This window comes from Anser cygnoides, chromosome 1, assembly GCF_040182565.1.
Source record: "Anser cygnoides isolate HZ-2024a breed goose chromosome 1, Taihu_goose_T2T_genome, whole genome shotgun sequence".
Lineage (NCBI taxonomy): Eukaryota > Metazoa > Chordata > Aves > Anseriformes > Anatidae > Anser > Anser cygnoides.
Window position 1 is genome coordinate 27,579,909 of NC_089873.1, and position 144,179 is coordinate 27,724,087.

General features: G+C 41.3%; 2 protein-coding genes and 1 long non-coding RNA gene across 7 annotated transcripts in view; all 3 read right to left on the reverse strand.

Moving 5' to 3' along the window:
* Nucleotides 1-285: 285 nt before the first annotated feature.
* MET (MET proto-oncogene, receptor tyrosine kinase) lies at nucleotides 286-91,567 on the reverse strand. 4 transcript variants are annotated; one of them, XM_048050996.2, is made up of 21 exons: nucleotides 91,486-91,567; nucleotides 70,552-71,766; nucleotides 56,265-56,456; nucleotides 44,562-44,696; nucleotides 42,992-43,165; nucleotides 37,650-37,810; nucleotides 36,287-36,389; nucleotides 35,924-36,060; nucleotides 33,278-33,442; nucleotides 32,319-32,418; nucleotides 23,055-23,273; nucleotides 16,022-16,168; nucleotides 13,884-14,040; nucleotides 12,936-13,076; nucleotides 10,810-11,040; nucleotides 8,324-8,404; nucleotides 7,484-7,665; nucleotides 5,824-5,933; nucleotides 3,842-4,007; nucleotides 2,815-2,951; nucleotides 286-2,667 (listed from the first exon to the last, which is right to left on the reverse strand). In XM_048050996.2, the coding sequence occupies exons 2-21, from the start codon at nucleotides 71,749-71,751 to the stop codon at nucleotides 2,457-2,459; spliced, it is 4,149 nt and encodes a 1,382-aa protein (XP_047906953.2). In that variant the 5' UTR covers nucleotides 71,752-71,766; nucleotides 91,486-91,567; the 3' UTR covers nucleotides 286-2,456. The 4 variants fall into 4 exon arrangements, with proteins under 4 accessions (XP_047906953.2, XP_047906951.2, XP_066847466.1 ...); XM_048050994.2 differs by lacking the exon at nucleotides 91,486-91,567 and adding an exon at nucleotides 91,357-91,484; XM_066991365.1 differs by lacking the exon at nucleotides 91,486-91,567 and adding an exon at nucleotides 91,093-91,308.
* Nucleotides 91,568-96,782: 5,215 nt separating this feature from the next.
* On the reverse strand, nucleotides 96,783-125,061 carry LOC106042062 (uncharacterized). Of its 2 annotated transcripts, none has more exons than XR_001210897.3 (5): nucleotides 124,754-125,061; nucleotides 123,857-123,946; nucleotides 121,736-121,849; nucleotides 106,656-106,765; nucleotides 96,783-101,272 (listed from the first exon to the last, which is right to left on the reverse strand). It is a non-coding gene; the product is annotated as an uncharacterized lncRNA (long non-coding RNA). The 2 variants fall into 2 exon arrangements; XR_001210898.3 differs by having other exon boundaries at nucleotides 121,736-121,852.
* A 16,125-nt stretch (nucleotides 125,062-141,186) lies between these two features.
* The window catches only part of CAV1 (caveolin 1), a 17,740-nt gene continuing 14,747 nt past the window's right edge, over nucleotides 141,187-144,179 (reverse strand). The window contains exon 3 of the mRNA XM_066991389.1: nucleotides 141,187-143,559. Within this exon, the coding sequence (XP_066847490.1) occupies nucleotides 143,218-143,559 (342 nt within the window). The 3' untranslated portion in view covers nucleotides 141,187-143,217. The remainder of the gene's footprint in view (nucleotides 143,560-144,179) is intronic.

The following is a 144,179-nucleotide window of genomic DNA, read 5'->3' on the forward strand; positions in this document are numbered from 1 at the left end:
GCAGCCTGTGAATAGGGAAGAGACTTTCCAACCAAAGAGACATTGCCAAAATTGTTTGCTACAGTATATTCTGCACTTTTCTCTGAAGCATATAGTACTGGGCTGATGAACCCGTGTGCTTGATTTATTGGAGCACTCTCCATATTTTTATGTTTCTGAGCTTTTCCTCTCTGTTGCTCTCTTTCACACAGTTCCATTGGTTGCTATTCCCATCTTAGAAAAAAATGTACAGACTTTTATCAGCTTAATGGTCAAATGTTAACAGTAATAACAGCACTCAGAGTATAAAGTATTACAATAATTCATTTTAATAACTTGTTTATTAGGTCATAACAACAACTATGAACATAAGTACCATTCAGCTCTTCTGCAGATACATGAACTTACTAACATCAAATCTTAACCAGAATCACGTATTCTTACAGGTGTCCCAGACACAACATTAACTTTATTAAGCAAAAGTTCATAAATAGTAAAAATGTCCTCTGTTTCACATTGCAGCGTTCCTCAAGCATGTATGTACAAGTCTGGAGTATCTTCTCCAAATCTATGTGTCATAAACTTCCTTAGCTGTTTTAACAACCATAGAGATGATTTTTTTGCCTGCAGCAAAGCCTTTTGTCCTTGAGCAATCTACAATTAGTATTGCTCTCAGCAGACATGAAAGTTTGTTTCTGAAATGAAAGTGGTGATGAAACACAGTACAAGATTATCTGCTCGTAGTTTGCCTACACACTCTGCCCTCATTATAAATCTTTCAGTTATAACACTGTCTCCCAAGAACAACATATCTCCCTTATATCAGTTCTTTATCCACACTACCTCTCTTTGAAGATCTTAAAATGGTTGGCTTCAAGCAACAGAGATATTATACTTAGGGTGGAGTGTGTTTGCAGTCAGTTATCTTCCTTTTTAATATTTACACAGTATTTTTAAGGTTGCTACAATTTATGAATCATGTACGTTGACATACATTTTCTGAAATGTTCACAGTGCAGTATTTTGTGGCCTAACCAAACCTTGTAAATGTCATTAAAAATAAACTTTTTTTTTTTAATATAAAAATAGAATACTTTATGTGTTTACACCAACAAACCCAGTTCTATCCTATACTAAACAAGCTATACAGTAGTATGCACAGAATTCCACAGGAACAGAAATGACATGTGATGCTTGCCCTAAAGCTATAGTACTCCCCTCTAATGAATGAAAGTTTCATTTACTCTCTCTCTCTTCATTTTCTTTTTCTTGTTATAATGGAGAAATAAAAGTAGGTATCATAATTCACTTGGTTGTGTGATCCAAGAAGAGGTTAGGGGGCCTAAAGCTGTTTTCTTCTTTTGATCAGTCTTCTAGCTTCTTAGGGCTGGCATGAAAAAATTATCAACATGTCTGCTATGGCACAGTCTTCTTAGGTCAGGGCTGGCTGCAACACCTCCACTCTTTACTCACCTTTGGCAGCAGCTCCACCCAAGTGTAGGTGGCACACCTTCAGCTCCTTTGCTGTGTGACTCACCAGACAGCAGCTCCATATAGTAGCCAGCCTGCCTGTCTCCTCTACCTCTCTAGAATAATGCAGCCCATATTACTACATCTCAGGGATTAGCCTGGCATTTAATATGGATGCCTTCAAGTTTTTAGTCTCTGAGAATAGTTACTTCTTTACTGAAAGAGTTGGAGGCTTTGCATTTTTTTCAGTGAGTGATCCGTCAATATAGGCTGTTGCTCAAGTGGTTGAATGTTGGAATGAAGTTGACACTAGGAATGCTTAAAGCTAGATGCTTTTCTGCTCATTTTATGTACCGTCTGACTACATAAGAGGACTGGCAAGGCTGACATGCTTATTTTACTGTGCACAAATTCTTTGATGTTAATTTCTGCTGTTGAAGACATTCACCATGAAGCTGGCTCTATTGGCTGTTTATCTTCTAAGAAACCAAGTTAATATAGTGCAAAAATCCAAAGTTTGGACTGTGCAGGAGGAAAATATATTTTAAAACTCTTGTATCATTGTTTGTCTAAGCCTTTTGTGTGAAAACCATTTCTGCACTGCTCATTATCCTAAAGTACATGCAACAGTAATAGTCCTTCCAGCCTTACTGATTGGTATTCTACATTCTTCTTCATGGCATTAATGAGGAATCTTTGTTCTTGGGTCCGAGCTCACATTAATGAGAACTAGTGAGAACTAGCTCTGGATGGTAGCAAACAACGTTTCCATTTGGTAAATTGATGCAGTTGTCCAAATACTTGGAAATTACTGTGATGGTTTACAGAATCCCATAGCCTTAAACAATATGATATCACATCCTTGTACTAGTGCAACTTGGGCAACAACATAAACATGTGCAACAGTGTTCTCACAAAGACTGGGCAGTAAAAACTTGTGGACAAAAGGTTTCATTTTTTCGTTCATACAACTACGAATGGATTTTCCTCTGTTTTAGACATACCCGTCATGTGTCTACATCCATGTCTGTATTGTCTTGTGATGATAAAAGAGAAGGATAGGGAGCAATGCACTTCACGTTGACATAAGTAGCATTGACATGAACATAGTGTTCCCCAATAAAAGTGGAGAAGATTGTTGATATTTTTGAAACAAGTTCAGAAAATGCTGGACGCATCTCAGGTTTTGGATGCCAACACTTCAGCATGACTTCATACCTGCCATTCAAATAAAAGAAGTGTTCAATTATGAAATTATGTAAAAAAGCAAACCAAAACAAAAAACACCCTATTTTTCCCCCACAGTGTCAGTTTCTGTAACATCAGAATCAGCAGCAGTTGCAGAAGGTTTTGCAAACTACTTACAGCGGATCAGGGCAGTATTCAGGTTGTAGCAGCCTTCTTCCTTGTAATAAGTAAACAGTTATATCGAAAGAATTTACATCAGGATAAGGTGGTGCCCCTCTTGTCATAAGTTCCCATAACAACACCCCAAAGGACCACTAAGAAAACAAAGAAATAAATAATAAATGATAGGTTTGGAGAGCTTTACATTCCAGTTTTAGAACATAGTTTGACAGATTTACGTATTCAAGTGCGTTGGTTTTCCTTTGAGAAGTTATTTTACTGCATTCAGCTTTCTTTTAAGTGGGCTAATAAACGCTGTAGGGACTTGAGGAGCCACTTAAATTAGAGCCAGAGAAACTCAACCAAATAAAAGAAAAGAAAAGCCTATAGGCCTACTTAGCTGGTATAAATTGGCAGACCTCTTTTGAGGTTAGTGGAGTGCTGCCAATTTACATGATCTGATGATCTGACAAAACCTGTGCAAATACATACTGAGGAGAGTATATGTGGTGAAAATTCTATGCTTCACAGGCTAATTTGAATCTGGATTGAAAGGAGGGCTAAAATACAAAGTAATCCAGCCAACTAATGACTTCAGATTATAATTTTTTCTTCATAAATGGACAGGTAATACTTGAGATTGCTGCAGGCAGTCAATAAGCATTTATAAAGCAAATAAGGACTTTTTGAGACCTACTACGTTCTAAGAGTGTCAAAGTTAACCTGCTGTTTTGTCAAGCTTTCCAGAGCCCCTCCTATAACAAGGTTCAGCTCCAACTTGGCTCCTGGGAATGTCCTTAGTTTCCCTTGGAGTGCGATTAAACTCCTAATTCTTTCCTGAGTAGTAACAGATAATTAGGTCAACATCTTGTTGCTTCGTGATTGGGACAAATGCTTTTTCTGGTTATAAAAACAGTCGCTTATTGTTACATGAACTAAAGTTAAATTCAAATAGAAGTTCTGGTTTGGAGTTAGTCCATTCTTTAAATGCTAGAAGGCAATATGAGAGAAATTAATAGGTGATACAAATATGTTTCTACATTACCACATCTGACTTTGTTGTGAACTTCTGAGTTTGTAAACTTTCTAAAGCCATCCATTTCACTGGCAGTTTAGCTCCTGTTTTATTGTGCACACTGTAGTATTCTTTATCATAGACATCTCTAGCAAGACCAAAATCAGCAACCTTGACAGTGAATTTTTCATCCAACCTGGAGAAATGACAAAAAGTATTATCCTCAGCTGAGCAGACAGTATTTACAATGATGGCAGATTATAAAGACTGACTTGCATTTTTGATACCGTGACTTTGGAAGGCAGTATGTTGTCTTGGAACTATTAACTAATATTACATTAAAACAAAAAATGCAGCAAAGTATATTTAATACCCATTTAACAACAGTGAATGAACTCGGGAAATTACTGATACTGTTTTGATAATACAATTCAAATTACAGGTCTTTTGAAACAATTGCTCCATAGAAAAAGATCTTTGCTAATAACCTATATATCCTGATTAAGTGCTACATCATTTCTTCCACAGCTGTTTCTTCTCCTGTATGCTTAGAAAACTCTCATTTTTATTTCCAAATCAAAGTATCACCTTTCCTATTCACTTTCAGTTTGGGTAAGGAAGGATGTATCATTATCTCAGTGACTGCCCACACCTAATAATTGATATAATAACAAAACCAATACCAATGAATCATAGAATCACAGACTATCCCAAGTTAGAAGGGACCCACAAGGATTACCGAGGCCAACTCCTGAAGGGAGAAGGAGGAAACCCTGATGGGTTGTTGGGAGGGCAGTTTATGACATAGCTGCTTCCTGCACCTCTTCTAGGATAGTGGAATAGATTCAATAGTTCATGGGGACTGTATTTGCATCCTGGTTTTCTTCTGGGGCTGCGTTTCTGAGTGCTGAATTGCATGAGTCCTCAGGGGAATGGGGGTCCTCAACCCTACATCTTCCTCTCATGTGGTAGCAGCTATCCAGTCTCTGAAGTACTGAGCCATATAAAAGCAGCCATTCAGTTGTCAATATGAGATATCCTGATAGCTGTTACCTTCTCCCCCAAGGAAGAGATAGCAGGTGAGAGGGAAATGTCCTGTTGCTATTCCTTGGATTTAGATGAGACGAAACAGGACTCTTATTCAGTAACCCCATTTGTTCTTTGTTCTTAGGAAACCTGAAAATCATGTTGCTTGCTATTTTTTTGCTCACTGAAAAAAAACAAAAACCAGCAGCTGCAAGAAAATTTTCTTTTCCAGAGGCTGTTCAACTGCGTGTGTGCACACTTTGAAAAAGCATAAGAAGCCTAATGTTGCGAGGGAAAAACCTTTTTGCAGTCAGAGTTCCAAATTATCATGTTAAAAATAAACTCTATCATTTAGTACTGTATCTCATTAGTTCACAACATAGGTGATGAATCAGCATAATACTCTTTGCAACTACTGTATCAGTCTTTTTGTGAACTGAACTGTCTGGCTACCCAGAGACTAGTAAGATTCCTTGCATACTCTTATTTTTTAATGTAAATTTGTATGCACATTTGAGACAAAGCAAACTCATACTTATGTAATGAAAAATTACTGTCAAGAAGTCTCACTGTTGTTTCTTTGTATTCCTGTTTTTCTCACAAAGTTCCCTACTGCTAGGCGCGGCAGCAGAGACGTGCTGCTTCTGAAGAGGTTGGGTGGAAGCACAGCAAGTTGAGACAACAGCAGTTTAACTTCCCTAAGGAGATGCCTTTTAAATTCTCTAACCAATGGTTTTGAGAGACTCCACTTTCACCTCAAAATTTCTTATTTCCCACACTCAAAAAAGCTTATGTGTAACAAGTGAGCCTTTAGCAAGCTGAGTAGCTCATCAGCATGCAAGACAAACACCGGTGTAATTGTGGAACAATGAAAAAACTCCAGTTTGACTAAAAAAGAAGAATCCTGGAAACCTTGATTTACCTCATCTCACTGTCTTACACAAAAGAGTGTGATAACGTAGCTAGAAATGTATGTTTATACTTACATACAGTTTCTTGCTGCCAAGTCTCTGTGCACAAACTTTTTGCTTGCAAGGTATTTCATCCCTTTTGCAACCTGAAGGCCAAATCCAATTAAATCTTTTACCGTTGGGTTCTGTAAAATATAAACATTCATGGTATAATGAATGCAGAAACCAAATTGCAGACTGTTTTTTTTTTTGCTGTAACTTTCAGTTTTTGACTTGCCTATCTTGTCACCAGAATGATCAAGACAAGTTGGTGCTCACAGTAAAACTGGCCTAAGTTCAGTCAGGTTCTTATGCCCAGTGAGGAAACACCTGAAGAAATCAACAGAACTGAAAGACTCCAGAAGAGTGGAGTTTGCAGCATAAGCGGCATTACTTGGGCTGGGAAGCTGAACAATATTCTGAAACTTCAACATCACAACTGATAAACAGAATTCACGTTTGTGAACTTAGAGCATGTAACTCAGTAGAAGTTGCTACCTGTGACCTTGGAGCTCATCAGCTGGAAATGGCCAGAAAAGAAGGCAAAATATCTGGGGCAAAATAAGTGCAAGCTATCATCAGTATGATGCCATGGAAAAGGTGAACGAGACCTTAGCAGTTACCAGGGAAAGACTGGTAATTCTGCTGGTCTACAATACACTGGTGAGACCTTACAGAAAATGTTAAATATAGGAATAAATATAAAAATAAACCTGTAATTCCTTAATCCAACAACATGACTTGTTATGTGACAGTAAGGTCCAACAGATTATTGCTGTGTTGACATTGTTCTATATCCTTTTCTTCTATGCAACAATCCTGTTCAACTGTGGTTATTGTTCTATTTATTTCAGGGAGGCCCATGGCACTATGCACAGATAAGGTCTCTGGTGCTTGTAGAATGAAATAAGCTCAAAAGGGAAGAGGTACCTACCTTACAAAGCTTAACTCCTCCAACAGGTTTTCAAAATGCTTTTTTAAAAAAATAAATTACTGGCTATTGTTGATTGTTATCAATGGCAAAATCCCATTGGCTCAGAAGTTATTTTATATTGCCCTACCATTGTGAAATGGGTGGATAGTACAGTAAAAAGTGCACCTGTAGTCTCATACTTGAGAGAAAAAAGTGAGGCCCGTATGAGAAATCTGTAGCCTTTCAATGAAAATTAAGAAAATCTCTGATGAGAAAGTAGTTTGTATAACAATTAAAAAAATAACAATTACTGGTTTACTCTCTTAAGATAAGAATTAAAAATATTGATAACAGGACTGTGACACTCTCTCGCAGGATGTGAAGATCCCTTACCTAGGAGCTGGAAGTGCAGATGGTGACAACTGGCACAGCTGTTACTGAAGCCAATGGAGATATGCCACTTTAAACCAGCAGATGGTTGGGCCCCTTGACTTAAATCTCATAACCACATTTGTTTATAAAAAGGCTTATGGATGGGAAATGAGAAATACTTATTGCTGATAATTTCTGGGAAACATTGTAGAAGGGAATTTGAGGGGGAAGGGAAGGAGTGGCAGCGCTGTGGTTGGGCTCGGTGCCAGCCTAGGCAAGTGCCAAAGGTTAAGGTGTAATAACAGCAGCAAGCTATATACGTAATGTAATTATCAGAGCTTATAACATGTGGTGTTGGAGCAGGGTGTGGCTAGACTTGCATTATTGTTTCATTGACCTCACCGTACTTACATGAGTCTCGTTCCTAATGAAGTTTCGAAGATCTCCGTGTTTCATGTATGGGAGGACGACTAAGGGGGATCCTTCATTAGGCAAACAGATTCCCAGGAGTGACAGAACATTGGGATGAGTGAAATCTTTCATGATTATTCCTTCTTTCAGAAACTGAGCTACTTCTTCCAGGTCTGTAATCCCTGAGAAATCCAGTAATAAAATGAAACAAATAAAAAAATTATTGAACTACGGTTCATTTCTGTACAGCATGTCTTTGCACAATTGAAACTGATAATGAGAAGCTACAAATGTGCTCCTCACCTCCCACATTACAACTAGGCTATGTGCATAGTTTTTCTTACAGTGACCAAATGCGCTGCTTTTAATTAATATTTTTATTATTATTTTAAAATTCATTTTAATTACATTTCTCTTCTTCTTAATATGAATGGAATAAAAACACTTGAATAAAGCCTTTAATAAATTTTGTTACAGTCTCTTCTTGTTTTTTCCAGCAGTTTTGTCTGCTGCTCAGCAATTTAATTTCCAAAAGCAAACCTTAAGTAGTCAGTAGAATAAAAAATGACATTGCCTTTCCCTTATTTTCCTCTGTCCTGTTCTTTATAGAAAGAATACATGGTCATTTCATTTGATGAACAAATATATAACAATCTTATATAGCATATATTTTAGATACCTCATGGTATCTAAAGTCATTGGAGTTGCTCCATAGATAAATTTGATTCAGATGCAGCTAAGAATTTTTATTTGTGAAAGTACACTTCACTGTAATTGATTAGTTCACTTCAGTTTTCTTTGGAATTGAGGTAATATCTCACTATCAAACAGTTAACTCACTATTCAGTGACTTCACAGCGCAGTGAATTTTCCTGCCATCGTTATCCAGCAATGTCCCATGGTACACACACCCAAAATGTCCTGTATAAAAAATGAACAAGATTAGCTTTAATAAGTAAAATTAGCTTTCTTTTATTTTCCACTGGATAGCAATTATCCTTTAAGAAAGCAATCACACTCCATTTCTGTCCAATTCCCCACACTTGTAATGTGCACTTCAGAACTAACACATAAAACTGTCATTACATAAAATGAAAACTCTTTTTGCAGCATAATTGATATTTCTTTACCTAGATGAAGTATATAAATAATGACAAGACTGGCGCCACAACTGTTTCTTATTCTTGTAATGACTATGCACACAAAAACCATGTCAGCCCATTGCCACCATACTCCTGGTGGATATATGGAAAAGGGCACTGGAAGGTACAAGGCAGCAGCAGTTAGAAGGAGCTGATGTGCCCAACTTCAACACTTGTTCCCAGTGGTTTGTAATTCCATGCTAACTGGTCCACCAAATTGTACAGCCTAGATGTGTCTTCAGTGGTAATTTGAATAAGGAGGCATTGTGGTCTTACTATTTTTCAGACCTTGAAATAGAAAATGTCGGGTGTTAAAAGTGGTGTGTTGACCATGAAAAGTTTTGGAGTTGCCCTGCTGATCACAGATTAGCCACGTCACTGGGGGGTAGTCTATGGTTTCTGCCACGGCCTAGTGCCTAATGCAAAATATCACTGAAAAATGATGAGCCCAAATTGCCTTCTTGCTGACAGTCTAAACAGTGAAATAAACTGGAAGGAATGCATAACGCCTTCCTGAACCTGTTCTTTACTGTCAAAAAAATGGGGTAGTCTGCAGACTGAGGAGCCCTACTAGGAGAAGTCAGCTTGACCTGTTTGGAAAACACAGAGAACTTCGAGCTCAAGGCATATGCACTAAGATCAACCAGATCAAATTATGTACATTCATTGGTGACTTTCCTTAACAGGTGTACTACTTACTAGGCACTTTTAAAATATTAATATTTTCAGTTAGAAAGTAAAATAAGTTTTGTCGTTGTTGTTGTTTGTTCATTTTTTTAGTTTTTAGTTTTTGTCAAGTGCGAGTTCTGCAGAGACCACAAGACTATTTGAATAATACTACTATGTTCCAGTCATAAGCCCTGGTCAGAGCCTTGTTGGCCTTAATTTTGGCTTGGGGTAAAATTAATGCAAAGTTTGTTTTATAAAAGCAACTCAAATCCCACCAGACAAAGATCGTTAGGAGCCTGGGCACAAATCCTAAAGCTTAGATTGGGTGTGTCTGAAATATTTTTGGGTTTGGCCCATTTCTAGTTATGGAGGTGAAAATTAAAAAAGGCTTAATTTATTTGTTGTCATTCCTGATATTTTTCAGCATTTAAAAATGGGAAATTACTTGGCCTTCTCTGAAACAAAAACGAAAAGCAAAAGGCCCACCCTTACTTTGGGGATGATGAAGTGTAATACATGGAAGGGAAACACACTGACTGTGTGTCTGATTTCTGGCTATTTTCCTGCAGAAGAGACACTAGGAATATCATATATAGCTATTTTTTATCAGGATTCTGATACTCAATGGGAGACCTCTTATGCATGATCTGAAGAAGTACTGAAAATCCAGTTTCCACTTGGGTTACTAGTAGGTACTCAATAGTATGGATTTTAATAAATGTCACTAACAGAAATACTGACTCGGGCTAGGAAACTGGGGGAGAACCCACTTAAGAAGTTGTAGAGGAATAGGGGTGACTGGAAAAAATCAGAAAAATAGGAGACTTACTCTATCAGGGACAAAAATAAAGGGATGGGAATCACGCGCTACACAGACCTGCTGTCGCGATGAAAGAGGAATGAAGGGGAAGAGAGAGCCTTCAACAGGAGGAAACAGTGAACTCTTCAGAGCTGGGGGAAACTCGTGAAGGACAAATGGGTGTGTGCATTCACCTGACCCATGGGGACTTTCACTGAACGCATTTAGTCACTGCGGGGATTTCAGTGTCATACAGCAATCCTGCCAGCTCTCAGGGTAGGAGTTTAGGACTCACTGGTGCTTCCTCCTTAGCATCCCCTGCTATTTAGGCATTTGCCTTCAGCTTGTGTAATGTTCTGCTGTAGCCTCACTCCTGCTCTGCAGCCTCATGGATCAGACTAAGATTTTTGGTGGCCTGGAAGAGGGTAAGAGTGAGGCAGCTGTCTCAAGCAAGTCTCTTGAGTTCAAAGGAATCTTGTTAAATGTCAGACTCCTTCCCTTTTCTGCTGTCTTCTCCAACTCATCAAACACACAACCCCTCATCTGACTTCAAAGAACCTCCTCGGTTCTCCCCTTGATTCAGTGCATGGGATGCAGTTCTGTAAGAGGTAAAAAGCCTGAAAAACCTCCATATAGATCCCTTATTCAGAATATTTTATGATGAATGGGTGTGCAAAAAGAACACCAGACTGCAAGGCAAAAGTCACAGTACCTACCTCTTCCTATTACTTCGCTGAAATGCACAATCAGGCTGTCAGCACCAATAACCACATGCTGGACTTCTTTGACCAGGTCAGGATTTAACGCACTGATATCAATGTGGACGTTGGTTTGAAGAAGTGGACTGGCTAAATCTGAATCCCCACTGGACAGAATTGGGGAGAGGTCAGAGTGAGGATACTGGGCAGGTCTGCACGATCCATTCTGAGACATGCTTGGAAACTGATCTGCAAGATGAACATAACACGAACTGTTATAATACTTTTAGGCTTCTCCTCAGAAAATGAAGAACTTTATTTCATTGGTGAGCTAGGGTTTGAGTTTACTGGTTAGGAAGTAGCTTAGATTTGCAAAAGTTTTGCTCAGAAAGGGAAAACAAAAATATGCATTGCTAGTCTGCCAAACTCCAGGAAAACCATGTCACTAGAAACTTATCCTTGTCTCAACTCTACTTAAAAAAATAAAAAAATAAAGTAAATGGAAATTTGAAAGTAAATGGAAAAAATTCCACTTTTCTGAGGGGATCGAATGAGGTCTTGTCACTTCTTGCCAAGTGCAGTTTATGGCATTTCTAGTAATTGAGAGTAACAAGAGTAAAATGGAAATATGACAATAATATGGGAGGAGGAAGTAGTGAACAATTAAAAATATGAAAACTTGTATTACTGTCATGTTCTAATTTGATAGGTAGCTCTACTTTTCATGAAGGTTTCCAAACTGCTGGTGACTAGCTATATTTATCCAATGGTAAATATTCAACCAGGGAAATGCCTAGAGGTGATTCATATCCTGTAACTACTGAAGATAATACAGTTGGTGCTACTCATGAAAATAACATGAGCCAGCTGATTTAAAAGAGCAGAAATTAAAATGCTTCAGTCAAGAAAGGAGTATTTATTTGAGAAAATTATTTTTGTCAATATCATGTTCACGTATGTTAATTTGCTTTTGTTTAAATGATTTTTCATGGCATTTTAAGTGATAGAATCAAGGAACCAAGTTTAATTTACACCAATTTTGGTCTGGAATGATTCCAGTGGAGTCTGTGAGCAGGAATTAGCCCAAGGTCAAGAAGCAAAAAAGGGAATAAATCTGACAACAGAAATTATCAGTTACCTTATTGCACAGACATGCTTTATATATTTATGTATAAAACCTGAGATATTTTTACATAGTGTTATCACACTAGGTGCAGAGAAAGACTCAGTATTGCTCTACCTAGAAGCAAGAATAAAAACTCTTCCATTTACAAAACCACGTTTATGTCACCAAAAGCAAGTATCTATTTAATAGGAATGATAAAATTAGCTATAATTGTGAAATAATTTTTACAGCTGCTACATGTAAGAGTCCATGTTTTCTAATGTTCCTGTCATTTTATTCTTTTACAGTAATTGAAATGAACATTCCTATGGCAATATTCAGTGAACAAACCTCCTTCTTTGGGGTGTTATCTGCAGTGCTTTGCCAGTGAATAGTGGCCCCAGGATCACTGATGATTTACCCCCCAACAAAGATCTTTCCACAGTTTTGTGTCTTGTATCACTTTCCCTTCTGAACACTGGCACAGGCTTTCCTTTCCTTCAGGAATCTTTCGATCAAGAAGCTTCCTGTGCCAGCTGATGGCAATTACAGAATCATAGAGGAAGCTGGGAACTGGTCTGGCTCTCAGACAGCTCCATGTTTGGGAATTACAAAGGTAGAATAAGGGTTTGGAGTGATTTCTATTAAGATGCATATAGCCGTCTTCTACCTGGAATAGTACAATAGTGTGCGTACACAAAGACTAACACACATCTGTGATATCTCAAATACCTTAGTATGGTAACTCCTAATAGTTAAGGACTGTTTAGTGGTAATCAAAATCATGGGTTCCACACATCTTATAGGACATTTTCATGCATCCTTTGCACCTCAATCTTTGGAAGCACCAGAGAAAATCAGTTCAAATAGTAAACCTATGAACAGTAAACCATGCTAGTCCCTATACAACAGAGACACAGGCAAACCAGATCAAAAATTGAAATTAAGATATCAGTCAAAATAGCTATAACCTGAAGACAAATGAAAAGCAAGATGTATAAAATGGCATTATCTGTACAGATTTACAGTAGAGATGTACCTTCTAGAAAAGTTGATCTGTAATCTACAGATTCACTTGAGACCATTTCTGTTGTTGGACTTACACTCCTTGCGCTCACCAGCCTGTCCAGATGAGGAGTGTGAACTCTGCCATCATAGCGCACTAGATCACTTCCTAGATCTGAAGGCGGAGGAGAAAGAAATATTGGAAAACCCTCATGTTTACTGTATGCCAGCGTTCATTTAGGTATTCATTTAATTTTAGATGTTCTACTCTGCTGGGAAGAGGGTCAGGTTGTTGTGGAGGCAACTATGGGCAGGACCTGAACTTCAGCTATTTCAGTAATACAAGAGTTGCTGTAACTTGTATTAAAGCCCCATTGTTGGCCATACTGAAAGATCCAAAGGAGCTTCAGAGCCTCTGGGGCCGGCTTCGTGACCTGACTGTGATACCACATCGGGACAAGACCTGGTTATATAGTAGCTCCCTCCTTCCCACTTGCATAGCACAGCATTTCCCACTGGAAGGAAACTCAGACACAGGGGACAGAAAGGAGGCACAGTTTGACCAAGTTCCTGATTTGGGTGAACAGGAGACCAGGATACTGCAGTGCTCTGTTTTGCACAATCTAGGCACAGCCTGAAGGACTACAAGGCCATTGGATGAAGCTGAAATACATGTGGTTGCAGGCGTGTCCTTTACTTGTCCCCTCTTCTAAGGCTGACAGAGGAAAAGAAGTTACTAAGTTTCCCTAATAGCTCAGAATTTCCCTCTGTAAATCCTTCTGTAGGCACAGCATGGCCCTTCACCCAGCTCAGGCAACAGCCAAGGGCTGAAATGCAACTGAACATTGGACTAGATTGTGAAAGTTTGGCTGGCAGGTTACAGAAGGGTATTGCATGGCACTTAAGCAGATCATAAACTGAAGTATATTTAAAATCTAAGATATAAAAACTGAATTATTTGATGGAATTGACTATGATGGACCTTTAATTTGTTTGTTCTTCCTTCTCCAGAAAAAAAATACCAAAATGATAAAAATTAAAACTGATGTTGAAACAACTCCGGCAATTAGTCCTGTGAAATTCTGATCTTGCTTGATGAGCACTTTTCCAATAACTGTTGACAAAACTTCTTGCTTCCACTGAAAAAAAAAAAAAGAAAAAAAATGTAGATAGTGTGATGATATTAAAAGACAAGTAAGAAGTAGATTATTAGTACTGAAGTAAAGCTGATATATCCCATAAGAATTAAATCTTGACTTTATGATGCTCTACTGAGATAAGATACTGGGAGTGAAGAAATTATTATATTATAAAAATTATTAAAAATTATATTATTATACGTGAAACCAGTTCTACATTTTTATGATTCATTTTATACTTTCAAGAGGGACATGGCTATGTATGTGCTACACCACACAAATGGCACACACACCCTGGATAACAGGATCCCACTGCTGTCAGATGCTAATTCAAGATGCTAAATTCACACCTTTACTCAAATGGTGCAGGGATGCAGGGAAGTGAATGGGTCTGTGGATACATGGGCTGAGATGTATGTTAGAAAAACGCCCAAATGTCTTTGATATGTGTCTTTCTGGCATAAACACTCTGTAACATCATACTCTCTTTCTGTTGACAGTGTGCCTGCATTTTAGTTCCCAAGGTCACGTGAGTCTGTCCGTTGCCAGCTTCTAACTTGTTGACAGTTTAAAGAAACAAAACAAAACAAAAAAACAACCCCAAAATCAACAACCGAACAAACACCGAGCAGCTAACAGGGAAAAACTGTTTTAAATCACACGGCACTAGCTCAGTCAGTTGGAATGCATTTGGCCATCTTTTCTCTTCCTCCCGTAGAATTCATTCCTCTGGGTACTGTAATGATGGATTTGCCCGTCAAAAGAGCAAATTTTCTTCTTCGCTGGGCAGACTTCAATTTCTGAGGCTCCTTGCCAGTAAACAAGCAGAAACCTTATTTAACCCCTTTATGCTGTATCCTTTTCTACATATGGAATATGTCACACGTATCTGTTTCTTAGAGGTTATGTCCTACCGTCACATTGTAGAACAGACTGAATGAAGTTGAATACGTAAAAATACAAATAGGTGCAGAATGTTAAATATGCACAAATATTGTATGAAACTAGGCATTTACAAATAAGAGAAACAGATTTGCCAAAAGGGGAGCTCATTCTAAAGTTGCCAAGAAACTGGATTTGTACTTTTCAAAGCAAATTCATATTAAAATAAGTTAAAACTTAATAGTTGCTCTATTAATAAAATAATTTAATGATTATTATTTATTTAGATTGTAGTAACACGTAAAATACCAGGATTTCATTGAGTTTACATAGACTTCGATCCTGGTCATACTTAGCTGACTTCCAAAGTTTCCACTGTTTTCAATGAATCAGAGTCCATGCTCTGCAACTTTGATTTGTTCAAATGTAACCCCCTCCCCATGCTTTTACATTTTTATATATATATAAAAAAATAGATTCTGAAGGATTTGTGTCTTATTCTATGAATCAGTTGGTAAAAACTGCCTACAGTTTAAATCTGCTGTAGAACTCTGAATGACTCTAGTGAGACCACATTTACAGCAATGGTGAAACTCAAACATTTCTTCTCGGTGTCTGCATCTTACAGAACTAAAGAAACTAAATTATATATATTTATAATATATACATATATAACATAGAAAAAAATCCTTCAGAAAGGATCTGACCCTATTTACTGTATCAGAATATTTTTCTGAAAAAGGATTTGTGAACTCAAAAGTAAACCTACTCCATTACAGTTTCCTGTTCTTCCCCATACAGTTCCTCTCGTCTTTGGACTAAGAACTAGCATTCTATTTCTGTGCTTCTTAGTTTAGGTCCTGTTTTGTGCCTAAGGCTCCAGAAAGTCTCTGTACAAATGGGTAATAACAGCAATGATGATAACATTTATTTTAAAAAAGTCAATATTATTTGAATTTCCGTCCCAAACACACATGGATAGAGATATCTCTGTAAACACAGGCTTAGGCCTATATTTGAAGTTTGTAGGTTCAACAGTGTCATTGGCATTGATAATAAAAGTGACATGAATATTGCATGTGCCGTGTAGCTGCCTCACCTCTATATTTAGCTCACTGTTGGATTTCAGGAGATCACTTGGAACCGTACACAGAATTGATTCTGACTGCAGGAGGAGGTTTTCACAGCTTTTATTTCCAACTTTTAGCACCTCTCCTTTAACAGCTTCTGAATCAATATAATTTCCCTTGGAAAGAAAAAAAAAAAGAAAAAATCAATCTAATATTACATAACCACCTCATGAAAGTTAAGGAGAAGGCCTTTCATTACCTTGTAAAATGTTTTTAATGGAAAAACGATTGTGAAAGAAAACAGACTAACACAAGTTTATATTGCCCTGTCGATGCGCATATAACAGGTTTATTCATGTAAACGGGAGTTTGACTGACAGGCCAGAGAGGGGGAGATGATAATGTTTAAGGATAAAATCTCCTGTCACTAACACTCATACAGCCCATAAGGACTTCTAAAAATGCAAATGTTTGAGGAATAATTTCTGATGGTCCTGTTTAGATTTTTGCATAATTTGCACAAGAAAGAAAGCATTATGTGATCCTGTTGTTTATACAAGACTGTCATTATATTATCCACAAACTAAAGGCATCTCAAATATTTTGTTTTGCAACTAGTTACGGTTGAGGGAGTGAAGCTTTCAAAAAAGAGCAAGCAAATTGTAATCATAAAAATGCACAAATCTGTCAGAACCACGTTCCATAGACCGAAAGCAGAACAAACCCTGGTAAAAATGACATGAAAAGTGCACTCTCTACTCAGAAAACCTGCCTTCACATCCTAGACTTGGATGAAATATTATTCCTTCTTGTATTGTGGCATAGTAGTGTCCAAAGGCCAAGGTCAGGATCTTTTGTGCTCAGGACTACATCGGTATTTAGGAAGCTGCAGTTCTGCCCTGACCTGTGTACAGTTCAGCTTAGATAAGATTAAAGAACAGGCATATTACGAAGGAGTAAAAGGGGAAAAGGGAGGATGGGGAGTAACAGCAATATGGTCTATTGATGTGGGCTGAACTGGGAGTTTTTCATGAGAAGGGAGAAAGGCATCATGCCTGACACTGATGTGAGGCTTCGTCTACTGAAATGAAAACAAGAAACCCATTCTGAAGGGCAAAATAAATGTTATTTTGTAATATATTTTTTATGTCTGCTACAAAATCAGAAAGAGCTCTGGAGAAATTGTAATAAAAATATAGGAGAGCCAGTTTAGTGTCCTATTTTGACCAGCAAAGCCACACCCCAGGTGAGTGCTTTTTAACTGCTGGCAGAAAAAGTCCATTTTGCTCACTTTTGTCTATCTAAGCCATTCGTGGAGCCATTCTTTTTGGTGTTGAGTATTCAGTGGACCAGGGAGCATTGATTCACTGTTTAGTGTTTATTAGTCTGGAAACTTACTGCAGACTGTGAGCCATTCAAGTTCAAATCTTTCTTTTGAATCATGTATCTCAAAAGAACTCAATTTGGGTCTTCCATCTTCCTGATAAATTTATTGTCCTAGAGAGTGTGGATGAGTTGCCTCTCTTTTTCTTCTGCACTACATCTCAGAAAATTTTCTCCGCCAAAACTGTTGCTTACTCAAAGGAAAAAACATACTGACATTTCCTAGGGTGGTCATTAGCTAGTTATAATGAAGGCAGTAGTTTTTATTTATTACCATTACCATTATATTACCACTAATATATCATAGTCTCAAAAATATTCTGTATAATATCTGTCTATATAAAAAGTTTCAGAACTCTTTCAAACAGTTGTTTTGTTCTTCTAAGGACCAAAGAATTTACATATGATTTTAAGAAAATGAGGAAATTGACTCCAGTGAGAACCGGGAAGCAATATTTCCTATTTTAAAATGCATATTACCTCCTACTTGCTGAGTAATGTCCTTACCTGCAAGCTGAAGTATACAGTTATTATTCTGCGTAGCTGTCACAAACCAATCTGATAGACTAGCTAACTACCTTACAACTTTAGAGACAGAGGAATAATTTGGATGAAAGTCTAGAAGCAGTATAAAAACTGAAAACTGTGGTGTGGAAATTTTGATATCAGTGTCAGAAGAATTTTTGGGATTCCTAAACAGAGCAGATTAAATAGGGAAGAACGAGGAGTTACTGCAGTAGAGCTTCCACTTAAGCTTGCTCAGAGATATTTCCATTGCACTCTCAGACTGGACATTAACAGAAACATAATTTTCTGTGACATGTGAAAGAAGATGAAAAACAGACTGACCTGTAAATGAACAAGAAGCGTTTCTTAAGATTATCTCACAATGGATGTGTTGGATTGGTTTAGCAATAGACTAGGGGATTAAATCTTGACCTATTGTTTTAGGACAGATGTGGCAGAGAACAGATCTCAAGATCTCTAATGTGATGTGTAACGTAAAAAATTGTGCTACTTATTTCCTTGTCAAAGGTTTTATATTTATAAATAGATGTTAGTCACCTAGGCATAGGCCTCTTCAGGAAGCATGCAGAGCTCCAGCACTGGCTTGGTGCATAGAATCATGGAATCATTAAGGTTGGAAGAAATCTCCAAGTTCATCTGGTCCAACCATCCCCCTACCACCAATACCACCCACTAAACCATGTCCCTAAGCACCAGGTCCAACCTTTCCTTAACACCCCCAGGGACGGTGATTCCACCACCTCCCTGGGCAACCTCTTACAGTACCACTCCTGACCATGCCAGGCCTCTGCAGGCCGTGCACCTCAGGCAATTACCAGAAGTAAAACAAAAAAAAGTGACACACGGGGAAAGGCAAGGCCCCTTCCCCACTGGTGCCTGCTCTGCTCACACTAGTGCTCCAGGATTGGGTGGAGGGAAGCAGTGGAAGAGCTGCTGCAGCCCTCAGAGGGTGAGGGTAAGTGACCTGACACACAGTCCCAAAACCTTGAAAACCTTGGGTCTGCTGCAGCACTTGCAAGAGCTGCCTTTCATCAAGAGGCCATTGAAGTACATTTTCAAGGGCCCCCAAAGTGATGCCATGGCAGAGTTAGGACACGTTCCCCCATGGCAAATACGAGCTGCCAAGCAATGCTGATAGGGGTTATCTTGTGTCTGCAATGTGTTATCGCTCGTAATATCTAAGGACAGGTTGCTTTCCCCCCCTGACCTCAGGTGGAAGTTCCCAACTGTGCAAAGTGACCTGAGGCTTTAAAGGGAAAATGACTAGACTACGAGTTTCTTTGTTCATACCCCAACGGCGCTTGCAGAGAGATCAAATGCCTTTTGCCAAGTCTGGGGGATAGTCTTCTGAGCAGAGGCATAGAGGAAATCAGTACAGGACCTAGTCCTCTGTACAAACTGTCCAGTTCTTTCTGGCCCAGGTCAGTGGCTCCTGTGGGAGGTGGTGAGCAGATTCTGTGCTCTTTAGCAGACTCATTTCTTCAGTTATCTCCAGCAGAGAAATGCCGGAATTTTGCCCGCCCTGTGAGCTTCCCATGTTGGCAGGAGATGGGAGCACTTCTGAAGTAGCGTCTTTGTGGTGTTGAAGCAGGGAAGTGCCTCAAGCCACTCTGCCGTGACCGCTCTGACCGGGGAATGGTGGGCAGCGATAGACTTCAAAGAGTCACATACTTGGCAGAGGAAGGCAATGATGATGTAGGTCCTTGAGAGACTTGGTAGTGCGGAAGACAAAAGGGCTGGCAGTGAAGACTAGAAAGGCTGGCATTCGTGGCGCACAGTGCCCTGACTGTGTTTAGATAGAAGACTTAATGTTTCCTTGCATTTAACATTTTCTTACAAAAACATCTTATGGTCATCAGGGGAAACCAAACAGCACCTTTCAATCGGTACCCACCATCATTTGATGAAAGCTAAATATGTCACAGTAGATTAGTTTGATTGAAAAACTTGTGATAAAAGCTCCCTCCACCTCTCTGAAACTAATTAAGAAAAAGATAAAAGAACTTTGGTTTGGTAGAACAGTCTGTTCACTGAAGCAAGCTGCCATTTAATTTCATGCTGAGCTTGCTTAATTACCACACAAAATATGACCATGAGGCATGTAAACGTGTGTGTATTTTTGTATGGGAGTACGGGGCTAGAGAAAAGTGTTGCCAATATGGCTTGTAATGATCTTTTGGCTCCCTACAATAATTTCTGAAAGCCACCTCACTGTTTTGATGGAAGCATCCCACTATAACTAATTCTATTTAGAAGAGGATGTTAAATTGGTGCTTGTTCATGCTTTGTTCTAGGAGACCAGCTTTCACTAATGTCATTCTCCAGTTGGTTGCCAGGAAATAATCAGGCTTAGGTAGACATCTGCCTTGCGTGCCATGACTACAAGGTGACATCAATCCTACAAAATTGTTACTTTGGTCAGTGGTCAGTAGGACAGTCCTCAACCAGCCTTTCTATCTCATTATCTTCTTCTTTACAATAAATAGCACTAGGGACTTCTCCTTAAGGGAGAATAAAGGGTTCAAAAGTAAAGTAATAAGAAAGTTTAAAAAAACACTTAATTTTTAACCTAAGTGCCTGGGGAAGATTATGAAGCAAGTTCTCATGGAAGGATTTCCAGGCAGAGGAAGGACAAGAAGGCAACTGGAAACAGCCAGAACAGGATTCCCAAAAGTAGATTTTGCCCAAGTGCTTTCTGTAAGGAGATGACGGGCTCTGTAGGTGAAGAGAGGGCACTTGACAATGTCTACCTTGCTTTTAGCGAGGTTTGCAACACAGTCTGTCCTAGTATTGAAAACAAATTGGCATGATATGGACTGGATGAGTGGACTATAAATTGTGTAAAAAACTGACTGGACCATCAGTTGAAAGATTACGAGTCTGACAAGTGGGGGATTTCTCAAGGGGGGATGCTGGGACCAATACTGTTTAAAATCTTCATCAACAACCTGGACAAAGGGAAAGGATGCACTGTCTTTTGAGCTTTCAGATGTCATTAAACATAGGCAAATGACTGATACTGGAGAGCAGAATCACTGCTCAGAGGGCCTGCAGCATGCCGGGGGAACGTGCCAGCAGAAAACTTATAAATTCAACAAATACAGATACTCAGTTCTGCACCTGGGATGGAATAAGCCCATGCACCAGGATATGTAGGGACAGCAGGGCAGAAAGTCACTTTGCAGAAAAAGACTTGGGGGTCCTGGTGGACCACGAGGTAAAATAAGGTGGCAACGTGCTGTTGTAGTGATGAAGGCTCACCAAGTATTTTAGCAGCAGCATAGCCATGAGATGGAAAAAGGTCATTGTTCTTCTCTGCTCAGCACTTGTGAAGCCACACCTGGAGAATTTTGCTGAGTTTTGGGCCCAGCAGTAAAAGAGAGATAAAGACAATCTGAGCGAATCTCAGCAGAGGGCCACTGAGACGGGAAAGATGCTGAAGCACAAGGTGCATAAGGCAAAGCGAGAGGAGCTGTATTTTTTTTTTTTTTTTTAGCTGTAAAATCTCCATCCTTGTTGGAGATTTTCAAAACTCATCTGGACAAGGCCATAGGCAACCTGACCAAATTTTTAACTTTGCCCTGCTTTGAGCAAGGGGGTTAGACTATGAAGACCTCCAAAGGTTTCTTCCAATCTGATTTATTCCATGATTCTTCTCAAATTACTCTTCCTTCTTTCCAATTGGTTGAAATACATGACCTGGAAATCACTGGAAACTGCTGCTGTCACTGCACAGAGGCATTGAGCCATACCAAAGCTATGTATTCCCAGCTCTCTGTTAATCTGCACACCAGAACTCTTTCTAGTCTTTTTCCATGAACAGGCAAAAGTTCACCCTGCATTGAGTGATTTTGCTCAAAAAAGGACCTGTGAGCTCCTAAGTAAACCTGCTCCATTATAGTTTCCTGTTCTTCTCTACATGCTTCTCTTTGTCTTTGGATTAAGAACTAGTATTTTATTTCTGTGCTTCTAAGTTTAGATCCCAGAGTGATCATTCTTTGGAATTTGCCCAAAACATTTTGTGGTGTCAGATCAATATTCAGAGGGTTTGACTGGAACCCAGCATGACAGACAGAGACTCTCAGGTAACTGTCCGATTTTCTGCAGCCCAGAATTGGGTCACCAGATCATCTTGGAGTCAAAGACCTCAGGCGTCACAGATTTCATGGCTTGAAAATGTGTTGGCTCACAGAGCTCATGAAAAAATGACCCCACCATTAAGGTTGATTCTGTTCTTTAAAGATTTTTATATATTGTATGCCATACAAATTGTAAACATTCTATGGAAATGAAATGTACATAATAACAAATTTTCATCCATGTTCATTATAAATTAGAAATACCTGTATTTACCCTGTTTCTATTTGAAACTTTAAATCAGTAACACACTACAATTTAGGAAATCAGACTCAAAAATTGATTTAACTTTCTGTGCAGCACTTTATACAAAGCAAACTGTGCCTCTGAGGGACCCAGATTCCTGAGAGATGTTTCTCAGTGCCGCCTAGGCTATTCTGAGTTCTCTTTTAACTGGCACTCAGCATCAACTTTGCATTTTTCATGGGTCCATAAATATTTAGGCTACAGTGGTGACTGATCTTCATGAGTGACTTTGTGCACAGACCGGAATTTCCCTCAGCTCTAGAGAGCCAAAGTTGCTGGGACACTTCTCAAAGGTAACTCCACATCTTCCATGGGGAAGGATGCAAAACCGTATGACAGTAAGAGCCAGGACTCACACGCAGACCGCACACTTCAGGTTCTGGGCTGCTGGCCATGTTTAATTCTGAACTGTTGACGTAGCTTATAGTAGTCAGAAGCTGATGCAGCCTGGTCACCCCAGCTGGGGCCCAGAGGACAAGGAAAGCCCCTCTCCCTCTCTACCTGATCACAGTAACAGCCCTGGTACGTCTTTGGTTTCACCTCTTTATCTTTTAGGTTGCAACAACTGGGGGCTTGGATGAACGCAGTCCTGAACACACTGTACTCAGTCCCTCCCTGCCTTTGTTTCCTCGGGGCTTCCTCTACTTCATCAAAATGTCTGTTCCACAGAACGCTGCTGATGTGTTCTTCACAACTTTCAGTGCATTTATGAATACTTCTATTGTGTAAAAAAATAATAATTTAAAAACTTACTTCAACATTTCTTACCTTAATTTCCAGAACATTTGGGTTGCCTCTTGATATGAACACTGGCTTTTCAAAATGCTTAAATACAGGATTATTTACATAATCAAAATCAAAGTACAAAGAGCTGACACCATCAAAAATAAAAAACACTTTGGTTACAAAGGGTGGTTGAAGGTTGAAGGCTTTCAGGGAAGGAGTTGTACAGCAGATTATCTCTGAGCTAGAGCGGTGGCTACATGCCTATAAGAAAGAAAGAAATAATTGGAGTAAGTGCGTGCATAGGAAGTAACTGATGAACATAGCTTTTCTTTAACAATATACATATATTGAAAAAATAAACACCAGAGGTCTTGTTCTTCTTTAACCACAGCAAAATCCTGAGCAGGGCTACACAATGTTTGTTTAGAGTTGGGAGAAAAGTGTAAAAACTCAATGGTGTTTGCACTCTTGTTGAGGAAATGTTCAAGTAAACAAGCTTCCTGGCCTGATTGTTCACAGTGCTTTTAAAGTAAATATTTTGAAGATAATTAGTGGAAAATGATTTCCAATGCCAAGGACCATCCGGAGGCTACCCCTTCACTGGGCTGTACTGGGACACAAAGCAGCCATAACTCAGTTTATCCAGCCTATGTAAGAGTGACTACAACATGGACTTCTCTTCCTTTTATACTACAATAGCAAGGGACCAGAGGAGAAGATAAAAATAGGGCCAATGCATCTGACTGAAATAGTGGAAAACAAAAGTAAAGCACTGTTTACTCACGGTGCAGCTGAGCTGCTACGTTTCTACCAGAAGGGAACTACGGACTCTGTGAGAAAGTGCTTTAAAGCCAACACCTCTGTGGGAATTTGGGCCATGAAAGTTCAACAAAGCATATCTTCTTTCTAAAAAGGTATTTGTAAGACCCTGAAAGCGTGGAATTTGGTGCTTAGGTGTGCTGGTGTAATACAAGTCCCTCCTGGGACTGTTGGCTGCAGGACATGCTTCATGCTGTATCTCCCCACATGAGTGGGGATGAGATGTTTGCACCTCAACGCCATGCAGAACCTGGCTGACAACAGGTGTGAAGCCACGTTTTCCCCCAGCTTGCAATTATTCCCACTTAAGGCATGCTCTGGACCAAGCCGTGCTTCCCAGGGGAAAGATGCTAGTGAGCCGCATGCTCCAGAAGACCTGCCAGGGAGTGCTCTGTGCCTTGGAGCTGCGATCCAGAGTCAAATATCTGGCCAGGGTGCTTCTATCCATGCTGTAGTACTTTGACACGGGTCTCTTGAGACAGATGGGATGGACCCTGGTCCTCCACCAAAGGATTCCCGTGTTGCAAGCAAGGCAGCTTGATCTGAAGCTGAGTTTGGTCAGTTTACAGGGACAGCATGAATCCTTGCAGGTGGGATTCATCCCGCCTGCATCCAGTCACCTACACTGGAGTTAGTTGTCTAAACTCCCTTATAGTCAACAGAGTGAAACACGCTCACCTCGAGAGAAGTTCGTCTGATCTGTTTTGGACAACAGCTTTAATTAGATGAACAGCACTCCAGAAGGATCAACTTTTCTCTCTTGACTGTAGAGGTTTCTAGATGTCTAATTGGATTATAATATCAACAGCACATCTACGAGCCTCGATGGGAGGCTTGGTGGGTGCTGGGCAGCACCACACATGCTGCAGAGCAGCTTTTTTGCTTTTGCGTTGTGTAAGCCTTGTGCAAGTAGTTCCCTGTACACTGTCCCAGACATTACACTTTCTCACTTTCTTTTTTTTTTTTTTTCAATAGAGTGGCTGACGTGGCCCAGTGACAATGGGGTTTATAACCTAGTCATCATAAATCTTACATTTGTTCTACAAGGAATTTCCCTGGAAACCCAACAGTGCTGTTAAATGTCTTTGTGCATCTAGAGAGGGATAAAATATATATTTTTTTCTGTTTTGTTTTGCAAATTAAATTGGTTCTCATTATAAAATGCTGCCTGAGGAAGCTGTGAAATTAGTTTACATTTGTCTGTAATATGCTAAATTAATGCAATGTAATTTTGCTGTGTTTCAAATCAGTGACATAACAGTTCAAACTGTATCAGTTATATATTCACATTAACTTTGAAAGTATGATTAAATTAGATGTCAGCACTTTTTCTTATCACCATAGTAATTCATGTTTCTTCGCATAATATTATGAAAACTTTAATCTGCCCAGAGAAACATTTTTAAGGCTCTGAAACTGAACATTAGACTTTTAAAGCTCTACTGCAAGGTCTACATATCTGTGAGCCATGAGTTCTGTGCTCAGTTAAATAACTTGGTGTAGCTCTCAGTGACACTAGGGGGACTTGCACCCATGAAATTAACAGCCTGGTTAGATTCCTAGCACAAATTCTGAAATATATGTGCACCCTCCCATAAAAACAAGGTAATCTGTGGGACACAAGTCAAGGCAGATTTTTCCTCCGTTTGCTTACAGTATTAGAGTATTTTTGTCCTTCCTTGATGTACACCATTTACCATATCTCATGCTTTATTATGAGATGCCATGGATCTAGAACTTCATTTGAATCAGTATGGTAATAATAAGGTGCATCATTAGTATAATATATGATCAAGTCATGTTTTCCCATGATATATGAATATTTGTAAAGTTATCTATCATATTGTGTCGATTCTAAAAAGAGATTACTAAAATATATAATTATAAAACCAAATATGTCCTAGGTAATCATTATATTTATTTGATTAATGTAAATTCATTAGTCTTTTTATCTACTGTAGAGTACTGATGTCTGTTAAATGAATAGCAGTGGTATTCATAACTTTGTTTGTGGCTATCCATTAGAACCAGATACTTTACTTTATCAGGCTGGTCTCTGAAGAGGATGCTTTCAGAGAATGATAAAAATCTAATAATACTCTTTGGAGGGGATGCAATGTGACTGATTGGTAAGGTCAAGAAAAATCTTATTTGCAATGCCCTTATTGGTACATGATTTGACATGACATTTTTACCTTGAAATTGGTTTTAGCAATTGAAGAATATGATGGTTTAGTTTTCAAGAAATATTGGATTGAGGATCTATAAGAAAAAAACTAACTCAATCTATTGCCTACTCAATTAAGATACTGCCTATCACCCAGCACCTTTAAATTTTATTTAATTAGACTTTAAAGTACATTCCCTTTAAAAACTAAACCTGCACTCGTCCTGCGAATATAATCTACATCTAAGGACAATAAGGAAGAAAAGATGTAAAAATTATGGAACATTTCACAAGCATAAGTAAATACTATACCCCAAAGGGAATAATAATCCATTGCACAATGCATATGACTCATCACTTAAAGGTATGTATTCTTGCTTCATTTGTAAAATATGACCCTTGAGGCAATTAATTCAAACCTGACCTACAGAATCTGAACTTCGGTGCCCAATTCAATTTTTTTTCATCTGAAACAACAACAGGAAAAATATGAGGGAGGATCTCAGAGCTCCAAAGGTCTCCCAGCAACTGACCCAGATAAGAGAGGGGCAGTCAGATGTGTATTACAGGATCTGTAGCAGTCAGACAGGAGAAAAGGGCCAATTTGTCCTTTTATAAAAAATCTAAACTTTTGGAGTTCCAGTGAGAAATGAAAGTTGAATGAGGTTAAAGTCAGACTGGGAGACTGTCCAGCTGTGTCTGCCAAAGGATGATCTCTCAGAAGAGAGATGGGAAGGCAAGTCCAGCTTGAGGAAAACCCGTTCAGAAAGCTTTTATGTGTAGGTGAGAAACTGAGCAGCGACACTCAATCAGGATATCTTCAAGATTTTTCAGAGGACTCATGGGCTTTTGCTGTCATTTCAGGTGGTGCAAGAAATGGTACTAATGGTTCAGTACCATTTTTATTCTAGTTGTCTTACTGGATGAAAGCAAGGGAGATGATACTTCCAGTCTATGAGATCACTGGACCAGAAGGTAGAATAAACCCTTTCTTTCTACTGAGTCTGACAGCCAGCCCTTCACACAACATGGCTGATACTGACTGGGAGCCCAGTCTCCTCCTTGGGTTTGGGATGGTTAACGTGCCTGACAGCAGTGCACCCCAGGGAACCCTATGAGTTCACAACTTAGGCTTTTCACTGACACCTGTCACTGAACTATTTCCTTTGCAAGAGATGTACATGAGATACAGATTCAGCACAGAAAGGCCATGGTTCACCTTCATGAGGGAAATTCTTTTCTGGGCTTCTGTGGCAGCTTTAACATACAGAGTCAACATAACTGGAAGATCTGAACCTCAGCATGTTTGGATACATAATCAGGAATAACTTCGATAATCACATGCTCACCATCCACAGTTCCCAGGGAATTTCTTCTCTCATTATTTAACAAATCTAAGCTTGACACTCTCAGGTGAATTCTAGGCAGTTTGATGGGTATTACGAATAGAGATTGTTAAGGGACTTTAAATGTAGAAAAAACTTTAGGGTATTTTAAAATTCTCCTGCAGCACAACAGGAAATGGCATCTAGCAGGGAGTAATTAAGAAATACTATAGATTATTCAAGAGGCTACTTATTGAAGAGATAATTAAAAGTCTGTGGAAATAGATGATCTTGCATAGCTACAGGGTCAGTTGTTGTTGGAGATCATTCATTAAAAGGTGCTTTTCCTTAGGTTTGCAACCTTGGACATCTTGGCAGATTCATAGTTAGAAGGGATTAAGCAGTGGGAATATGTATCTGAATTAATTAATGGATGGAACTTTCAAAATGCTACAGCAAAGGATCCCCAAATGACAACTTGTTTGTTACTGGGGAACCAATGCAAAATACATGCTGTCAAAGAGAAAATATTGGCCTCAAGCTTCTAGCAGGACTTATAGCAGAAGTTAGAAGGTACTCATTTTGTAAATAGGCTCCTGATCAAACATCATCCCAAACCACACCAAGCTTTTACACAGGCACAGTACAAAGTGAGTGGAAGGAATAAGCTGCTTCCTTCCTTGTGCATCTCACACTGGAACTGAACACGTGAGCCTAAGTGAGAGGGTTAGTGCATCCTTATGCATTATCTAGAGCTCTCGGGAGGAGTAATTTATGCAGAACACCCCAGATTCATATTTTTTGTTCCTAATCGGAACAAATGGTCAAATGAACTAATGAAACAGAAATTAAAAAGAAACACATTGCAAATGCTGAAACATATGGTTCAATAACTGTAGAATATTTTTTTCACTCGTGTTGAAATACCGAATTTGAAGAAGGCAAGACATATTATTTTGATAGTGTTAGTGGAATGTAATATAAACACAATTAGTGTGAACACAGTATTGAATAATTTCAATGAAATTTAAATAAATATGAAAAGAAAATGATAAAATTGAAGCAAGGCATTTTTACCTTATAGAACAGAAAATTTCAGAAATACTGAACTGCAAGCATGAGAGCTGATATAGTCAACTTAGAATAGTTAAAGAATTATAGAATGGTTTGGGTTGGAAGGGACCTTAAAGACCGCCCAGTTCCACCCCCCTGCCATGGGCAGGGACACCTCCCACCAGACCAGGTTGCCCAAAGCCCCATCCAGCCTGGCCTTGAACACCTCCAGGGATGGGGCATCCACAGCTTCTCTGGGCAACCTGTCCCAGTGCCTCACCACCCTCTGAGTAAAGAATTTCTTATAATCACAGAGTGGATAGGTGGTCTGTGGGCCTGAACCTGCACCACAGTCGCTTCTGCTCAGACCTGTGTGGCCTGTGAACAGTGGAATCGCTAAGCTACTACCAGCCCTAAACTTAAATGTTTCTTCTACAGGAGGCTGGCATATTACACACCAAACTTTTCAATTCCAGTGAAACTGCATTTCTTACCGGGAGTTGTTTCATAGAAACTCATTTGCCAGCTCTACTGCTCATCTCTCCCTCTGGGATGGAAAGAAAGAGGCAGAGGAGAGCAAATGCCCCAAGGCATGCAAGTTGGCTCTGCCCCCTGAGGCTTTGGGTTGTAGAGCACCCCTTACAGCTCCTGCTGCTCATGGCAGTGACCCTCCACTCACACCGTGACTCCACTGGGGATCCAGACCACAGTTAAGCCTGGTGGAGTGAATTAAGGGTTTGGGGACAAAGAGATGGCAGCAAAAGGAGAGAGCTCTTTTAAGTCAGATGCAACCAGTTTTAGGCAAATAAGAGGATGTCTGGGAGGTGGCAGAAAGAATGAGCAGAGCTCTAAGAAACAACAATTATCAGGCAAGGTTGGAGCAGCTTGGTTTGTTTAAACTGGAAAAAAGAAAGGCTGAATCAGACCATGGTGTAAGTAAAATTAGCAGGAGGGACAGGTAATCTGTTGTTTGTGTCCACTGAGGGTTAAAAAAGAAGACAGAGCATTAACAGCTGGGATTTTGGTTAATTATTGGAAAGAAGTCTTTCCAAACCACTAGGTAAGCAGGTAGAGCCTCTCTCTCCCAAACTTGTTTAAGCGAGGTTGTGAAATTTCCTTCACAAGGAGCTTTAATAACATCCTAGACAAATATCTGTCAGGCAGTCGTCTGGGTACATTTGCTCCTGCTGCAGGGAAGTAGGCCAGGCTAGGTCTTTATGGTCCCTCCCAGCTGCACTTTCCTTTGATGCTCTGGGATGTGTTTCAGTGCTGGGTTTGGTTTTCCCAAGAGCCAGAGTTTCTGAATGCTGACAAAAGCAGCTTCTTGGAGGAGGCTGGTGAGAGAAAACTGAAAAGAAAAAGGGCTAAAGGAACAATTAAAAAAATGACTCAGTTAACTCCCCTCTCAAAATAGGGAAGCAAAAAGGTAATTTAACCTCAGCTAGAGGACTTCTTGATCATTTTGTTTTGTATTGCACTGTTTGTCTGGGTTTGGTCTATTCAGGACCACAACCTGTTTTCTCATTTGTTAACATGATAGCTGCTCATTGCATTGCTCTGGATCCCTGCTGGAAAGAGTTCCTCATCCTTATTTGTTTTTGGAATGACTGGATGAAAGTTTGTTTTTTGCATAGGGTTCAGAGTCTCCCACACAGAATGAGACAGGTTGCAACATTAGGCATCCTTCACCAGCAATTTCCTCACTTGCATAGTGCAACCTTGTTTTGTCACTTTTAAATCTTCCCCTTCTCCCTGAGAACAAATATCCTTCCTTGAGAAATAGGCTTGAGGTAAAGACTGGTGGCAGAACAAATGACAAGCAGAGCTGGGCTGCCACAGAGGGAAGCCACTGAGTGCTAGAGGCCTTTAATTTCAATAGAGCAAAATACTTGGGCAATGTCAAAGCATAATACACTCTTGATTACAATCTGTTTGAGGTTATAGTCCATCCCTTAATGCAGGGGGAATGACCACATGCACAGCTTCTTTTATTCTGGGGCAGGTTTTTAGAGCTATGTAAAGAGATAGACAGTGGTAGGGGACAGATATCCTCATGGAAAAGGAGGCTGAGACCTGCCTCTTCTTCTGTGTTGGCAAATATCATGGACACTGCAAGGTATGAAAGCAAAAGAATAAGGGACATAATTCTGACTATCTACATCCCTGGCTTTTTTCAACAGCAGGTTAAATGGCAGGATGGGAAGAAACCACTGCTCAAAGGAAAGTGTGGTCTCAATATCTGAAGAAAAGAGGAAACTCTACAGCATTCATTGTCTGGACTTCCCAGTCACTTTTAGACAATGGATATACTTCTTTACATTAGATCCTTTCAAATCTGTGCTAATTCTGACAAAGTCTCCAAACACAGTCTTCATGGATTTTGAAGAATATGTTGTTGTTAGAGTGAGAATTTTATCAATAGATATATAAAAAAAAATCTAAGTCAGACTAGGAACTCCGGTGAGTTCCAAATATTATCTACTCTCTTTGACTGGGAATCTGACAAGCAAGATGTGCAGAATCAGGCCCTGAAGAGAAGCAATTTTGCATATTCTCCCAGAACAGAGAATAGAGGAAACAGGTAAATTAAAAAGAAAGCTCATATCCATGCAAAGCAAAATCTAGAGAGCTGATTTCAGCAATGATCTTTTACTTTGTAAATCTTTTGGACTTAGAAATAATTGTACTCACAATGCTGAAAATCTATGAAATTCTGAGTTTGTTTGATTTCACCAAAATGTTTTATTTCCCAACTCATAGGTATTTCCCAACTCATAGGTAAAGCGTCTTTCTGTTAACACTGAACACTGCATTTCTTTGCAGGGGCACTAATTTTCAGATTAAAATCTGTACCCATTAAATTACAAGCCATGATTACATCCAGCTCAAATTCAGGTCCCGACACTCATAATATTATACAAATCAGGATCATGAAGAATATTGTGACCTTGAAACTATAAAAGACTGCAAATTTGCTAACAAACCATTTAAAATGCTTTGAGCAAACCTAGGTCTAATACTTAGAATTCAGTACAGGAAATATTGTATGATGATCATTAGAAACAAGCTAAGAATATGAACAGTAGTGTAGCATGTCATAAAGCGTGTAGGTCAATTTAGCTTCAATTAGGCTAAACAGACCATACAGGATGAGAAAATGTCAGAGACAAAAGACAAATGTGTAGGCAAAAGGTTACAGGAAACAGTTCCAGTCCAAGTAGCCAATAAATGTCATCTTTGCCTTATAAAAATTAAAGTATGTCACATGACCATATCTGATCATGTTATTTAAGATACTGCACGTTATTAACTCAGGTAACAAAAGATGGTTTTGAATTTATCTTCATGAAGATGATCCAAATTGCAGATGCCCAAACCTTTCTTAATATTTAGTTACTGAACTTTGGCAAGTTAAGAAACATTTACCCCAACAGGTAATTTGGCAATCAGCATTTTTTTTAAACAACGCTTACTCTTGATTTTACGTATTTAATTTTCCTATTTATTTGACGTTTGTTCCATTTTCCTTTTCTTTTCACAGTCACCATTTCAATACATTTCCTGCCTATCACAGTAACACTTGAACTTGCTATGTCTGAATAGCAAGTGAATCTGGCATACCTGTATTGCATTGTGTTTAGTCATTGAATTTAAATTGTGATATAAAAATCTTGTTATTGGGTACTGTGAAAGCCTAATTTCTTTGCAACAATTTTATTAGAAACTGTTGTTCTCCTCCCCCTTTAATTTCCAATTTATTGTTGAGTTTTGCCTACACAAAAGTATGTTTCCACTGAAATGCTCTTTGAAGAAAACATCAAAAAGTTGGTGGAAGCCCTGTAGTTTCAAGGCAAAAATTGAAGTGTTTCGACTGAAAATTCTGTGCCATTCACAACATGAAGATGACAAGATAACAGATTGTCTTCTCCAAGACTGACTCACCACAGAGAAGTTCATTCCCAGTTTAGGTACAGTAATCACCATCTGAGGAAAGCACACTGAGTTCAAGTTGATTCCCTGAGCTGTGATTGTACTTCCACCACTAGGGAAAATTAAAAGAAGAAGAAAAAAAAAAAAGATAAGTAGGATAATGATACATCTGCTATGATAAACTTAATTACAAATTATATTTTACAGTAAATGACAACATAAAACCAGAATTAGGGATATACAGGGTGATGCAAATGCATAGCTCTGAGCAGTGATATTATTTTTCTGTGAAACAAAATTTACGCTTGTTATAACAACTAACCATATACAAGAAAAGAAAATTAATTTTAAATACTGTGGTATGCCAGGATATAAAACAAATGTGTGTGCATTTAAAAGAGAGTGCATTTAATATTTTCTAACTTACTTGTTGCTTTCAGTGGTGCTGAAAAAAGTGTCTTTTTTACTGCTGACATTTTTTTGGCAAAGGCAGATGGCTTGGATTAGAGCTACTGAGACCATAAATATGTCACTTAAAAACACACACATACTACCATACATATATATTCATAATATTTATGTATTGCTGGATTTAGACTATTTTAAAATCCATTTGCTCTCCTGAGCACCGCTGACTTGTCACATTAAATGATTTTCCTCACTAATCAGTGTAATGTCCAGACACAGTGTAGGAGACCCACTTAGCTATATAGTAGGTATCTCAGCAGGACATCACAGGTACAGTCGACAGCAGCTAGGAGTTAAATCACATAAAGAACAGAGGTGCCCTTCCCCCTTCTCCTTCACCTCTGAAAGGAAATGATCTGCCCTCTGCAACTGCACCATAATAGAAGCAATTGGCATGGCAGATAGAGATAAAAATGCAATTTCTTTTGATAGATTGCTGCACAGCGCAGCCATTCTTCTTTCATTCATTACTTCTCTTATTTCTATGAGAAACTTTTACTCACCTAAGAAAAGATTTGGCTGGATGAATGTTTAAAACAACGGGGTCTTCTCTGTAGGTGAAATGACCTTTCGCGTCTCGGCTAGCTTCGTCGATTCCCACCCTCACGCGATATTCCTGGGGGATTCGTTGTGCTGGAGTGTAGCACTCCACCGTGCTCGCTGATATGCTGGAAGGACAGAAAAGTGCTTGCTTGTCAGCACTGTAAAACACAGATGCTGTTTAAAACATTATCATTTAGTAAGCTGCAAACCCACCTAAGAATCCATGTGAAAAAATGCCATTGTTTACCACATTGGATGATCACATTGCAGAAAATAAGCAAGGTGTGGTGTAGAAACAAGAGCAACACTTCTTAGGTTCCATATTCACCTCAGTTTGACTGACTCGCACCTTGCCTGGTGGAAGGCATTTCCCCAGTGCCTGTGACAGCCATGTCAAACCCTGCACTGTGCAAGGGCGGCTTCCAGCCTGGAAAATGAGGGCATGCTCCAGGTTCAAGGAGAATGACTTGTTCTGCTGTAACCAAGAGGTTATGTCTTTCTCTTTCCAATTCACGGGATTTACCCTGTGTTAAAAAAAAACTCAGGAAAAAGGGCTGGCAGGGTATATACACTATCTTTTCAGAGGTGTGCTGCACTGGGTGCACGCTGGCTCCAGACACGGCTGAGGGAAAGGCAGGAGAGGGTAAGAAGAAGAGAGGGGAGGGTGAAAATTTATGAAGAGCTGACCAGATCCAGCACAGAAGCAGAGTCTCAGGGATATTTGCCCTTCCCTCTTTCTTTCACTTCTTCTGAAAGTCCTTCTCCTATCCTGAGCTCAGTGGGTGAGTGAGCAGCAGAGGGATGAAGGATCCTGGAGCTCGGAGCACATGAATCATGGCCACAGGGAGCAGGGCACATCAGGGGCAAGGGTAACAACTGACTGGAGAAGCAAATATAATTCCAGTGGTTGGGTTCAGTGATTTGGGCCAACCCACATCCAGGAGCCCTTCAGGTGAGGACGTTCTCAAAGGATGTGAGCAACTGTTTCCAAATTAGACAAGAGGGACATTTGCTGCCACTTCTAAAGCTTTCCAGGAAGGCAGTGTTCATTGTCTGCTGTTGGGGTTAGTGGTTCATCCGCAAGTATCTAGAAGTTTCACCGTCTTTTAAAGGAAAAAAAAAGACAACTTGATCTAGCTATGCTCAGAACTGGGCAACGCTCCCAAAAGCAAAGATCACAGCCAGTTTAGGTAGAGAAACACCTATCCTGAAAAAGTGCTCAAAATCTGCATAGATGTCTCCAGACAATTTTGCTAGTGAGAAGGGGAGTGCTGGGGTTGCTTACCGGGTAAGCCCCAGGGAAGGTTTGATACCTAGAGGTCCCCCTGACTGAAGCAGATGTCTGACTCTGAGCTGGCGGTCATCTCATCCCCACAGTTAGGTGTCTCAAATGGATCAGATGAATCATTCCCCAAAGGTTCATATATTTGTCCATTAGCAGACCAGCTGAGATGATATCAATAAATCCCATCCTAAAGTATTAAGTAGCAGCTGAACATCTTGGTAGTGATTAAATATCAGTCTTGAATACCTAAATCCCTTTGTTGATTTAGTCAGGAAACTTGGCTGATTTGATCAAGAACATACAATAAATCATTTAGCAGCAAGGAATAAAATTCATCTCTCCTGACTTTAAGTCTGACATTAACTAATAGGCTACTGCTTCTCTGCATCCTCTGCAAGTGTGATGTTTCACCACTATGACATTCCATAATCATTAGGAGAGACCCAAAATTTAGATAAATTGCAGGACACCCTGTTTCTGGAACGTGGTGGGCCTGATTCTGCCCTTGGCTGTGAAGGTGACAATTCTGTTCACTCCAATGGGAGCCACCCTACTGTACCCAACAAGAGGACAAAGCAGGATTTGCATCATGGTAGAATGGCTACTGAATTCAGAATACTTGACAGCCCATTGCAGAGAATCTGTGCTTATTATTTAACTTTATATTCTGACAAGATTCAACGCATTTCCACACATAGCATGTTGAAGGTTCTTGACTGAGCTCCTACTGGATCCAGTTCAGAGCCGTACAGAAATTTTGGCTCAGTCCTCAAAACTATTTTATACATTGCAGGAAGAGTCCCAGAATGATGCTGTCTCCAGTTAGGAGGCAGTTCAATGATAGTAGCACAGAAACACCTGCTCTGACACATAGGATACAGTTCTGCAGAGGTCTCATGTTGGCCAGGAAGAAATGGCAACCTGCACACAGTGCTCATGAGATGTTCACTGGATGCTGCTGCACTAACAGCAGCTCTGACTGTAGAAGAGGGGATTGAGCATGTGGGAATGGGAATGACAAAAATGATAAAAAATGGGTAATTTCTAGTCTGTTAGAAGCTGATTTGCTATTTTTCAATGCAATGTTTTAATGAGGGTGATTAGGCATTACAGAATAAACAAATCTTCCAGGGAACTGTAGTCCTTTCTAGGAAGATTCTAGACATCCTAAACTCAGGACCTAGTCCCGAATTGAACACTTACTGCAGTCTGTATACTCTGATATGTAGTGTTAGGAGAGGAGAGCAGTGTTTTGTACACCAAGACATTTTAATCAACACATTTCAATATTAAAGCCATCACTTCTTTGTAAACACATTACCTTTTCAAGATGCATGGTTTCTCACCAACAAAAATCTTTCTGGATTTTCCACTGTTTAGGTATTTGCCAGCTACCGTTAGCAATGTTCCTCCAGATTTGGGGCCGTAGGTGGGAGAGATACTTGTTATTATAGGATTCTGAGGGGAGTAAAAACAAGAAGAAAGGACTGCTAAATTATGTTTCCTTATTTTCAAAATATGAAGAGGAGGGATCTTCATACATTTCTTAGCACTTCCAAGAAGTAATAATAAAGCAAACAGCAATATAGAATATAGAATTACCAGACTGGATAAGACTCATGAGGATTCTTCCAGTTCATATTGAAGCTAATTAGACAGTAAAGTTTTTAATTATAGTACTTACCACGTAAGAAAATGTATTGAATAACGTTTTTCCGTGTCCAACAGAAACACTACTGGATATATTAAAACTTGCATTTTTTGCAGCAGGAACTGTGCATTCCAGCCTTTGGAAAGCAAAGAAAAAGATGGGATTACTTTTTTTTTTTTCTTTCCTGGCTTGATCATTTTGTATTAAAATTGAACCAAATCAAACTCATAATAATCCAGGATCCATACTGAACAATTCATCAATCTATGTGTGTCAGGGATATTTCAGGGAAAAACAACCAACCAACCAACCAAAAACAAACAAAAAACAACAACAACAACAAGAAAAAACACAGCTAAAAGAACTGTTTTCTTCTTCTTTAATACTAAATAAACATTATGGTGTTTAAACATAGCCAGAGAAAATGATTTTAGTATGTGAAATAGATTTCTGAAAAAAGCATGCTGGAGAAAACAAATACCTCCCATTCAATGGCTGGTTTGATTTTTGGAATTTTCCTTTAGTCTTAGATTTTGGCAGACAACAGGATTACTTCCTATACTGATTTGCTGTCTAGATTTAAATATTACCAAAATTTGAACTTTTGTAGCGGTATGTGCCAATGAACTACTTTACATTTACAGTGTCTCATATATGAGCTATTCTCCTTATAACATTTAGTTTGCATTGAGACTGTTCAGAACAGCAGTTAGGAAGGAGCTCAAGACTCCTGGAGGATGACCTCTTGGCTGCTATAAATGTGGCTAGGGAAGCCATGCCGTGCTTTGCACATAGCTTTGTTAGGACACAGCTGAATGCTCTGAATTGAGAGAGGATATTCATTGAACTTACTATTTCTCTGAGATAACAACCAGAATAACCTCTGCCTTGAATTTAAGCAATTATTCCACTGTCTTGAATACATATTCCTGAGGAGGAGGAGAAGTACTGCACAGGGTCATGAGCCTCTTGATGACCAAATTCTTGCATCTTCTCACATTCTTCTCCATCTCACAGATCCTCACAGATCAGGAAGATGGAGGTGACATACCTGAGCCCTACAGGATCCTGGTTGAAGGAACCTGCCACCTTTTCACACCTTTGAATAGTTTCCTTTTTTGCTGCTCCCACAAGTGTTGAACAGCGTTTTGCAGGCAAATCAGAATAAGCTGCTGCAAGAGCTATCGGCAGTTGCTAGATATACTGGATCTCTCTTTGGAGCACTGTTTTCATGGGGAACTTATCAAATCAGGGGATTGTTTAACACCTAAATTTTCTACTTGAAATTTCAGAATTGAAGGATGATACCCATTGACTGAATGTTTGTATCATTACATAATCCATACCACATAAAGAACATTTCTATAAAGGAAACTTCATATTTTAGGTTTCTTACTTGTTTTTGTTGCTAGATTTTGCTTCCAGAGAACAAATTTGTCCTCCAATATGGACTACTGTATTTTTTAATTCAAATCTATTATTTTTGCTGAATCCAAAGTCCCATCCACACAGTGTCAGTTTTGTCCCGCCTTCTAAGGGAGCGCTGCTCGGGAGAATCTGTTAAAAAATATTTCGTTACTTACATCAGGTTTTCTCAAACTTCAAATGGAGTTAAAGAATGTGCAAAGGAATAATTTTAGAAAAGCATTTCTTCTGGCAGACTATGTCCTACCATTCATCTTAATTGTTCTTCACCTTTCATTTGTCACATTATGAGCTTTCTCTGACAGTAGCAATAAATAACAAAACCTATACTAGAAAGCTTTGAAGGATAGTGTTTAGGGGCACTGAACAAGCTGTGCATTGTAATAGTCTTTTAAATCCTGCCGTTCTTGTCTTTCACATCTTATTTCTGGCATGTTAAACATACAATGTACTTATTTTGTTAGAAGCTGAATGCTGAACACAAAAGAGTCCCCAAATGACCATTTTTTGTTAGCTTGATGAAAGTCAGGTTCAGAGTGAAGTAGCTTCAAAGACACCAAAATCCGATATTGCATTGGCTGTGATAAAGTTAACGTGACTTCTGCTATTCTTTCCTTAAATCTTTTACATTTGGTCACCTCTAATTCCGAGTTAAAAATAAACTACCTCTCAGCAACATAGAGACAATCTACAAAGGAAATGCTTTTTTTTTTCTTTTTTTTTTCTTCTGTATATTGTAAATTGTCCTGTAAAATATAACAATGGTGGGAAAAATGTAGGAACACTATAGAGGTCTTGCAAAAACTCAGTAAAAGTGCTGGTCAGTACTGCCAGTAAAAGAATAAAAAAGACATTGGTTTAGGGTTTGTGGGGACTTTTAACAATACTGCATAATTTTGCAAACGTATCAGTACTACTGGACAAACAGAGAATGAAAGACTGAATTTATACTTGTGGTCATAGTGCCTGAACGTCTTAGACTTAAGGCTTTAGGGATAGTAATTTTGCCCCTAAAATGTAATACAGCTGTGCCTTTCAAAGGACCTGACTTCATTTTCAAGCTGAAAAGAAAGTGTTTGAGAGATACTTGGCTATTATTTCATCTGGAAATCCAGTAAGACAGCACATTTCTTTTCAACTCTCTTGTAGCTGTACTTCCAGACTCTCACAAATGAACTATTGTGGATAGAAAGGCAGCTGAAGAATACTTCAAAAGAATTAAACCATATATTCTATATGGGGAAATTTACTGCCCCCATTAGAAAGCAGACAAAGAGTCTGATCTAAAATGCACTGAAGTCAGTAGGAATCTTTTCTACTTTAATGAGGTTTGGATCAGCTCTCAGTGAGCACAGGAGAGGGAACCTACGCAGGAACAGTGCTTTTGCACAAATCCTATAAAAAAGGAGTGACGTTCACACAGACCTCTGTCAACGAATGCTGCAGCTTAGTGTGGGGAGCATCCTGTGGAGCCTGTGCCATTCCCAAATTTAAGTTTCCTTTTTTTTTTTTTTTTTTTTCCTCTTCAGAATCTGGATTGACTTCAGATAATATTTTTCCACTCCACTTAATATCTCAGCACAATATCTATTTTTGGAATTACAAAACTAAAATTGCTCTGTGGGGGTACAGGATGTCTTGTGTTTTGTGCAATAATGCATAGACTTCTGGCATTTGAGGAGACTGAAATGTAATCCATTAAGTTAGCAAAATAAGGGGGTTAAAACCAGGCTTCACAAAGCCATACAGAATCAAAAACTAAGGCACTTATCTGCTTTTGAGTGATCTTACCTGCCAAAAGAGACTTGTGATAGCAGCTCATGTGCCTTAACTGAGGGAAAATTAAAGTATTTACTGTGTTCTACTAGCAAATTTAGGAGGTATGACTTCAAAGTAGAGCAAAAACCAAAAACAAATACAAAAAACAACCCACCCCCAAACTTGTAATTCTGTATTTGAGCTCTCAAAAAAATTCCCCTAGAGTGTTTTTATGCACTCCTTTATTTATTTCATTTGTTTTGTATGTTGAAACCACTGCAAGTCAAGAGTGGTTTCCAAGACTTTTCCTTGGGAGAGATGACAGGAATGAGCAGTGAACCTCCTGGACTTTGAACCGAGGCATTTGTAGGCATCGTCTTTGCACTTGCATTGTGCAGGTAGTAACAGAAAATAAGCAAAGCCCAAATCAGTTATAAATGCAATGAAAACTGTTGAAAATTCTCTCTGGCCAGGAAACCCCACTGACAACCTGGAGTAAGTCCTTCTGTGAGGCCTGAAGTTCTGCATGTCCCTGCTGCTCCCTGGGCTTTGGGTTACGGGGGAGAAGGCTTTTTCTAAAAATGTTAAAGATTGTGTTTTTCTTTTGTTTATGTTAACAGCCATTATGCTAATATCCACTCACATACCTTATAAATTGTTGGAAGAAAATATCTATTTATTAAAGTTTCAACAGCCCATTCATTTTAATTAAGAGGCAAGAACATGCACAGGCCACATTTGAAATTTCCAGCAGAACCTCCAATCTAAACAGGCAGCAGAGGGCTTGATGTTCTTGATACTTCTGAGATAAAAGCTGACTAAAATGACTCACTTTAAAAACAACAACAAACCATCCCAGGTTTTTAACCACAACAAAGAATCCGAAGGGAGACCAGTTTATTTTTCCTTTTATGCAGTTCACCTCTCAGCGTGACCTGAACTCCGCATGCAGATGCCTGCAATTTGTTTCATTACGGAGTTATCTCCAGTGTGACTCCTCAGAGTACCCCAGCGTTCCTTCAGTTTGGGCTGACAAAACGTGCACCAGTGCTAGCAGGGGCCAAAGGTGGAGGCAGGTCCATGAGGTGCGGTGCCCAGCTGTGTTTGGGGCTGAGCCAGGCAGGGATGCAGAGCTGCTCCCCACCACCCGATGGCTCCAAGGAAAAGTGCTTAAAGCAGGGCAGAGACCTGAAGGGTCTCCCAATGGGAGAACCTTGTGCTTCCCCTCTGTCATTCCTCCTGAAAGGAATATCTCATTTTTTTTATTCTTTTATTTTTTTTATTTTTCCACTGTGCACTGGTCTGTGTAATAACCTGGGAAAACTTTCTGAAGACTTATCTAGTGTCCTTTGGATCAGACCCTCTGTGTTACCCTCAGGTTAAAACGCTCATATGACCTATCCTAAGCAATCTGTCTCTCTGAAATCTGCAAAATATTAAGGGGAGTGGGACAGAATTTCAAATACTACGCAAAGCAGGTCATCCTCTGTTTGTTAGGAACAAAACAAGCTTGTTTCTCATATTTTATGCATATGGGTTTAAAGACAGATCAGAAGATGATGAATAATCTGTTTTATATTTTTTTTCAGTAATAATGTTAAATGTCATGGTCCAGCAGAGCATGAAATCTGTCTTAACAGCTAGCAATCCAAAGGGATTTGAGTACTCAGCTGCATTTTTTTTTTCTTTACAAGCCTTCTAGAAGCAACTTCCACCGATGTGGGCATACAGTAAATCAAGATTCCCTTCAAGACCCATCAGAGCCACAGATCCATGTTCATTACAGGGGCAGACTGGGCTTGTGCTGAGCGGGCAGGGCTTGAGCTGTGTGTGGGGAAGGGCAAGCACGTGGCCAGCCCCATGCCTGCTCCTGCTGCCCACATCTATGGCCCGATCCATCGGATGAGTTCTCCCAGCAACTCCAGAGGGACTCGAGAGGTGGCTCTGGGGACACACCTCTTGGTCTGCACGTCTCTGCATGGGCTCCAGGTGCTTGCTTCTTGAAACTGCTGAGTGCACACGCTCCGGGTTGAAACCAGAGAGGGCTGTGTGAGCTCAGCACCTCTGAAAGCCAGAAGCAAGGCAGTTCTGAACCTTAGAAATCTTTTTGGATGCATGGCAAGCCACAGCAGCTGTTGGAAATTTTTGCTGAGAAAAAATGTTAAGGGTTGCTGCTTATGCTCGAGCTCTAGGAAAGACAAAACAAGCTATGCAGGGCAGGTGTGAGCCGTTTGGTTCTGCAGAGGTATATAAAAATGGGCCAGGACTAATCCCCAGTGCATGCCTTTGTATCAGTGATTCACAGTCTCTTAAAAATTGGGGACAGAAAGGACAATTTGATCATCTACTGCAGCTTTTCTGAAATGGCTGAGTTCTTGTATAAAGTGAAAGTAAATGATTCACATTTGGAATAGCGGATTTTTTATACCTCCTTTGCCCAAAGGTAAATGGTAACTGAAGGCAAGGTAAACACACTTACACGCACACTCGCACACACACATCTCTCCAACCATTTTGGGTATGATTCCTAGAGTGCTTCATTGTCTGTTCAGTGAATTTTGTCTGATTTAGCCCTAAATTTTGTATCTGAAAGATGAAGAATACCACCCCTGAAAACAAGTTTCTAGATTACTATTGAATCCAAACTTTTATAGCAGTTTTGCCTGGCTATTCTTAAAAAAAGCTGTTGTCCATGAAATCATCTGCCCAGTTGAAAGAAAGCACTACTTGCTAAGGAAGAACTATTACTTCCCTTTCTCCCTGAGAGTTTAGCATGTCAAAGTTTCATTTCTGTTTGCAAGCTGTATACCCAGAGGAAAATGTATTTTTTGGCCACACAGTATAGTTTAAATGTGTTAAAAGTAAGTAGGTGCAAGTGCTGCCAGAAAGCTCTCCGCTTGTTCCTCCCTCAGTGTACCAGTACATCTGCTGCTCCCTGAGCCTTGGCCTTCACAGCCGTGTTGCACCTCACTCGAAGCGATTCGGTTAAACGTACAGTCTGCCCGTCAAAATCTCACACCAACCGTAGCTAAATGAAAACAGGGGCGAGCCAGCAGGGCTGTGTGCTCATCTGCACAGCGTTGTCCCTGTATGCTCCTCACAGGAGCCCACGGAGAGCAGCCTCTGGCTGTCCCCTCTGCCAGGGCGAAGCTGCTGGCTTGCTCCCCTACAGCTGCCACATCCGTTGTGAGAGAGAGCAGGCACTTCATTTGCCGTAAGTGCATAAAAATAAGAAGTGGAACGAGCATGGGAACTCCTCTGTTTGCTTCTCATGCTCACCAACAGGGCACCTGAGGGCACCTCTTCCTATATATTTACCCCAAAGACTCACCCAACCCTTTAGGCTCCTGATGCAGTGTCAAAACAACGATGGCCACACCGCAGGCCGCATGGAGGGCGCTGCTGGGCCTGGAGGGCTCTGCCAGCTCAGGGTTTCCAAGGGGTGGTGGGCAGGCTGCCCTTCACCCCACACACCACCCGAGACATTGGTATGGTCCCCTGGATGCCGTGTATCTGAAATTACGTGGAGGTGAATACCAGAAACATGTATTTTACCTCGTAGACTCTTGGCAAGCAGGTCTCCTGGGTCCAGGTCCCTCCAGCGCACTCTGGAGACCTCAGGCACCGCTCTCCGCACCAGCCGCACCGCATGAAGGCAGGTGCCAGCAGGCACTGGCTGCACGACTGGAAATGGTGGCAGCCCGGCCCGTTCAGCGGCACCTTGGTTATCTGTCAGTGGAAAGAGATGGTGCACAGAGCCTTTGAATGCGCACACTCGCCGCTGAGGAGAGTCTCAATTTATGCAGCGCGCTGTGGCACTACTCAGATTTCAGCTGTGCAAGTTGTGGTTCGGCTTCTCTTTAGCTCGGTAATTATAGGATCTTATAAGTAATTTAAGTGACATGATTTTAAATTCACTTGGGAGAAACCCTAAAGGCATCTTAATGTTATATACAGTTACTACCAGCATCTGGTGTTTACAGCAAGATAGCATTTTTTTGCTGATGGAAAAAGAAAACAGCAGCATGCTCCTCCCAGTTCTGTAGCAATTCTTGGAAAAAACAGTGTGTCTCAGTATGTCTTAGTTCATATGTTTATAAAAATAGGCATGATGGCTATTTCAACTTTTGTGAGGCTACATTAATTTCTGTGACACACTGGGCACACGACTGACCAAGTACTTGGTGTTTAACACATGCCATCAAAAAACCTAACCTATATAAAAACATGATTTAAAATTTATGATAATTTTCAAAATATCAAAATAGGTATGATAATAGTCACTCTAAATATCAGAAGTTATCTTTGATCAAAGTATTAATACTAGCATTTAATTACATCACTATATAATTTATACTTCAGTACCTTTCTTAAACATTTTTGGGACATTTTCTTTGAAGGTTACTCTTGCAAATAGCTCATAGTTTCTAGTAAATGATTAATAACCATCTTTAGTAATGGCTGATTAATTTCTTTAAATTCTTATAGAACTCAAGAGGTCAAATTATTGCTTATGGTTAAGGTTTAGGATTATCTGTAATATTATCTGCTAACGCAATGATGTTCTAAATCCACCTGATAATGCACATCCTAGTTATGACAATATCATATTTATGATAACTTTTCATCTTTTATTAACCCTTTGTAAACTGCCTGATAAAATAATCTTCAAACCTTACCAAGAACAACATCTCCAATTTTAAACACACCCACATAACACTTGCACACACAACCCTCTTAAAAAAGTTATAAAGTTATGACACAAACCAACAAAAGCCAGGAAATTCTGAACACCATTCTTTTCTTAAGCCATTGTGTGTTTTTCTTTGCAAGCACTTGAATTAAGGACAGACTTTCAGCTTTAAATTTGCATTTCCTGGCTTTTGTTGGTTTATATCACAGTTCTTACATTATTTAAACATTTCTCAATCTTAGTCTGTTGGTTTGTTTAGTAGGGAAAAAAGTCTCGGAGGAAACTTGCCCCTCCAGCATTCCCAAGGGAATGGAAGGGCTGGGAGGATGCAGAACATAAAGCAGCAGTGTGAATAGTTGCCCTTAACGAAAGTTGCTGCTTTGTATGCAGGTTTGCACAGAGTGAGGAATGATTAGATTATGTACTGCTCACCTTTTTTCCAGTCACTACCAGGGTATAGCCATCTGCTGCTACTGAGTTCTCAACAACAACCTGGGGAGAGACGGGCTGGGAGTCCAGCTGAAAGCTGACATGAGGAGCTGTGGGCTCTGAACGGGAAACCACTATCTAAGAAAGACAGAAATTCAGAAAATCAGCAGGCAGTGTGTGACACAAATGCTGCTCAACAGCCTCACATCCCTGCCACTTTTCTGCTTGCATTAATTACTTTGCATTACATTGCATAATGTTTTGCATAATGTTCCATCATGATCTGATTAAACCTCTATAAAATCCACTTTATTTAACAGAGCAAAATCATGGCTCTTGGAGGATCCTCAAAATGCATCATGTTTACTAAAATACCAAGGAGTCACTGCTTGCTTTGTGGTCTTCAATTTCAAGTATTTATAAATCAACAATAAAAAGTGAAGATGGGTCACTTAGCCTTGTAGATTTAAGAGTACATGTGAGAAAAAAGAATTTTATCTACAATGTCTATTTAGAGGAAACTCCAGGACTTTGAAGGTCAAACATGTTTCCATTTATTTTCACCTTGGTCCTACAGCTTGAACAGTGCACTGTAGCCTGTGTTGTTACTATCTGGTCATGGTGCATGTCGGGCTGCTGGAGTGCAAAGCTATGGCAGGTGCAGATTGTCGCAGTGAGCAGGGCTATGAAGACACAAGCAGTCAGAGCATGATTCCCAGAGCTGCTGAGATGGCTGTTACTGCAGACAAGCGCTTGGCAAAATCATAGTATCACAGAATCACAGAATGGCTTGGGTTGGAAGGGACCTTAAAGATCATCCAGTTCCAACCCACCTGCCACGGGCAGGGATGCCACCCACTAGATCAGGCTGGACACTTTGAGGTCTAACTCCCGCTTATTTCTGTGGGAGCTGGGTGTCCAGGACAGTCTTGGCACCTCTTAAGCAACAGGGAGAGTAGGAAGCTCTCTGGAAGATGTTCCAAAACAGGAGCCTAATTTAGTTGTCCTGAAGCCCCTTTGCAAGAGCACTTTCTCTCTTGATTTCAGAAGATCTTAGGAAGATTAGTCACACCAGTATGAAATTCCCCCACTAGTCATCTCTCTTCATCTTAAGTTACCTAAATACTTCTGAGAATTTGGGCCTATTCCTGCAAGCGCATGCTTAACTTTACTACTGTAACTTTGTTGACTTTAATGGGATGAGTCATGGCTGTTAAGCACAGGCATAAAGCATCTGCAGATTGGGGTGGATATTTGATAGCAAGATTTTATAGGCTTGGGCCTGCAATCCAGAAGGATGTGCACCCAGTGCGATAGCATCAGGCAACAAAGGCAGAGGATTGTTTACATAAGGGAAGATCATGTTCATGTTTCAAAAGCTGCATCACGTGTAGTTTACTTAAGGAATTTAGATAATCAGCATTTGTTGAGAAGTTGAGATTCAATGGAGTTCATTATTTAAAAAGATCGAAGCCATTTTGGAAATAACTTGTATGTCAAAAGTTTAATTTTTTCCTATAATGAAGCTTTTCTCCTGACTCCTAAGGCAGCATCAGAACAGCCAGGACATTGACTTACATGATTTCACTGGCATTTCGCACTGCCAAGGTCTTTCAGCAAGAGGGCTGACTCCAAGACTCGACTTAGAGATGCTGTAATTACAGCTGATGTTTTGTTGTAATTCAAGACTTAAATAAAATATATGAGCAGTTAATTCATGGTGATAACTGCTTCACATCTCAAAGATATTTACAGTTTGGGGTTACAAGAGGCTTTTTTTCCCCTTAAAATGAAACTGGCTTTGTTAAAGTATTTGCTATAGGTTTGTTTCACAGTACAGAAAGTACAGCTTTTAGAAATCGATAAGGTCTGATCATTTTCAGTGACACAGAAGTATGGTGTCTGACTCAGTGTATTAGGGCATGAGCTCTGTTTTTATATTCAGGACAATGAAAAATAGAATGGACTGCAAAGCTGCATGGAAAAGCTTGATTAATGTTGGCATTATGGGGAGAGGTAGCACCACAGCTGCAAATACCTTTTTAGTTGATCATTAGCCATGTCTCATCTCGGATACCCACTGCTATAAAATGCTAAGAATTCTTTTCTATCATTAATCCAGGCTTCCTCTTATTGCCAAGCATTCTTTCTGATTGAGCCACAGTGTTAACCCCTTAAACACATCTGTGTTGCAATCTCAGATGATATATGAAAATTTGGACCCCATCTCTCTACAATCTTGGAAAATTACTTGGTAGTTTAAAAACCAAGTGACCTTTATTGTACTGAGGCTGATAGTCAAATCACCTGCTCAAAGCCAAGGTGGATAGACTTTGACCTCATGACATAAAGGGAGCTCAAATTACACTTCCTAACTCATTTGGAACTATGGAATAAAAGTGTGCAGTTTTCCTAGAACTAATCCACCAGCCTACAGAGTTGCAGTAACAGACTCAAGATGCAAAAAATGCTCTTTCTGGTCCCTGTAACTGTGCAATTTCTGCACACATCAGCCTAGTCCTTGAAATTCTATCTTACCCTTATCCAACATAATCCTGAAGAGAAAGGCAATTTTAAGACAGTTGCTATAGCATGAAGAAGAGGCTACTTAGGACTCCAGTGTTGTTCTTAGATACCTCTGATTTTTACTGCTTGGGACTGGGCTGGTATGCGTACCTTTTGGCATTGCTGTATTGTGCCCACACTACCATACACGTGCTACTTCTGCAATGGAAATGTTTCAGTGCTACGAAAGGATTTATCTATGCAAAGACTATAAACATGATTATCCAAGTACTGGTGTTTTTTGTTTTTTTTTAATATTTTAATGAGATATCAAGTATTTCTCCAGGACACACAAGAAATGAAAGTATATCTATGTGCCTGCACTCAAGCAGTTAGGAGAGAGGGAAGGGCTTGTGCAGACAAATAATTGACTGAAAGAGGACAAACATATGCTAGCTGTAAATGGTCAGCTCTTGCAATAATGAGAAGTCGCCAGAAGCGTTCGGCAAGGGTCTGTGCTGGGATCCGTACTGTTTAATATATCCATAAATGAGTTTGAAAAGTGGGTGAGCAGTCCAGTGACAAAGTTTGCTGAAGATCTGAAAGTATTCAAGGTGATAAGGATGAGGACAGACTATGAAGGATGGCAAGAGGACTTTGCAAGACAGTGTGTCAAGGCAATAAAATGGCAGGTGAAACACAACAAAGAAGATAAATGTAAAGTGATACATGACAGATAGTTCCAGGAAAATATCATCTCACTGTTCAGCAGCAGTGCAAAAACAAAAGTTAGGAATTATAGAAAAGGATTAGACAACAAATCAGAAAAGATCCTTATGTCATATGAATTCACAGCTTGTCCAGTCCTTGAATTCTCTGGTGAAGTTCTGGTTGCCTCATGACAAAAATAATATGTTAAAATGGGAAGAAGGTTCAGGGAAGGGTAACAAAGGTGATCAAAAGGCTGAAACAAGCAATGACTGGGTTAGAGTGGAAGCGCTGACTTTGTGGGTGGGATGTGGAAAAGACATACAGGACTATAAGTGACATGGAGAGAGTGGCTAGCGGTTGACCATTTACTCTCTTCCAATAAAAGTACTAAATACCATTGAAAAGCAAAAGTAATAGGCATGTTCAAAATAAACAAAAGAGCAAGACTTCCTGTCACTATGTGATGAACCTGTGTGACTCCTTGCCAGAGGATGTAAATGCAATGTACGTGGAAAGAACTGAAAAAACAAAACACAGTTGCTCAGGAAATCCCAAGAACCGAAGAACTAGAAATAGTTGGATGCTTGAAGCAGAAGGTATTGCCTATGTTGCCCTGCTCCCTAGACATCCACTTGTCACCATGGCTGGAGAGAGAACACTGAGCTAGATGGACCTTTGGTTTGATGAACCCGTGCAGCTGTTCTCATGCTCTTTCAAATAACCCTCCACAGTGTCTCACTGTGGCTCAAATGGCCAACAATTAATTAATTAATATATTATTTAATATATCTTTTATACTGGAAGCCAGTGATCATTTACGTTGATGAACAACAAAGTAATTCATTTATATACAATTTCTTTACCATCAGTTAGTATTAATGGTAAGTGAGAAGCCTCAAATCTAGGTTAATTTAAGGATAATATGGCAAATTTAGACTGTAATAACTTGAGTTGAAAAAGAGCATACAACAGCTTCTTTTAAAAATCATTCTGATGCTCAGTTCTGCTAGTCAGCAGGATTGAATTACATATGTTACTGAGTGTATGGTGAAATATCTTCTGCAAAAATGAGAGGCCGTCTTAAAGCAATCCCATCTAAGTATCACATTGTTATTTTTTTCCCTAGATGTCTGGCAGGTGGAGGCCATTACCCAGCAGAGATAGGCTCAGGGTTAACTTTATTGTGTAACGCCTTAAATGCCTTGGGATATGCAGCAAAATCTTGCGGAGGGCACATATGTAGCTCTCTAGATGCTGTATATCACTCTAATCCATGGAGAGTATAATGCTCTGAAGGGTGTAAGCTTCTCTGCTTGAACTGAATATTAAAACATGTGTGCTCTCAAAACAGTTATTTGGCAGCAGGTGTTAATTTTAATTTGACTCTTCTGATTTTGCGTTATGCACCATTTCATAGTTTTGGGGGGAGCAGGATACTCTCTTTACCACAGAAGGGGCTGCTATTACAAAACTGTTAAAAGTTGAGTATAGGTATGAAAACGTCACTTATATAGTTTTTGCCACAGATTTCTGCTAATTGAAAAAAATATGAAGTGGGAAGGGTTGCAACAATTCACATTCCTACAAACGCATGTGTGCATGCTTTGCATTTAAACACATCATACTGACAGTATTTAGAAGCCAGGTGAATTTCTGGTCCACAGTGGCAGGACAGGAGTGGGCACTGAGTAGGACAGCTTTTGCAATGACTGCTTCTATCCTGCCATGCTTTCCTCCCAACACTGCCAGGTTTAAGGTCTGTGCTCCTGTACTTTGTGACCTCCTCACACTTGCTTCCAACATGGCTTGCCACTTGCTATAGTGGGTTTTGTTACAATTATTTTTATCCAATGGGAAAGGAATTAGGTCAAAAGAAGCTTGATCAGTCCATAGGTGGAAATAGCTTCCGCTGTGCTGTGATACAAACTGGAGTTGAATGACTATGCTGAAGGATGCAAAGCTCTGTACTTCCTTGCTGCATGTCAACTCATTTTGCTAATAGGCACCAGGGCTTTGAGCCTTGATTTCCGAAGCAGCGAGGCCTTTCCATTTTGCTGTTTGCAAGAGGAGAGCAATGCTGAACGCCTGGCTCTCTTCTTGTTGAATTCTGGGACATGATTTTCGAAGCTCTCTTTGAGTGCAGTTACAAATAAAAAGCAGATGTGATTATTTTTGTCTATACTCATTTCTGTAACATGCATTGTGTTGCCTGGCATGTAATCTATGAAAGCAGCTATGACACATGCTAATTTTTCTCTTTTCAGGGAAATGAGATGTGAGTGTTATAGTTTGGTGTTGTTGTTGATTGTTTTTAATCATAAGTATTCCCGGGAAATGACTGTGACTGTCAAATATTCTGTACTTGGATAGGAAAGCCAACAGATTTCTGCTCTGCACGTGAAAATCTCCCAAACAATTGATCTGTGAGAGCTGAGTCCCTGTTCTTCATCATACAGAACAGGGTGCACCAAACGAAAAGATAAGGCAGCAGGTGAAGGAATCTCTTCATCATTCGAAGCATGATGAAATTCTGGACATCATTGTCACGGCATACTGTGGAGAGCAAAACAACACATAATGGAAAAGGATTCCTTTATGGACTATTAAAGGACTATTAAGGACTACTAAACTCCAGACACAGGTTCAATTTCCAGCTCAGGAAATCTCTGGGCCACTGAGTACTAGACACAGGAAGGTACTGGGAGAAGCACCAGTGTGTGCTTTTACTTGCCCCTATCCACCCTGAAACCTTCATTCTAACCCCATACTTCCTTTCTTAGCTGAAATATCTGGTTAAAAGTGCTGGGGTGTAATGTGTCCCTAGAACAAAACTTGCTATTCGTTTTTGTTCTGTGCCAGGGAGTGCAGCGAGGCCCTGAAGAGGGTGAGCGGCTTGTTGTGCGAGATGCACTCTGTGCCAACGAGGACTATATATGCTATCATGCTTTGGTTCTCGTGCCCCAAGCCATATTCAGTCCAGAAGCTGCTCAGACATGACATTGCGTGACCATGTTTTGCTAACGCTTGGCTTCTCAGCTAGAGCTGGCTCATATCCAGCCAGATCAGACAGGACTGCAGCCAGCGTGTGGCTGACTGCATCTCAGGGCGTATGTATACACATGGGAAGACCATCTCCTTACCTCCAGGAGCAACAGGATGGACATCCTACTACCCCGTAAAGATGAGAGGACACCTGCAGGAGGTCCTCATCCTGCTCGAAGCCCAGTGCTGCCCCACTGAGTTGGCACATATAGTCAGAAGGTGCCTGGGTGACATGAAACTACTGCCAAAAATGCACATGACGAGAGTGGTTACCTGTAGTACATGTAGTACAAAGCTTACAGGGAAAAGTTTCTCATCCCTCTTCCTGAAGCAGGTAACCAACGAGTGGTACATTTGCTTGGCCTTGACCTCAGTGAGGCCAGCTTCAGGTGCGGGGTGCATGTGCAGTGCTCTGTTTCCAAACACTGTTATGCCGAAAGCCAGCCTCTGCAGACGTCAAAGGCATCGGTCTCTTGTCTACTGTTAAGGCCAAACCAAGTGTGAGCTTTTCGGAATAAATCTTATAAAACTTTCCCATATCCCACTCTGCCCAGAGCTATCAGAAAGACTAACCCTTCCTGAAGAACTTTTCGTCACTCAAAAGTCACTCTCTGAGGTAATTTCAGGCAAAGAAAGAAAAGCTTCACCTTGGAACCGAGCAAAATAGAAGATATTTAATCTCAATATAGCATGGATTTTTTTTCTTTTTTTTTTTTCTTTTTCTTTTGTGACAAACTCAAATGGCCCCAAAATACTGGCTGGTAATGAACGTGTCTTTTCCAGTTATGAGTTGTATCCTTAGTGTAGTTTCTTTGACTCGAGGGGAGTAAGACTGGTTTACACCAGCTGTAAATCTGCTTCCACGGCTACGGCAGTGTGACTGTGTGCTGTTTTCTAATCAAATAACCACTGTGAAATACCTGATTCACTTTGCACCCAACAGCTGTACTTTCAGCCCATGTTCCCAGTCACACTCTGAAAACAAGCACAATAAGAAAGGCCGAAACAGCTGCAACTTTTCAACAGAAAAAAAAAAAAAAGAAAAAAAAAAAGAAGGGGGGGAAAAAAGCTTGTTGTCAGGCCCCAGCTTAGGAAGGAAGTAAAACCATTTTTCTTTTCTGTCTCATGCATGTCAGCTGTCTTTGAAAAATTATTACTGCTCTGTTTTGTAACAGAAACTCCACAATATTTAGAAAACTACAAACTCCAATCTATTCATGGCCAAATACAGATTTAACATTTCTGATGCAGCCAAAACATGCTCAGTTTGTCAATGGGCTGCAATTATTCTCCAGGAGAACTCTGGAATTCACCTCCCGGCCCCAATTATCCTCCTTAAAAGAGCTCATGAATCTTCTGTGCTTGGACGATCTAGATTGATTTGATTTTAGTTTTAGATTTTGGCTGAAAAAAATAAACATTTAGCAAAGGAGGCAGTATTTCCTTTCCCGTATTAGTGTATCAGTGCTTTTCAGAGCTGCTAAAGTGAAAAATTCTATTTAATCTCACTAAGAGGACAAGTAGAAAACAACAGGTGACTATTCACTGGTTGGGTAAGGCATACCTGCTTTTGCATTCCAAATATTATTGGCTCTTCTGATGCTTTTTTTAAAGAAGCAAAATACAGGCTGTACTCTGATAACAGTTGGGTCATTAGCACAGCCATCAGCTTCAGTGGAATCACTTGTAAAGACAGGAGCTATTCAGTATGATATGGCTCTAAATACATCAAAAGCCTCGAGTCAGCTAGCCATCATTTACAGAAGGAAAAATCGTGTTCTCAGAAACTACATATTAAACCTTCTCTTGACTTTTGCAGAAATGCTGTGCCGTAATTGTGTGGTAAACAGAAAAATATGGCTGGAAACAGAGATGAGGCATTGGTAGGAAGGAAGAAAGTGATGAGCAGAAGGAAGTGCAAAAGGATCTGGAAAGAGAGCAAGAAACATGAAAGAAAGAAGAGAAGGAGAATCAAATGGTTGGCTGCTGATCAAGTTTAAGCAGGTATAATAGGAGAATGTGAGATACATTTTCAAATACATTTCTCTTGGTTTGAACATCAGGAGCTTGATTCGGCACCTACTGGCTTCCACAGCACAGGCTTGGAGCTTCAATTGAATTTACATGACATGATACTGTGTTTTAAACATCTACTTTTTTACCACAAAATGTTCATAATAATTAAAATGAACCTTAAATAAATATAACAAAATTTGATTAAAATTCATTAATTTCACCCTTAATTTTCACTAATATGTTTCATATTTGGGCATTGTGTTGCCAGAGACAGAGGTACAGTATTACTATTTCTTTTAATCTCACAGATAATTGATAGTGCTGAAGTTTATGTCACAAACTAAATTGTCTAAACACAGACTCAAGATCTGATATTTCAAAGAGGATCTAAATACAAGGTGAACTGTGTTCACTAGAAGTCTATATATGAGTATATATTTTTTCTTTTTTTTCTTTTAAATAGGTTCCATGAAAATATATTATGAAGATAGTAATACAGTATAACCAGTTGTAACACAGGTTTGCTGATACATAGAATTTTCTAGAAATTCTGCAACTCATTTTCTCTGAAAGCAAATCTCTCTCTGAATAGATATAGTCAACTCTGAATAGCTATGAGATACAAATAGGTTGCACAGGAAAATTCAATATTAGCATGTACAAAGAGCTAAAATATTAGTGCAAATGACAAACTGTGCAACAGGTAGGTGTACAATAAGGGAAAAAAATGAGGATTTTTTTGCAATATGTTCCAGTATATTTGTGAATGAAATAAAAAAGAAAATAGTTACATTTCTTTGCTATAAAATATGGGGAAGTGATTAGGGATATTGTTTTGATGAATTAAATAATTGTTAGATTATCCTGATTCTTTTTTAATCCATTTTACTTCAGTAATGTTAGTTTAATAGCTCAATTTTTAATGATCTCCATCTCATTGCAGTTAATAGCTATATTTCCATAGAAACACTGCAAATCTGCTTTAGTTGGACATTTGCTAATGAACATGTTTGAAAGCACTTCCTAGATAACTATTAGTGTAAAAAAGAAAAAAAGACTTAATGTAAATGTACTTTGAATTCTGGAAAAAGTGATGTCGTCTATATTCTAGAGACATAGTATTCCTTCCAAGACCATTTAAAGGCGAAAGAAATACTAAACATTTATCTGGAGGTAGTGTCATTAAAGCTGGTTGGTATGCTTATTCTCCTGCTGGTTGCACAAAATCCTCAAAGAAAGAGCTCCTACTTATAATATGAGCCCAATGCTAACTTCCCTCTGTAACTCAAGCCAATCTAATTCAATGATGAGAATATTTCTGCTAATGGCAATATGCAGTTTACACAATAGCCTTTCTTTTGATCTGTAACTGAACCTGGAATGGGAAATGTGTCCTGGAAATATTTTAATTGTTCCAAGAGTGGGTAAATGTCTGAATAAGATGTGTGGTGCAGGACTTGAATGAATAATTTAAGGAATGTTACAAATAAAAAATAATGCTGCCTTGTGCTTTCCATCACAGCTCCCTAAAAGCTTTGTGGCAGCCCAAAACAAGTGCAGTGAATAGGACAGTGGCTGTTATTACCTGTATATTTTAGATAAGGAAATGGCTTCAGAAAGGTTAAACAAATTGCTCATGTTCACTGTGTGAACCAGTATCTATGTTTAAGAACAGAGCGTAGGTTGCTCCTGTGCTCAGCGTGTAGCTCTTAGCGTTTGCCTTTCCTGCGCTGAAGACTAGCTGCAGCTTAAAGATAACGAGGTCGTCAAAGGAAGTTCAGGTAAAACTGGCAGGGTTGTCACTGAACATTTTGTTAAATTCCTGTATTTTAGGGGGAAAGGAGAAATGCAATTTTCTCTGATTTTCTCCTGTTTTCCACCCGTTCTATATGGTAAGTTACTTTCACCTCCCTCTTTGCAGGAGCACTACGGGTTGTGCAACCCGGGGCAGGTTCTGCACCCAGTCTGTGCAGAAGGCAGCAGTGGGGACGTTGGATACCCTTTGTCCAAAAAGGGTGCCAATTGTGGATTAACAAATACTGGGGACAATATGTAACCCCACTTACTGGATGTGGTAGGGACTGAGAATGAGAGGAAAGGAGAGAAAAAAGAGAAGGCTATTATTTAGTCTTCTCTGATGACTCATGCTACACAAAGAATTTTACGAAAAGGTGTATGTGCCCAAGGGATTTCTAATGGAAGGTTAGCAGATGTGGGAAAGCTGGAAGGGCACAGCAGCTCATGATGGCCTTCTTATCAGGATTCAGTTAATGATGGTTGAGGGACAACAGTGCTAAATTTAATGACTCTGTAGCCTACAGAGCAAGATGAGTCAAAGACTGCCAATACATCTGGAAGTCCACTAGAGGACAAATAATACTGGCAGAGTAAAAAGGACACGGATCCTTGGGTGCAGGTGAGATCTAGGCCGAGATACACCCAGGCTGGACCCTGTGGTGGCTGGAGAAGACAAGCTCTCCAAAGTGGTCATTCTGGGTTGACAGTGCTTGAAAGAAGGTGGGTAGGTAGAGGAAGCCCTCATTGTTTTCAAAGTATTTTGTCTTCTCATGTTTGACTGCCAAATTTTTAAAAGACTGTTGGCTGTATGGGTTAGATTTATTTTGTTATTCACCTACAAAGAAGGTATGTAGGCCAATCTACCTGTCTAGATTAGTTATGTACTCAGTGGAGGGAGACAGACCTCTCAGGAGGGTGATTTACCACTTACTATGGAAAACCTGGTTTAGGACAGGAAAAATTGCTGTCCAAAAGAACAGTGAGAAGACAACGAGTCCTAAAATCTGAGATGCATTCAGAGAGACTTGCAACTAGGTGGTGGAGGAGTTAATCTCAATTATTCATGTATTAGTCATAAACTCATATGGGTACGAAGCAAGTAGTTTGCTGTCATAGAAGTGGATCAGTATATAGAAACAACTAATGTTCCTTCTTCTACACTATAAACTGTCTGGGCATTTTACTTTAAACTAGATATAATCTGATCTTCTAGATCAACTGACCATATGAAGCATGCATCTGAAACTGTTCAGAGAATCAATCATTGTTTTAGAGCTTTTTTCCCCCAACTGGGGTTGGAGCATGCTTGATATGTATCTACGACAAAAAGTTCAGTTTATATTCCTTTCAAAGAAATGTAGTTTGTACAGACCAATAAAGATCTCTGGATTGAACCAGCCAGACTAAGTGGAGATATGGCGGATTTTGCTCCAAGACCGTTGCTCCAAACCACAAAGCCCATGTGAACATTTAAAATGCTGAATGCTCTATTAGATGCTTTGTCTATGTTCCAGAGGGTCTATTTTACTCAGCAATTTGAAATTTCTAACACCCTGTTAAACTGGATAACACTGCTTCTTGTTTTTCACTATTCTGTTTAACTCCAGCGTTTTTTACCATGAAGACAATATTTACCTGCATGAAGCGTCCCTCTGAAGTTCCAAGGTTAGCAACGGTAAGGTTCCCGTTAGTGAAGACAGATATTGAAGTTAACAGGACATTGTTGAACTGGCCCATGAACAAGTCAACCCTCTGCAAAGGAGTTGTAACTTCTAAGCGATATTCATCATCTTGTGCTCTGCAGTATGAAGCATTTCTTGAAAAAGCCTGTTAGAAAATGAAGTACAGATGAGTACTGTCTTTACGAGTAGGAATAGATCTTTGTCAGAGTGAAGTCATTTAACACAAATGCATTTGACCAAAAGTATTTTAAAATGTTTCAAACTTAATTGCTTCATCAGTTATGATGTTCTTTGAGGAAGGCAATGACTTCTTAACATTATGGGAATGCCTCTTTAAACTTTTTTATTCCCTCTGTAAGGAAAAAGCCTGTAAGGTCTTTATTTAACTGGATGATATATGTGTAAGCATATATATCAAGGTTTTTTTTCTCTAGGTGAATTTCACAATGCTCCGTCTCCAAAGGTCTCAGAATTTTTTGATTGTAAAGCTTGACCAGTGACACACCTGTTTCTAAAACAGTGATTCCTAGAAAATGATTCTCTAAAAAACTTTGCATTTTCACTTTTTTTTTCATTAAAATACGATTTTCCAGCATTTTTCTTTTTCTGTTCTCTTTTTTTTTTTTTTTCCTACATTTTTTCAGTCATAGGCAGAAAAAGGGAGAAAAAGGTGGAAAAAGAGGAGGAAATAAAGCAGGAAAAATACGTTTCTGATTGTATATTTTAATGGAAATATAGTGAAGCCAGCTTTTTAATAATTACTTAGGCTGTTATATTGATCATTTATTGCTTATGTGCTATTTCATCCAATCACTGTATTTCTCAAGTGCACTGCAGTAGTTGCTGTTTTTGCAGGATTTTCTCTTTTAGTTTGGGAATAGAGAATACACGTTTTTAATTTTCATTGGAAAAATTCCTGAACAATACACTTTAAGGTATCTCTAGAGAAGAATATAACCTTCAGTTCTGATAATTCAATAGTAATCTATTAACTGAAAATTCCATTACTATTGATACTACATCATCTGTTTTGGGGAAATTGTATAGATAACAACCAGAAACCCCCTAAAGGATCTCTAACCAGTTTAAATTTGGAAGTCATCTAGTGTGTTCCCATCCTTTATGAATAAACATGTAGGAGGATTATAGAGGATCTTACGATGGTTCCTTCTGTTGAAATCAATACAGAGCTAGGTTTTTCCTAATTTTTTTATTGATTTGTTGTTGTTATAAACATGTTTAAAAATCCTTTTAAAAGCTTGAATTAAGCCTTTTAAAGACAGTCAGAGTCTTTCTGCTAAAGTCAATAGACCTGAATCATGCAGTTAAAGAACAAGTAGGAATAAAATTTTATTTTCATATTTTCTTGATTTGGGTGGTTTTCCTTCTACTACTGAGAGTACTGTGAGGAAGAAATAATGAATCGCGAATTTCTTGCTGGCTTAACTGCTGAATTCTGGAAAAACCCCAAGGCACTGGAAACTAGCAAACTGTTGAACGTAATAGCTCAGTCCTTTGCTGTCAAATTGTTATGTTTCTGAACTGTGCCCAGCAATAGCACTGGCAGGTGAAGTTTTTTATGATCCCTAAAAGCTCCTGCCAGCAGTTGTGACAGTTTTCTCTCCAGGTGTCCTGTCAATTTACTGTATTGTTTATGTAAAATCCTCTATAAGGCCAAACAAGTGCAATTGAAATCTATGCCTAAACATAGCCTAATGATACAGAAAGAGGGCTTCCAGATTAGATCTGACACAACAGTGACTTAAAGGTTTGGTTAGCCACATGCTAAAGCGCTTGCTCTATTAGTTTTGATATTAGCTGTTAGTGTATGGTAGGAACTGACCTAGGAACTTTGCACTAGGCACACCGAACAGTCATTGAACAAACTTTACATATTTTTAACCCAGTACTTGACTGGGTTAAATCATCAACAGGAGACAAATTTAATTTTGCTTTGTTTTGGCCAACAAACAAGTGAAAAGCTTTATTCTTTTGCACTCATATCCTATCCAGTTGAAAAATATTTCTGAAACATCTGTGCAAAGATTACTCATACAATGAGTATGAATAGTTCAAGTGCAGAAAGATGTACAGTTTTCATGCTTTTTGAAATAAGGCAGATTTCTGAGTTTACCCTCCCCCAGCTTGGGACCTCTGCTCTTTTCTATAATTCCTTTCCTTCCATGAGCAACCAACTTTGGGGAGAATGTTTCAGTGTTAACCCTAAAAAAGTACTTCCTCCTGTGTACTTATCTTAACACGATTTGAGCATCCTGATGGTCCTTGTGAAACTCTGTTCGAGCTCTTTTATTTTTTTATTTTTTGTAACATGGCTGCATTTTCCTATTTGCCCCAACACCTTTCCTAGCTTTCTTGAAGTCATTTCAGCCACAAAGTCATTTCAGCCTTCCTCAGAGATGTCGTAATTTTGGGTATCTGCCCAAAGACCTGCAGACTGTTCCACATATGGCTCTCTTACAAAACCTGGCGCTTCATGGATCAGCATAACATAAGGTTAGCTGTTCAAGAAATACGAATGCTTTGATCTTTGAGTAGAAATACAGAGATTAAAAGGCTACTTAGAAAACTAAAGGAAGATTGATAACACAGAAAACTTCAGCAAAGAAGCTGCTTTAAATTAACTCTTTGAAGATTGAATCTCTGCCTCCCTCTCTCTCTTTCTCTCAGTGTACACGTAAGTATCCTCTTGGCTGTCAATGTGGAAAAATAACTGATGTCAGATGATGCACTCTGGATATTACGCCAAGTTGCAGTGACAAATCACACAAATATTGAAATGGACGATTAGAGCACTGGTAAGTGCGTGGGTTGGGCTATATTGCCTCTCTTGTGTGATGAGAGGTGCCAGTTGGGTGTGATTCATAGCGAGGGCTTTGTGAAACTGGTGTAGGTGTGCCACTGGAATGCAAAGAGGTGCGGGAAAGCCCTGCCTTTTGTCTGTATCCAGAAGGTAGGAGATAACACACTATCTTACTTGTTCATAGGGGAAGTTTTGGTGTTTTGGAATTTTCCCTGGACTCAGTCCATGGAGGACAAACACACTGAAGAAGTCCCTAGACATCTTCAAGCTGGGCTATCAGGAGCTGTTGCTACTTGGCAGTTAACTGATGATTTACACATCATGTTCAGTGGACTTAAAAATATTATTTTGGACAGAGTTGCACATTTGAAACTAGAAGTACAAAGTAAGGAGGAAAACTTAAAGTTGTTAATGAAAATCTCAAAATAATACCCCGGTAGGTCAGTGTCAGTGTCTAGTCTCTGGTCTGAATAACTAGGCTCAGGGACCAAAAAAAAAAAGTTTAACCAGGGATTTTTTCTGAGCTTTTCTGATATTTGCAGCGACTGCTGTTTGGAGAAACAGTTCAGTAAGCATTCCTCCAGGCCTGTCTTACTACAGCTGGCCAAAACCTCTCTTCTTATTTAAGTGCAGTGCTCAATTAGATAGTGATATTATGTCTTGATCTGATGCTTAATGTCTTGAATAAACTAGAAATTAATGACTTAATCACTGCAGAACATCTCATGCTGTCTTGCAAACAGTTTGGAAGACATCATTAAAATTAAAATTTAATTTGACAAATTGAAGAAGTAGGCTGAAATTAACGAGATTTACTAGTGTGAATTGTAAAATGCTACAGTTATGAAGGATAATTCAAGTACATTCGGAATATGTAGGAGTCTTATTTCCCACTGGTTAGTTTATGTGACTTTTAACTTGTTAGCTCTCAGGAATCAAAAGCCTAATTATCAGCTTTTGTTTTCTTCTATGGATCCTGGGAGCCTCCCTCAAGACAAATGAGCACCCAGAAGTGCCTACAGCATTTCTCCTTTGAGTATTTCTATGGCATAACATGGTGGAAATGTGCTACAGCTGGAGGAGATAGAGTCTGATATCTGCAAATAGCAAAAATCCATTTTCGATGAATAATTGCCATAGTGGGAATGAATAGATGATTCTACATAACAAATTGACTCCCAATCTGATTTAAAATGGAAACAGTGTACGAAGACATTTAGGAAATCTCCTGAACAGTTTCTTATCTCTCCTGTTGTGGAGGTCAGTGAGTCAAGATAAATAAACTGCAATTTTCAGGAGCGTGTCCTGTTGGAATCAAGTATATAATGATGTAAAACTTACATATATAACAGACTGAATAGCAAGAGTAACTGCGAGGAAGACAGAAAGACCTTATCAGACTTTTCTCTCTCAATTTTCTTGAATATTTTTAGCCAATAAAGTCTTGCTATTCTGTAATGCATTCAAATTTTCTGGATAGTTTGCAATATTTCTCTTCAGGTGAGCAATGCATTTGATCACTGTGTTTTCTCATGTGAAATACAAGAAGTGAAATTCTGGCTCCAGTAATGTCAGTGAAACCAGGATATTGCCTGAAGGGGATGAGTGACGACTTGATCAGCATCATACTGGAGTTAGACCCTGCACCATCTCTTTTCCAGTCCCAAGTTAAAAAATGTGAAGTACATTATAAAGCTCTCCTGTCTATTGTTGTTAACTCTGAAAGGAATTACTCCTTGGATTTCATAAAATTCATAAATCTTCCCAGCTGTCACATAGCAGTCTCCTTCATTCTACACTCGGTTAGAGAAGACTACTAAAATCCTTGTTCTTATAGCTCCAAGACAAGGTGAGGAGAAAAATAACCAGGACAAACTTTCTGGCCTCTGGCCCATTTATGGACTCTGTTCACCTGATGCCTTCTTCTGCTGGTTCCCTTGGCAAAGAGACAATCTCCCTTCTCCTCTCCCGTGTAGTTTCATGCCTTAGCCGGTCAGACTGAATAAAGCACAATGGAGAAGCAGAGATATATCTAAGTAGCTTTCTACTCTGGTCCCATGGAAGAAAATGTTCTCCTCTGCAACTTGCAAGAAGGAAAGTTTGTGAAATGGACCCAATTTTACTACTAGCAGTTCTAAAAAAACACAGTCGCATTTGTTTTTCTCACTATACATAGCTGTCACAGGCTATCTGAATTCTTTATGGTTATGGGCAAAATCAATGATCATACAATGAAAAATTATGGACACATTTATTTTTTGGAAGTAATAGAGGAGAAAAGAATCTCTCGTGAACAAACTCCAGTGCTGTACAACAGGCAGGAGTGAAACCAGCCAGAATGGAGGAGCATGAGAAACAGAAGTTCTTTGGATGCAGCAAGTTGGCTTTTGCCAACAAGATCAACTGCAGTTCCACAGCCAGACTTGTCATCTGTTGGATCGGCACAATGGCAGAATGAGTTCCCAAAACTTGCTGCTGCATTTCCAAGAGAAGCAACTATGCGTAACTAAACAGGGATGGCCAGTACTAGTTGTATGTACTGTCCAACAGCAGGCTAAATGTACAACAGTGTTCTTTATTGGCACCAAGATTACATTACCTTCTTATTCTCCCACTTCATTTCCTTTATCAAATATTATTAATGAAGAGCCTGGGTCTTTCATTTTGAACTATTGCACACATTTATGGTGGAGGGCTCAGTATATCCTTGGAAAGAGGTATTCCAAGGGGACAAATCAGCTATTATTTGCAGTAGGGAAGCCAGACTAGAACAGTATGCTGGAGATATGCTGTGCATAGCCCACCTGCTGCTCTCACAGCACAGAAAGACAGCTAATGTTCACGTGAAAGTGGCAGCGTTAGGTACTGATATGCTGTAAGCTTGCCTTTTTCAAGCCATATTCTATCAAAAAACTACCTGGATTCCAGAAATCACTCAGAAGTCACATCACAAGAGAAAACCAAAATGCATCAAAATGCAATGTGACTTTTAAAACAGATTTTTGCAAAATATCAACAGACATCACTACCAAGCACTTTTTGTAATACTAAAGAGGGGTAAAACAATAAAGCATGGAGTGGGCCAATTTTGTCAAATGGACACACATTTCTGCACTAAACAATTCCCACGAAGCAGATCTGTTGTGTTTCTGATTTCTTCATGATGACTGAAAGACACACCTAGACTGTAGGTGCTGTGAACTCAGTCCAGTGTTCACTGAGAACTGAACACATCTGAGGCAGGGGACTGGGTTCTCCTGTTTCTAAGAACTTATGCTGGGGCACTGAAGCTTTGCTTTAAATGGGAAAAGAGTTTTTTCCTCTTTTTGTTTTAAACAAATAATTGTTTCCCTCTTCCTTCCTCTTCTTCCCATTATTCCTCATGTATTTGAAAGCAATTTAATTTTATTTTTTTTTTATAAAATACAGGAGAAGTATGTTCCCTTTCTGAGAATAAACTTTCAAATTTCAACTGCAAAGTAAGAGACCTGAAGTAAAAGCAGCTTGAAACAATACTTTAAAACCGAAACAGTCAAGCAACCTTAATTATTCAGTGGCCACTACTAGGTGTTGCCATTGCCTGCAGATAGTCTCAGTTACAAAGGAAACCAACCCTTCAAAATAATACTTGTTGCAAAATAAGGAGAAATTTAAAGCGGATTACTGAAAGATCTTTAAGCTACACTTTCAGCTTCCAGGACTTGATCTAGAACTCGCTGAAGTCAATGGAAAGATTATATAAAAGTTTATGACTCCCAGAAAAAAAAAAAAAAGTTTTAAACAACTCTATTGATGCATCTTATGTAGTATCATTCCACTATCTCCTGTACTTGTTGCTTTGATCTGCTTCAGTGCTCAAACAGGGGGGAGGCGGTTACTGTAGTGATGCTCCACTTAAGGTAATAAGGTAAAAAGACATCCATGTTAAATGTAATTAGTTAATACAAATTAAGATGATTACATGTTCTATTGTCAAGATCATTCAAAGAGTTATTTGCTTTTGTCATTGAACAGTGCTGCATAAGTTTTCATAATCTGGTTAGTGCATTAGCACTAAGTAAATCCTATTGATTCAGCAGATAAAATGGACCTGAGTAATCTTTGCATTTTGCTTATTTCCCTTATATTAATTTAACATTTAACTCAGCATACAGATTGTCAAAGGAGAGGTGTTGAATCATTACAGATTTTGAAGAAATAAAATAAGTTATAAGAGCAGTCGATATAAGCAGTTTTGCTGTACACTGATATAGTACATCAGGTGCATTTTTCACATAAGTCCTTATTTACATGGAAGCTGTGATGAAATGGAAAAGCTGTGAATTCCATGTAGACCAGCTATCCTAAGATAATTTTGAGCATGGAGACTTTTATTCCAAGATAACATTGCACAACAACTGCACATCTAGCCAAAACAGTGGTACGAGAGACTCCTGGGATAGAAAGGAGTCCAGAAAGTAGGAGAAAATCATGCGGTTTGCCCTAATTCCCACAGTCAGAGCATTAAAGAAGAGTCACATCTTCCTTGAGAGAATGAAGCTCTCATTATCACTTTCCCCAAGATCATTCTTCCTCTAATGGTTCATTGTATTCACCTACTGCATATCCAAGGCAAGTAATATTTCTTAGTGACCTGCACTTGCTTTCTGAACCATTTGCACAATGATTTTTCTTCATTAGCAGTAATTTTATTATTATTATTATTCAGTGTGGGATTTGACTCTGGTTTTACTTGTGTCTATGGAAATCAGGAGTAATTCCATTCTGATGCAAAAGCTGTCTGAGTTCAGAAACCCACATACCACCTAGAAAGTCCAAGTAACACAGCAGTCTCCTGGATACTAATTGCTCACTGTTGCTTTAGTGAGCAATAGTGAAGGTGATACGGGGTCCTGAGTCAGATCAAACTGTGAGTAGAGAAATGCTGAGGTAAGGTTGGTGCTGAGGGAGCTGAAAGGCAGATGTCTGCTTTGTCAGGATTTTCATCGTAACAGCAGACAGGATAAAAAAGTGTTGTTCATAGAGGGACAGAAATGGAAAGCTGGAAGCTTGTTAGACTCTTATGACAGCATAGTATCTGAGACAGGTGCCCTCTGGATATGCCCCTTCATCATTTGGCAGCAGAAGCTGAGGGAAATTCATTCCTAATTTAGATGTCTCAGCTAACTTCCAAAGCCAGGTGGGATGAATCCAGGAGTTAGTAGATCTGTATGCGATGCACTGTAGCATCAGCTTTTCTTTCTCTGGGACATGGATTTGCATCCACAGAAACCCAAGCGGCTCTCTCAGGCAGGACTGACACAGTCCCATTACAGAACATCCATCAGCACACTGGAAAAGAACTTAGAGTGGGGCAAAGGACAATTAGAATTTGCTTCACACCCAGGAAAATAGACTTAGATCTGAACTTTACATCTCCAGTGAGTGTCCAAAATGCTGCATACCTGCTAGTCTACTTTTTGGAGACCTCTTCTTGTGGGGCTGCAAAGTCTTCCAAATTTTTTCAAAGTTACATGGGATGAGAAAATTATTCTCTGTACAGTTCTAATCTTTAGAGTTAATTAAAGGGCTTCAGAAACTCTGAGAAATAAAAAACACATGACCAGAGAATCCAGACATCCATGTGAAAAAATAAAAGTCACTTTCTGCTTGAAATGATTGTGTGTGATTCCAGAGAAACGCAGCAGTCACTCTCCCACAGTAATAACCAGGGAACCCTGCCTTCAGTGGAAGAATTTGATTAAAAACTCTGGAAATGGAACATTATTAGTAACTCTGGATGATAAAGCAGTGCCCTTTGCAGAAAATGGTAGGTTAACGGGTACCACTTTTTCACAGAGAAATCCAGCTTTCATCGAGAAGATGATAAAATACCACGCAGAAGCACTGGGAGGCAAACAGAGACAGGTCCTTAACAGGAGATCAGGGGAAGGAAAACTCTGTAGCTTTTGCAACGCTCAGAATAACAGGTCAGCTCTCAAGCCCCATCGCTGCTGGGGCTTGGAAGAATCTGCAAAGATGCCTACAGCTCAGGGCAGCGCAGTACTTTCCAGAGAAGGTCCCTGACCTGCCTTGTTCCTTGTCATGACTTTTTCTTGGGAACTCCCTTGTGATGGTGTCCCTGGTTGGTCCCAGGGACAGAACAGCCCTTCACCTTTACAGTTTACTCCTCTGATGAATCTGGCCCAGCCTGAGCTAACCTTAACCACAGTCATAGCCATACTCATACCATACCCATGCACGCACCCGTACCGCTTCTTTCGTTACAGCTTAGCAGGAGTTCAGACTGTCCCCATGATCCTTCAGGCTGTGATATTTGCCCCAGGCAGGCCTTGCAAGGCTAAGTAGGTAGATGGCCGTGTACCTAATGCTGGAGGGGCTCAGTGTGGTGAGCACACCATGCCTGGCACCCTGTGTCCTACAGGACACAATGGACACCCTTGGGGTGTTTCCTGGATTTTCAGCGAGTGCAGAACAGAAATGTGGATGCAGCCCATCACCTTAGCACTAAGATTCAAGCCTGTTTTAAAGGATGTTAGAGCACATCGCTCATCACCAAACTTGCTCTTCATTTATCCGTCTGAGATGTCAGAACCCACTGAGAAGCTTGCAGAAAATCTGTACGGATGGGAGCAGGCTTCATGCCCAGGCAGAGTGCTGTATGCCATTTGATATAACATTTCCAGAGGAATAAATGACAACCAAACAGAGGGATTCTGGTGCCTGACTTTGAGGGAAAACATTCAGGCAAATTCTACTTGAAATATAAAAACACATTTCCTCCATGCTGTGAGATTATCCAAATAAGCCACATCAGCCCTTCCTAATCAGAGAGATGTGGTGTTATTTTTAAACCTGCCAATTTTTTATTTTTATTTTCAAAGCCAAATGGTGTGGGATATTAGAGTTTCGGGACCTCAAAAGAGTTATTTGTCTCTATTTATTTTATTAAATATTCCTAGACATACCCTAAGGATGACAGATCAATAAGTGCCTTTGTGGTTTCCTGATAGAAGGCAGCAATTATTTTCTTCCATTACAATATAAGCATAACCCAATTTTACTCATCTATCTTGACGTGTAATGGTAATAAAGAAGCATCAGCATGTGTTCATTTTACTGTCATTTTATCTTTTGTTTTGGTGATCTTCTGTTTTCATTTCATGTTCTTCCAATGTGATTTCTCTCTCTTTGTGCCTTCCATTCGACAAGGAGTGGCGACCAGCTTGTCTTGCTTTATGACACTTGTGGGAAACACAGTAGCAAAAGCCTGTCTGCGGTTTCTCTTTTCCTGGGCAGTAAATGGAGTATGTCAACCTTTCACCTGAACTTACCTGCTGAAGGAACTTTACAGAGCTGAATTTTGGTTTCATTTTTAGAGGTGCTTTTCCATGAAAGTCAGTAGGGACTGAAGCTATCAGAAGGTATCAGAGGAGAATTGGTCTCACAACAGTTTAGTAATAACAGACAGAAAGGTTAAACAAAGCCCATAAAATTAAGATCTAACTACTGATAGTTGAAATATACAGATGAGATTGTCAAGACTAAACTCAACCCATCTTCCTCACATGGAGAATCCCATTTAATCCATGATAGAAGTGCAGACTACCGGACTATGTTTGCAGATGAAGTAAGTAGTATTTGTCTCCTCAGCTAAGTACTCCTCCACTCTAGCACCACGGCTGAAAGTGACTAAGTGTGACCAAATATAATTTGCTAAAAGCCTACATCCAGTTTCCTCTTCACTGGGGGTGAAGAGATTCCCGAACAGTGATTCAAAACCCTCCACAGCAGCTACCTCTCAGATATCTTTGTCCCGACTCGAGCAATAAAACCACTTTATCATGACTCCACATTTTTCTTTTAATTCAAAGCCACTTCTATCACCTCCTTTCTGACATTGAAGTGACAGCCAGCTCTTCACTGAGGGAGATTCTCAGGATGTGTTGACTGGTCACAGCTCCACTGAAGTACATCTGATAGCAGCCAGATGCACCATCCCATTGACTTTTCCTAACTCTGACCTCAATGAGTCCAGGCTTTGCCTTTGTAAATATTTCACTTGAACACAACTGGAAATGTTTTATTTTGATTTTAAAATGTTTTCCATGAGCACTGGAATAAGTGAAGCGTAGTTGTGTCTGGATATGTATCTTGTGGTTAGTTGACTTTACTCTCCGACTAAGCTCTGATGGAGAGTTTTTCCATGAGTGAGCAATACCTGCTTTGGTCCCTATTAGTCCCTCTGATGTTTATAAAGGGACTTCTTACACTTCATAGGTTTCCACATATGATGGATCGTTCTCTAGATTCACACCTGGATTCACATCTTTAAAATTTCTTACTGTTGAGTTTGTTAGGACAACTACAAGAAAGATAGGCATACCATAGCACAAACACACAAACTTCATTGCTTTAAAAAAACAAAGCTAAAAGCTAATGAACTTTGTCATCCACATCAAAATTAGTCAAATTGATCATTTTTGTATAAATGCTCGAAGTCTGAGAAGAAAGGGTTGAGGAAATGTTTTGGATGTTTTATTCTAGTTTATTTTGTAGCCTTAGCAGCTTTTAGCAGCCTTAGACTAAACAGTACTGAGGGACAGCCTCTTAAAAAGATGGACTACCCCAAAGTCCAACCAAATTATGTACAATTTACTTCTGGGACTTTTTTGGTAATATGGAATGGCCCTCATCAATCAGACTGCAACTGTAAATTATCAGATACCATTGCACTCCCTTGCAAACATTGCTAAAGGCACTTTTATTCTTTTTAATTTTGAAGTTAGTGGTATACCATATGCACTGCCGTACTGTTTTCACTGTCATATGACTAAATGTCACAGTGGTCAGTGCCTTTCACTTGCATCAGTGGTCTGTGGTTTCATTCTGTCAACGTTAAAAAGAAAAATCATCTTGGCTGCGTTACAAAAAGCAAGTTTTTAATTTTGCCAAAATAAACTGTGACAAACTTTCACAGTTTATAAAAGCTTTCTTTAAAGTTGAAGGTGACTTATAAAGGGGAAATTGTGTTATGTCCTTACGTGAGTTTTTATAATGTACAAAAAAGGGCATAAGAAGAGTTGAGAAGTTTGGGATTTTTAGTTTTGTTTTTATCTCTAGAAAAATCAAGGGAGGTCAAATCTGATGATAATGTAGTTTCTTTCTTCTGCCTTCTCCTTCCCTTCCTTTGCCCTCCAACCTTGCAGGTCTGTTTTGCACACCTGAGAAAAATGGGTTCATAAAGGATGCCTGGCAAATTCTTGTGACTTATTTTTGGCCAATTGAAACCTGAAAAAAATCACAGGACTCTTTTCATTGGAGCCCTAGTGATTCCTCTGGAATAAAGTAATGAAAATGAATGTCAAGGCTTGACAGTCTTGATATCTCTGGGTTAAGCAAACAATCAGGACTAAAAAAATCAGACTGCCTTTATGTCATTTAAACGAACCACAAGAAATCACAGCAACGTTTTTCCCTTTATCAATTTAATGTAGCAGAAATCAGAGTTCTGATGACATTTCTTGAAAATGGGCAACTATAATAAACCGTCTGCAGTATAAGACATTCAGTTCTGATATGCAAAGCAGCAGCAGACTCTGGAAAAGCTTTTGAAACAAGAAAATACTTCCCAGCATGTGAAAAGTGACAAATTATTCTGTCAATATTTTAATGGTATACTCTGCAATGAAAAGCTCACCTTATGAAACAGGTGTGTAGGCAAGATCAGAATGAGATAAGTTAAAGGCCACAAGCTTTAAAGACAGTCACTCACAAATAAAATACACTAGGAATAAGAAAAAAAAAAGGGGGGGAAAAAAAGCACTTTCAAGCACTTTCAGAGAAGAACAAAGTTCATTGTGAAAAATGAACTGAAAAATGAAAATAAAAGGATATTAAGAACTGGAATGAAAAATAAGGACGGCAATAAAGCAGTGAACAAAGACAAGAAGTTACTGTACTGCGTGTTTGCTATGTTGTTTTCAGCTACTGAAAATTGTTTTCCCCCTCCTTAAAAAGGAAATAAGATGCTACATCTGTTGTGGTTGCTGTATTAGCATCCACTGGCAGTGCCTAGGTCTGGGCTGAGCATCTGGTGCCTGCAACAAGCAGTCAGTCCCTGAATGTGGAGGCTGTTGTGATGCTCTGGCTGGGTTGGACCCCACATCTGGGCACACTCCCACTACTGGGGAAGAGGCACAGCACCTCTGCAGTGGATGCTTCTGCAGAGATGCCCCACTCCCACCTCTGGCAGTGAAGACCTGCCCTCCCCTTTTTCATTCAAGAAGTTCCCAGCTCCTCCACCCCCTCCCGATGGCCTGGGCTGGGCAGCCAGGCTGAGGAGGATGCTGGTGGCATTGCAGCGATGAAGGCCTGCTGTTCCCACCCTCACCCCAAGCCTTCCCCAAACTCAGGCTGAGCTGTTGCTGTCCTGGCCCAGCTCTATCCCTGCCCGTGGGGCTGAGCAGCTTCTTTGTAACCCCCCTGGCCCTGCACTGTGGCAGAGGGCAGCGTGCCACCTCAGAGCTCCACGTTTCATTTATTTGAGAAAAGAAAGCTCCACAGGGAGCACCTATAAGGCCCTGCTGCATAATTCCAGGTGAGAATGTTTTATGTTCCAGAATAAATTTTAAAAGTACCCAATTCCAGATCCTGTATTTCCTTTACAAGTGCTGCCATGGGCACAGACACTGACTAGAAAGGAAGAAATCATTCCTGTGGTTCTTTCACCTCGGTATTTCAGGTGGTTGGAAAGCAGCAGCCACCCAAACACACAGTGCACAGAGAGGCCACCTTTCCTATCCAGGAGTACCGGTATCCTCATTCAGACACACTTCTAATAGACACTTCTTTCATTAAGAAAACTGATTTCAGTGGGACCGTTTATGTATCAAGCATGAGTAATTGGATTACAATCTGGCTCTTCATGGCATGTTCCAAACCAGCTCTTTCATTATTTTATTATTATTTTTTTTTCTAAAGAGGGCAGTGATTCAGCATTAACATAGTTTAAAATATGAGTGATATTTTCAGGGACACCTCAGTGCACAAGGAGACGAATGTTAATGAAGACTTCTTTAAAATAGTGAAAGAAGTAATTCCCTTAATGTTCCATTTATCTGCAGCACAGACTCTTGAGAACACAGAATAACAATTACTTACAAATAAAAAGAAGTTTTTTTTTCTTTTTTTTTTCCCAGTTAAACTAATACTTAGCACCATAAGGACCTCAGTGATTTTCATAGTCAATTTACAGGAACTTGTTCTTACAAAGATGAATCATCAACAATGCTAAGTAATCTGAAATTATCGGGGTTTCGCATTTTGCAACCGAAGCTGAAAGGAGAGCTACATGACAATGGCATAGTCAAAGAGAGAACAAGAGTCCTAAAATGTAAAAAAAATAATCATCACTTACCCTGTTCAAGCAGTATTTGCTGTCTTTCCCATAAAAGTGTTGGAGACATTTCATGTTCTGCTTGTCGACGATTTTGTTGAAGAACTCGTTGATTGTTCTCACGGAGACAGCACAGACAGCAGATCTGTTTGTTGGTTCTGAGGAATCGGGTTTACTTTGTGCAAAAACGCCATAGAGAATATCGTCGTTCAACCCAAGGCCCATTTCATGGGCTAGAGCTGCACCCGGCTTGCTTACATACGCAGCTTGCAAGATGTTGAATACCTCCTTTCGAATGGACCTCTTCCTCCTCTTTTCAGTAAAAATACACTCAAGAGGCATTTCCATGTAAGAACGCATCTCTGAATCTAAAGTGCAGAAGCGGATAATTCTAGTGTGGAAAGCCTGGGAGTCGAGAGATTCTCTCTGGACAGTCAGAAAATAGGCAAAGTGGTCATTTTCAAAGGCATGAACATACCTAATGGGATAAGAGTCGCGGAACTGAGGGAGTATGTCTATGTAAGACTGATCTGTCAGAAATTCAAACCCATCCTGTGTTTCTTTTAACCTTCTAACTGATATTGAATGCAGTACATGGGGAGGTTGAAATGCAGATGTCACAGTGTTTCCAACAAAGAAGTTGACAAACCTGTCCTTTTCAGTCACCAGAACTTTGGTTCCTAACGTGCTTACAACACAATCAGGACAATTATCTGGTTCTCCGTCCACCTGTGGTGAATACATGCAGTGCACCTCGCTTTCTATGTCAGCGGGGTTGTCGGGGGGAATGATGTGACGGTGACAGATGCCTCCGGACACGCTACCACAGCTGATGAGCTGATCATCATAATAGGTTTCTAAGAGCAGTGCCATGTTGACATTATCCTTCCATACACTGCTAGATAAATTGGCTTTATCTTTGCAGTCCTCACATGGTGTGCAGTCAGGATTCTCCAAAACGGGCCCAGTCTTGTACACAGAAATGTTCTGGAGAGTTTCATTTAGTACATAAATCTTGTTGACAGCTCCAATATAAACATGATTCTTGTATAAAACTACATTCTGAATTGGTGTCTCTGTGATGAAGTTAGGAAGATCATATTTTACACTCAAGTTCATCTCTGATTTTTTAGCTGCTTCTTTGCATTGTCCATGGCTTCTCTGCAGCAACGCAAACAGGAGTAGGATAATCCCAGAAGGATAGGCAGTAACAGGCTTCATTGTCAGAGGTTTAATCTGTCAAAACATATTTAAAGGGAAGAGTCCTTATATTTCTTAGAGTAAAACATGAGTTTATCAGTCAACAGAAATCTGTTTCTAGGTTGCACATATTAGCTGAACTATTTCAGTTTAAGAAGTGTCATAATCTTGTTTAGTGTCCTTAATAGCCTTGTGCTAAAAACTGCTACGATTACTGTTTTAGTGGGTACCCGTTTCACTGCTTTCAGAACAATTCACAGCAGGATTTTATTATGATAAATTTTGCAAGACCCTTTGGTGTATTTTACAATGGTAGAAGAGAGATGACTACTTCCACATTGGCATTAAAACAGCTGACTGGTAAGGTTTAAAACAAGATGGTTTATAGGTAGCTGAAAGCAAATGCGCTCAGGACACTCTCACAATGCACACAAAGCAGATATAGCACTTTAGTGTGTGGATATAAGGCACTTGGCAAGTACCCTAAAGGGCTGAAATGGTTCCTGACACAGCTGCTCAAAAATAAGAAACAGAAGAGATTAAATAATGTGCAGAAGTGAGCTGGTAGTGGGCTTCTCTTTTATTCTGTTGGCATTTTTGGGTAACCATGGAAGAGGCTTTTCTCCAAAAGAACAGAGGAAGAAACCCCTCTCTCTCCCCCTCCAGCTCCCCAGATCACTGCCTTTCATAAGTGCCCATTTTGGAAAAAGAATGTTTTTTTTCAGCCAGCTCTACTTCTTGGAATAGTAATTTTCCCCAGTGTTGACAAGGTTTTGTAATATATTGTTAGAATATTTTATGCATCATGTGGTGCCTGGCATGTGCAAGTTTTATTTTAGGCCTTGTACCACAGCAATAAGTCACTCTGGTGAACCCTTAGAAGATAAAGGCATATCACTGTATCGTAAACAAAGGGGTATCAAGTGACCTAGAGCCATTAACTGATGAAATAAAAAAACTAGCACTTTTCTTTTTTAACTTTTCCACACAATTGTTTGATGTGGCTTTAAAAAACAAAGACAGATGACTAGTGTGATATTTCACCCCCCTGGAAGATCAATTAAATGGACTGTGGTTATGAGCGTTTTGGTGCAGTGTCCACACCATGCCCCGTCACACCAGACATTTTCTGCTAATGTCATGACACAGTTGTTAAGCTAAATTTAGCTGCTTCATGGAGAAAACAATTCTGCATTCTAACAGCAATATGATCACATACTTTGGGAAAATGCTTATAGCTTGGCTATAGTTAAAGCAACTGTTACTAATAGGGAAATGCTTAAAGGTTTCAAAATAGACAACCTTGAAAATTACAAACTAATAGTAGAAATCAGGAGCTCTATATTGACTTTTTATTTCATTAAGACTTTAAGCAAAATGAAAAGATGACTATAGACCAGACCTATCTCAGCTGTATATAAACTCAGTGTTTTTATTTGATTAATTAAAACAATCCATCAATAATTCTCCTGCACTCCTTGTGACATTCTATTTCAGCATCTACTGAATTCTTTTTCTGGCTTACCTCATTAATTACACAAAGTGATAGGTTTTGGAAACTAAGAATTGTTCTTTTTCCTTGTTATCTGATAGGAGTCATGATCGAGAGCTGGGGATAAAAATCAGAAACAGGCTGTTTGCAAGTACTAGCTGGTAAGAACAATTCACACTTCTGGTATTGAGAAATGAAGATCTTCCTTCAAATCAACAACATTTTCTGATATTAATTAGTGATAACAGAATCCTGGAAAATAACCAAACATGTGTTTATGTTCAAAATAAAGAAATAATAATAAAAAAGAACAGGAATATTATTATAATTAGAAAATAAGCATAGTACAGAGAATGCTGACTTCATATTTTATAGGGCAGGAAACTGTTTTCTCATCCCGTGAAACTTCTTGCTGTTACAGATTTTTTCCTGCTCTGTACTGGGATGAAACCAAAAGCTTTCGAAGTTTGTGTGGAACACCCAAAAGTCACAAGCAATCCAAGAACAACCGTGTTCACGTCCCTGCATCAACAGTGCTGAGCTGGGAGGAATGGGAGACTGGTCCAACTGTCTATCTCCTTTCAGCCAGCATTTCCACCCTGAGAAACTCTGTTAAAACTGATACATTCCTGCAGATTTAGTTCTGACAAGTCAACATGTTCTGGCAAATACTAGATTAAGCAGAAAATTCCCAAAGTGGTCAATTTCTGACACAACACAGAGGCAGATATATTCTTTACATCAACAAGTTTGAACCCCAGTGACAGCAGTGGCTCTGAACATGAAAAGAAAAACAATAGTTGGGACAAGAGTAAGATGAGGATGAAGATGATTGGCCACCATTACAGGGATAAAGACCCAAGGTTACTTGTCAGCCAGACACCGACTTTGTTTCAGTATGTTCAGTGTTATGTTCTTGTTTTAATATGTTCCCAAATAATTTCCCTCCCAGTGTGCCCAAATACACCCCCTCAGTCTCCTGCTTACAATCCTCCCTGTTCTTACAGCCTCTGAAAAAGAGGATCCCTAGCTGTCTGACAGTAAACCCCAGTGTGCACTTCAGGGGGATTCAGAGCCATAAATACAGACTGACTTATTCTTTCCCTCAAACCACATCTTGGGATGTGAGGCCAGTATCCTCAGCTTATATCCAGCTGGTGAAAGAGCACTGGTTTGAATCTGTGCTCTGGAGTCAGAAAAATTCCTCCTCAGACTCCTTTAGCAAAGGAGATTCAAAACAAAGAGCTTAGTAGCAAGAACAAGGGTGGGATTCAGTATAAAGCAAGAGATGCCAGGAATATTAGGTATTGTATTTCACCACAAAGGGGAGGAAAATGTGAGTGATAAATGACAACCAAAGCATCTTTGCTCTTATATCTGAGCTCTATCATTGTCTCTTCCTTTGTATGCTTTTGAGGTGTTTCAAGCATCCTCCTAGGCAGAAATCTGTGGATTCTCACTTACAGGAACCTCAGGCTCAGAATGCATGGACAGCTTTAGGGAACATGGTTCCCCACAACGTGTATCTCCAGCAGACTGCGAATCTTTCCTCAAGGTTTCTGAAATCAGAAGGCATGGGTTCTCTTCTGAGACAGATACAGCTTAGGGAGGACACAGAAGTTGTGTAAAGAGTACAGTGTGCAACTCCTTTTTTTTTTAGGTATTTGTTTTTTCACAGTCCTCACCTCATAGAAGCTGGTACTCAGTGAGACTCCTGTGACATTCAGTTCCTCTTTTCATTTGCATTTGACCCAGAGTCTTTCTCTACTCCATAGCTGCAGCCTCCAGCACAAAGTTGCTTTTTGTAACCTTCAAACCAGGTCATTGCAAACACACTTCACTTGAATACATCCTGAAGAAGCAGGAAAACTTTGGAAGATTAAAAACTCAGTCCCACTTACTTCAAAAGTCCAATAGTCCCACTTTTCTTAAACACATATTCAAATGCAATTTCTGTTGAAATTAAGCACTTAGAGTTTTGCTGAATTACAACCAAAATACTTAGGCTATAGAAACACTTTTTCAATACAGGTCAAAGAACTATTTGCTGTCTATCAGTTGCAAAAGGAAAACAAGTAATCCCTTTGTTTCTCTGCTTGATTTGAATGATGGATGCTGTTCATTCTTTTGTGACCTTCCTGTGACTTCTGTGTCAGTGACTCTTTCATGTGCCTTCAGAAGACTCGAAAGCTTTGGCCTGTGATAACTATCAGCAAGCAATAGCTGTGGATGGATTATGCCTTTTGTAAGAGGTATTTTCAAAGCCTATGTCATGATGTGCTCATTTTTCCATCCCTCAGCAGGCACTAGCTTGTATAACTAATGAGAAAAAGCATTTTGGTCAACCCTTGCAAGTGGCTAGTAATGATGTGTCATATTAGTGTGCCTAGCAACTCCAAGTGTTATGGATGAAGCTTTCCACAAGGCTTGGCTTGAGTGTTTGTGTACCAGTAATGGCTTCCCAGTGGCAATCGTTTTCCGACAAGTCTCTTTCTCCCTAACTAGGGCTTAGATGATAATTTCTAAACATTGAACATCATGTCCCTCCTTCATACCATTGGTTGCCACTGCACTGACAAGTCAGACCTGGCCTGACTGTTGAATAATGCTCAGGCTGTCCTATACGAGGAAGCCAGAAAACGGCATTGTGCTTGTATTCCTAGCCCTCATTTCAACAATGAAGATCCCATTAAGTCTGATCGCAAGGCACTCCATGGATCTGCACAAACTAAGACAACACGCTGACACAACAGAAAGGTTTTCATAGGTTGTTTGGTGTACCTCATCTTTCCTTACTGCGTTACAGAAAAGGAAACACTGGGGTCCTGCTGATCCTATGCACAGTGTGCAATGGCATGATTATACAAGAATACATTGACTCCTCAGGTCATTTCAGGTTAGGTACAGCAGAGCCACGCTAATTTTTATTTCACAAACCCTATTATCAGCTAATGTACAACAAATGGCAATGTTTTCCCATATTTAGGACTTATTTGGTAATATAGTTCTACCTTCCCCCCCCCCCCCCCCCCCCCCCCCCCCCTTTTCTTTTTCCCAATGGGATCGTACGTCTTGTTACTATGGGCTCTGACAGACATGTGATGGCGAATTTATGTAGGATAACCACCGTGATTACTGCTCCTGAGAGTTCAGTTTACTTTACTGTCCTGGACTGAAAACTGTGCCAGTTCAGGACTTGATTCCCCATGGATCAGATGCCCTGCCATGGAGACAGCACCATTACTTAACAGGACAGGGCAAATAAGAGAGGGAGGTGGTAACAGCTCCATCCATCCAACTTTAATCTTTTGTTGCAAATCTGTCACAACGCTGGCACCAGCTTCTGCAGAGTAAGCTCACAGTGGACATGTCCTCAACAGACTTTTCAATTAACCTATTGCATCTGCAGACAGGATGGGTTATAAGTAAAACACTTATTGAAGTTGATTTTCTATTTTGTACGTCCACAGACTAAAAACGTTCTTAACACAGAGCTGCCAACCTGAATTAGCTACCTTGGAATAAAATAACACAGGGAACAAGAAAATTTGACTCAATAACTCAGCATCAAACATACAAATTATCCTTGAGTTGAATTTAAATGGCTAATCTGAGTTAAAATCCATATTTCTTTGCCCTAAGCACTATTTTCACCCCACTTCCCTGATTTAGGTTGCTCATTCTGACTAGGACAGGAACATAACTTTTCTGCGTGTACACTAACATGATTCATTTCCCCACTGCAAAGAGTCACGGGACTTAGTATCAGTGATTTAGGTCACAAAGTCATTCATAATGTAGCTGGGAGGTTTCCATGGTATGCTAAGAGGTAGCTATAGTGTGTGCGTGCATGCAGAGGGCTTACGATGAAGAACTGGTGGGCAGGGTACAGCCTAGGCAATTGCTGGGGAATCTACCATTAAATAAACCTTTTACATCTCCAGTGCACTAGTGTGTGTCAGAAGAAATTGCTTTCATTAGCATGTTCAGCTGATCTGTAAGCTCTTTCTTACTGTATTCAAATACAAAGAAACAATCCAAATCTCAGTGCATAAAATATACTCTTTAATATCCATTACTGGGTCCAACACACCACTGTAATTCACAGCAGCTTATAACAGAAGCATTTTTGTTTTCTACTGGGTTTACGTTTAATAAGCATTAAAACATATGCAAAAAACTAATGTATCCTTTGCTATGGAGAAAATGTTACTTTTATACTTATTTATCATTAATTTTCTGTAGGTGTTGTGCAGTGCAATAAAGTGCAGAGTGTTTGCTTTGAAACTTGCAGCAGATCTTAACATCCTATTACCAACTCATCTCTTGGGTCTGTAGCACAACTGGATTTATTTAATCACTTTTTGTTTTGATAAGGTACAATGGCACTACAGGTTGTTTCATAATGAACCTCAGCAAACACTCACTGATATATTACAAGCTAGTGGAGCAGATCAAGAGCTATACCCTGTTCAGGAAGACTAATTGAAAAGGTGGAATACAGCATTTGTTGGAATTCAGTGAAATTTCTTGTGTGAGAAAGTGGTACTTACTCTAAGGGCTTAGGAATCAAATCTACAAAGAACAGAAACCAAAAAAAGAAGTTCAATATATATGAAGACTAACTGAAAAACAGGGAGGAAAAATCCACAGTAAGGTAAGTCCTCCGTTGTTTGTTCATGCTTATATTTCCAGATAGATTTGGAGCTTTAAATACAGGAGGACTGCTTTCCACATCTGGAAGCATAAGAATGGGAGGATTATTATTATTTTTTTTTTAAAACAGTGATATTGTTTGGCAATAGTGGGAAAACAGAAAGTAGACTTTAAACAACACAACATTATTGATCCACTCTGTTTATCTGAAATGCAAGTCAGCAACTGTGGAGCTTCGTTAACAAAATACCTGTGATACTATTGTGGTTCTCCACCACTACTATTGGCAGTAAAATAAATCCAGTACTAGCACAGACCTAAACTCTACATCTGCAGCAAATAATTCAGTATGACAACTGACGTGTAAACATTTTAGTCCATATGTTCAGTCCAAGTAGAAAAGGAGATTTGTGGGTTGCAGAATAATATGTTATGCTTGTTGTTGTACATGTCACAACCAATAATACATAGTAGGCTGGTTTTCTGTTTCAGGTGAGTGAATATGGAGATATTTGGGTTTCACTCCCAGTTTCTTGTATTTGGACAGACTAATACATCTCTATGTATTTTTACTGCATATGCAAAACAAAGATCTTTACTGACTCTAGCCAGTTGAGACAAATACAGACGTGTCCTGGTTGACTGAGGATGTCATACAACTTCAGGAAGAAAAGCAAGTCCTTTTTGGTGAGTATAAAAATACCTTACAGTAGGAGGAAGCAGTTTTTCTGAGCTGATCCTGTTGATCAACTTTTTGCATGAGTCTAAGCATTTTGTGGTTGTCTGTAAAGAATGGGGACAGTGTAATTTTCTTGGAATGTAGTTCCGCCTTTCTTAAAGAGCCAAGTTGGCAAACCTGGCCGTAAGCACAGCTTTAGATCCATTCCCTTGACTACTCTCAGCACTCACTTAGATTTTCTACTTTATGCTTTATGGTTACAACATCTATCTACCTGAATTCTTGTACTGAAATGCAGAACGAATTTTGGAAGCCTTTCCTGTCTTGTAGTAAAACTACATACTGTGCCTTCCATACTGTGATAATTAAAGGAATGGTATGGGTCATAAAATGAAAAAGATTAAAAGGCAGATAGCAATGAGTAACCAAGACAGCATACAGATTTGATCTAAATGTTCTAACAGCAATTATGAATGATCTTGATGCAGGGCATTTCCTGCAGTTTAATTGTCATTTGGTGCTAATGGTTCTCAGGAGTCCCTGAGACAATAACTCTTCATAGCCAAACATTAATCCTAAAAAAAAAAAATACTTATTCACATCAATAGATAGTGATGACAAAGTACATTGTATAAAATCAGTACCAAAAGATCTACATGTACATCAAGTTACCAAATTTTCTTTTGACGTCATAGTAAATATAATATTAATAGCAACAAAAACCCAACAAGTTCCTGAATTCCTCCAAGGAGTGGAACAAATATCTAGGATACCAAGTAAAAGAAATTGTGCTTGCTCTGTCCTTTTCTCTGAAAGGGCTGGTAGGGTAGTGTCAAGCAGTGGCTTTTCTGCTGCACGACGCACATAAAGCATGCCACTGGGTGCCATGACTTATCCCTGCTCAGTGTCAACGTGTCTCTGAGAGCACAGTGGCAAAACCTAGGATCAAGGATGTCCAATATGTTGCTGACACCCTGCTTGATAGATACCTCATCAAGCCAAGATGTTGTGGTCAAATTTTGTGCTGGGTCCCCATGAAATCAGCACATGTCGGGGGTGAGCTGAGCCCCCAGGTTTGAAGAGCTCGCCCCAGGGCTTAAATGCAGCACTCGCTTCCCCTCTGCTCAGCCTGCTGGGTTATGCAAGTAGTGGAGACGTGGAAAAAGCACTGCTTGTGGAGCACTGCACAGAGACTATCAGGTTGCCCCTAGGCCTACTCCTTGCATCTAGGAACTTTTGGGAGGCTGCAGAGCCAATCTGGCCTGGCACAGCCTGTTGTGCTGACACTGTGATTTGTCCACATTATTATATTTAGCATAGTGCTAGAAAGCAGACTGTACTCCTTCCATGTCCAAGCTGGCTCCACAGGCAGTATAACCACAACAATATAATGTATTGGAAATAACTAGCCTTGTCAAACACAAACTGCCCCTGAGCAAAAAAAGCTTGGTGCTCTTTGCCCCATGGAAAAACATGGTGCAAACCCTCAGAATGGCTACAGAAAAAAATGAACTGGCTGTGTTTGTAAACCAGCTAGTAGAAGCAATGAAGTCTATATTTATGTCTTAGCTTAACAGAACACATCCTTTATCTGATACCAAAGTTAATAATTTGATGGTCTACCTAGCTTCATAGCAGTTTTCTGATAATCAAACAGGAGCAATGTCAAGGATAGTGTTCATTTCACGTCTGTGTTTGGTTAGGAGGTTATGACCTTTTCTTTTTAATGCTGACCTCACTTTTGTCACTGCAAGATTATGTTATTGCAATGCACTTTAACTGATGCCCTACTTTCACTCAGTTTAGAAAGTGAGTTAATGATGGCTCATTGGCTAGACTGCTGCCTTGCTGTGAACCTGTGATTCATGATCTGCTTCCAAGGACTTTACGGTATTGGTATTCATAAATCCCGAAATGGCCTGGGACCAGCCTATCTGACATACTGGCTCTCACCAGAGGCAACGGTGTCACAGCTGCAATCAGCAGAGTGGCTGATCTGGAGCAGCCTGGGCTCCTTTTCTGGCAGATCTCCCTCAGCAAGGGTCCGTCAGCCCCAGCTTTCATTCTGAAATACTGTGCTGACCTTCAGAAAGAAGATGCTGAAGCTTGAAGAAGGTATGCTGGGATGGCTGAGTTTTTTCATGCTAATGGAGTATTTTTTATTTTTTTTTTTGGCTGAATGGAGTTTCTGGGTGCTTCATTTACCTCGTCACCCCCCCCCCCCCCTTTCCTCCCCTCCTCCCTTTCTTCCCCTTATTTTGGGGGCAGCTGGCGAGCTTAAACGTGCAGGCACTGCTCCTGGGGCTTCTCATGTACACAGGACTGCTAACAGCTCTCAGACGTGTTCAGGCGCCTTGTTTGGACCCCAGAGTGTCTCTTTTGGAAAGCTGGAGCCAGAGTCAAGGAGTTTGTGAGATAAGCAGAGAGCCTATTCCCAAACTTCAGAGAGTATTTACCTTTCTCACAAGGGTGACACGAGGATAAATTAGCTCATTTTAGCAGAATGCCTCTGAAATATGAAGGACATGGTGGTGGTGCCTCCAACAGGCACAACACAGCTATTCGTGGCAGAGCTGGCAGCAGTGCTGAGCTGCAGGACAGTGCCTGCCGCAAGGGGTCTGATTTAAAACCACGACCTTCGTTCCCTCACAAACAGGCTGGCCAAAGGTCTAAACTCAGGACCAAGCCCTGGATCTGCCCCCCTCTGCCTTTGCCCTCTTGCCGTTTGGCCATGAGGGGCAGCCAGGGTGACACCATGATGGCCGCTGCTCCCTCTCCTCTTCCTTTCCTGAAGAGGAAGGCATGGATGTTGGTCCTCCCTGGCAGAAGACGTGGTTTAAAAGCAGTCCTCACACTTCGTAGCCGAGCGGGCTGGGACTGTGTGGGACTCGATGCCTGTTGGGCTCCGTCCTGTCTCGGGACTTCATGAGGGCTCGGCCAGTAGCTGTGGCCTGGGCAGGCCCCAGGGCCTCCACTGCTCCACGTGGTTTTTCCTCCCGTGGAGCTTGAGCTCAGGTGAGATCCAGGGAATATTCAGAACCAAGTGCAGACGCCAGCTAATCTAAGCACCTGAGAGCTTTGTGGCCACAGAGTATTAGGTTTCTGGATGCCTTCCTTGGCCTTGTGCCCTGAACTCACTCTAAACCCCATTTGAGATGCCAAAGTAGCCTCTCTGGATCTTTCCCATAATTTTAAGCTTGATCTGCTTACCCAAAAGAAAAGTAAAATGGCAGTGGTAAAATTGGAAATGTCAGTTAATGCATGTTTTTAATTTAAGATTTTATACTATAACAATTATTCCTGAGCATGAGGTTTTCTTAAGTAGTTGACACAACTGAGTTCAACACTTCAGGCACTGAACAAAGGCCACTGTCATAACAAGAACACTTTATTTTACATTCCTGTTCCTACTTATAATATTCAAAGTACGTTGTTGTGCTTATTTAATGCTATGTAAAAGCTGGACTACTCATGTGATTAATAATTACTCAATCAAGCAATTGAAGTTTGAACAGGATACAGCTCCTGGGGGTGACAATGAGAAAAATAACTTGTTACGCACCTGGATTTTTGTACAAAACCTGGTTTTAGTCCTAAGGTTTACCTAGCTAAGTTACATTCCTTTACTGTGAAGCTGCCACCTTTTCCAAGACTGGACTCCACAGTCTTTATGCAAACAATATTCTCATCGATTCCTACGATAGTTCAGCTGAGTAAGGACTAGAAAACAGGGTGCTTAAAACAGCCTGAAAGGCAGAAGATCTGTTGACATGACAGAATCTCAATATTACCTCATTTAAAATGAGCAACAGATGACACAGGATAAATACTGAGATGCAGAAGGCATAACTTAACAGGGATGATAGGTGCAGAAGAGTAAATCTTTAAAAATCTTATATATTGTTAATGAAGAAAATCATTATGCTTTAAAGAAAAATTGAATGAACATACACTGCATTTCCAAGTAAGTAGCTAATGGACACGGGCATTACCTTTTTGTATGTCTTTGAAATCCCTATAAATAATGCCAGTGGACAGTCAGTGGACTGATAGGTTTTTACCCCTATTAATAGCATGCAATAGTAAATAACTGTATTCAGATTCACCTTTACAGAAGACAGAAGATACACCCATACTCTAGCAGGGAAATGGGTACTGTCTTTTTCCTTACCCACCTCTTATTGCTCAGTGCTGCTTCCTGAAAGGCTTTTTGTACGGTGAAAACAATTCACTGGTTGTTACTTTTATTTGGTGCCCTGAAGGGATTTTAGGCTAATACTCCCAGATAAGCAAGAAGCACTCCCACTGAAGTCAAGGGAACTTTGGAAGCCATGCATGCTTATCTGCAGGCAGAGTTTGGCCCAGCTTGTATTTAATTTACGAGAGTGTGGTATTATTTGCATAAAAGGAGTTATTTCAAAGCATGCTGTATGAAAACCTCTCAATTTGAAAACAAACAAAAAAAACATGCAGTAATTTTCAGGAAGCAGCAAAGATGTCTCTAAGCTATCCACAAGCTGATTTTATCATGGCAGCTTACATCTGAAGAAGAACAAACATGTACTTATTTTTGTAAATGTGTTTTCAGAATGAGAGAAAACTCCAGAGAAATGGCAAACAGTCCTTCTGACTGATAATGACCACGCACAGTGTTTTTCCCTTTTTATTTTTAAAAGAAAAAAATAAAGGAAAGAAAAACATAGGGTTCGATTCTGCAATTAGGAGGTCGTTTATGAATTTTGTGATTTCATGCACAGTGTGCTGGCTTCACACACCTCCCGCATGGCTCTCAGCTCTCTCAGTTTCTGTTAACATGCTCTACATTCAGAGCTCCTCCTCTTATGTAGGCTGCCAGAGTTATCCTGGAAAATGACAGCTATGTTTGGGCAGGTCTTTCTGAATTTAACCAGAAGAGGAGGGGAAACATCCTTTTTCTCACAAATTGGCATGCCTTGCAATCCATCTCCCTTGTGTATGTAATTCTGGGACAACAAGGACAAAATCCAAAGGAATATGATACAAATAAGAGTAGCTGAATTATATAGGATTTAATAGAACATGAAGTGTAACAGGGCTTTTAACATCTTACAATCCTAAAGCAAGAACAGAACCAGTATTAAGTTTTATATGATGGTTCAAAGACTTACAGTAAGGTTCCCGTATTGAGTAGATTCAATAGGATTTTCCCATTGTGGTGATCTGACTGATGAGCCAAGGTGCAGACCTGGCAGGATCTGGAGAATGTCACAGAAGAGGACATCCCCAGGCAAGGAGCTATATAATCCTCTGAGAAGGTAAAAGGGCACAGTGAAATGTTGCCACTGCGCCATGCTCTCTGTGATTCACATGTAAGGGCAGTGTTTGCAATACCAGGAAAAACAGACATTTGGGAATTTCAGATTAAAACCACAGTGTGCTTAATAAACACTAAATACTAGGAAATGGGGAAAACAACACAATGCAGAGAAATAAAATCGTAGTACAGCTGTGGGTCCTCTACCTGTTCTCAGCACTTACGTATTTTCCACTGAAGGCTGCCATTTACTTGTACCCTGACGCCCTTATTTTAACTAAGAACCTACACTAGAACCTCCCCTAGGCTAAGGGAACACCCTCGTTTACAATCTGGAAGCCCTGCAAACACAAACAAGGATAAAACTCATACCATGCAACACTCCGTCCTTGAACATCTACGGGAAGGCAACAACAAAGCGTGTGCCAAAGCTTCCCTTCATCACAAGGGTTAAACAACCGTTAAGATAAAGTTTTCGATCAGCTACTGTGAGCTAAATTGCATCCTCCAACATGCTCAACATTTTCCACTCATTTGAATGGGCGGTAAGCACATTTTTCAGGGTGGAATTTGAATTAAATTCTCTGATGTGGAAGTGTTTAATCGCATAGTGAGCTCCACACTGGCTCACTGCTTCACTGGACTCCAATACTGTTTGCATTCTATGTATTTTTAAAAGCATCATTAATATTGTGATTGTATTTATGTTTTTACTGCAGCTTTGGACATTTGTAAGAATGATATCAAATACCGAGTACCAATGAGAAACATTTTTCCCAAAGAAAAATATTGGCCTCTAATCCAAAGAACAAAAGCAATAAGCCTAAAGACTTTAACCAAAGGTTTTGCAGGACAGTAATATATAACATTTAAAAATCAGTATCGACTTTCCAGAAGTAGACAGGAAAACTGAATATAACTCCAGTAATTCATTTAACATTTTCAATGACATTAGGAAAGAGGAATTAATCAACTTTTGACATGAATTCAACTACCAACACCTTTCATTGTCTTCAGCAAAACTGCCTCCCTGTTCCATATCCTGCTAATAGAAACTGGTATTTTTGGATGAGAAGACACATGTCATGTAGACACATAAGAAACTGATATAATAAAATGATAACAGATACTAGGATATATAATGACACGTAAAAGGATATATAATTCCCATAACAGAAGGCCTAATACAATTTTGGCTGTGTAACAACCTTAAAGATAGAGAGAAATTCAAGCCTCAGTTATGCCAGCGTATGTCTGAAGACAGATGAAGCTTGTAAAGTTATTCCAGTTTTACAGAGCAAGCCATGTTCTTTTCCAGTCATGCACTGGGGACAACCCACAGATTTGGGAGTTTTCTCAAAGTACGAAGTTACATGGAAACCTGCTACCTTTACCTTCATAGGGTCATCTGGGTGGGGAGGAGGGGCAAGTAAATTCAAATAAATATCTCTAATGGTCCTGAAACTTAGGTTATTTAGCTTGGGTCAACCAGACCGAAAAGCATTCCTATTCATGATAAAGCTAAATACAAAGTAGTAAAAAAATAAGTATGCTACTAGGCATTCACAGTACTATAGATCTACGTAGAGCAAGCTTGAAATCACCTTAGTTAATACACTTATAATATGGAAAAACAAAGGTAATGAAAGGTGAGGTTCAGCACCCAGCTCAAACAAGCTAAATAAAATAAGTAAATAAAAGGACATAACATTTCTTTTTTCTTTTTCTCAAATAAGGGGGAAATAAGGAAGTTTGCAGTTCTAAGTGTAGCCTGCAATTATTTTCATCTGCTCATTAGACACGCTCAGAAAGGATTTCTATTTCCACAGAATCTAGACTAATATAAATCACTCCTGCGAGAATTATCTATTTGTACAAATATTAACTAAAAGAATTTCATGCGGCAAAAGATACCTCAATTTTCCACACAAATTGAAGGAGAGGAAATGCACTTTGCAAATACTGTGCAAACACACCCAAAGGCAGAACAAAACCCATCATCCCTGAAAAGTCAGTGTCGCGACATGTGACGACATCTCTGGGGCCACCATGTTACTGGTGGCTATCAGGCAAGCAGCACAACCCAAAAATATAACTGTAAAGAGCAAGTTGCTGGAGATCCAATTGTGCTGCGGGCCCGAGCCCCTGTGGCAGGAGGCAGAGGGGCTGGAGTTGTGCTGAGGAAGATGTTCTGCCAGACGTGGGCACGGGCAGCGGCCAGCGCAGCTGGGGCCGGGACATCCCACACCAGGGTCCACGCGGCTCTCAGCCCTAAGAAATGCTCCGTGTAATCAGTCCATTAGTCCAGGTTTCTCCCAGGCCCAGACAGTTGTTTAAAATGAGCATCATTTGAGGCAAACCAGAAACCTTAAAACTGTATTTAATAAATAACTATAACTTTACTGCCGAAGTTCAGGGTGGTCCAGCCCTGTTACTGTTATAGGCAAAATGCCTGGTTTGAGCCTTGCAACAACAGCTCTCCCCTCTCGAGGGGGTTCAACTATGGCACGAAGGGTGCAGAGGCGTGCTGCAAGGTCACAAACCTAGGGCAAGAGTGGCTTTATTTTCTGGTCACCCCGATGTCTACACAGCTGAAAGCCTTTCAGGTTTTCAGCCTGCAACCCTCCTGCAGCTCCTGCCCAGAGGCCACCAGTTGAGCTACCCTTTGCTCTGTACAGAGAAGCAGAAGGTCTTAAAGGACTCCCTTCAGACACAACCAAAGCCATGATTCTACCCATTTCATAAAATAAATTATACATTTGGCAAATATCATATCCTTATGTTGAAAGAACATCTGCCTGAAGTCAAAAACTTCCTGTGTGGGAAGCGAACAACTTACATTGTATAAAAATGTCAATAAAAGTTAATTACTTATTGCCTAAATCTATCTGTCTTTATAACTGTGCAGCCTCAATTAACTGAGTCTGCTCGTAGAAGTGTAACTGAGAGGCCCCTATGCTTCATCACCAACTCCAGAGCCATGCTATTTTGAAATATAAAAGACCTGTATCCTGTCCAAAAAATAAACTCTGTAGGTGCCTTGCCATGTTGCCATTTTGGATTACAAAAAATACTCGGCCAACACACAGGGGAAGCCTTAATTCCAGCAAACACACACATAAACAGGAAATCTCTCTCCAGTCAGAAGGTATTTTTCCTTCATACAATGGGGTTCAAAGATGTGTCATCATACGGTGTAAAACAATTGCTAAGTAACCTTCCCACTCCGATAGCCCACGAGCACAGTCAGCTCGCAGGCTTCGGAGCCTGTCACAACTTGCACGGGAGGAACACGCACACAAACATCAGATGTGTGCTGGCTCGGACCAGGGCAGAGGTTTTAATCAATACGCGTGTCGAGCTGGGGAGCAGGCGGGGGGGGAATCAATTTGCAGGAGGCAAATGGGAACAACCATAGATTTAATCAAATTGCAGGCACGGTCCCTCGCTATTCTCAATGTTTTTGAAAGAAAGTAGCTCCATGGCGAAGAATGAATTTCAATAAATGTCACATATTTAGTTACGTTGCTGATTTTTAAAATTTGCCAAGCTGGGTCACTGATCCTTTGCAGAAATGATACCAATACATGTCAAAAAGACTCTGATACCGTTTAGTTGGATAAACGTCAAAATGAAGGAGCTATGGTAGAGGAAAGCAACTTACGTAGGAATTATTATTTCCCCGTGACTATAAGGAAAAAAGATAGGTTGATCTGACCCTTCAAACAGAGGTTAAAGCTGCAGCACACACAACAAAATGGATAGCTATCAAATACCATGGCGATGACCATGGTGTGAACACTTGAGCAAAATGAAAATCTTCTGAAAGCATTAGGCAATTTTCCTTTCACATCCATTTGCAACCGAATTGATCCTGAATTCAAACAAGACCCCTACCACTGCCTTCCACCGAAAAGGGCAATTTCATGTTAATTTTCTTGGGACAAACAGAAGGGTATCAAAGAGCTGCAGGACACACAAAGAGAGCGTTTCGCTTAAGTATTTAGAGCTTATTAAACTCCTCAGCATTACAGAAAATCTCCTGCTATCGACACCTGCCTGAAAAATGAAATGCCCCGAGGTTACGCAGGCGCACGCAGCCTCTGCTCCTTCACCTTCCATCCACGCCGCCCTGGCCCTGGTTACAAAGCCCTCCTGGTCTCTGTCTCTCCACTTCTACTGCCCACACCAATATTTGGGGTGGGCGATCCTAGCAAATTGAAGGAAGGCCCATCTGAGCCAGGGGTCTCAGTCACCATCCGGTTGCATCAAGTAACTGAAAGGGATTACGGGGCAAATAAAAAGTCCCAGAACAGATCAGAAAGCAGACACCTGAAAAGGGCAATCTACTTGGTAGCACTCTTTCCTTCAAAGAGTTACATCCTCAACCAAATTGGTCTGATAACTTTGCCTTTCCTTTTTTTTTTTTTTTTTAAATGTTTGAAATTGGAGGAAAAAATACTTTATCTTCTTGTACAACATCATAGTTTTCCTGAAGGCAAATAGCTTGGCAATTTGCTAGATTTGTTAATGCTAGAGGAAACAAGTTAGCGCACATACCATGTGTTTGAATGCCTTTGGAAATTAGATTGAAACACTGATTTGATTTCCTAAAAGGTATCTTAAACAAGGCAAGGTTAGAGATTTGGAGAGTAATGAGAATTTGTGCGACTTCAAACAGCTCTACATAAAACAGACCTGATATTCTGGGGGGAAAAAGGTCACCTAATTATTCGTTTCCTGAAGGCCCTGTCTATCCTACATTTCCCCTGGGTAAGGAAACTGATTTAAAAATGTCTTCTGCTAACACACTTGCATCACTCGCCATGTAGGAGATACAGATTCGTTAAAACCATTGCCAAGAAAAACACAGCACTTTTACCAGGGGAGAACAACAGCAGGCCTCCTGGCACGGCCGTGTGGGGAGGGACAGGCAAACCAGGCAGGGAGACGCCACTTGTGGAGTCCTCCACGGAGCTGTGGTCCTGCTCCGCCACGGTGGCACGCAGGGACCACCACGGTGCGAACATCATCGGTGAGCTCCGTGGATGTGATTACTGGCTGCCAACCCTCGTGTGGGAGGCGATCGCAGGCTGTGGCCACAGCAGACGAGACGCACGGGTTGACAGCTCCACTGCTGGTAGTAGGCTATGAAGCGTGGAATTGTGTCGGTGGCTCGAGGGCCAGCCAGAGGTGGGAAGCTTGGTCACCGGGGTGTCACAGGAACCAGCTACAAAGGTGCAGCTGCAAGGCATAATCTCAGGAAGGGTCTGAAGCATGGCACTGTAACCCATTCCTCTCTGCTGCACCGAGCAAATCCTGTGGTTCCCTTCTGGGTTTCATCTTCCTACCCAGGTTGTTTCAGGGGACACCACTCAGCTCCTCGATCCCTCTCCAAACCAAGAAGCGACGCGTGCTGCTTCCGCAGCGCAGGCTGGGAGAGCCCGGGCAGGATTTCCCTTCTGCTACACACTGCACAGGCACACATGGAGATGCAGTCCCTCCCCTCGCTTTCAGTCTGAAGTGAATGAAGTCTAGACACATCAGCACGACAAGGCAGCCGTGGCACAAAGCACATCATCTGGAGGTCTGGGACTCCCAGCCCAGGCTCTCTGGCTCGGCCAGCCCAGCCCGGCCCGGCATGTTGCCGGCATCAGGTTCCCTTTGCAGCCGTGAAGGCAGGGCTGCTGCTCCTGCGCTGCAGCCAGCTGTGCGAGCTGCTCTCTGGGGTCCGGGAAGCCGGATCTGCGAGGCAGCAGGCTTTGGGTTTCTGCGCCGAGTTGAAAAATACAGAGCAGCCCCTTGCAGATGACAGAAGAAGGGGGGAGAATAGGTGGGCTGGCCCCTTTGGTTACACTGGGCCAGTGGGAGGAGGTTACTGCTCCTCAGCTGAGGCTCCAGAGAGCCATAAACGCGGGAGAATCAGTATGGGAAAGGCGTTTCTGGGAGGACGACGTTTGCCACTCGGCTTCGCATTCGTGAGCTGCTCACTGAGCCTCTGCTGAGCTCCGGCTTCCTGGTGGGCTCACTGGGACCAGCGTGCCCCATCCACCCCCGGGCACCAGCTCGCCCAGCAGCCCCGCTCCAGCCACAACACGTGCAGTGCTGTGCACAGATAACCACCTGCTGTGCCGCGGTCATCCTTAGAGACAGGAGAAAATGGAAAAGAAAGGGAAAAAAAACAAGCCCTACGGGGTAATAAAGGCAATTCATCCCCTCCTCGCCAGAAAGGGAAAGAAGCTGACTATTTTCTGCAAATAGAGAGATGAATGTTTTATAAAGTATTCCTTCTTCCAAATGATTCAGTTTGCATTAGGAGACGAGTCAGAGGAGGAATCAGAGCGCTGAGGAAGGATTAGGGCACACAAAGAACAAGTGATACAGTCATTCTCCAAGTTACTTTGTTTTCAACACGCAGCTCCTGCCAAAGGCTAGCTTTTTGCTCTGGCAGTGTATGATCTGTAAACATTTAACCAGCTCTTAGAGAAACATGTGAGAGACTTTCCCTCGCCCGGTTATGAACCCAAACTGCTCAGATCTCAGAGAGAGAGGAGAAAAAAAAAAAAAAAAAAGCACAATCCTATTTTTGCTGGCGGACAATGCAGAAAAGCACTTTTAGGCTGAGAGATGAAAGCGGATGAACCACCACACACGGCACAGGTCCTCTGGGAGAAGCAGGCATCGCAGCCCGAGCACCCTCCCGCGGGTTACAGGCGCGCCGTGTGCGAGCCACCGCCGGTACCCGCCGGTACCCCCCGCTCCGCTCCGCTCCGCTCCGGGCTGTAGGTGGGCAACTCACAGCTCCCGCCGAGCACCGCCGGCACGCGTAACGCCGCCCGATTTAACGCCGGCATGCAAAGAGCGGTGGAATGCTGTCGTACCGCGGAGCTGTGTCCCCTTCCCAGCAAAACCCTGCTGGCAGCAATAAGGCGATAAGGGCACACGCATGCACCAAGCCCGCGAGAGGACTGCGGGAAAGCCTGCGAACGCCCGAGGACCCAGAACTTGGGGAAAGCCCTGGGGTCGCACCGAGCCCTCCCCAGCCCCTCCTGGGGCACCCCCCCCCGGGGCTCGCAGCGGGGCGGGGGAAGCCCTAGGGGGGAGGGGGGGGGGGGAACATTTTGGGGGAGGACCCGAGGATTGGGGGGGTGCAGCGGGGAGCACGGCTCGGGGGGCGCCCACCTGCCCCGGGGCTCCGGGAGCGGCCCCCCCGTCCTTCCCCGCGGCTCGCCCCATCCTTACCGGTGCGGGGCGGGCTGCTGCCGGCTCCCAGCTCCCCGTTCCCGGCTCCCGGTTCTCGGTTCCCGGCTCCCGGTTCCCGGCTCTCGGCTGCCGGCCCGGCGGGGCGGGGCGGAGCGGAGCGGGGCGCAGCCCGCACACACCTCCGCGCCCCCGGGCTGCCCCGCGATGCCGCCGGTGCCTTTTGGGGGGCTGCTGCCGCCGCCTCCCTCCTTCCTTCCCTCCTTCCCTCCCTCCTTGCCCTCTTCCCTCCCTCCCGGCCGGCACCTGGGCTGCGGGGCGGCTTCTTCCCTCCGGCGCCTCCGGCGCGCTGCTGGCGGCTCCCAGCGGTAAATCAGCCGGTCCCCTCGGCTCCCTCCGCCCCTCCGGCGCGGTCCCGACCTGCCCGTGACTCACCGCATATCGGGTGTGTGTAGCCTCCGTGCCTCCCGGCCGGGATCCCCGGCCCTTGGGGTAGGGGGCCGGCTGATGGAGACACCCCCCCCCCCCCTCCCGCCCAGCCCTCGCCCCGAGCCCGGGGGAGGCGTTCTCGGGAGGAGTGAGGTCAGGTGCCTGCGCCCGAGAGGTGGGAAAAGCTCAGCCCGAGGGGCAGGGCAGGGTTGTGGCACCCCCAAGGTCTGTCCCTGGCCCTCCCGGGATGCGAAGTGGCCGATGAATTTAGCCCCGGTGCCCGCGGTGCCTTGGCCTGTTGAAGGTGTAATTCGGATTAAGGGACGGGTGTAATCCGGATTAAGGGACCCCGTTTGGCACAGAGCAGCAGACACCCGCCTGCCTCTGCACATGCTTCCTTTTGGGGTGCAGGATGCCCAGAGTTGGGTTTCCTATAGCAAGCGGTGCCTCCGTCTTCCAGAGGCACGGGGAAACTGAGGCACCGAGCTCTCCTGGAGCTGCCTCAGCGCCGGGGCCTGCACCAGAGGAGCCATCTCCTTATGCTAATGAGTTTCAGCAGCTACTGATTTAAACCAGATTTTAAGTGAAAGGCCCCACGTTCCAATAGGAGTTATTGGAGACATCTATTTTCCCTCGGCATGTTTCCTTTTTTGGCCCCGCTTCTGCTCCCCTTAATCATACCGTTTAAACCGTTGGATGTTTTGCATGAGTAAAGTGAGAGGAACTGGAAGAAACACTGCCCAGCTTCGTGATTAAGCATGGGAAAAATGTCAGCATCAAACCATTCTGAAAGGAAAATTAAATAGTGTATGCACTTGCTTTGGGCCCAGGGTGTCAGCGCGACGGGTCTGTGGACAGAGCTGTACATCAGGACACGGGGCTTTTAAAGAGCAGCCAGCCAGCCTCCCACTAATCTGCATCAGCAGCGCTTTCACAATTTGTTTATCTGTCTCTCTTTCCTATGGGCTTCTTGGCACTGGTGATAAAGGCATCTAACCTAGCTATAAACTAATTCTCCGCAAAAAACAAATGTATAATTGAGACAGCGTGCAACCTTTTATGTGCTTAGCTTGTGAAATTCTTGCTCGGCAGGGTGTTTTACTGACAACAGATAGCAAAAAAGTCAGCCCGTTTCAATAAAAAGTGCGCAATGGCTACGGGAGAGGTTCTACTTGCTGCCTCCTCACTTGGTGTATGTCAGCAACACACTAAAAATTACACAAAGTGAAAATAAAACCAGCCCCTTCTCCTGTGCCCTGAGAGCTGAAATTGCTAAAAAGGAACCAGCAATGCAAATGTTCTAACTGATCTGATCGCATTTGTTTGAAGTCACTGGGAATCTGTCCATTTACTTCGATGACCTTTACCTCCATTAATACTCAGTAGTAGTTAGAAAAGGAAGACTGAGATGCAACGCCAGCCCCTAGAGGGAAAGGCATGGTCGCAGTTAAATCGCACTCTTCACTGGGCTTCAATCCCCCATCGGTTAATTAGGGTGCGTCTGCGCAGTTCCACCAGCTTTGGAAGAATCTTCCTTATTGCTTTTGAAAGAAAATGATAAAGAAATAGTTTTCAACCTGGTGTTTATCCTCTTAAGGACAGCCCCACGTATTATCTGGTCTCAGTCTGCTCTTCAGATCCCGATGCACCTGCCTGGGCTGCACAGCCAGCCCCCGAGCTGTTATCAGTGGGACAGTCTGTGCTATTCTAAAGCTAACAAATGGATTGTCACTAACATAAAAAGGAGAAACAGATGTTTCCTTTCCATTTTGACCGTGCTGATGCCATGTTATTTTAGGTTAGCTGTATGAGACAACTACACTGCAGCAGGGCTTTGATAATCCTCCCCTCACTGTTCGTGCCGCGATGCGTATGCACCGTGAGCAGCTGCTTGGGGGCTTGAAGCACCTTTAAGTTTTGGGTGAAGCGCTCTGTTACCTATTTATTACCACGCTTTTCTACTAACTTCCCCTTGCTTCTGCCTCCCGTCCAAAAGGCGCTGGTCATCTGCACTTCGTTAAGAGGGCTGGCATAAATAGCACAGTGTGGCACATTTTAGCAAGCTGACGGCACTGGGGAAAAAAATAAAAAAATCAGAAGTGTAGAGGAGAGTCTGTCGGAGTGATCTGTTCAGCAAGAGAACTGGAATGCACAGGGGAGAGCACTGGCACATGCAGCCCTGACGTGTTTCAAGATAGGGAGCTGATGAGCAAACACATCACTTGTCCAAGAATACGGGCATGCAGTTAGAAAAATGAATTGCGGGGCCATGCTTAAGTTGAGCTTTCAAATGTAAAGAGGAATGAAAACACAGTACAAATTACTTTTCTATGCATCAGCAGTAGTGCACCCAGAACTTACTAAGGGGACCAACACAGTCCTATGGGCTTGATTGTGACTTGTGTTGAGAACCTAAGATATTAAGTACTGTGAGGACAGGTAGCAAAATGGAGTCTTAAGACCAGATTCTCCTTGGTACCCAGTTTCTATTCAATATCAGTAGGGAGGAGATATTTAACTGTCTCTGTGAATCTGGATCTAACCACCTTTTTAAAGCCTGCAGTACCGAAAATGAAATGCGTTTCTGGAGGACCACACCATACCGTAAGGCACCACAGCTACACAGCACCATCAGTGGTTTCGATCTTTGCCCTCTGCTGCCGTCATTCACACCTCTGGAAGCGAATATAAAATGCAAATGTCATTGTGAGACTCTAGAGACTTCTGACTTAGCGGGGCTTGCTCATGAGTAAATGATTTCACCGGGAGCAGGGCGGTGGGAATGAATTAATTCAAGGCTTAAGGACATGGGGGAGGAATATCTCTGGAGCTGAGCTTAGTGCTGGTGGGTATCCGACAAGCCTTCTGCAGCAGCACCCTTCCAGGTGGCCTGCGAGTAGCTCGGTCTGAGCCTCCCTAGAGGGTGATATGCAAAAAAAACCGAGCCGTAGGTGGCTCCACCCAACCCAACTGTTTTACAGACCGGTGATCCAAGGCGTCAGTGCAGCAGCCTGCTGGGGTAATGTGTAACTGCAGCTGCTGCAGACCCTTGCTTACAGGAAGGCTGCGAGCACCAGGGGCGGTTCTGGGAAGGGGCTGTGCCTGGGGCACCTTTCCCTCAGGTTACTCTGCCCCTTCAAGTCACCCTGATATATTCCATCTTCCACTTCTGTCCTTCCTAGGCTCAAAACCCACACGATGGGCAAGGACAGACGGTGCTGACTGGTGGTCTGGGCTCTAGGGGAAGCACGACCGTGGCTGTTATTCTCCCTGCCTGAGACAGGGACGCAGAACAAACAAAATATCACAGTTGATACTTAGAAATGTAGGCTCCCAAGATTCGATCATCACTGCACTTTATGGCTATTTCTTAATTACGTAGGCATTTATTAACTAGGCTTGTAAATTCTGAAAGCTTAATAAGTACTTTGTGTTTGTTTGTGAGAGGGTCAACAGTGGCACCAGAAGAAATTTCAGCTTGAGGCTGAAGGTTGCAAAAGTCCCCTGCAAAGCCAGAAATAGAAGTCCCCTGGTAGAAATCCTAATCTCTGACCACTGAGCTGCCCTGGGCAGTTCTGATTTATATGGCAACACTAGGCTGATTGTAAGATGGTAGCTGAACATGTTTCGTTAATTGTGCTGTGTATCACAGGTGATTTCTGTATTTATTGACTGCGCAAAGGGAAGTCCTTTGTTTAACTCGATGGTGCTTTCCTCCTTCTTTGTCTTTCTGGTTTTAACATTGCTACTGAACACCACAACTGAGTGAATCTGAAATCTGAGTGTGTAGGCATCGGTTAACTGGATTGCTAGAGAAAAGAGGAAAATATGGACGTGGCTTCTGCATCTGAAGTCCAGATTGCCAGGGGTCTGTGCCCCTGCTGTGCCAGCCTCAGGGACTTGGTGACCACGTGGGCAGCTGGCACATGAAGTTCAGGAATCCAGGAAAAAATTAATCACTTGAAAGAACAAAGCTTAGTTTACAGGCAGATCAGCTCTTTACATGCATCTGCTATGCAGTAACATGAGTGCTAGTGCCTGCAGAAGGACGAGGTCAGAGACCGAGGAGGAGGGTGGGCTCGCAGCAGCCGAGATTTATATTAGTTTAAACCGTGGAGGCTCCTCACCCTCTGGAAAGCAGCAGGGAACTGGGAGGAGATGGTGTGGATTGCAGCCCTGCTCCCCACCTCCACCATGCCTCCTTTCCAAGCTGTGTTGAAATGAGCTAAATCCCTGAATGAGTATCTCTCAGCGTACAAAACCAAGAAATCATTTAATGGATGAAAAACTATATCCTTTATGATTCTGTGCTCACATCCCTGAAATAGATTCAGCTGCAGTAGCCCTTGGTGCGTTTGGTGAGCTCAAACAGCAGAAGCAAAGGCTTTCAAGCACACGCCGTGGAAAAATTCTGGCACATGAACTGCTTCAGACAAAGCACAGTAGCAAAACCCCAAACCGATATCATATATGTGCCACTCTGGCATGGTCAATTTGTTTGTTTGTATAACTTGAAACAAACCCTATGATAGTAAAAAGCAAGATGTTTACACCTTGAGGAATTTGCTATATATTAGGTTCATATTTTCAGTGGTGTTATTCATTCAGCTGCCTTAAAATGGTCTGATAGCTGTAACTGTTTCCGGACATACTTTTCAGTACATTTTTAATTTCCCTCCGTATTTTGACTGCAAGCATGTTGCTCCTGTAGTAAAATTACTAGTTATGACATTTCCAGTCTTGCAGGATTATCTTTGGACTAACTGCTAGAAAGTTTCCATATGTCTCTTTTCAGCCTGATTGCTGTGACTCAGGTACAGCGTTTTTTTTCCTTCAGTTTGCTGTTTGTATTTACAAAGGTCATAGCAGACAGATCACTGCCCAGGCTGGAAATAGAAAATCTGCTTATTTAAAAGCAGAGGGACAAATCCTGCCTCCAGCTATGTGTACACCTGGTGATCAGGGCAAGGGAGTGCCTGCACCAACACACGTGTGAGCACGCGTGAACAAACGCCGTCCTAATTCAGCCCACTTTTGAAGGATGTAAGCTTCACTGGAGATACTCACATGCCTAAAGCGAAGCACATACCTAGGTCTAGTGCTGCCATGGGCATCTCCAGGCTGGTTTCTGTGCTCACCGTGCAGCTCTACCATTTGCACAAGTAACACCTTTGGTCAGTGCCTGCAAGTTGAAAGAGAGCTATCACCTTCCGATGTCTTCTTTATCCAAAAACATCTCAGGATGTTGCAGCCTAAAGAAATGCTGCTATAAGCAGTATCCCAGATGAATGAAACAGAGAGGATTGAGAAAAAAATCATTTTATTTTCCTGCTTGCTTACTTCTTGCATTTATAACACCTTGCCTATTGTCAGAATAGCAGGAAGAGTTTTCCACTTAATACTTTTTCAACATGCGTGAGAGAGGAAAACAGTTTAAAACCAGAAATAATCATTCTAAAACTTCCATAAAATTCCAGGGAATACAGGAAATATAGATCCTGTATTGACCTACATTTCCTTGGCTTAATGTTGACCAGTCTTCAAGTGAAAAGAAAAGAGAAACATTAGAGAACATTTAGTAATGAAATTAATCTCATACATAAGTATTTGCAGACGTGGGAGCTTGCATTTTATCTGTTGATAATGACCAAAATGGATGTCTTTGGCAAAACTTTGACTGATTTGGTTTATAGTGAGAATTTGCCTGGCATGCTCAGTTTTGGGGAGCTGGATCTAGGTTCCATCAGTATCTTTTTACCCTCTCTAGGGGCTTATACAGAGAATTACTTACTGGTTTGCAAAATCTGGTCCTTTACGCACGTATGACTGCATCAAATTGTATCACGTGTCTTCTATGTGGCCATGAAGAAGAAGAACACAGTTCTAAAACACTTTTTAGTTAATGTCATTAAATATGAGCTATTTCCCAGATGTGGTTTAGAATGTGTTGCATTTTATGCACAATACTTGTTTTAGTACGTTTTTAAAGATAAAGAAAAGTATTCTGTGACAAAGTCAGTCGTAAGTCAGGGCTGGATTTGGCTCATTATCATTAAAGAATCTGCATTTTTAAGTTAACTTTAGAATAACATTGTTGATTCTGTAATGATGTAAGTATATGATATTTGCCAAAAGCTGTATTTCATAAGGCTGCTTTAGGATACAGCCCAACTCATAAGAATTTTGATAGGAGATTATTCCTTTCAATAACTTTCATAATTTAATTAGACTCATGTGCTGATTATGAATTTAATACTATGGAGAATGAAGTCAACGTTAAAATCCCATTATTTTAAATTAGGCAGAAGCACACCCATACTGTGTAGCCAGGAAATATTTGCACACATAACAATATGACTATGCTGACAGAAATATATTTCTTCGTACACACAGACAAAATCAAATTGTCCTTGTACTATTATTTAAAATTTACCTGTTGTATTCCGATGGGAGCTATTAACAGTGCTGTGTAACATCCAGACAGAAGGCAACTTTAACATACCAGCAAGGACTCAGGTGAGTTTAAAGTTTAACTTTCAGTTTAGGAACATGTTGAAGTCAAATCAAACAAGAAGTGTCTAGGTGCTGAGCCAAACCAAAAGTGATTACTCCAGCGATGTAGTTTTATGTTTCACTTTCCTCTACCTGATGCCTAAGGGCCTTTTCAGCACGTGGTCTCAAGGCAAAATACAAAGTTAAAATGTGTTTTTTGTAAGTATGCCTTCTGATTTTGGTCAGTTCTGTTGGATTTATTTAACCTCTAAGGTCCTCATTAGGACCAGAAATGCTGCACCAAGAACTGGACCCGGAGGGCAGCAGGAAAGAGGGGAACAGTGGGACAGAGCCTGTCAGACCTGTGATGAGCACATCAGAAGCAAGGGACTGGAAGGCAATGCTTTTGTTTCAGGTTAAGTAGCGGTACTTGCCCTGCCTGCATGCCCATCCTGCTTGTGGAGGACCAGGCAAGGCCAGTGGCACTGGCCCAGGTGCCAGTTTGGTCGTAGCCATGAGCCTGCACCAGCCCGTCATAGATATGGTGACTGTGTCTGCCCTCGGTCTGGCAGGGGTGTTTTTAATAGCATGCTCATTATACAGAAATATTTTCATTTGACAGACAATTTAAATGATCCTATAAAAGCTGCAATTACCATCAGGACAAATCCAGCTCTGATTGACTCCCACGTTAGCTCCCAAAGTTTGACTCCCAAGGAAGAGACAAGAAAGATTTTACCCTTTCTTTCTTCTTTCTTACGTACGTTCTTCCCCTGGTATCTGCCTCCCATGTTAATACCCTGAAGAACGTCTCAAACTCCAGCTGTCTTAATCTGCCCCAAAAGCCACTGTTGAAATAGGAAGCACTATTACCTTCACTTTACTGATGAGGGACCAAGGAACAAAGAAAACGACTGCCTTGTCTAAGGTAAGACAAGGAGGAAACCTCTAGAGAAGCAGAGGGAAGAAAGTAGGTCTAAAATGGAATTCTTTTTCTGAAGGTCCAAAGATCCTGAAGGATTTTTTTTTTCTGTCTAAATAGGTCACAGAGGCAACCCTCATGTGAAAATAAAATTAAATCCACAGGTTTTAAATTGGGACCTTGAGTTATGAAGCTGATTCTGAAACTGTTTCCTTTTGCCTATGTTTTCATGCTAAGTGGTACATGAGTAGCTTGTTTGCATTGCTAGCTGCTCACATAACCTGCTTGCAAAGGTTACTTGCAATTCAGGGTTACTTATGCAATTCATATCCTGGCCATCCTGGTCACCGAATGCAGCAGGTCAGCTCGGTCACCTCAGACAAGTCAGGCTGTGAGCTTAGCTGGACACTTGGAGGCACCCAGGTCACCAACTCTGCAACCTCAGAGCCCTGAGACATAAAGGACCAGTGCCGTGAGGCTCCTAGAAGGGACACTGGAAGTGGTGCAGAAAGGTTCTCCACGGGTTGGGTGCTTTCAGTTTCCTCTGAATGTGCAAGCTTAGGCAGGTCTTTTAAATCTCAAATTAGTTTTTACTGCTTTTCTCAGAGCTAAAATGTATTGCAAATGTTTTGCTGGTATATGCTTTAATGGCAGTAATGATGTAATAACCGTTAACATTATTTATCTTAGAAGACTGCAGTGTGTCTCACCGCACACATCCTATTGGCATTAATCAGGGAAGAGGCCTATCCCAACACAAACATGTCAGGGATGGAGGTGTGGCTGGAGATGAAAAGGAAAGGCTGCTCCTTTTTAGGAAGGAAAGGAAGGTCTCCAGCCCCTCACCCCAGCTGGGCTGGCCTCTTGCTAGGCGTGGGCTCACCTTTGTTCCCAGCCTCCCCCCGCACCTGCGCAAGACCCAGCTCACTTCACTTCATGTGTGTTTGGAGATGCCCAGTCTGGGAATCCTCAGCCTGGCCTCCTCTTAAAGTTAATGGCAGCGCAGAGGAAAACATCTGACAATGTAATCCAGCTCATCTAAGACATGAAACATTTCCTTTTCCTTCATATATTACATATGAGATGCATGACATAAATGCTTCTTCTCTGGGTCTGTCAGCTGAATACTGGTAGTTCGACAAGAAGAACCCAGCTTTTTGCCTGAGTGCTGTGAGGAAAACACCGAGGCAAGTGCAAGAGAGAGGTTTCAAACCAATTATCTGGATCAAATCTCAATGGAAATATTCCTGCTAAATGTTGGTACCTGCAGCTTTGTCTAAGAGACTTTGAAGTAGTTCATTTTTATTTCAAGAGAGAATGCAGACAAAATCCACAGATAAAAATATAAAACCCCAACCCTTATGCAGCTCCTAATTTTCTCCTAAATTTCTTGGCTCAAGACTGCTGATCCTTCTTCCCATTATGAAAGGTAACATTAAAGACATCACTGTATAGTTCTCTCCCTTTCTTCAGAATAAAGGTGCTGCAAAGTTTATATGGATAATTTCACTAGCTGTGGTAATTATCAGCTTCATTAAAGTGTCATTAAAGGCAGGGCTAATGAGAAACATTTGGACTACTGATCTATTTCTGAGATGGTGTTGTTGGAGATGGTTGTTAAATGGACACCTGGCTGAAGGACTATCTTGTTTCTCTTTGCTGTGCCTATCTTGGTAGTTCCAACGGTCTGGTAAACATTTACTTTACGTGGAACATTTAAAACCTACACGGGGCATTGAAAATTACCATTTTTGAAATAGAAACTTTTATTTTTTTCTGTCTTGAGTGTATACCACACATAAGCCTTTCATGGGTAGGAAGTGGCCTTTTAGAGGGATTCAGAGCTGGTTCTACCTGCCCTGCCACGGCTGCCCGGTCTCAGAGCCGACCCACCACTTTGAATATGTGCAGATGAATTATAAAGGCTGCAGAGGCTGAATCTGCAATTCAGATTGCCAGGCCAAGTGCAGGCATCTGGAGGCAGGACTGAGGTGAGGCTGGACCCCTGGCAGGGCACACAAGAGACCTGCACGTGGTGGTGGCCAGAACACACCACACAAGGGACCTGCACGCGGTGGTGGCGTACCTGGGGCCTGATGCAGGACGCGGGTGGCCAAGCTCTGAGGGCGGCTGAGAGGTGCGTCAGGTGTAGCATGAGCTGCTGGAGATGGAAGATGTCTGCAGGGACAGAAATGCCAGTTTGGACAGAGGGGGTGGAGTGTGTCTTGTGGACAATGAGACTCACCTTGGATGTCTGCAGGTTTCCTGAGCAGGGTGACAGTACCAAGCGTACCTCCACACCGTGTGGCCTGAGACACCCGCAAGTAGGCACCTCTGTGAGGGTGTCCTCATCACGCAGCTGAGCTCTGCCCACGGGGTCTGGAGCAGAAAAACAGCAGAGATATCACATGGGTGAGATTGCTATGGAAAAGAGTGGGGGATTCAGAGACAGAGCTGCATGGAGTGCTGGAAAAGGGAAGAGGGGCAGATTGCACTGAGCAGGGATCAGAGGAGAAGGAAAAGCTGTGATCACAGACATGAAACTAAAGTAAGTTTGCAAGAAGAGGGCTGTAGCTGCCACGAAGCCTAACTAGTCACTTGGTGGGGAGCTGATGGGTTGAGCCAGCTGATGGCACAGCACAAGCTTTGTTGAGAACAACTCCATTTGTGAATCCCTGGTGTATACTGCAGGGCTTGCTGGAATAAGGGAGGAAAGCTCACACTGGGCATACAAAAATCTGGAACTGATATATTGCGTTTGAATAAGATTACATTAATTAATCGTCCTCTTAGGAAAACTGACAGGCCCTGACAGATGGGATCTACCCAATGGCATCAATCTTCCCCCCGTGACGGTAGCTGTGCGTGGGCCGCACGAATCCACCTTGGCACATGGCCAGCAGCTCCAGCCCTCACGACGGAGCACAGCCCTCATGACAGAGCGCAGGTCTCAACACAGCAGCCTCACGGCATTTGCGAAGGCGACGGGAGCCAGGGAATTCAAGTGAAACCACTTGTTAAATTCTACTTGACCTCTTCCTTAATTTGCAATAGGGATGTTGCGTTTCCCTGGGAAGACAAGAGTGGGACAATAATGTGTCTTTCCTCAGATATTAAAAAATATAGTGTGGATATATTTTCATGAGTATGTTTGTGGTCATATTTTGTATTCCACTTTCCCAGTAAGATACATTTTATTAGAGAGAGCTGATATAAATTAACACAGACCTGGCACTGGGTAGATTTGCTAAATAACAAAGCCGGGGAATGATAAGGTTTTCTAAATAAAACTGAAATAGGGATAAATTGTCATTCCTTTCTTATTTTTCTTTTATTACTGAAAATGAAAATGGATTCTGAGGACTGTCTGTTTTCAGGGCATTATGTTCTGATTTCTGTGCAGGATATGATCACGCCTGAATTCAGCATCCTGCACAAGCCTGTGCAGACACCCCAGCACTGTGCACACAGGAACATGACAGATGCCTCACAACAAGATGGGCTTCTCATCTTTACACAACAGTTTCTGCCTTTTCTTAGAAAAATAATTTTTCATTGTCAGCTTTTGGAAATAAAGCAGATGTCTCAACAACTTCCCCAGATTTTTCAAAACTGAGGTGATAAATATCCCAATGACATTTAGATATTTTAAAAGAAAATGCGTTTCAGGACGTAGTACCAAGAAAACTATGACACTGCCACCTCGTGGATTCCGAGATAATATCTACATCATATTATTTGTGTATTGGCATAAACATGCATGGCACGCCATGGTCAAATAATAGCTCATTTCTTTCCCACAGAATTTTGCTATAGAGCATCCAAATTTTTGTAAATATTTAGGTACCTAATGATATAGATGGGCATCCTACTATGATATATGTAAACACCTTTGTAAGTTAAGTTCCTAATACTTTCTTTCTGTTTAAGAGGTATATTCTCACCGAAACAGTGTTTTAAAAGCAATATTGGTCTAAACATGCCACTGACTCAGTTCCACTATACCAGCACTGAAACTTAATGCTATACTGAGATGCAGTGATTCCTACAAATTGTGCTTGGGATTAAATTCTTCTAAAATTGTTGAAGGCTGTTAATACAGGGAATAAAGGACTTGTCCATGTGTAATTGTTTATTGTAGTTTAAACTGAATTTCCCAACTCACCTCTAAAACAGTCTGGGGTATACACACTTGAGGAATCTTTTCATCTCTGGTATATTAGTATATAAATAACATGGACTAAGAAGTACTCTATAGTACTAGAGCAAATGAATCAATCAAAAGGGAGAAAAAAGCAAAAACCAAAAGAATCTCTTTTATTCTGAAGGGTCTGAATTGTTCCTTCAACACATTTTCAGCAACTGCCTACTAAATCATGGCACAAGGAAAAAAATAAATAAAACCTACAAAATATATTATAGCAGCTTAAGTGCTGTCCTTGGGTTTTAAGTTTGATGAGAGCTGCACCAGGATGACAAAATCCTGTACCTGTGTGTGCCGTTATATGACGCAGAGTTTCTCACAAAACATTGCTGGAGAGTGATGTGCAGCACAAACCCATTCTGAGACCAAATTATTGGCAGCTGTAACAAGCCAGTGATATCAATATTTGTATCGAGACAGTTTGTCTCTTTAGGGGGATGAAAAAATAGCCCTTCTGCATGTTTCAAAATCAGATATGGAAACATTTGTGAAAAAAAGAACTGTTGTGCTGTACAAAGACAAAGCAGAAGCTAGGGGAAGGGCCATAAACCCCTCAAATAAACAATGCCTGAAGACTGGTTTAGTACTAAAATGGGAAAACAGTCACCATCACTGGCATAAACTCCATTATGGTTCATATTTAAGACTAGACAGTGATTCATACTGTTTCACTAGACTCAGCATGCTGCAAACGGCACTTGAAATAATTAACACTTAGAATTAAACTACTTAGATTTCACATCATCAAACATTTAACTTTCTGTAATTCCCTCTGCAGCTGTGATTTATTTGCATTTATTATTTTCTCTATTTACCAGTTCTCTGTTGCTTTTTAAGTTGCTCATACTTCCTTCTTCTGTAAGTCTGAACACTGGCCTATTGTTTTGTTTTTAGCTCTTGCATCTTACTCATACTCACACTTCTGCTGGCTAGTTTTAAAAATGCATTGCAACAAATATGGTCCTCAAATTGCTGAAAGGAGTTTTCTGTTTATTTATTTTAATCATTGCTGTAGCCTTACTTGGTATTCATAACGTGCTTACTCATTACTGCAGTTTGATTGTTTAATATTGGCAAGAATATCACTAAATATATTTTTCCTATTTCTCTCACAAAAAATATTCATTTTGTTTTGATTAGGTTTAAGAAAAAACACACATGAAGAGGAAGTCTCATTGTATCCAAAATCTTGTATCAAGAAATATAGATCAGAGTCCTCAATGTGACAAAGTTAGTGAATTTGTAGAGACAAAGGCCCAACAGATAACTCAAGAAAAAAAGGACCTGTGAAATATTAGAAAATTCACCAGCTTTGATGAAAATGCACTTCGAAGTAAGGTTACACTGGAAAACTTTAGAAAGTATTTATAAACAAAGCAATGAAATAGAGATCCAAAGGGAGACACCAACTGCCTAATTATATAAAAAGTTCTGTACTGGATCAGGACAAGACCCCTCAAAACTTGTCAGACTTCTAACAGTCACCCAGAGCGTGTGTTTGGGGAAGAAGAATAAGGACAAGGCAAACAAGCAGGGATGTTTTCCCTAGTTTTCCTGCCCAAACTTCCTGAGCCAGCTGTTGATTCCTCTGGCTTTCGTTCTTGATGGATATTCCTTCTATGAACCTTTCTTATCACTTTCTGTATTTTTCACACTTCTGGCCTTCACAGTGTCCTCTGCCAATGAGTTCCACTATTTAACTAGAATCTGTGTGGGAAAAAAAAAAAAAAAGCCCATGTACTCTTGTTTTAATCCCTCTGCCTCTTGGTTTCATTTATCTTTTCTGATTCCTGCATTTTGAAAAATAATGAACAATTCTCTTTATATTTTTTTTTCTCTGTGATGCTTACACTTCTTTGTACCTCTTGTGTTTTGCCCTCATTGTCCTTTTTCTAGGCTGGCAAATCCTAGTCAATTTAGTCACTTTTTTGAGCACCATCTTTGTCACTGTATTCAAAACTTTCTCTAGTGCTGCTCTGTTTTAATGAGAGTCCCAGAAGTCTCTGAAAGCAAACATTTTGAGAACCAATAAGCTTTCCTTAATAATAAAATGTTTCAGATTCTGAAGATATGCATGTTTCTTTTACAAGATATTTTCATTTCAACATTAGCTCAAGAGTTTGTCACTCAGGTCTCAGAACCCAAATTAATGCAAGCTGGGTGTGAACTGTACGCTCAAACGTGCATAATTGTTTCTTCATTGTTTTTACAACTTGTGCATGGATCTGGCTGCATAATTCCTAGCCCCGTGCTTTCTCAGTCAATTTGGGGAGAATCTGTTTATCCCTCAAGGGAAATTATGGGAAAGTACTGGCAGACTATCAGCTTTCGCCTGAGTTAGTCAGCATCCTTGCTGCTAAGTACAAGTTAAAGGAAAATATGGGTCTAACTGTAGTCTGCAGTGGAATAATTTATTTGCTCTCAAGGTAATACTAAAGTAAGGTAAGCTATTTTTGTTTGTTTGTGTGTGTAGGTGGAAGGTAGGGCTAAAATCTGAATGAGAGCTTTGCTTTATTCTGCTGTGTCTTTAGAGGGCATTTTGGTGAAAATTTTCACTAACTTTTGGAAAATACTGCTATTATTACCCTTGCTGTGCTTGGTATTTGTCAAAATAGTAACAGCAGGAAGACTGCCCAGAGAACACTTGGGTTAAAGTGTGGAGTAAAGACAGAATGTGCTGGTCAACAGCTCTGTATGGAGCAGGGGGCTCAGAAGAAACCAAGTGCTCGGGTCCACCTCCTGTTGATACCCACCAGAGTTGTTAAGCTGCCGTAGGCCCCCCATTCAGTTGATGAGCTGTTTTTCATAGAGCTCATCACCTCAGAATTCAAAACATAAAGCTCAAGCTTCTGTAATTGCTGAAAATGAGATTCTCCTCACCTAATCTTAAAGAGTGCAAAAGCCTGGTATGTAATGTAAACTAGTGAAATCCTATCTGTAGTCAGTGAAGGAAGGTGTACGCATCTCTGCCTAATTTAGTCTTTCCTTATGCTCTCAGCAGCCTGGACAGCAGCTGTAGAGTTGACTTTTTAGAAAGTAAGAATTGATGCCAGTTGAATCCCATCCTGAATGCCATTGTGGAATAATATTCAGATGGAAAACAAACTCACTTATAAAGGCTACTTCAACAGATGAGAAGCCTAAGGGGAAACCTGAGTCAACCTTGCCAGTCACATTATTCTCCTCGAGGCAGCTGGAGTCAGCTCTTAAGTGCACTCTTCAGTCGAAGTGCACAATCGAGGAGGAGAACGATGGTCATAACTCAGGCTTAAAAAAAGGTCCAAGCCAGAAAGATGGAAATTAAAAAGATAAATCAGCAATGATTCTCAGAGAGCAGATACCAAACATAGTACGTGGCTCTGCGGTCCTGCAGCTTCGCTTTTCCTTTGGCATTTTGCAAAACCAGGACTTACTTCCCTGAGACTCAGTGCGTGGACGTCTATATATGTGCACCGGCATGGCTAGTTCAGAGGCAGGATGAAGCGAGGTGCCGCAAGCAGCATCCCCAGAAAGCTCCAGCTCTTTGCCTTCATTACCTGCCCCTGGGGCACACCTCACCTGCCAGCAGGGTTCAGGGTGATGGAGCTGCGTGGCTGTGCTGCCAGGTGGGGCTCCGCGATGACTTCGTCTTGGGACATTGGCTCTCGGCTCGAGGCAGATTGCCAGCACTGCAAAACAGAAACAAGCCCGTGTGTGCAACACTTCACGTAAGCTGAAGGAACTACCACGGTACTTTGGACCATATAAAAGTCTGTTTGGAGGCATGATGACACCATAAATTCCAGAAAGAACCTTATGGGGCAAAAATACAGAAAAAAAAAAAAAAACTAACAAAATAAATGCAAGACTGCAGGCAAAAACGAAAGCCAAAACAAACTGTAATAACTGTTAGAACTAAAAAAATAGTTTTTTTGCAGAGTTTGATTTTTTTTTTTATGATGGAGCACTGGGCTTTAAACAATATTTTGGAGAAATGTGAGACTTGGAAATCATTTTGGAAGTAGATTAGAAAAAGATTTCAGCATCTTGCTTGTTTATCACAAGCAAGACATCTCAGTTTAAGGAGAACCTCTTATTTTTCCGAGTTTCTTTGAAACAGCGCCAAGAAACCTGCACATAGATATTCCATTATAAGGTTCACAGAAGATGTCGTAAGATACGGCTTGGGACTAGAGGGAGTGCCATCAGCCTGTTTACATGCCAGCGTTTCTTTACTTGAAATTACCTTTATGCTTAGTTCTCCAAATACTTATATATATTTGTTGTTCTGAGGGAAGGAATGGATCTCACTGCATGGTTGCTTATGCAGTCTGGCTTTGTTTGAATGTGAAGACTAGAGAAGCTGTTATATAGGCACATAATCTAATCCTGCAGTTATTATTTAATGGCTTTTTGTATCGCTGAAGTTCTGATTACATTTCAGCTGTTAGGATGCAATTAAGTTCACGGATAAGATTGTGTCCGCTACTGGTTAGCCCGTCTTGCTTTTCACAGAAGAAAATGTTGTTACTCTGAGAAATGCAGTTTTAGGCAGTCATTGCATAAAAAGTTTTGAGATTTATTTATAGCCTTGAAACAGGGAGGGGTTGTTTAAGATTGTACTCCCTGAAGCAATGTCACTGTAAGCACGAATTTTTCTTTCTGAAGAACATAATTACATTCTCCCTAATGCGGTTGCACCACTGACCTGCGGTGCTCAGACAGAGGAACTATACCTCAGAGCAAAGAGCTGTCCCACCTGGAAGTGCTCAAGGTAGATATGGGAAGGAACAAGGTGTGACTGTTTCTGTGGTCTGAACACATCCACTAAAAACTGAGCTAAGGCTCTTGAAGTAATTTCAGGAGACAGCAGCTGATGGTTGGTTGTACCCAGGACTGAACCTCTTCATGCTTTCCAAAACACAGCTTAATGATCAGGGTCCTCAGCAATAAGGGACTGGGCTTGTAATGAGCCTCAGCACGAGCTGTAAAACGGGCAAGAACCTTAAGGACTTTGACCTCTTTTAGCCCTTTCCCCTTAGCTCTGTTGTCAGTACTCAACATAATTAAGTTAAACATCCTCAGTGAAGACAGTGGGGATGTACCCTATGCTTACAGCATCCCCAAGACATCCAGAAATCATTTATTCTCCTTTCTCAGGATGTTACTTTTTTTTTAATCTGATCACATGATATACATGGAGTTTTTGGAGGTCAGCACAGTTTGATTTTGTACTATGATAGTAAAAATATACATTTGTGTTGTGTCCAAAAAAACATACATTTTTGTGTCAGATCCATTGTAACATGATCCTTTATTCTTGCTGGCATCTCCCTGCTTGTTTGGATAAGCCTCAAAAGCAAGGGCGAGACAGTAATCAACCATATTATCAGAAAGAGGTGGATTGCAGGTAGTCCTCCAGAGTCTCCTGGCACAGGAGATGGCAGAGGTCTCTCAGTCAGGTCCCATCTGCATGGCCACCTTCCAGACTGTCCCATCGCTGGCTCCCAGGCTTCTTGCCTGCCCCTCTGAACTTTTTCAAAGGTCCCAAGGCTGAGTTACAAGCTATGTGCACTCACTGCTTCCCTGTTTTCTCATGAGCATCCAGCACATGCTTGGTGGAAATGCTGGGGCCATTGCACCCACTCTTCAGAACTGGCCAGCTTGCCTGGTAAGGGGTGTTACACACCACCAGGGCATCTCCATGTCCAGGGAAGGCTGGAGTCAGCCGACTACCTTCTCTGAGGTGGTTTGGCTTTCCTACCATGACCCCTACCCACAAAGCACATGAATAGAAATCTTATTTATTTCTCATACGACGTGCATTATATCCAAGATATATTAGCTTGCTTTCAAACAGAAATGAAAACGTATACTGCACGGCTATAGTCTTACTGTTTATGTGATAAAACACCCCTAAAGTGCTGAAATGAAATGAAATAGAAGAGTGCAGTTCAACATTATGGAAGAAAAGTATAGAGTAATTAGAGTTTACATTCTGAAGCTGGGAATTGGCTCAGAGATGGATAAAACATTACCATGACGTATTCCTGTTGATTTCAGTCAAGACAATTTATTCTGCCTATCCATAGTCTGTTTTAAAACGTACCTTTATTTTTCTCCTTCTACCGGTTTTATTCAAATGTAAATCTATTGACTTTAGCAGAGTTCTGATATTTATCTCATTTCCTCAGTGTATTTTCTAGTCTTATGCATGACTTTTCCCTCCTGAAAAAAAAACAAGCAAGACAAACCCACCAAGGTCTGTGATATGCAAACTGAAGCTCAGCACCTTCAAATTGCTGGGGCTGAGGATGCATTAGCGTGTGCTGACCTTGTTTTATGCCCTTTCCTAGGCCTCTGATGTAACGTGTTGTCAGACGGAGTAGTGGGCTGGGTGGACCCCTCTGTCTACATGACACAGTATTCATTATATTCTCCTGGCTGCTGCTCTACAGTCAAATTTTTAGGGGTACTAATCTACTGAACTGATTTTAGAGTTTACAAATAATAACATGATTAAAAAAAAAAAAAACACAAAAAAACCATAATTAATAATATATATATTTTTAAGATCAATGACCAAAACAGAAAAATACTGCACCGAACAAACCCCTTTCTTCCTCATTCTGAAATGATATGTTGCTAAACACAAAAAAGAGAAATGGTCAGTCTTATAAATGCGACAAGAGAGTTCTTACTGGATTTACCAGAGCAATAGTCCTTTGAAGAGCCAGAAATCATGGAGGCATCCTAGGGAAGAATTTTTGTTTCTAGATAGGGAATGGTTAAGGTTACTGGGAAAACAAAGAAGAAAACCTGTATTCATATTGCTGCTACGAGAGCCTCGGATTAACACTCGGGGCTTTAATTCGAGCAGTGTCAAATACCATAGTGCTTAGAAGCAGAAGTACAAATATTTGTACTTAGAATTAATGTTTTTATTCTTTTACCAGAGCATATCAGCTGCTACACTTTTAAATATGGAATCAGAAGTGAGATAAACCTGGCAGCCTAGGATGTTAAAAAATACGAAGGCACCACTTCAGAGTACTGCCTGGTGGCCTGGGAGCCTGGAAACCTTGGAAAGTTGGGATCTGTCTCCATATGGCTCACAGTTTTACTTCAGTTAACAGAAAAGGACTGTTGCCATCCCAAATAGTGGCAGATGCTTTTTAAATCAGAAAATTAATAGGGTATCTCCATCAACTAATGGGGTATCCCCACGTCTTTATCACAGCATGGTTTCTGTGGTATTTTCAGTTGTCAAGTCAGTCCTCAGTGACGGGCAAGGACCACCATATTCTGGGACTAGGTATGGAGTAGTGCTACTAGATTTAAATGACAGATGCGTGCTCATTGAGTTCAGTGTTGCCAAAATGTAGGTGTTCTGGTATACTCATCTGCAGAAATGTGGAAAGGCACGAGTTTTTTTAGCTGCATCTCCATCATTAAATGCTTTGAAGGACATTAATTTAGGAGTCAGAACACTCAGATCCTATCGTGAAGACAGTAATTGGAGGCAAAAAGCTTTCCCACACAGCAGAAATCAGATTAAGCGTCCAGTTGCTTGGTCTGCATGCACGCCTATTTCACACGGTGCAAAATGTCCTCGCAATTGTACCCATTCAGTTGTGGCCACCAAATGATGAAGAATAGCTGTCTGGCAGCTTGGTTGGCCTTTAGCTATTTTTCTAAGCCTACAAGGCAAATTTGGCCAGCACAGTGGAAGAGCAGCTACACCCAAGTAAACAGTCTGATTCAGAGTTTCTTTCCCTTGGCTAAACGAAATGTGCACAGGAGAGAGTCAACAACCCCCAGTTTGGAGAGCACAGGATTCATAAGCAGCAGCCTACTGCAGAAATACAGGGCCCTGGTGGGGAAGGGTTTTTATTCTTCCAAGCTATAATAGCCTTTCTCAAAGCATGACATTTGTTCACCCTTTCAGAGCTGGCAGTGCCGGAGCTCCCGGTTTCCAGAGATGTTCCAAGCTCTCCCACAGCCCCAATGGCTGTGTCCTCTCCCAGGCCCAACAGATTATCCAGGGTGCACAGCACATCAGGGTCTCCCGGGGAACACCGGGCGATATCCAGCAAGCTGCCCCTCGTTGCCACCAGCCGGGGGCTGAGGCTGCTGTTGCACTTCTGCAGAACAATGGGCTGAGCCGTATTTCACTGTCAGAGCGGTGACAAATGTTGGCCTGCCGAGACTCCTCGACGTATGTAACTTGGCTGGCGATCAATGGCAAAGGTCACGAGTTGTCGTCTTGCATCTCCAAGCTCAGTGAGACGGTTTTGTGCCGTGTTAGTCGCTGTGTATTAAGTTTCAGCAAAGAGAGGGCAGTGGAGGAGGAAAGAGATCCTTATCTGGAGTTAGGTGATGTTAAATGTTCTGAATAATTAGATAAGATTGTGTGTGTCAAACTCCGTAAAAAAACAGGCTGTGTTTTCTGATAAGAAGTCTCTGGTTCCCTCTGCCTCCCTGCCCTCCAGGACATGCATGCATGCGTGCACAAACCAGCACATTTTAAGTACTTTCAGGGCTCATTAAGCAAGCTGGGCTGATAGCTGTAGCAAATGTCATTCTTTCTCAATGGAGCAATGAATCTGTGTTCTGCACATTTTTGGAAGTCTCAAAAAGTAGCCAAAGTAGGTGAAAATTCACTTTCCATGGCTGATCCTTTTATTTTCAATGTGCTTTTAGAGTCTGACCGAGCACACACTGCCTGGGAAGAAGCCCAGAGGTTACACCACAGTGTCTACCGCTGCAGCTCAGTTTGTTTTCAAAGCTCCTATTGAATTTCCAAAGAGGTGTGCAGGTCTTACCAGGAATAGGCGTGTGAGGATGCACACAATGTGCTTCTGGCTCCATCTGAAAGGAGCCTGGACCAAATCTGAGCCATGCAAAGACGTGATTGCTCAGGGGTCTCCCCATGGACTCCAGCTCCTTCCGAGGCTGGAGCAGAAGCCAAGGGGATGACTGGCCTTACCCCTTCCACCCCAAGCCAAGTCCACCCTCACTTAAGCTTCTCCTAAACAAAGTGACATTTTTAACATTTATTTTCCATATCCTTTCACTTCCCTGGCTGCTGTCACACCACTGTTATTAATTTGGGATCTATGGTAGTTTATCAGGCAGAATGGCTGTAAGGTCTATGCAGCAAACATATGACAGAGGTGGAAACACCAGGGAAATCACAGGAAGATCATTAACTTGAAGAATGTTTAAAGACAGTACCACCACTTATGAGCTCTGTCAGCCTTGGAGAACTGCAGCTTGTTTTTTTAAAATTCATTACAGCCCAGTAAATCTGGTGCCAGTAGAATCTAGCAAGTATATTTAGGGGAGGACTTGCAATTCCTCTTTCTGGACAGACACCTTCTATAGCTGAATAGAAGGATTGTCTTCTGCTCCCCACTCCCTGCAGAGGGACACTGGGGAGCATCAGTCCCCATCTGCAGATGGCACAGGAGCTGCTGCGTGGAGTGAAAACCTGAGTGAGCATCCTTCTTACACGCTGTGGGCACCAGGTCTAAGCAGGGAGGCTCTATACCCCTTGCCAGCAGATGTGTTTGCTGACAGCTCCCAGCTGTGATGGGGTGACGGCATCTCTCCTGTGGTCTCATGGCAGTTTTCTCCTCACGCATCCACTCAGCAGTTGTTTTTCTTGCTCAGGTCCCTGATGACTACAGAGCAAGGTGGAACGTAGGGTGGTGGGGCTGTGGGGATCCCGGGGGGGGTGACGGTGTGCTTCTTGTGGTTGGTGCTACCCCACACAGACCTCCCCGTGTCCCTGCAGGGGTGCTCCTGTGGCTGGTCCAGGGCTGGTTGTGGTACATGATGAGAGGGCTACACTCAACCAAAAACTGTTGAAGAAGGGAAAAAATGAGAGCACCCACCCAGATTCCCTTCCACATCTGCTTTTCCAGTGCAAATACCTTCTGAGCGCAAATACATCAATGCTAGGCACGACAGCATTAGTCACTCGTTGCCCTCCTTCAAGCTCATGCTTGTCTGTGAGTCACCGAGCTATGGGCTGGAGAGCCACGTATGCGGGGCAAGCCCCGCGCTCAGGGGAGGGAGCTGGTGCACAAGGCCGAGGGCAGGGCACGGCTCCGCGGGGTGCCGCAGAAAGGCCGCGAGGTCCTGGGTGTGCTGAGGCTGGTGGTGCTTCTGTGAGCACGCTGCTGAGAGATGCTGAGCCCAAACAGCAGCGGCTCTTGCTCCTGGTGTTTACGCTCAGTACCGAGGTACCCTTGAGGAAATAAATATCGTTTGGAAGGCATCTATACACACACGACCAGAGCTGCAGCAGGGGCCGGGAAGGGGTGCACGCTCCCACTCCCAGCAAAGCCAGCGCCTGCAGCCTTGCCTGAGGCCAGCTGAAAATAAAAAGAAAGATAATACTCTTGAAACCGGGGCTGTAATTACTATTTATTTCAACAGCAATTTGCCTTATTATGGTGCGCGGCATTTGTTACCTGGGCAACAGCTTTCTGTAGAGGCCTGGCTCAAATTAAAGTAAATCGGGCAAGATCTGAAGTCGATATCACTATTGTATTTTAAAACCAAAAGACGAGGGAGTCAGCAATTTCACCTAAGTGTTGTATTTATTATGGTTGTCATAGGTAGATGCAAGGAGCCGTGACAGCCTGTGTCCAACTAATATTTCTCCGTGCTGTGCCTGGCTGATCTGCTCCATGCGCGTTTGCAAATAAAGTGAATTTTCCAGAACTCTGCTCTTCCCTGAGGAGGTAAGGGCGTGCACGGCTGAGTGACATGCAGCACACTGCTTCAGAGGCGTGCAGGAGAATGGCTACCTAAGTGCCTAGCCTGCTCTTTCAGCCGCACGCCCTTGCCCAGGCCTGGCCTCCTGTGAAAGGAGCCTGAATCTAACAGATCTTCTTAGGTCTAAGGCAGACTGAATATAAAAAGATAGAACTAAGCACTATAAACTATTAGTATATTATCATCTTCATAATTTCTGCTTAAAAAATTCAACTCAGCAAACACCAGAGGGCTTAGAAATGAATTATTGGTAATTTTAACCTCTTTTTTTCCCACCTTTTCTCATTTCCTTTTTTTTTTCCCTTTGTTTGTTTCTTTAAGTACAGAACTTCTGTTAGAACATCTGTCTCGAAAGCTTGAAAAAGCCTAGAAAAAGTAATAGGAAGTTTAGTGAATGGCAATGTTGTAAGGCTCACATATCCCCCTGTTAGACAGCTCTGCAACTGTAATCCTTTAATGGGGGACTTTTCCTGCAGATTTTTGACCTATTATGCAGATTTGACCAGCTATTAGAGGCTTTCCTCTTTGGATCAAGCTTCTACTCTTGGCAAGCCACTGTCTCTGTTATCTGACCCTTCCTTGAGGCACCCGGTCAGCCTTTCCCCGTCCCAGGGCTGCTGACACATTCAGTCTGTCATGGCAATGACAGACAGACTCCCAGCTGTTTTGTCCATTTGTCCATCCCCGCCGCCTGTCTGTCCGCAGCCCTCTGCAGACGGCAGTGCTCCGGCAGGGTGCCAGCCGGTGGGGCCAGATCCAGCTCGGTGTGCTTGCCCTCGGGGTGCTCACCCACCTTCTGCTACTAGGTGCTGTGTCATTTCGTGCCATCCTCACATACTCTCTGAGAGTGCTGAAAAGAAGGTCCTGAATGTTACAGCCCTTGGGTAGCAAATATTTTGTAGGAAAATCTTCATTAAGATACTTCGATATGACCCTAAGCTAGTGCCTGCTTTCTGAGAGCCTTTACGAGTTCACAGCTGCCAATAAACTGATGGCAGTAAACAACCACAGCTGCCTGGTGTTAAGGAACAAGAGCTTTTTAATGACCTTAAACTACTTCGATTGGCTGTCCTTCACTCATTTGGGTTTTCAAACACGTGCTTTGGGGAGCCGCTTCAGTTCAGAAAATGTCTGACACCTTCCTTGCTAACATGCACCTTGTCTGTGATTCAGTGCTCGCTGATAACAGCGGCAATCAGATGTAGGAAGGGCTGTTCCATCATAATGCAGATAGAGAAGGAGGTATGCACGTTGAATCATTTGCTTGATGGCGAAGGAAAGGAGTTCTGGCAAAAATAAACATTTATTAGTTGCTGAGATTCCCCTGAACCCCTCCTGGTTTCCTACTTCACCAGGTCTTAGGGAGGTGCAGTGTTTTGGAGGTAACAGGTTTTGGACGAGGTGTTATCACTGGCATCTATGGCTGTTAATGATTAGCAAAGGTCCCCTGGTTCTTTTTTTCCGAGAAGATCCTGGATGTGCCCCAATCTCATAACATGCAAATTCCGCACTTTGGTTTTAATAAGCCATTGAACTGTGTTTGCCACTGGACTGTTGTTTTTGGAGCTGCTCGGAAATAATTTTTCTTAATGAAAATTCTGCTTTATGATGAAAAATGAAGCTCATGTTTTCAATTGAAAATGGTTTTGTTTTGATACCTCAAGTGTCTCATGAGAGCAATAGTCTGCACGCTTCACGCTCCAAAATCTTCAGTTGTGTGGGCTTCTTAAACAAACCGCTCCTCCCTTGGTGGTTTTTTCCCTGTTACTGACCTGCTGCAGGACTCATTATATGATATCTAGCCCAGCTAGAAAACCTGGCCAACAGAGGGGACTGGAGACAGCTAAAGCTTTCATGAACCACCACAGGGACAATCTTGAACTGTTTTGTGTTTGTTTTTTTTAAGGAAAAAAATAAAAAATAAAAAGATGATTTAGATTTCTGGTAATCTGCTTTAAGGAAAAAAAAAAACATAATTAGATTTCTGGTAATCTGCTTTTTGAAAAACATGAAATGTTGTCCGGTAAATGGCCAGTTCTCACAAAAAAAAAAGAAAAAAAAAACTGTCAGAAACCAGTATAATAAGAAGAGTTTGCATATCATTAACCAGTCTCCCCTTTCAAGGAGCTATGCTAATTCTGTCAGAGAGCTGGTCGGTGCTGCAGTAGAAGAATGGTTTTGTTTTAAACTTATGCTTATGACATTATAAATGACTGCACTTGAGATATGCATATACAAAGTGCTGAGCACAATGGAAATTGAAAAACATGAACTGACCACCTGCTTCTGTGTGCTCAGACTCTCCTGTTGTGTAGTTAACCTGCAGGATACTTTATTGCCTGAAACTACTGAGCATTACACACTATCCACAGTTGCTTTCAAACAACTTCAGACTGATTTTTCCAAGGTATTGGGACCCAAAGGTATTGCATAGGATGGTTTTTTTTCTTAACTCCTTGGGTACTATTTTGTTAGAGCTCAGTCTGACTGCTTCTTGAATGTTATCTATTTTTCTGCCTCTGTTCTTGTTCATGTGATATGTTGTTAGATTATTGTTTAAATAAATAAATAAGTAAATATATTAACTCATAGCCTGCAGCGTTGCTCCAGTTGCCCTGCGGCAGCAGCAGGTTCTAGCATTGCATTTCCAGTTACCTTCCTCTCCCACGTTCAGCCTGCTCTTCAGATCACTCATGCCGCTGTTTGCCCAAGTGGGACTCTCTCATGCTTTTGAACTCTTTAGCCTAACTCTCTGATTTCCTTGAGTTCGTCTCTGATTATTTTTTTTATTTTTTTATTTTTTTTTCAGTCAGCTACCTAAGCTAGCAAGAATGGGGAGAGAAATGAAAACGGGGAGAAATTTCCTTCTCTCCACACTGTGAATTTAAAATGTGTTGAGGTACACTATGCTCAGTTCCAGTTTTGCTTCCTTGATAAGAATCAATGATTTTCCACCTATAACAAAATGATTGTCTGGGCCTTGTGTCATAGTCTGAAATGCTTTATGCATTTATGATCTCCGTTAAACTTGTGTTTTCCATCTCAGCTGAGTTGCTTGGTGAGGTATTCTCACTTCCTAACGTCCCTGTGCTCACTTCTATCTGACCCCCTTTTTAAAAAAACCCAGTGGCAAAAGAAGAGTTCTTTGGTTAGTGGAAGCCAAGAGTTTGCAGCTTTGCAAAGTTTTGGGTCAAGTAAAGAGTGATCAATGGGGTTTAGGGATGTTGCCTGACTTTGTCCTAAAAACAAGCCATTGTGTCTTCCAGGATACCTCATATATCTTTTGTCTCTCCCTTCTGCTCCCGTGAGACTGATGGAGCAGACAACACTCACTGACTGATTCTTTTGATGTCAACGGGATGAAAGCCATGGCTAAATTGGGCTATGGGCTTTCAAGATGACTTGGAGCATTATTTTCTGATTGCATTAATAAAGCTATTGTAGGAAATCTACAGCTGCCAGGATAATTTGAATACAACAATCGTCTTTCTCATAGTGGTATTATGTAATTATATTGTGCCCAGGAAAAAATAACCTTCTCATGCCTTCAGGATATTTCTGGAGGCTGCTCATCTACAGTATTCATTTTGATTGCTATTCTGATAGGTAAACTAACAGGTTCACCTATCATGAAGGCAGTCTGTCTTCCTTTGTTACACATGACTATATCATGTAAGATCTCCCTTTGAATTAAAGAGCTAGAATTGGCTGACTGAAGATAAACAAACTGGCAGTCCTACTCTGAAAAGTGAGAATAGAAACTGCGGTGTTAGCTCCTACACTTGCTAACCCTTCATGATGTGATCAAATCTCAAGTTCAAAGATGCAATTTGCTTTAAAAACCTAGATGACTTTCATCAGCGTGGACAAGTCAGCTTTTTCCTGGATCCTGCATGGGTTCTGCATTTGTGAGCTGACGGACAGCGGTGCAGCTGCTGGGCTGCCAGCAGCAGGTGCAGTTATGTGTCTCTGAAGGTGCCTTGGTGGTTCTGCACGTGGTTCCACACGGAGTAAAAAGTAATAAATGTATAGTGGGGCTAGAAAATAAGCACGTGTCCAACTACTTAAAGGACCATGACATCTTCTGAAAAAAAAAAATCCCAACCAAAAACCAAACAAACATATTTACTGTACAGACTTGGAGAGAACAGATGAACCTTTTGGGTGGTGTTCATTTATTAGGGTATTCTGTCCCACATAGACAAGAATGTAGATTTTTGCTTCCCAGAGAAGAGGACTGCAGTGACTACAAACCTCTAAGTATTTTACATGTTCATTTCATTATCTCAAACAATTACCTAAAGCTCCTCGAAGATTAAAATTAATCAATTTATGTTTAATTGAACTGTGTTTTAAAAATCACATCATGAATATTTGCTCCTTAGGTAGATTTAAAAATAACCAGAAAAACATAACTACTGAGACTATAATTGAATAGTATTTACCTTTTTAATCACTTGCTGCTTATGTTCTCAGCTTAGCATCTGTATCTGAATATTCAACAAAACTTCGACAAGGTTTGCTTACTAGACCCCTACTGTAGTGTCCAAAATGTCAATTAGTTCTCACTTTTAGCTGCTAGTAATCCTGTCAGTATTCAGTATTTAGTATGCTGAATCTGTGATAGAAATATCCCTGCTCAGGGAAGAGTCTTTGACTTCTGTACAATATTAAATAACTAATGTTGTGACTATCCTTCAGAAATGTCACCACTCCTGCTTGTCAAACAACGCTTCAGCATTTTTGCAGACTGGCCGATAGCAACACAGCTTGTTAGCTCCACTTAAATAGTGTCTCTGAAAACATAATTTATGGATTGGAAGAGACTGAAAATCCTCATCAGGATGGTTTTGCAAACCACTGAGCAATCTGCCTGCTGATATGCGTGTGGAGCAGTCAGCAGGGCCGTGGGGCCATGCAGAAGAGCCCCATGCGGGTCCCGTGCCGCAGCCCCACCACCATCCCCGCCGTGAGCAGCAGTGCTCAGACAAGCTGCTCCTCAGGGAGGGCTTCTTCCAGATTGGCACGCACGTAGGCATCCCCATGCTCTGCCTCTCGCTGTTTATTGAAAAAATAAGTCTGAAAAGACTTTCTACCCGCATTGTTGTACAGCAGTAAAATGGGATAACCGCCAGTGGCTCTGATTTATAACCAGATTCCAGATGTAAGAGATCACGCAGAGGATTGTCGCTAACCCACTGCCATTTGAGCTTGGGTGACAGACTATTGTTTTCCATTAATATGTTGATTTTTTTTGTAAACAAACAACAAAAGGAGGAATATGGGATGAAATAAGGAGGTGGATATGGAACGGAAGTTTCTGTTCTCAGCAGTTAATTCATCTTTCCGCTTTATAACCTACGTCCAAACTCCAGTGGCTCTGAAGATGGACTTTCTACAGAGCCATGATGCCTGCCTCGTATTTTGAATGTATTCATATCTAATAAGTGTATTATTGCATATTTTTCCAGATGCTACCTTGCCTGCAGCTGTGGCAGCAGCGTTTTAGAAGAGTCTTTGTAAATTCAATTCAATAAAGTACAAATGCAAAGAGTGCGGAAGCTGTTCGATGAGGACAAGTGCATTCGAGGTGCACGAGGTGCTATTTTTCTGTGTTGACCTCTAATAATTGGCATAAACCACCTGCCTTAGTTTATCCAACTGGCAAATTGTTACAAGAGCATGTTTTTCCCCCCAAGGGCTGTGGACAGAACTCATTAATGTTTAATAAACATTTCCAAGTGCTTTTGTAAGATTATCCTATTCATAGTGGGTCATACTAATGAGATCTACTGATAAAAGGTGCCTTGTAAAAAGCAGGTGTTGTTCTCGTATTATCCACTTTCAAGCACAAATATTTTGTTAGAGTATAACAATCATGGCACTTTTACAATGAACAGTTAGCCATCATTTTTAATTAAACCACTATTTCTAATTAAAACAACATTAATTCTACATCAATAACATTATTTTTTTCTTTTTTTTTTTTTTCCATTGAGAAGCCAATCAAAATTCTGACACTGATAGCCAGAAATCTTGTAATAAAATTCCTTATGACACATCCCAGCTCCGACTCTGATTTTTATCCATCTCAGTACGCAGGGCTGCCAGCAGCTCTTCACAATAATTTAATACTTTCTGAGAAGGCTGCTGTTCATTTATAAGCCCCCCTCCCCACGCTCCGTGATATACACCTTTCCTACCAGTAAAGCCTGGATTTTCTTTTCTCCTCAGCCTTAGTTAAGAGGGTTATTGCCTATTTCCAGTGACTCCTGAAACGGGCTATCTGTATGGGTCAGTTGTTTACCAGAAGTGGTTAGCATTGAGGTGCGAGAGGGAAAGGCCTTATCCTCATTTCCTACAGCAGCTCCAGGTGGCTTGGCTTGGACCTGGCAAGCACGGGACACCAGACAGCAGTGTGCCTCTAGTGAGAGATGCAGGGCGCTGCGTGGCAGATGTTCTGTGCCACACAATACCCCCTCACTAGACACTGTGAAAGCCCATGTAGCTACTAATGCGCAAATGCACACAGGGGGTAGAATTTATCCTCCTCTGAATCACAGAGATTTAAAAGATTTGCTACATTACTTATGTTTTCCAGAGAAATATCTCAATTCTGAAAGTGGAAGTCTATCCCAGGCAGGTCCAAGTCTGTTTGGCACGGTAGGGGATGCCTTCGACTTTTCTTGAAGAGGATCCCTGCAGGTAGTGCCTAGTGCGTGGTGGAGGATGCTCCGTTCTCCAAAGCTAGATGTGAGGTTGGAACTGCATATGCTCACACAAAGTTCAGAACTGCTCCAGCCAAAGTCAGTGGAACTATGGCAACCAGGATTTTATAAATACATGAAACATACATTTCATCATTTACAGGATGCAAGGAAGATAGAGCCATACTCTATTCAGTGGTGCCTCGTGTCAGGACAAGAGGCAATGGGCACAAACTGGCACACAGGAGGTTCCCTCTGAGGACCAGGCAGCACTTCTGTATGTGTGGGTGACTGGCACTGGCACAGGCTGCCCAGAGAGGTCGTGGAGTCTCCTTGGAGATCTTCAAATGCCACCTGGACATGGTCCTGGGCAGCCTGCTCTGGGTGTCCCTGCTTGAGCAGGGGGTTGGACCAGATGGCCTCCAGAGGTCCCTGCCAACCTCAGCCATTCTGTGGTTCCATGATTCTGTACTGCAAGTTTTTTTGATTTTTTTTTTTTCAGTTCCAGGACTGCCTAACAGTGTTAGCTTTGTTCACACAAGGTTCCCCAAAGAGGTGCCTTCTGGAGAGAGGGATCTGTGCAAAGATTTTTTCTTATCCTTCACATTTTAAGAGCCAGCTCTGAGGCAGGCTGTAGAAGGGAACTCCAGCTCTGTAGGAATTCCCATATTTTTAGGTAACTGATCATAGCAAAGCATGTGAAAATGCATGTTTTATGAAGCAGAAAAGCTGAAATGATAATTGTGAATTATTTCAGTACTGCAGAAACTAATTTGCAGCTAGCTTTTTAATTTACAATTACAATGAAATTAAAAAGTTGCTGCAGAATATTTTGATTTATCTCAAGCTATTTTGGATGGAAAAAATACAACAGCAGCTATTGGAATACCGAATCTGGCTACTGATTCTTGAGGCTATTTGGCTTTGAACTTCCATTCTGAGAAAAAAACAAACTTCTTTGAAGCAGCTTTGTTGGGTGCAGGTAACGTGCACAGAGCAGTTCAGAAGGAAAGTTCAGCTTAGGTGCATGGCATTGTCTTCTGGTGAAACTTTCCTCCCTTTGGCAGGGTGTTTAGGAAAGACAGACTGCAAACACTGGTACCTAGTTGAAGAGATCCAAGGCTCTTGCTTATATATAAATAAAACATTTCACTATGGACTCACCTCAACTCCACATTGTCATTTTCTGTAGCAGGAATGAGATGATCAGCAAGGTAGCAGAGGATATTGCCTGGCAGAGAGAACATCTTGATTTCTGAATGATGTTTCCTTCATTAACTGCTTGGAAAAAAGAAAAAGTTCTTTAAGAAGGCAAATAGGCTGTGATTTATAGGGTTGCCACGGACCCCCAAGGTACTCATGTTTAAAAGATTTAAAAAAAAATTAATTTTAAGCATAGGTGGTTGGTATCCACTGGAGGGGAGATGATAAAAAGCTACCTGATTTGTCTATCCCCTGTTAAGAATGAAATGAAAGCTGCATTTGCCATGAGTTCACATGTGAAGTTCTGCTGAAGAACTATAGCCCTGGCTAGGCAAATGTATAGAGCTTTTCTAACTTCATGTAAAAGCTTTTTTTTTATGTTAACCTGAAATACCTTTCATGAATTCTGAAGTTAATAAATAATACTGATGTTGCTGCCTTATGAAAAATACTGAGGCTCTAAGCAGGCCCCTTTCTTCAATACTGACCTACTGAATGCTATGAAATTTAAAAATGTGGGTCAGAGATGGCCTAGAAATACCTTTGACTGTGAATCCCTACTGCTATGGACAGAAGATGGTACCTGGTCATAAGGAAGATCTACAAATTACCATCTGTGGAGCGTTAAAGATCAAACGGCTCACTGCTCCCCACTCAGATTTTGTCTTTCATCATAAGAAAAGGGTTAAAAAATGATACAGATGGAAAGCAACTCACAGAGTGGCCCTTCTTTTCATAAGTTCTCCTGCTCTTGTCCCTAAAGTATACAAGGCTTTTTCCAGCTATATGGACAACTTTCTGAACCTTTGCCTTCTAATGAAACACAGAAGCAAAATATTCCTTTATGAGCTTGGAAAGAAAGTTTTTTTGCAAGCTTTCCATTTTACACAACATTTTTTGAAAGTCTGCCAGCTGTAACAGCAGCAAAACACTGGATTGTGTATAACAGAAGTTAAAAATATGATATGCATATCCCACAAACTATGATCACGTTGTTGACCCTTGTAACACAGTCATGGCATAGCTGTAACAAAACGTACTCCCTTTGGCTACAGGAGGTCTCCAGTTCTCACCAACACCTGGAGGTGGAAGTACTTTTGAAAGTATGAGAACAGCGATCCAGGTGCAGCAAAATTTCCACCAGAGCAGGTGAACCCTGCTTCACTGAAGAAATAGGTTGAGACAGCAAAGGGTCTCAACTTCACCCCTGGCACCTGCAAAGCTTGAGTGCTCCCCCACGAGCTTGAAGCCACTGACCTGGCAAAGCACTGTCAACCGAAAGTGACAGCAGCTTCTGTCACCTCTTATCTTTTCTGTAGCTCAAAGACCTAAAGTAAAAAGCTCACTGTAAAGGAGATCTGGAGAGGATGTCTTCTGAGTGTCCGACAGAGCCTTGCCATTTCATTGCTATTCTCTCTCCACATTGTAGAGGATACAAACAAGGCCTTCATGCTTTTAAACTAAACTAATTTTTTCAAAAAATAGGAGTCACAGTGTGAATGTGTCTGATAGCACTGCTAGAAGATGCTAGCATCTTTCTTGATGGCATACTCAAAAAGGGCAGGGATCTTTGTTCTTCTCAAACATGGAAAGCCACCAAGTGATACTAATTCTAATCTAATAGCTTTCTTGTTGGCAGTCTGTAAGCTAATGGAGTAGCTGTACTATACGAGGTTAAAATTGTACAGGTAAGAATTTTGTTTTTATTAGACGTACTGTACTTACTTAACAACCAGAAGAGCAGGGATGAATTTAGTTTTGTGGAGGAACCCAGAACTGTGCAGCTTCCATCATCACCCCACACTATCATACACTGATGGCTACGCTGGTGGAAAACCATCTAAACTTCATTTCTCTGAACAACCATACACACTTTGACATGCTAATGAAGGCTTACCGTAGGTCCTTCAATGTTCAACATCTACATTTTTGCAGATGATTACAACTTTATAGCACAAGCCCCTGTTTCTGCTTAGTTTAAAACAGTCATTATATACCTGCTGATTTGGAAGCTCTACTGTACCATTTCCAAACCTTACAAAATAATCACCAAAAGAGAAAACCCAGCACAGAACTACTTACTGTCACTTTCTGCTGCCCACAAGTCCAAAATGAATCTCATCTGAAGCATATGAGTACAACTTTGGATTGAAGATTGGCTTTAAAATTCATCTGAAAAATAAAATAAGACGATGTTAAAACCGATATCTAGCCTTGTGTGTGAATACTGATGCCCTCATTTGCACACACCTAGAAATGTGTGTACTGAGTGCACAGTGTGTGCACTGAATATTAGGGCTCACAGAGCAGACCTCTGGTTGTGAAAACGAATGCAATGATTAAAATCAGAAGCTCAGGTTCAGAATCAACAATAGGTCAGTGTTTACCCCCTGTGGCACCCATTTTGAGTCCTTTTAGGATCACTAGGCTCTTAAAGGAGCTGCAGAATCTTCAGCCAATCTTCAGGGCACTGGGCTCCTGGTGTCCCAAGCAGACCTCTTACAGCCAACATCACCAGAAAACCTCCAAGCATGAACCCATCCTATAATCTACAAATTGTATTGGACTGTTTCAGAGTACTGCATAACATCTTATACTTCAGGAAAATGAGGACGATATGAGCAGAATTGTTAGCTGCAAGCTGCAGACTGATTTATGAATCAGTGCTGATGACAGCCGTTTGTCAGATATGTTTTACACTTAACAACAAGCAACTTCAAAAACTCTCTGTTGATATCTCACTAATCTGAATTTCGTTAGCTAAATGTTTCCTATCATTTCTTTCAACACAGGAATCATGGCCTTTAGCATGATTCTTATCAAGAGAGTCCGGCCCTTATTTCTTCCCAGCAGACTGAGCTCTCTGTTGTATTGACTAGGAGGAGATTGTTCCATGACCAAGTATTAATAGCTCCAAAATCCAGGCAACAAGATTACCAAAACCCAGCAAATATGTACTAAAAAGTGTATTGGGTTTACCTGATAAGGTTTTGGTGGTGAGGGAGTTGCAGGGATCGCCTCTGTGAGCCAGCAGCTGCCCCATGTCAGATCAGAGCCAGCTCCAGACAGCTCCAAAAGGGACCCGCTGCTGGCCAGAGCCGAGCCAGTGAGCGATGTTGGTTGGGCCTCTGGGAGAGCAGAGTTAAGAAAAAAAGAAGCTGTGCAACAGCAGCTGGGGGAGAGGAGCGAGAAAATGTGAGAGGGAGAGAGAAAATGTGACCCCTAGTTCAGTGCAGCAGGAGGGCAGGAGGTGCTCCAGGCACGCAGCACAAGTTCCCCTGCAGCCTGTGGAGAGGCCCCTGGTGGAGCAGGCTGTCCCCCTGCAGCCCATGGGTCCCACACGGAGCAGATCTCCACGCTGCAGCCCGTGGAGGAGCCCCCGGTGGAGCAGGTGGATGTGGCCTGGAGGAGGCTGCGGCCCATGGAGAGCCCCCGCAGGAGCAGGCCCCGGGCCGGAGCTGCAGCCCGTGGAGAGGAGCCCACGCAGGAGCAGGGGGTCTGGGGGGAGCTGCCGCCCGTGGGGGACCCGTGCTGGAGCAGTTTGCTCCTGGGGGATGGACCCCGTGGTACGGAGCCGTGTGGGAGCAGTTCTTGAAGAGCTGCTGCCTGTGGGCAGCCCCCGCAGGCTCAGTTGGGGAAGGACGGCATCCCGTGGGAGGGACCCCGCGTGGAGCAGGGGCAGAGAGGGACCGTGAAGGAGCGGCAGACCTCAGGGACTGACCGACCGCAGCCCCCGTTCCCTGTTCCCCTGCAACACTTGTGTGTGTGGGGGGGGAAGGTGTTTTTAGTTTGCTTTTAGTTTCTCACTGCTCTAGTATGTTAGTAATAGGTAAGAAATTATATTAATCTCCCTATGCTGAGTGTGTTTTGCCCATGATGGCAACTGGTGAGCAATCTCCCTGTTCTTATCTCAATCCTTTTCCACCATATTTTCTCCCTCTCTTCCTTTGAGGAGGGGGAGTGAGAGGGCAAATGTGGAGTTCAGCTGCCTATGGGGGGAAACCACCACAAATGGCAATGCTAACAGTTTAACAATCAAGTTACAAGCAGCAAGTTACAAAAGAAGTCAAGCAGTCTCTGTCTTTCCTTAGTTTTCCCCTTAATGGTCTCATTAGTTTTTGTAGTTGGGCATAGCAGTTAATGGCCTCTGCAATAAATCCGGCAAAGTGAGGTTTTAAATCATCAAGGTAGATCTGTGCTACTGGTTTGTCTTGTTATTTTCCATGTTGGCCTCTACTGCCTTTATTTAGGTCATGCTCCTTTAATTTTAACTGTTTCAGAGTCTAACAGGCAATATCTAACTCTGAAATATTAAATCTTGACCACAGACACGCCAGGTCAGTGTGTGCTCTAGGCTCTACAAAATGATGAATCAAGGCTTTCCAGGCTCCCATTGGCTTAAAATCAGAAGAGTTTGAAAACAATGATGACAAAAACATGGTTTCATTTTATTTGTCTCTTGCAGTTCAAAACTTTACTATTCAGATTTAATCAGCAGCCCAATGAAGGGCAGAGAGTCCCTTTTAAAAACCCCACCTTCACATGACTCAGGGACCTGGGAGCTTTAGGAAGAGCAGCAAGGAAAAACAAAAATCACAATCAAACCTCAAGGTTGGTAGCAATTTGCCTGACACAAAGATCCTTCATTGCACTCTCAGGATCCACGTACTACAATAATAATCAAATTTGTAACAGAGATTGTTGTGTTTTTTGTTTCCTTTTTCTTGACAGGTTTCATGTCTGATTCACTGGAGTATTTATTTAGTTTGGGGATGTTCAGCCAGTGTACAACTGGAGTAAAACAGACATGAATCATGCTCTCTGTGCGCTCTGTACTGTAGCTGCTAACACTTTATAATGTTGTCTAGAAATCCAGAAGAATGATTTAGTCAAACCATGGCTTCTATTTCATTTTTATTAAACCTGGCTCTCTGCCTAAACTCTTGCCATTTTGAACAGTGAACTTAGGTTAGGATATATTGCTTTATTCTGAACATTTGTAACCTCCATTGATCTGCTCAGGTAAAAGCAGAGAAAAAAGGCTTTATTATTGATGTAGAAAATATTACTTCTCCATTGTTTTTCAGTCCACAATCATTTGTCACATTCTCCTTGATAAATCCTCTTGAGTATTCCTTGTTCTGGGCCTAGAAATATCATCCATGTTTATTTGGTGGGATTCAGGTGGTTTTTCATACAGTGAAATTAACTCCAGCACTTTCTCCATGTCTAACTTCTGAATACCCTCATTTTGCACTAATATGGGTTGCAGTGGCCACTCATCTCAGAATGGGGTGGTATATTCCTGCACCTTTGGTGGCTGCAGGTTCCTGACTCCTCTTGGAGACCTCGTGGCAGCCCTTGGGACGAGCATCCTTCTGCACTGCTGAGGGGCTGGGACCTGCCCCAGAAGTTGTGAGGCCAACATCATGGCTAACAACCTTTCAGTTTCATTCTTCTGCCTGCTACTTGACATCTCTAGTCCCTGTATCTGACAATTCCAGCAGAGTAAATAAATAATTTTCATACTTGTCATCAGCGCCATGACCTGGCCGTGGCCCAATGAAGTGCCTCAGTGCCTCTGCCCTGTGAAAGCCATGATTCCAGCGCCCTTTTTGCTCTTACAGCTTCTGAGGCAGAACAAGCTTCCCAAGGTTTGCGGTCAGTGCATGGCTGTCATGTTTCATTTTGCCTGATACATATCAAGGTGATACCTTCAGCAAGTGCATTTTACTATGCCATTTGTTGATTTCTGCCTTCTAATTCCACCTGCTGGGAACCAAACTGTCGCTACGTTGGTCACCAGGCTATTTTACTGGCTGTTTTCTGAGTCTGAATACATTTTTTTAGAGTTATTAGACTTTATAGATTATTATTTTTCAATGTGCATCCTGTGTGTATGAGTATGCATTCATTTATATTAATTGTCCATTCCTCTCTGGGCTGCATGTCAGTCTGTTTGTGTGTATGTGTTTGCACATGGAGGGTAACATAATTAGTTCTTGCACAGGGTGTGCATCTGCATGCATGCAAACAGGTTAATATATTAATCTCTTCATATATGAGCCATACATTCCCGTCCAGGTTACACAAAGATAAGCTGACGTGTTTTCCTCTAATGCATGCAGCATGACTCTATCCGTATGTCAGTATTTCCCAGCAGCCTGTCACTTGAATCACACATTATGTAAGGAAGGCAGCACTGTTTCCCAGTGGAGAACATTTTATTTTCTTTTTTTTTTGTTTTCTGAAATGAATTCAAGATGATGCTCTGCTATTATGAAAGAAAAAAAAAAGTTTTGCTTGACTGAACTATTCATTCAGATTGGGAGCAATGTCATGTGTAGCACTTAAGAACATTTCTGGATCTGGTGGGTGGGATCCATCCCTCCTGGTTTTGGCTGTACTAATGTCAGGTTAGTCCAAGTTGGTTATCTTGGCTCTTGCTATAGTCAGCGGAAAATAATATAGGTCTAGAAGCTCCCTCCCTACAGTAGACAGACATCCCATCCTACTGTAGATGCCTAAAGCACCTGGGAGGACTGCTGCCCAGCGACAGGTATTTGTAGTAGGTCCTGAAGCTTGCTGGCCTTTGCTTTGCTTTGCTATTGTAGGAGGAGAGTTTTACTCACCTTTTTATCTGATGAAGCGAGTCCTGGGACTCAAGAAAGGCAAAAAGAAATGAACTGAGCCTAGCAGTCTTTGTGTGTTTCATGACCACAGTTTGCCTTGCAAGCAGGTTTTTCAAGCCTAGACATGGCCCAGACTGGATGAAAGGCATTAAAGGGAGTGGACTAGGATATATGAACTATAAATGGCACAGGCATTTAATGGCATAGATCCTGGAGGGAAGCTTCAGCAGACTGTGGACACAAGACCAATGAAATCCAATCCCCTTGAATTCATGGGCTTGCATCTGATCCTACAGGTGAATGATGATTATCTTGCAAATGATGACATCGTCTGATCTTTAGTACAGGGGCAAGGCCAGTGGCTTGTGTTTGCATTGTGCTGGAACTGCTGTGTAGGCAAACAGGACGACAGTGCTGCAGCACTGATAAGCCTGATGTGGAATTTAAAGCAACTGTCCCCTAAGGAGTAAGAAGATGGTGAGTGAAAACAACAGGGCCCAGGAAATAAACAATTAATGTTCGATTTCTGATGATTTCTCCCATTTGCCTTCTGATTCCCTGCAGTATTTGTGAAAGGAAAGGCAGCAGTCCAAGACAAAACCTGGTGTATTTTGCTAATTTTGTAACTATTAAGACATAAAACAGACACAGATTTGGACTAAGTAAAACAACCAGATGATATCCAGTGGAACTGAATCTCAGTAGTTTCATCCTCAGCAAAAGGGTTTAGAAAGTCTAGAAGGATGCTCAAATTTGAAGAGAAGGGAATTTGAAGAGAAGAGATAGGAGCTTTCCCTTTTTTGGCCTTGATACGCTTGAGACGATCAGTAACTTTATGGATCTGGGGAAGCACATTTATTTATAGAACAGGAAGGTTTTTTTATGAGTTGCTGATATACATAAAAATTATAGAAGTTGGCTCTTACTATCTCTAAGCTTCTTCTAAGCGATAAACTTACAGTTTATCTTTGTGCAGAAGATCATTTTGTCCCAGAATTATACAACTGGGCGAAATACCTGCCAATAATTATTTTTAAAAAATGAGAATATTTATTTATTTATTTATTTTTACGAGAATTGCACTGGACCTTGGGTGGAGCTGAATCCAGCTTCATGTTTTAATAGGAATGTTTTGGATTTGGCTGATTTTACTATTCTAAATATGGAAATGTTTCAGATTAAAACATTTATTTTTAGGGCAGTAATACCCAATCTGTCTTAGGCATGCCTCACAGCTGTAGCTTCTTGTTATCCTCTCTTTTCCTCCTCTCTTCCATCATCCCATGACCCATGACTCCTCAGTGCCCCTGCCTTCTGAGATCTATAGTGCTATATTTCCTTATCACCAAGCAGCAAACTTCTTTTTCTCTGAGGTTTGAACCTGGGAGTAAAAAAGAGAATGAAGAAACATAATAAACTTAGCAGCTGTCTCTCTTCTGTTCTTCAGTCTCAGCAATACTTCTGCTTTCGCTTCTATATCTTATCTTTAACATTGTCATGCCTCACTCAGAAGGCTTGCCTCATGGGTTGGGAACTACTGCTTTTGGTGATGACTTGTTACTTTTTTTTCCTTCCATTTATCACGTCTGAGCTAACTCGACAGCTTTCAGCTGCTGCCAGGTTGTCAACACTGGATCCAGATGTTCCCAGAGTACAGACTGAATGTAGTAACAGCTTTCAAAATGCAGCATCTGACAGCTTGCGGCTCCCTACATTTCTCTCTTCTGCACCACACATGCCTCAGCCCTTTCCTGGAGGGATCACATCATCAGCAGGGTGGGATTTGGCTCCTTTGCCCCCTTGCCCCTTTCCTTTTGGGTTGAGACTGCCAGCCTGGGAGTCTGCGGCGATGCTGGTGTGGCTTAGAGCAGAACTGGAACGCCTGCTTCCCATATGGTTCAGAGCAGCTGGCGGATGGTAATGAATGCCAGTATCCAACGGCAGGATCCTGTTGTGTGTACGTGTTTGTGCCATGCGTGTGCACCTTCTGAATTGCTGCTGTGTTGGGCAGCAGCTTTCTTCTCTCTGCTAACAAATGCCCTGAACAGCTCCCATAAAAGTGCATATTACTGGGCACTGCAGCTTGCAAATCATAGTTTTTATTGCTGTGGCTTACATGCTAATGTGTATGTGTCAAAGCATTTTAATGAACTAAGCAACATAGCTAGAAATACATTTTATCTATATTTTGCTGAGGGATGTGGGAGAGATGCCAGCTGGATATCTTGATTAAGAATCAGAAATGACAGTGACAAGTCTCTTCTTTAAAATATAACATCACCCAGTACCTAAAACATCAGCCGTGATGTTTATATATAATGTTTACATATGAAGCATGACTACCTGCATATGAAGCAGACTACCTGCAGGGTAGTCTTTCTGCAAGGTTGCCATGTTTTCAAGAGCTGCAAAAATATCTGGAAGCCTGCAGCAAACCCACAAAATGGAAACATGTTCAAAACTTTCCCTGACAGGACATTTTCAAATGAAAGAATATTTCATCCTAGGAGCAGGTCAGTTTGAATGCCTGCCTCAGGAAAAGTGAGGACTATTTTGAAGCTGAGCATGGGTAAGCAACAGAAACTATATAAAAGGCAGGGCATGTTAAAAATACCACTGCCTGTTTGTGATTCAGGACACGTCCTCCATGAAGCTTTAGTTACCTCTAGAACTGACTGGGTAATGGGAACAGCTTTCCAGCACTTGCTCTTGCCCATCTGGCTAAGGGGTTTTGTGCACTTGGCCAGGACCTCACAACTTTGGGGACTGTTGGTGTGTGGCATTTAACCAAGGAGAGCAGCTGCTGCTTGTTGTTGAGCCAAGTGTTGCCCAGTCCCCGACTGTGAGCTTGTCATATAACCTATCACCATAATGGAGATAATAACATTTGCCCTTCTTTAGAAATTACTTTGAGATCTGCCAAAGAAAAGGGCCTATTCAAATGCAAAGCCTGATGCTTTTATTTATTAATAGATGTTGTGCCAGAGTCACCAATCTGCTCTTGATGCCTAAGTGCTGCTCTGAAAACAGAATCTGCCTGCCTGATTTAACCCAGCCGGCGAGCTGAGGCCTAGGGCTGCTTTGTGATATTAGGAACAGCACGAAACAGCCAGATGTTAACCAGCAACAATTCAAGCCTGGTGTTATCCTGCCTGTTATCCTCTAAAACTTGAGCAAACGTACAACTGCCTAAAGCTTGCCCGCCAGCAGCATCGCTCCTTCACCTCCTGATGCTGAGCACTGGGCTTCTCAAAACACTCTGGCACCCTCAGAGGATCAGTTATTCTTGCAAAAATAAATAGTGATTACAGGTCAAACTATCATCTCCCCAGGGATTTTTTTTTATCTGTGCCATAAGACCCACAGGGGTGTCTCCTTTGTGTTGGGCTGGTAAACACAACACAGGACTAAACTGTGTTTGCCTAGTACATTAGCATTACCCCAGCACTACCTGGTGTTCCTGGAGACTATGGCTCAGCTCAGTCTCAGCCAAAATTTCTAGGGAAGATAGGCAGGGTAAAAACAAAACAAAACAAAACAAAAAACACCTCATTTCAGAGAGTCTTGCTCTGGCTTGATTCCTCTGCTATTAGCGGGTGGGAGATCGGCTTGTCTAATGTTGCGCTTGCTGCCTTTTCTTTTTGACTGTGCAAGCAGCCTTGCGCTGATTTAAGTCAAAGCAGAAATTTGCTGGATCCATATTTGCTGTTCTCGGGGGAGTGCTTTATTAGATTACTTCTCCCTCCACGCTTACAGTAATAGATGACTTTTAGAAACAGTTCTATTAGGATGAAAGCGGAGGGTATATTTCCACCAGTAGAGTGCTCAACAAACATTTGTTTTACCAGATGAAATATAAGTGCAAGCAACTTCATTAATACCCTTTTACAAAGTTGGTTGTTCTCCTAGAGCCAGTGAGTTACAGTCTGTTTATTTTGATTTCTCGATTTAGCATATTCGTAGAAGAACTTTTTATTCCAGACACCACGTAGGCAGATGCATCATTGCGAGCGCAGGGGGGTTAAGAAACCTCCCTGTAAGCCAGAGGGAGCCCCGTCGCTGGGTGTATATTGAGGCGTTCCGATTAAAAAAAGAATAGAAAAAAGAAAGAAATGGGGTTAAGCTGAAGCCAACTCATTCCCTCCTGAGCTCCAGAGGAGCGTTTTCTCCCGAGCAGGCCGCCGCGGTTAGCCAGGAGAGGGCAGCCTCGCCTTGCGGAGCTGCCCGCGGTTACACCGAGGCTCCCTGCCCCGGGGGCGCGGCCTGCTCCTGGCTGCTCGCTTGGCCGTGGATTTTCTCCCTAATTTAGACTAAAACCCGGGAGCGGCGCTTTCTAACCGCACAACGCGTGTCCTCGTGGATTAAGCAAAGATAAATACATCCAAAGTGCTCCTTTCAGCTGAGACATTTGCCCCCGTAGCACCCTGTGCCTCACCAAACGGGGCCCGCAGCGTGGGCAAGAGGCCTCCGGGGCTGCCCGGGGCTGGTTGCGCTCTCGCTGTTGTGGGTGAAATTTAGTGCTTTGGAGAAAGCCAGATCACAGCAGGGTAAACATGATGGGAGATGTGTTAAGCTTAGTGAGCTCATTTTGGTTGACGAGAGCCTAATTTTCAGCTGGTTTAGATCAGTATCATTCATAAACGTTGGAATCACAGAATCATTTAGGTTGGAAAAGGCCTCTAAGATCAGAAGATGAGGGTCACTGGAGCAAACCATGAAGAAAAAAAAAAAAAAACCATTGAAATAAGTCCTGTTTGCCTTTCTCTCTGATTACTAATACCTTTTAATGATGTTCTCCTTCACCATGGGGTGGGATTTCCCTTGGCTTATTTCAGTTTCCATTGAAATAACTTGGAAAATTCCAATGGTTTTGGTGGAAACAGGCTCAAATAACCTGTGATTCTCGGAAGTGCTCTTCCTTTCCAAGAAACGTCAAGAGTGCTCTATCTTTCACAGAAGTTTAATGCTTCTTCACTTTTGATGCTGAAAATGCATTACATCAGAAATAAAACACAATGTAAATGAGATTATACAATGAGCTCCCTACTCAAGGAGATTAAATTGCACAGCATTTTAAATATCTTGCATTAATATGCTTTGGGCCTTTATTTCATTTCTTTGTCTGACATTTGGAATTTAATGAACAGTCCAAGCTACCTTAATTTTAATTCATTGTCTTTAAGGATTTGACATATACAGTGAACTTGGCTCACGCTCTTTAAACACAGATTTCTACTTCTTATTAGCAAATTCCTGGAGCTTCTTCAGTTTTTGTACCTCCACAGCATTGCTGTGAATTGACAGAATCACTCAGAAAGCAAAGCTATTTTTGGGTGTCTCCCTGGTCAATAACGAAAAATGTTCCTCTTGCAAAAGAAAACTATTTCTCTTCTGCGTGAGTCATGACTCTGCTTGTATGCACAGAGTGAAAGATTTCCAGCTTCTCAGGCTTTGCTGGCATTCGGGGCAGCTTTCAGCCAGCCAAGATTCACATGTGGAAACTAAATATGGTCATAGGGTTATACTCCCATTTTTTGCCCATTACTCAGGCTCTTGCATGGTGTACTTCGATGCCTGCTCCCTTTCTGCCACTCTGCATCTCCTTCTGCAGTGTTAGTTTACTCTGTGGTTAAAGCTAGTAAGATCTTAGACAGCACCAGTTACAAACAAGCAGTGTTTCTTGTTCTGATGAGGAGTACTATATAAACGAAAGAGCTAGTATTAAACCCTGGAGGGAAGCTAAAGCCCAGGTACCTTTACAGAGCTCCATTCTAGAGGGTGTCACCTTAAGTCTTAGTCCAACTTCAGCTGTAGTAATTGCCACAGCTTCCATGGCAGAACCTGCCAAAAATAGAAAAACAAGATGGAGAGAACATTTTTTTTTTAAACAAAAAAAACAACAGAACAGCCTGTATATTTTCAGCAACAAGAAGTCAGAGGGACATTTTTATAATTATATACAACAGCCAGAAGAGTTCTGATGTCATGGGAGCCAGAAAAAATATGTCTGAAATTATACTACATTTTACTGTGAAAGTTAATCAGTGAGCCAAGGCATATTTAGGTTCCTGTAAGGGTGTTTGACCCCTGCTTAGGCCTGGTCAACACATGTGGCCACGGAAGAGCAGTGGCAAACACAAATTACTGAGGTCTGTCAGCTACACAGCTGTTGGCGAGGCGCTGACTCCCTTCCCGTCATCTGTCCCAGGGAGCTCTTGTCCCCTCCTCATGGACTTTATGGACCTGGTGGGAGTAGCAAGGGGCCTGATCTCATACTTAGGGCTGGGCTTCAACTTCCTTAACAGGTCTGCCTTCTCCATTTGTCTCAATGCTCTTCTGAGCTGTGTAGAGAAAAAACTTTCAGCATTCATCAGTGAAGAAGAAACATTAGCTTTGTTCCCAGTTTCCACCTTCAGCCTCCACTGAGAGTTCATTACAGAATGGTAAAGGCTCTGTGACCAAAGGTATCTACAAATCAGGCCCATCTGCAGCAAGGCATTTACATAGTGTCAAATGCATAAATTTTCCCTGCAAATTAAATGAGACTGTGTACATGCTTGATTAAGACAGACTTATGCTCAGGCTGGATTACAATTTTGCTTGGGAGATATTTTGTTAGCTGATGATTTATTCTTGCACTGTATAACCTCTATGTGACTTTGTGGCTTGCTGCAATAATTCTGTTAGGAACCAAAACCACAATTTTTAAACAATAGCTGTGGCAACTACATGGATTAGTGAGCTTGAACCAGAAGTATCTGACACAAGTTTTTCAAACTTTTCTTTTTAGATTACTTTTTTTTTCTTGGTGTGTGTGTGTGTGTGCAGTTTTTGTGTTTAACGGCAAATAAGTTTCTAGTAAAAGAAACATACAAAAACATTATAACTTTAATTGGATAAATAGGGCTTATTTTCTTGACAAATGCCACACACTGGAGAGCAGCAGCGTTTAGAGTTTAGATTCACATCGGATTCACCATGATCACTTCACTACCTTCTGGCTACGGAGGGGTTTTTAAGGCAGAAACAGTTCCAGCTTCAGCCCTAGGTCTGTGTAGCACAGAAATTACCAGAAAAATAATGTCAGTTTTGGAAGAGGTATAAACTAAAAATCCTTCAGCTTATTTCTTTAGTTTGAGAATCAGACCTTTAAAGAGACATAGAATAGACATTTCTGCAGGGCACTATGAAAGTGTTTTTACTTGTGTTGTATGTACCAATATTTATTCTGGAAACAGAGAACTTGTTTTCTGAGAACTGTTCCATTTCATGCCCCTTTTCAAGACTATTGAACTGTCTTCAGAAATATTCAGACATGCCTTATGCCAATTATTTGCACCTGTTGCATTCCTTATGCAGAATTAAGTCACCGATTCTTTTGCAAAGCTCCTAAGAGAGTTATGTTCCACCTCAGAATATCATTTGGTGTTTATATGTAGTGAAATGTGATCATATGTACCATGAAAAGGGATCAGCATGGCTGCTGATCTGGACTGCAGCTATCCGCATGCTCTTGTTTGACAGATAAACTATTATTTTTTAAGATAAAAGTGTTATTTCTTGACATGCTTCCATCCATAGTTGTGTTTGGTAACCCAGCAGGACAGCTGAGCTGTTGGGAGCAATTCAAAATCTGCATTTGACACGCTTTGTTTTTATAGGGCCACCACAAGTAACATCGTATACAGACGGAACTAGATCCAGCACCAACATCATTGTCTGAGGGGCATTCAGAAACATGGTACGAGGACTCAACAGAAAGCAGGGATATGGTTATCTATTAATTCTGAGCTGCTTTTGTTGTGGTTTTCTGTCTGTGGAATTAAGGCTTTTTGCTTCTAGGTGGTGTTTGTAAACAGAAAAATAAATGTGAGCTTCGGCTAGGAGAAGTTTATTAAATGCTGTTGATCAGGGCAGCTACAGAGTGATTTTTCTGGGCAAAACTTGTTTCCAGAATCATCTACATGACTTGTTGGGAGCTCATTCTGAATATAGAGATCAGAATGGAAACAAAGCAAGACTTTGTTTAAAGTTTCTCAAGTTGTAGACCTTCTTCTGCAGCCATGGTGATGAGATAGCATGGAAGTGGCTTCAGAGGGAGAGAAATACCTCGAGCTGAAGCTCCTGAACAGAGCAGCAGGGCTCTGTGTGACCTCCTCTCAAGTCTACTGAAACAAGCGTGGTACAGCTGAACCTCCTCATGAGCCAGCGACATGTCTGCACAAATGAAGGAATTTCTGGACATTGAGGCAATGTAACTGCTGATGGTGAAACAGCCTGAACAGCTGAAACGACAGTAGTGGCCTCAACAGGGCAATAGCTCAGGCAAGTATGGTTGTAGCTGTGAAGCTGAGTAAAAGGTTTAGTGCAAAGAAATACGTCTTCAACCATTGCTAATGCAAATATATTATTAACTCAGTGTTGTTTAATTTACTTTCTATTGCCTTTTTGTAGGGTGAATCTTGAAAATCAGAAATATTGCTTATCAAGAGAGTCAACCTTCAACTTCCTCAGGACTCAGGGTGGGGGTTCAAACTGTAGGCTTGGTAATATAAAGAGGAATACCTCTGTGCTTGAGCCCTGTTCTGGTTGCCATCAGCAACAGGTCTGCTTTGAGTTTCAGTCCTCATTAATCCATGAAGCAACAGGTCACAGAAAATTAAGATTATTTTTTTTTCCTTATTTTGGATAGCTACCCACCAACAGTAGTCACAGTGTGGTTTCAATGATAAAAGTTTTAGTGCCTCAGCCAAGAAGTAAACTGATGAATGGTGAAGTCCAAGTTTTTTGAAGAAGCCTACAACAGAAAGTCTTTTGCTGAGGAGCTGGGCAGTGCTGGCTGTAACCTCTCTGTGCTAAATACTAGCATTTGGTCAGGCAGTTCTGCAACCTAGAGGAATAAATCTGTATTTTAGATGGCTTTCCTCAAAGAACACTAGTTAGAGATACACAAAATAATTTTTTTTAACTACAAAAATGATGCTCCAAAGACACTCAAATTCAGACCAGAAGACCCAGTATTGCTAAAATCTAACAAAAGCAGCTCCAGCTTTTTGTCTCCAGACATCTTTGTTTCACGGGATTCCTTGGACCGTTTCAGAAACTCAGCACAGATGAAACAGGGAGAATTTTAGTTGTTTCCAAATGTAGTTGGATCATTGTCTAGCAGGGGAGTAACAACATCTACTCTTGTTGAAAGAAGACAGCTGAATTGACAGAAGCCCTTAACAGCTGAATTGGAGCCTACACATAATGAAATAAAGAGATAAAACACTGCACAAGCCAGAAGATGAAGCGTCACGAGATGACAAAGTATGAACAAACCTTGAGGGTGCTTGTCTAAACCTAAAGGGACTCTCATGCTGTGTTCAGTTGTCAGTTCCAATCATTGGGATATTTATAGTCCTACAACTAATGTAGACTACACCGGAGGATTTCTGTCAGTGAGACAGATTATATATATAAAGTAAGTGATTTGGCAAGACGACATATGCTGCTGGTTGTGGGGAGCACAGGCTAAGTGTTGCCCACCAGCACCTTGGAGTTGGGTGTTGGGACTGCGAGCAGAGTTTTTCTAGCATCTCCTGAGCCTGCTGGCTGCTGGCAGCACTAGGTGGTTCCCCAACCTGCTTCCCAGTGTGCTCCTCCAGAATGGGAGGCAGTTTTCAGGCTCAGAGGTTCACCCAGCCGGGCTCACGTGTGAGTCTGGTCATACATACCATGTCCAAGGTAAGTTTTGGGGTGACTTGTCAGTATATTTAAACCTAGCTCTGTGTGACCTTACCTAGGGTCATTTCCCTTCAAGGTGAATCATGGTTAAGTAGAAATTTGCACATCCCAATAATACTTTAGTGCCTTGGTTACTGTTGTCTCTATTAGTGATTGTCATACTCCCCCGCTCCCTTTTTTTTTCCTTCTGAGTCTCCATCCATTGCTACCAGATGGAAGTGTGTCTGCTGTACACAGTTTCACCTTATTCCCCCAGTATAAAAGACAAACCCCCTGAGATTCTCTCATCCCATCATTCTCTCTTTAGACCATGTCTGTTCCTTTTGATGTACTTTTTCCTTTGCTTAACACCAGCTATTTCTGCGTCACTTTTTTTTCACTTTTTTTTTTTCTGCCAGTAGGATTTCTGGCATCATGTACACCTGGCAAGCTACATCTGGAGCTCTGTTTGCTGGAGATGGGCAGGCTGCATGTTTTGATGAGTAATAGTCACAGATGAACGCCTGTATTCTGGTAATTGCCAAAAAGTTATACAACGACAGGTCCTGTGGTCCCTTAAGATTTCTCTGAGCTGATCCTCTGGTGTAAAGCATTTTGTAGCTCATTTCCCAGCTCTTGTTGGCAACCCCCGAGAATGCCTGTCACCTCCAGTTCCTGCAGGAGAAGGTGGCAGCCAGGGGAACTTCAGATTCGTAGGTCTCAGCAGTGAGTGGATGTGACCTGAATGCCTGTAGACTGAGTTTTATTGACAGTTATGTCCCAAGGAAACTCAGGTGTCTGTAGAGTTATGTTGATTCAGGTTCTCAAAACAAAAGCAAATTACTTACTGGTATTGAGCCTAGGGCCTTTTGTGGATTGTGTCTTGACTGAACACTAAAATGTGTCTTGACCATATGGTACTGAGTCTGATTGTTCTCTTCCCACTTCCACTATCTTTAGTAAAAACAATTACAAATCAAGTGAGAATACTGTTCATTTAGGTATTGTCATAGATATGAACACACAACATTTTACCGTTGAAGACAGTGTGCACTAACTGTACTACAGAATTGAAATTGTAATTAAAACTACTACAGAAGAACGCCAAATAAAAATAACATATCCTGTATCACATAGTGCTCCAGTGTCAGATAGCATGAGTGGAAAATTTAAGGTTTGTAAGACACCAATGAAGACAGCAAAGGTATTATAGCTTAGTAATGACTCATTCTATGCTTCTTTCCTCTCCCTTAGGTGGTGAGGGGAAAAAAAAAAAAAGTGAGGAGGATGCAGCAAACACACGAGGCAATAAAATCAAGGGACTGAACTGAGAACAGTTCAGGTTTAACCTAAGAGATGGTCAAAAGACAGCCTGGGTGCAGCTTCAGAAATTCTCCACTGCTAATAAAAGACTCTGGTTTGTCGTTATATCATCTTGCAAATTTATTTCAATAAATGTATTTCAAAAAGTATTCTACATTTAACCCACTGTTCTTACACAGGCGAATTCAGAAGGATCAATCACACAACCGAACAGTTTACGCTCCCTCATTTCTCAAAACAAGGGCGTTCCATCTGGCTTTAACTAGACTGCCCTGCTTCTCCAAATATCGTCTCGGGGTATTCGAAGGGAAGCAGTTCAAGCTAAATGGCACAATTTAAGAACTAATGACATAGAGGTTGAGAAAAGTGACCAGCGACAGCCAAGGTTTTCTGCTATGAGGTAAAAGTGCTGCTGAACCCACCTGAACACCCAGGTCATGAGCAATAATGTTATGACACTGACTTTCATATCTAGCAGTGTAAGACTGTCTCCATAACATTTAGAGACATAATTGTCCAATGACATTGCCTAACAGTCAATGTCTGATCCTGTAACAGACAAACCTGGACCTTGCCAGGGGCTGTATCGTGACTTTGGAGTAGACAGATCATGGTTATTATTGCACTGAGAGCCTGGCAGGACCACGGGTAGGAGATTCCCCCCCAGCACACCCCTGTGACTGCTGTCTTGCAGAGCGCAGGGACAGCACAGTCGCAAGGTGAGCCTGCACATCTCTCAGAACAGTCCTGGAGAGGTGACATGGCAAATGGTTATGGTGAGTGGATGCGTCTGTGCTGAATCTACTGGGCTCTTTTCAGAAAAAGAGTGTTTTTGAATACTGGAATGTTTGCTTGCTTTACTTTCACCTTACAACTTCCTGTTTAAAAATTTAATACCTTTTACATTTTTTCACAATTCATAGTCCACTTTAATGTACTATTTGCTGCCTTTGGACTAATCAGTACCATTAAATACACCATCCTGCTACTGGAAAACACATGACGGAGTACTTTAGGCTGTTATTTTCCATTTGACTGTTAAAAGCTGGTTACGAGATTTGCAGGCCAAAATGTAATAGCCTGTTTTGTTGGACTTCCGTGTACTAGGTAATGGTGTGACAGGTATTGTGCAATAACCACTTAGAAAGGAAGTGTCCTGTCACAAGCTAGGTCTATACACAGCTCAACATAAGCTGTCATTCCCCTATTTCCATATGCTAAATGCTTAGGCTAATGAGCTTTTATTAGAAACTATCCTGTTTCCACTGGGCTCAAAAAGAAGGCTTTAAGCAATTCTGAAAAGCTATCCGGATAATCTAGGACTGAATTTTGGATAGCCAAAGTAAAATGAAGGGTAAGCAGCTTGTATGATGATATTGTTTTGTTTATTGCATCTTAAAATTCTCTGCAGGTAAATTTCATTATCCTACTCTGAAATGCAAGGAAACTGAGGAACAACAAGCAAAGGAATTTGTCATCTTTAAGCATTTAAGCAAGCTTGGGGTCCCTATTCAATGCTGTATGCACTGCCTACTTACTTAGCAACAGAAAATAGTTCTTTGGGAGAGAAATGGAATTTTCTGTTGGGAAGAACCTTCCTGATTTAGATCCTGGAACACAAATGTTTTGCATGTTCTTTCTTGAGAAACAAATGGCACTGTTTTCTGTTTCTTTATCAATATTCTTTTCTTCCTCAAAACATGAGATTTGTTCACATGACTTTTAAGGAAAAAGAAGTCAGACAGTAGCTACCATTAAACATTGTTTTATTGTAGTCTTTAATGTACATGCAGAATTAAAAAAGTGTCAGTTATATCTGTAAGCACATAACAACAATGTAAATGTATCAGATCAGCAATGTATTTGGATTAGGGACTAATAAATCTAAGTGAACAGACATCTTTCAGGATATACAGTTTATATGATAAATCAAGGTTTTCTTCAGAGTGATTTTCCTCATAAAAAGATAAAATATTTCTTGTTTATAATCTTGCTTGTTTTTAATTCTGAAAAAATCTATAATAGTACACTCTCCACTATGTACATAGAAAAACATAAAACTATATCCATACCAGTGTCTGTTTTAAATGCAAACAATAGTTAATAGCTTTGTAACTTTTTGTGCACCCTCTCCCCTCTTCTCTCCCTCCCACCCCCTTTAAAAAATGCAGCATTTCCTAACGTTTTCAATGCTTTGGTAGAAAAAGAACCGAAGGCACTCCCATGTTAGGTAAAGCAGTAAGTGAAATATCAGCGCTAAATAAAAAAGCTGCAGGTGTACCAGACAGCTCCGTGCTCAGTCCCATGGGCCAAGTCCTGCACTCTTGGAGGTCAAGAACTGGTTTGCTGTAGGTGCCAACTGGAGCAGGCTCAGACCCCAGGTCAGGATACAATAAAGCTGATCAGCCTCACAACTATTTTTACAAAAGCTTCACGCAAACCACATGAGGATACAGGCAGTATCTCTCAACACAGTACTATCATGAGGGCAAAAACCTCCTGCAGGAGTTCCTGGAGGATCCTGTAGGTCACAGCATCAGAATATGTTGCAAGGGCTCAATTTTGTAGGCCTTGCACCTTGCAACATAGGCTAGCTTCACACAACACCCTCCATTTCAGACTTCCTGATGTTGCAGCCCGTCTAAAAACAAACGAACAAACCCATGATTTGAAGCTCTAACCCATCTCTCGTGATGGATTAGTTTAGACTCAGCAAAGCGTCAGTTCTCCTGAAAATAATCTGTGTGCTAGTGGCATGCTGACTTCTGCTGATAGGAAAGTTTTTAAAGCTGATAGGAAAGTTTCTCTCAGAGGCAGCTCCTCCTTGGCATTTTGTGGCTTGTGTTTGGCACACCTTCATTTTTCTCGTAACTCGGGGTTATCTCTGGCATACTTACAATATGTAGTTAAATGAATACTCTGGAAAAAAAATGAAGCCTATGAGATAAGCACCTAAATGCTAGCTAAGAGATGTGTCATAAGTCACAGTTAGGAAAACATGTCTATAATGACCAGTTTTAGTTTTCAACTGCAGTTTGCTTCTACAATTCCACAGAAGGCTGAGAAACAACTGGCTGCAAACTTCCAAGAGAGAGAGCGAAAGGCACAGACAGAAGCTTTTTTATGGACGTGAAAAGCTTTCACATGTCTATGTTTCCAGACTGATGAAGCGTTAGCTTTTCAGGTCATGTATTAATTAAGTAATTTGTTTACTTAACCAATGTATTCATAGTACACCATACCTGACCACGACTGCAAATCGCTGTAGTCAACTGACGATACAATTGGAAAAGAACATTCTGCTAAAACCTGCCAGCTTGTCACGTTCATTCTGCTGCAGTTGCTCTGCACTCTTTGGCCACAATAAAATGTATGGCATTACAGTGTTGGAAAACATTTTTGTCATTCTTTGGTATCTCTATGGATTTATCTTACAAGGAATGAACAGCGAGATAAAAACGCACCCAACATAACACTTCTGTCTCTGAACTGAACAGCCAGCAAAATGATACGCAGCTGGCATGGAAAAATAGCCATTGACGGTTAGTTTGAAATGCAGGCTGAAAAGAGAGGGAAAAATAATAATAATAATAAAAAAAAGCAAGTAGTCCAGTAGGAATACACAGTAGAAAAAGAAACTGAGCAAGTGATTCTTTGTTTTGGGCCAGTAAATCCACCAGTTGCTGTTATGTTGCTTTGGGAAACGAAACTGGCACCAAAACACCCCAACACAAAACCCCCACCCACTCTCTAGGCTGATGGCTTTTCTTGAAATGTCCCTCAAATCTCTTTCCGTACTGTGGCTCGGATGCTGCTGAACACTTTGCCTATAGCCTCAAACAGTGGGTCGCAGAACGTGTGGATGCAGATGGAATAGACACGGCTAATGCACTGGATCTCAATCAGGTAGCTCCTTATGCACGGCACCACCGCCCAGATGTGCAGGAATGACAAGATGGCAAAGTAGATGCCCCAGATGAGAGCCATAGGAATGCCAAAGATTGCTGACAGTAAACGATAAAACCAGTATTTCGTTACAGTGAAGGTGGTAAAACTGGCCTTCCAAATCCCATCAAAGCTGTGTGTTCCCTCTGGCTCAGCAATCACATCTTCAAAATCAATCTGCATCAAAGAACACAAAAGCAGGTCAGTCAAGTGTCCCCATTAAGTGTGGATTCCAGAAATCCCTCACCTGGAAAGCAATGGTCCCCTGCACAAAACTCTGAAACATGTAATCCCTACATCCCAACATGATTCAACCCATTTTAACATATCATCTATGATAACGATATGAATAAGCCTTGTCTTTTTTTTTTTCTTTACTTCCTTTTTTTTTTTTTTACACCCAATGATTATCAGGAAGCCTCAATGACTAGCTCAGAATTAGATGTCTAACTTTTAGATGGAGAACTGTCCACAAATCTGAGTATTTTTCCTCCCCTTCTACAGCCTTAGGGTATAGAGTGCCCTTAAAGTCTACTTAAGAGATGAACCAGTTGAAGAGAATCATCATGCTTTCATTGCCTAACTTAAGCATTTCACATTTTTACAAGTGGAATAGACGTACTCACTACTTCAACATTTTATGCACCTTAAGAATGTGTCAGTAAAATCTCTTTTATTTGTTTGATTTTTCTATCTTACCTTGTATAGCATTGCTAAATTTTGACAGTTAATAAATGTTAAGGACAGTTATTTAAATATATATTTTTGAAACAGGTATGGATAGTTCTTAATAGCCT

Excerpts from the sequence above, each read along its gene's own strand:
- MET (XM_048050996.2), bottom strand. The coding sequence starts at position 71,751 with ATGAAGCCTGTTACTGCCTATCCTTCTGGGATTATCCTACTCCTGTTT. Across the intron at positions 37,811-42,991 it reads GCTTGCCAAGAGTCTACGAG|ATTCTCCCGAGCAGCGCTCC; the intron begins GTAAAATACATG and ends ATTTTTTAACAG. Across the intron at positions 36,390-37,649 it reads AAATCTAGCAACAAAAACAA|GCTGGAATGCACAGTTCCTG; the intron begins GTAAGAAACCTA and ends TGCTTTCCAAAG.